The following is a 129,224-nucleotide window of genomic DNA, read 5'->3' as shown; positions in this document are numbered from 1 at the left end:
CGCTGACCTTCGCGTCGCTTGTGCGCGCACCGCAGTCGCCGATTGTGCTCCGAATGGTGAGCACGGTCTCCGGCACGCTGAAATCTATCAGCGGGTGCGACGGTTGACCCAGCGAACCTCGTATCGCAAGATCGGGCCTTAGGAACTGTCGAAAATCGCATAAAATGATAGATTTTAGGGTTCATGTTATGCTTTCTTGCTTATAGCTTCGACTCGGTCGCTGTGGACAGCGTGTAAACGCTGAGGGTAACCTCTGGACTGATCGTCCAAGGCCCCAAGCCACTGCGGAGATCGAAAAGCCTCTTTCGGGGCGTTTCGTGGCGAAATTCGTCGACGGAATGCGATCTTAGTTCGGTTTTTATCCGACGATGCCTCGGGATCAGTTGTGATGTCGCTAAGCCTTCTTGGCAAGTCACCCGTGTCGTTTCGGGGTTCGGAAACGACGGGTGAGCGACTGGTGGGTCCCGGTGTCAAAAACGACACTTTCGGGAACCCGGTTCGAGACGTTTAGTCAACGATGTCTGTTCCGAGGCGAAGTGTGGTGTCTGCTGCCAATGTGGGTTATTATAGAGTATTAGTGGCAGCGGTTGACTCCCAGTTGGAGTTGGGGTGTTCCGGGATAATTAATGGACCCCGGCGAAGCCCCGGTGCGATATTCGGGACACCCGGTGCGATGCGGCAATCGGTCTTGGGAAACCGATTCCCGTGGTTCCTTGTCTGGGGATTTTATATTAGTTGCTGACATTAGGGTTTCCTTCTGATCTTGTGGACCCTTCGTAGGTCTGGTTGCTCTGTTCCCCGCCGTCGTGAGATCTGATCCAGACATGTACAGGTGGGTACTTCGATCCGACGTTGGTACAGTGGTGCACGCTCGGTGACGTTTCCTTTACCCTTGTTGTTTATATCTTTTACCATATATATGTTGAGCCTTGCACCCATGCTGTTTCCTTATTACTCTACTTAGTTGTTGCCCGGTGTAGTATCATGTGTAGGAGTAGAGTAGACTTTATCTGTATATGATATTTATGATTTGGTTGGTCTGATATCCTATGTGATCTCCATGACCTGGTTGGTCGACGTTGCATCTCCTACACTTATGACCTGGTTGGTGGTTTCTTGTACCTCGTATCAGTGACCTGGTTGGTCGGTCCTTTGACTTCTGTTGTCCGATGACTGTTGAGGTCGGTGTACCCTGAGGGGTCGGATTGTCGGCTAGTGGCCGACGGTAGTTCTAGATTATATACTTGTGACATGATTGGTCGAGTTCATATCCTATACTTGTGACATGATTGGTCGAGTTTCATACGCTATACTTGTCACCTGGTTGGTCGATTTGGTTACATGATGACCCATGCGGTCGATAGTTCCATGTTGATATCATGCTTAGGAGTAGAGTCGACTTATCTGTTCACTNAAAGAGGTTAAGGCGCAGCCTCGGCGAGGTTAGAGGCGAGAAGGCGGAGGGAGGATACACGAGTGAGGGCGAGAGCGCGCGGGACAGAGGCAAGGCGAGCTGCCTCCGCCTCCGCCTCCACCGCCATCTTCGGAGAGAGAAAAAAATGAACGAGAGAAAAAAAGAGGATAAAGAAAAGGGAAAAGGGGTATTTTGGTCAGTTTTCTGAAAATTCAGTCCGAATCTACAAAATCCAAAAAGGCGGCATACTTTCGCAAAAGCTGAAAACTAATAGGTTTTTTATGCAAATTGGCCTTATAAAAAATATACCAATTAAATCAGTAAAAATAAATATATATAAGAGACTTAGACACCAGTAATAATAACTGGGCTTAAGCATTTTGGGCCGGTGGTTGGGCCCAACGAGTTATTGTTGCTAGTGGGCGGGGTCGTTACACAATCAAGTAATTGGACTCCCAAATACTTTGTAGGAAAAAAGGTCATATGAAGGATCGCCAAAAGTATCAGAAATAGCTCTAGAAGAAGGGTAAGTTTCTGGCTTTGATGCATGAGTTGCATTTAGTTACTACCCCATCTGATACTTGGTGGATTGACTCTGAAACCACATGCCATGTGGCAAATTCCGTGCAAGGATTTCATAACCGCAGAAAACCCAGTAAAAATGAAACCACTATCTATAAAGTTGAAGAAAATCCAACTAAAGTAGAATTTGTAGAACATTTAGATTAGTTCTTTCTACTGGTTATATTTTGGATTTAGTCGATACATTTTATGCTCCAAATTTTTCTAATTTAATTTCTATTTCGAAACTTGTTGGATTGGGATATAGTTTCAATTTGATAATAAAGTTTTTCTTTATCCTACAAATCTTAGATAGTTGGCTCTGGTGTTTTGAAACATAATCTATATAAAGTATCGTTAGATCATTCATATAGTGAAATCATTCTTACTACTATGCACGAAAATGTTGGATCAAAACGTGGTATTAACAATGAAAGGTCATCCATATTATGACATAATATGTCATAAGAGGTTGGGACACATCTCGAAACAGAGAATCCAAAGATTAATTAGAGAAGGCATTTTAGATGATGTCGATTTCTCTAACTTTGGAATCAACATGTGTGGACTACATAAAAGAAAAGCAGACCAAAACCTCCTCTAAAGGTGCTAAATATTTTATCACATTAGAGTTGATGCATACGAATATATGCTGACCTCTTCCTCTCTCAATTACTAGCCAAAAATATTTTATCACATTTACTGATGACTACTCTGGATATGGCTATTTCTACTTGCTTAAACAAAAATCTGAAGAATTAGATGCCTTTAAGGCATATAAGGCTGAAGTAGAGAATCAACTCGAAAAAAGAATAAAAGTGGTCAAATCATATAGGGGTGGTGAATATTTTGGTAGACAAACAGATAAAGGCCAAATCCCTAGGTCTTTTGCTAAGTTTCTGGAGCAGTGCAGAATTGTTCCACAGTACACCATATCAGGGACACCTGATCAGAATGGTGTTGCTTAAAAAGGAACGGCACATTAGTTGACATGCTCAGGAGCATGATAAGTAATTTTACCCTTCTGATATCATTGTGGAGTGAGGCAACCAAAACTGCTGTGTATATTCTTAATCGGGTCCCTACTAAGGCTGTCACTAAGACTCTTTTTGAGCTTTGGACAAGTAGAAAGCCCAGTTTAAGGCATTTTCATACATGGCGTTGTCAAGATGAGGGCAAATTGTATGACCCACAAAAAAGAAAATTGGACCCTCAAACCATATTAGGATATTTTATTGGTTATTCAGAAAGGTCCAAATGATATAAATTTTACTGTCCATCACTTCCTACAGCTCAGCTTATTGAGGATGGTGCAATCAGTGTAAGCTCTGAACCTCAGTTCATTGAATTTGAGAAAATTCAAGAGCATTTAGATCCTGTANACAAGCCGGCACTCCGGAGATAGCCATCGCGATATATACTCGCCGTGCGGGATTGGGCGTCGAAGTGGATTGCCGTGGGCAAGACTCATTCCTAGAGTAGGAATGTTGACTACTACGGTGCCATTAGGCACGGTACCGGCCAGACAGCCTACGGGTGGATCTTCAGGCCAGACAGCCTTCGGGCGGGTCTTACAAAATTTAAACTTTAAGTGGTTAATATGCCAATTGGACATTGACTAGAATAATAAACAATGACATTTTACTATTTACATTGAGGACATTATGTTGGTTGCATATTCATGCTTATACATGTTAGTCACACTCATGTACATACATGTTGTAGTAGCTTTATTACTTATGCAAATTCATGCTAAGTAAAGATATTATGGTTTAGTAGTATTCATGTTTACATACTTGTTCTTTATATGGCTTATTTATTCGCACTTACTTGCTTAGTTTCGGCCTTTTCACTGAAGTCAGTAATTGCCCACTGGGAACTATTATTTAATAGTTCTCACGCCCTCGATTTTATGTTTTATTTCAGAGCCCTCTACACCGGTGGAGGCACGGGACCGTGGCAAGAGGATCACATAGCTAGATAGCAGAGCTTTACTTTTTGCCTAAGTGGCTTTCCTCCTTTGTTGTTTTTGTGAGTGAGAGGTTTTGGTACCATATATAGAAATCACCTATGTTTCACCTTTGGCACTTGAATTGGTTTACTTGTTGTACTTTCTTTATAGCTTTCTCTTAGTGGATGGTAGCCCTTGTACTCTTTTCCTATCATAGAATCTAGATGTTTTTCTACGCTTTGATATCTCTAAATTTTCATACTTTGTTGCTTTATTTGTCTATTTGTTGTAGACGCCTTATATGTTTTAGACATATGGCGGGTCTGGGCACGTGCCGGACGGGCTTCCGCTGGGTCCCGGGGCATGACATAGGCTGCGCAATCTTGTGGCCGAATTAAGTCGTACCAAATTTAGTTTTAAGAGCCTCCCACATGTCATATGCAGTCAGGTATTGCTCATATTCCTACAAGAGATCATTTTTTATCCCGCTCAGCAACATGATGCGAGCAATGCGAGCCTTTTTAAGCCAATTATTATAGGCTTCCATACCTCGGCGAGCGTGAGCACTTTTGTTTGGTGATCATTTAATCTCACTAAATTCACACAATGCGTAGAAAAAGATAATTTAAAAATTAGTACATAATACATATATTCAATTTTGTCGTATCTCTAATTAAATAAACTAAAAAATACATTATAGGTATGTNGAGTGCAGAGCAGGGTTATGTGTAGCGGACGCTATGGACTTTTTATCACCCCCTCCACTCTTGTACATTTGTACAGAGGGGAGGGTCACCCATGGCGTTCGGCTTCTTCCGCTCCTCATGAGTGGCCTAGTCCTTCTCGATATGTTGTTGTGCCCAGTCACCTTTATGTACGTTCGTAGTGGTCGATAGAGCTTCCGACCCAGGTTGTTCGGTTTAGTTTCTTACCCTTCTTATTTCGGTCGATGTATAGTTTAGTTGGTTTATGTAGTTCAGTATTTATTTACATTTGAAAATGTGGATTTCTGGATTTTGTAAAATAAAAGGTTTTCTACCCCTCGTGGTAGCGTTTTTAAAGAATAAAGATTCCTGTGTAAGGAACAGTTTTTAAAAGATTTTCTATGAATTTATATTTAGACATTGAATGCAAATCTGTGATGTGAATGGTGAATGTATGAATGTATGGTGATTTCTATATTCATTTAGTTGTGGTTGTATCCTGTTTGTACTGTTGTACTTGTGCGACGCCGTGCAAATACAGGGGAGACTCTGTCCGTGTGAACAGTGGAATCTCTGTATTTGTGGCGGGTCTGGCATACTCTGGGGTCAGATTTTCAAAAAAAAAAATTCAGACGCTTTTCCGCTATCTTTTAAACTCAAAGGGACCCCGGGGCGTAACATTATATGTGATTTTTAATAATATAGTAAAAGATATTAATTTTTTATAAGACGTGAATTAACTTTGAAATAAAATTTCCTTCATTATATGTGATTTTTAATAATATAGTAAAAGATATTAATTTTTTATAAAACGTGAATTTTGAATTTTTTTCTCTTTCCAAAAATGTCTCTATCCTTTTTTACTAATATTTTTATGTCCAGAAATTTTCAACCAATCATTTCAAATAATTAACTAAGTAGTAATTTATTGCCAAAAAATTAAGATATGCGAATATTATTTGTGATAAAATATGATATATGTGGACGACGGTTATTAGAAGATATGACATGCATATAAAAAGTGAAATTGGATACGCACTATTTGAGGGCAATTTAGATAAAAAAAAGTGACAGATATTTTGTATTCGTCAGTCAATTAGATTTATTGACTAAAAATTAATATATTTTATAATAATTTAAATAAAATATCCAATATTTTAAATTTGAGATAACTTTTATATATTCTGCTTTCAAATAATTCGCAACAGATTATTGCGTATTTCTCAACCAATAATTTTAAATAATTAATTATTTGCCAATACGAAATTTGAGTTTGACCGTTAGATTATTGATTTCGGAATCAATAATTTTAAATATCCATATTTGAGTTTGACACGTGGCAAGCATATAGAAAGCCACGTGTCAGCTTCTCACATAGGGTTCATTAAGGGTTCTATTTTTATATATAGTAATAGATTTTAATTAATTTATAAAGTAATTTTTATTAATTTATTTATTAACTTATTAAAATATTATTTTACTAATATTTAGATGCTTATTATTTAGATAAATTATTTTTATTTTCAATCATAATTACTCTTATCCCTACTATTCCAACCCAATTAACCAAACGTAATATTTCTTATTTCTCTAAATATCTCGATTCTTGTTCAAACACAAAATTGAATTAATTTATATATATCCCAGAAGTTATACCTATTCCAAAAATAAACAAAAATAGCTTGTTCTCGAACCAAAGAGTACCTAAAAGTTTCGAATGCTTCAAATGCTTTAAGCCATATTTAACGATATGGATCATTGATTTAAAAGTTTTATCATCGAAAATGACTTATGAGTACGAAAACGATCGTACTCATAAGAGTATAGCAGCTGGACTTGTATATATATATATATGTATATACATATACATATATATATGTATATATATATATATGTATAAGTATATGTATATACATATATATATGTATATGTATATACATACATATACATATATATATATATATATATATATATAATGAGGCTATTATACTATCTATAGTACCGGAATTTCGGTACTATAGTCTCGTTTTCGATCTTAGGATGTTCAAATCAACGATCCATATCGTTAAATATGATCTAGCATATATGATTTTTATGAATAAAATTTTAGTTTTTTTCAATATCGTTTACTTATGGGGTGCACTCATAATTTCAAGAAAGAGAAAATTTTTGCTTGCACGTGGTGTACACTAATATTTCATACGCCACAAAGTATATTAGATGATTGATAGAATATCTGATAATTAGTATTGTGAAATGAAATATGATATAATATATATAATATAAAATGTTTAAATAATTTATTGTACTATAGAAATTTATCTTGATGCATATTTTATAATTGATTTATGGAGCAATGGATGCATCCAAAATTTCTATTAGATATGTGACAAACTTTTATTGGTTGTGGCTGTTTAAAAAGCTCTTTTTCATAATTTCAAAAAAGAGAAGATAAATAGAGCTAGGCTCCTATGCTTTCGAAAGTGCGGGGGCCTCCGTACTTGTAAGTTGTTTTCGATGATGGGACGTCCGATTCGGTGATCGGTTCCGTTAGACATGATCTACGCTATTGGAACTATCTAGAAACCAAATTTCATAATTTTTTGACTTCGTTTGCCTAGTGAACGAGTAGCCTCAAAATGAACGACTGAAAATAAAAATCTCACAAAAAACAATGATAAAGGACTCAAATTTCAAATCGGAAGTATTGATCTTGCTATTGACGTTAAGTATAATTTTCTATTAAATTTTTATGTAATTTGGATACTTCTACACCGTTGAACTTCAAAACGTACCGCATTAGTCATTAAAATAGTTATTTTTGGGACCTTTTGATCGCTTAGTAAATGATGTCAAAAAATTATAAAATTTAGTATCTAGATAGTTCCAATAGGGTAGATTATACCTAACGGAGCCGATCGTCGAATCGGATGTCCTATCATTGAAAACAACTTACAAGCACGGAGGTTCCGGTACTTTCGAAAGTATAGTAGACGCACTCAGATAAATATTTGTTTGCACCTGGTATATACTAATATTTTATATAGTGCAAAGTATATTAAATGACTGATAAAATATTTGATAAGTAGTATTATAAAATAAAATATGACATAATATATGTAATATAAAATATCTAAATAATTTATTGTACTATAGAAATTTATCTTTGATATATATTTTACAGTCGGTTTACGGCGTAATAGATGCTCCCAAAATTTCTTTTAGGTATGTGGCAAGTTCTCATTAGCAATTGCCTAAACTTGGACGTTGCTCTTCCATAATTCATCTTTATGATGTGGTGGAACTGTTAATTATATATTTTATATACATTATTATTTTTTTTTTGAGAAAAAGATAGCATGCTACCCGCTTCATTCATTTAGGCAATAATAAATTTAGCTACATATTGTGAGGCAGCAGGGCCTTAAGAGAAGGAAAGAATAGAAAGAAATCATTCAGCTCGACAGAACTCAGTTCATTCCGTTGCGAGTTTCCCAACACGTTGGGCAGTATATGTGGCGTCAGTAAATAGATTTTTAAAAATAATATTATTTCTTTCGCGTCAGATCGTCCACCATGTTGCCGTCACCAGTGTTTTCAGGACGTCACCCCCTCTTTACAACTTCTCCCAAATTATAATGACGTCTTCAATCAAGGAAAAAGAAAGAAACTCTTCGAGGTTCGAGATAAATATAGATTATTATTATTATATTAAATATATGTTGGCAAACTATTGGTGTCCTAGATTAGGCTTGTTGGGCTTTTTTTTTTTTTCTCAACGTTAAGCTATCCATACTAAAAAGTAGAAAAAAAAAACTACGATGCAAAATAAGCTTTCTTTACGTTACGTAGAGTTGATCAACTAAACGATTAGTGAGGCTGGACTTTTTCTTAAGGTGAATTAGGTCCTAGGGGTCCATCGCGAATTTAGGTCCTGGNTTCTTTTACATCGTTAAACTAGTAACTATCCCGTACCGATCGTTAAAAATTGTCAATTTTTTTTTTATCGTAAGATAAATAATGTCAAAAAATTAAAAAAATTGATTTTTAGAAATTTTAAATGCTCTATATAATTTTTAACTGTATGGATCGTTGATTCGGAAGCTCTATCATCGAAAACGACTTCTAAGTACGAGAAAAATCGTACTTATAAAAGTATAGTAGCCAGACTCATTATTATATTACATATGTATACAAATGCAATATTTTTTTCATCGTGCTTTCTCACCACACCTATTGCAATCTTCCTTCGATTACAAAAAGAGTCTAAAAATGATATTGTTGGAGATGTTTGTAGTTAAAAAATACAGCAGTTACAACTATATGCATTTTGTTCGAATTGGATGTAGTTAAAAAAGGGCCGGAGATATACTCGTGTTTATAAATACTCACTATAACTACTACAGTTAAAATAGTGACCAATTTGGATGTAGTCTAAATTACTACAATTGAGATTTCTTGTGCAGTTTCAAATATAACATAATCGCAGAACTTGCAAAATTACTACACAAATCAAATACTGAAGCACAAACTTGTGAAAATTAAAACTATAAATGAAATTAGAGTAGAATTGAGGCCCTTCAATTTTTACTTTTTTTTTTGGGGAAAACTTCAAAAAAACCCCTGTGGTTTCGTACTTTCTCACTTCAGTATCCTGTGGTTTAAAGTGTATCAATTTTCTCCCCTGTGGTTTCGCACTTTCTCACTTTCTCACTTTTGTATCCTGTGGTTTAAAGTGCATCAATATAATACCCCGTGGTTTCATTTTTTTCTTTTTATTATCCATTTCAGGATATTTTTATGACAAAGTTAAAATTAAAGGATACTAAAATGAATATTCGATGAAATTAGATTAGGTATCTGAAGTTTTTTGTATATAATTTAACGAAATATTAAGGAAAAAGCAGCCGAAAAGATAAAAACAAAATAATGTAGGAGCAAATTAATACACTTTAAATTATAAAATATTAAAATAAGAAAATGCGAAACTATAGGAGAATTTTTAAAGTTTTTCTTTTTTTAATTTGGGAGAAGAACAAGCAAGCACTCTAGATACACTATTTTGTCCTAAGGATTGTCATGTCATGATATAATAATATAGGAAAAATATATTCAAGTACCAATCTAGCGAACTTCTATAAATATGTTGATAATTAACAAGTACCAAAATTTACTCCTATGATCTTTTAATTTATGCCTAGGTATGATCCATCAATTGCATCAATTCCGCAGCAAAATATGCTCAGGCATGCATAAACAAACAAAGATAAAATGAAGGGAAAACTTCGAAACCCCCTGTGGTTTCGTAGTTTTTCACTTTGCCCCCCTGTGGTTTAAAATGTATCAATTTGCCCTCCCGTGGTTTCTTTTTTCTTTTTTTCTTATTAATTTTATTATTTTTTTTTCCTAAATCAGTGATAAAGTTAAAATTAAAGAGTACTAAAGTAAATATTTGATAAATCTAGATGGATATTTGAAGTTTTTTGTATATAATTTAATGAAATATTAATGAAAAAACTATTGGAAAGATAAAAACGAAACCATAGGGGGACAAATTGATACATTTTAAACTGCATGGGGGCAAAGTGAGAAACTATGAAACTACAGGGATTTTTTTTTAAAGTTTTTCCTTTTTTTTAATTCAAGTTGTGATTTTTGTTAATTTTCACTTTAAAAGATACGGAAAACGCTAAAGGAAAAAGAAAAGCTGTTTGGCACTTTAAAAGATTCCTACACAAAGAATAGTTTGAGTACCAGAAAGGTAAAAGAATAAGATTCGCAACGAAAGGAATAGTTTTACCGAAAGGAAAAAAAAGATTAGATTCCCACTCAAAACAAATTAAAGAATATATTCCTATTCACAAAATAAAAAGCAAAACAAATTAAAGAATTCCAATTCACAAACTAAAAAGCAAAAATAATTCCCACAAAAAAATATTATCATCTAAAAAGCCATGGTTTAGTTTGGAATTGCGTTATCAAAAACATCCATTTTATACTTTTAATAGCCCAAAAAATTTAAAAATTCTTTCAATCTTGCCTTTTGCAATATTATAAAATTATCATAAAAATCTTCGACAGAGAAAACTAGGTTTTGGTGGTTGAAAATAGGGTGGTTTGGAACTTTTTTCCAAAAATTTGGGCTAAATTTGGAATAGCGAAAAAAAACTTAATTTCTAAAATCTGAAATGAGTTAAATTTTTTTTTTCTGTCAGATGCTTTACGTGGAAAATTCGTTCTTATCTGTGAAGATCCATGTCAGGAAAGTGGACGAGAATAAAGTTGAAAGCTCATAAGCGAATGTTACTTGTGTCTCTCCTCTTTAGATGAATTGTTGCATACGCCCGGTGCATCCTGTGACTGCCCCCTTTCCGGCGTTCCAATTATTTTTTAATATAAAAAATGTAATTCAACGAATGTGGGTGATGTTAGAAATGATATTTGCTCGGAAACCATTAATTAGAAGCGCCATTTGCTCTAGTATTGGTTATATAAATCGGTCTTTACTGATACTAATATTTATGATATGAAGTTGTAAAACTAAAATAATAAGGAGATAACATAACATAAGGAGGAAGGAGGCATAATTAACTGGACTAATATTTATTCACAATAATTTTTCCAATCGGTTACTATACAACCCCACCAAATATATGTGTATATATACACACACGTGGTCCAAAAACCGACTTCTACGCATCTAATTAACCCAGCCATACAGGTTTATTACAAATAGTTTAAACCCTATCTACTATTATTAGATAAGCAAGCACAATATCCTTAATTAGTATGTAGACTTTTAAATATAATTAAACTCTAAAAACTTTATCTCCAACAAAATCTTAGAATAGGTTTAGATCATGACTCCAAACAGGAGACTATCAATTAGGACATCAGGGTGATGAAAGAATTGCTGAATGTTAAGATTATTTTTGGATTATTTTTAGTTAGATTGATCGTTTACATTATACTTTTATCAAAGACAGTATTTAGTTTTTTCTGTTCTGAAATATTTTGAGTTTGATTTTGTTACCACGGCGTTGTCTCTCCTATCACTGCATATATATATAGTATGATTTATTTGATCTTTACTATACGTATGGAACTACGTGTTAAGATTATTACTCAGCTATTTTTTATGAGACCCATCTTTCCTTTTCTGTTTTTTTCCTCCTAACATGTGCGGTGCATAGATTACATGGTGTACCAAGTGCGGGCAATAATTTATCTTCGCATCTCAGCGCATCTTGTGCATTCCCTTTCATCCACGTACCCTGAAGGGTGCTCACCTCTTTATGTACCTCTCCTCGTTTCCCCATCTTCCACATCATCCTTCATCCCCTATTTATATATACATATAGTTGAAGAAAATAATAGAAGGAAAGGTGATACTGAAGCTCTAGCTAGGTTAAGTGTGTGCATGGAAGGTATGAATGCCGGACAGTATAGATCGCAGAGTATTTGGTCGCGGTTCGAACGCATGCGCCAAAGAGCCGAGGGCAAGTCCATCCGCACTGACGGTCGAGGAACGGTATATAGTTGTTGATTACTTTAAAAATTATTTCATGCTTCTTCTCCCTTTCCTTCGTCTTCTGCTTTCAATTGTTTTGCTGTCATTCAAATAATCAATCTAATATAAAGAAGTTAAAAAATTAATCTTAACATTTAGCTCGTGTGCATGCATGATAAATATAAGATGAGCTATATTATGGATATTAATTACTAAAGAAATAAGAGAAATAATAATAAATAAAAATATTTGTCATAAAGTGGCGAAAGTGGAAATCAAACTCAAAATATCTTGAAAGTGAAAGGAGTTTTTTTTTTTTTTTTTTTTGAGAAAAAGGTAGCACCTACCCGCTTCATTCAACGGAATGATGAATTAGGCTACAAGGGTGGGGCAGCCAGGCCCTGAGACGAAAAAAAAAAAAAAAAAATTCTGATCAGGTCGAGAGAACGATCCCCACTCCTTCACTAATATCTTAAGCCTTTGGACAGCTAGTCCGGGGTTCGGTAGTCTATTCCTAAAAATCAATCATTCCTCACCTTCCAGATAGTCCACCAGTAGCCTACGAAATTAGTGAGTCTAGTTCTCTTCATGATCCGATCCTTTCTATCCGACCATCTTTCCCAAACTAGTTCCACTTCGTTCCCCAGATCCTGTGCCTGAATATCGTCCGCCCCTGTTACAATGGTAAATTTGCTGAACACGCATCGACAGAACAGATGGTCCACAGTTTCCTCTCGCGTTCCGAAAGTGAAAGAAGTTTAATACTGATTCTAATACCATGTTACTTAAAAAATCTATTTAAAAGAAAACCGTTTAGACTTGTCTTACTGTTTACTCTGTATAAAAGATATCTAGACTCCAAAGATTAAGAGCTGATCTGATCCTTCACACTTAAAAAAGAAAAAAAAATCTGAGTTTTCACATATTTTCAGATAACTATCTAAACTCAAAAAATTTAATAAATTATGTTTCCATCAATTAACAATAATAAGTATTATCCAAATGGTTAATAAACAGTATGATCAATTTTTGATGTCAAGTGACAACACCATTTTGATGTCAAGATTTAGTTTTGAGGTAAAAAAAAAGTTAATTTTTAGTATTTAATTATTAAAAATTACATGTGATTTGGTCATAAAAAACTAAACGTAATAGCTATGATCAATTTTATCACAAAAATAATTTTGACATTAAGAAGGTTCTTCTACGTCATTGGCATATGTATTTCACTGCGTCTTGACTTTTGATTGATTTTAGTGATTTTAAATCACTAAAATCTGGAAATAGATAGTTGTTGTTGGGTTAATTTATACACGTCGCTGTAAACATAGTGAATAGTAAATATATCCCTACAAAGTTTAGCTTTCATTTGTTGTCCCTTCAAAAGTCCTAATATTTTCAAATATATTCTTCCGATTCGTTATCATTAGAGAGCTGTTTATATTTTCAATTTTACCATCACAAATATGTCCCTCCAAATATCATAACAGTATAATATAAAAGAAATAAAAATGTCAAAAACTAATCAGGGTTGAGTATTTAATCTATAGTTAACTAAATTTTTCTAATGAATTCTAATGGCAGGAACATATTTGAAAATATCAGGACTTTTGCNGCATATGTATTTCACTGCGTCTTGACTTTTGATTGATTTTAGTGATTTTAAATCACTAAAATCTGGAAATAGATAGTTGTTGTTGGGTTAATTTATCAGGGTTGAGTATTTAATCTATAGTTAACTAAATTTTTCTAATGAATTCTAATGGCAGGAACATATTTGAAAATATCAGGACTTTTGCAGAGACAACATATGAAAGTTGAACTTTGTAGGAATATATATATTTTTATATATTATGTTTGCACGGATCTGTATAAAATTAACCCTTTTTTTAAAAAAAAAAAATTATCTTGAGAGAAAAGTAACATACTATTTGCTACGTTTATTTATTATTTTTTAAAAATAAAATTAATTAAAAATATAAATTAACTAGACTTCGAATTAAGATTATCAAATACTAATCATCATGTTTTTTTGTCATTTGTGCTAGTAACAACAGTATAAACCGATATAGTTGGTTACAAAACTTTGAGAGTTTGGATGACAACTACGAAATTTTTGTATGTTAGGTATCTATTCGTAGGGATGAAAATTTAGATAATTGTGATGTATTTGACTCTACGATGGCTACAAAATCGGAACCATTTCGACAATCCGATAAGGCATTGGCAGGGCAATTAATGGGCCCTAAAAGTTACAATGTGTTGCTAACATCAGAAAAGCGCCCAAGGTGCAACAGTTCCTTTTTTTGTCTTTTTTTAATTTTTTTCCCCCCTCTCTTGGCTAAATTATACAAAAAACTACTATGCTTTAGCTAATAATTCAATTAGCCGCCTAAATAAAGAATTACATTAAATTCTAATCTTTCTTAAACAGGGAAATGCCCTATTTGAGGAAATTCTAATCTTCATCTAACCACTATCTCAAAAAGGCTAAAAAATTTAGAATGTTTGGTAAATTTGAATATAGAACTTTATATCAATACTTAAACAAGTTACAACTTGAAAATAGAAATAAATTGCTCCTTTTTGGATAATTTGTCATCTCAAAAGGCTCAAAAATTTAGAATGATTGGTAAATTTGAATATAGAACTTCATATGGATACTTATACAAGTTACAACTTGAAAATAGAGATAAATTGCCCCTTTTTGGATTATTTGTTTACTTTATACAAATTCTATTCCATTAAGTGTAAAAAATGTGATTCACCAACTTAGTTTGTGATATTCTGAAACTGAACAATTGCTTTTAATTTTTTAGCCTATTTGAGATAGAAATAATTGCAAGATTTAAATTGATGCAATTTACCTACACAGAAGGCTCAGTGAGAAAAAAGCTAAAGCGAAAGATTATCTTTTTCTTTTGTAATTTAGGTCACGTTTGATATTATTATCATTTGTTTTGTAATTTTTTTTTGTAATTTTTTTTATATGTTTGGATATATATGCTAGTGGTTGGACTTTTTTATTCTTGTCATGATTAGTTAGCTTGCATTACACACTAGTCAAGTAAGAAACGATCGATAACTTGCTAAAAAAACTGAAGGAAGGGGAAAAAAAATGTTACGTTCAAATTATTATTTTCTTTGTCAAACAAATTCCTTAATTGCAAAGATTGGAAGTAATATTTCGTCCACTCTTACAATCTCATGTATAAAATTTTTATTTAAAAAATTACAAAATAAACAATACCAAATGAGGCTTTAATTTTTTGTTTCTTATAATAAATTTTATAATCTGGTTGATAATTGGTGATGATGGCAGGGTTCGTCGGTGGTTAAAATACGGCCGAGAGATCTGACCATTTCGCAGAGTGAGACTTCACAATGTTGGGCGTGGATCCGTGATCCTCCTAGGTCTGTGCCCTCTCATGGTACTGTTAATTTATATTTTTATATATATATTTTTTACGGTTAGAAAAACATTATTGTAATTTCGAGAGGACAATGAAATACGTATCTCATATTAATTGCAAAAATAATTAAGGAAAGGATTTTTTAAATTAATTGACATGGAAAATCAGTTAAGTAGCCAAACGCTAGAGATAAAGGGAAAATACAAGATTAATGACACGACAATTGAGGCGAAAAAAGTGAATGGTAAGTTATTGATGCAACAATGCAGGAGAAAACGACTTGTTATTTGACTAAAACTGCTATTATAGAAATTGTAGGCCCTTTAAATAGAAACATTTTGCAGAACTTTTCAAAAATAGAACAAAAATAAAAATTCAAAAAAAATATGTATTTTATAATACTTAATGAATTAGAAATTAAGTCATAAAAAATTTTGACCAAATTTGAATTCAAATTAGGTAAGAAACTAAGGAACAAAGTTTTTCCATTGACAATTTGGAGGTCAGAATGATAAAATTTGGGCCGAAGACATGTACTTATTGCATAACTGTTGCATTGAATCCATGTACTTATTGCATCAGGAGGGTATCGATTGACTTTCTTTCGGCTAGATTTGGACTGATTTATTTATTTTATATCTAAATGCCATATCATCCTCATTAGTTCCTGAAGAAGTTGCGCACATTAGAGGATAATTAAGTATGATGCTATCTCTAATAAGATACTGTACTATATATATATATATATATATATGTTCTTAATCAGCTCTGATGAGGAGGTTGCTGAAATGATGGACCTGTGCCGGTTGGAGATCGAAGGAAAATCTGACTGCAAAGATCTCACTACGGGGAAGACTTACGCTGCCTATCTCATCTTCAAAATAGCCGAGGAATCGTGCGGCCTCACCTCCCCATATCCAGATGCACGTGTGGCTTTGGGTGATCACGAGGCGAAGGCATGCGCTGTGTGTCTCGACCCTAGTAAAGGAAAAAAGAAACATGAAGATGATGTGAGGTTGCCACGGAAGAGGAATGATGGGTGGATGGAGATAGAGCTGGGTGAGTTCACCGTGAATCGAGGGGAAGAGGGGGAGAAGGTTCGCATGTCGCTGAGTGAGACGAAAGTAATGAACTGGAAGAAAGGGCTAATCGTAGGAGGTATTGAGATTAGGCCCAAGAAAAAGGCAGCTTAAAGACTACAATAAACGGCTAGATCTAAATGTGCGTGTGGTCTTAAGTAATCATATCATATATATATATTATTATATATATATATATATATATATATATATATATATAAAAGTAAGTCAATGCTTGCGTGGTTTGTACGTTTTTTACCCTCTAATAATGAACTCAGAAACGTCCTGAACCCTTTGGGTGATTAGGAACTGGATGGCACAAGAACTCGTGTACGGATCGTGAGATTTTTAGTATGATATGTATGCTTTCCCGTGTGTTTACGTTTACAACTGTACTCAATTTGGTTCCTTCTCACATCAATAATTCTTCGATTGCTTACTGAATGAAGCGGGTAGCGTGCTACCCTTCTCTCAAAAAAATAATTCTTCGATTGCATGAAACTTTTGGTTGCTTGGCTATTCTCCAAAGTCTCGTGACACTAAGCAACACGAGTAGTGCTTTTATATTTTTTGATTAAACAGAGGTACACCCTATTTTAACAAAATCAGGACAAAGGGATACAAGAAAAGCCTAGTAAGGCGAACAAAACAGACATACATGGGTTGATCTCGATCAAAAACCCAAAAAAAGCGCAAACTCCTAGCTGCTGCCCATGTCCCCAAGTGCGGCTTTCCACGATCGCACTGTGCAAAGAATGCTTTGGCTCGGGAAGTCAGGCTGCTTGAGTTGATCGTCAAATAATCTCTTATTTCGCTCATTCCATAATTCCCAGCATGAAGCAGTGAAGAGGAGGTCAAAATGGTTCTTGAATTGCCCAGAAAGAAGTTTCCGAGCTCTGCTCCAGCGTTCGGCTAACTCAGCAGAGAAGTCTGACGTTAACTTTTGATAGAGAAAAAGTGCGAGTGAAAGATACATTCACGGTGCATAACAACATTGGCGGTGATGAAAGAGGTTTCGTGAATATATAAAAAAGTGATTGTGATATTTTGAATGATTATTTTGGCTCGCTTCGGAGGCCCTTGCTAGCTGCTTCCACGTTGAACGCTTAATTCATTTCGTTTAATGAATGAAGCAGTTAGCTCACTACGTATTTCTCAAAAAAAAAATATTTTGAAGGATTATATTAAAATGATTAAAATAAGCTGTTACAACTGTTTAATTAAAATTTAAAAAAAATTAAATCTTATTAGTTATAATAATAATAATAGGAGTTGAATACTTCTAAACATTTAGTTAAAGTTTTTAAAAATTTAAATCTTACTTGTTATGGTAAGATGGAGATAATTAGTTACAACTATTTAACTAAGATTTTAAACATTTATATATTATTAGTTAGGGGCAATTTCGGACGTGATCCTTAAAATTTATAAAATATTGTGAATATCCTTTCAAAATTGTCAATATTATTTTTGCTCCATAAGTTAATGAATTATATAAAAAATACTCTCTATCACATGGATTAAAACTTTTGGACTAATTTATCCCTAGTTATACTTAATTATAAATAATTGTGTAGTATAACATAGGGCTAATAAAATTATTTTTCATTGAAAAAATAATTTGATTTTTGTTTATGATTCAATTTATAAATGTATTTTTTTGTGTGCTTAATTTTTTTTATCAATATCATATGGGTCTCATATTAATCATAATAAATAATTAACTGAAGTTAAAAATATGTTATACTTTTTTTGTGAATCTATTTTCTTTTTTTATAAATTATTATTATTATTTATTTAGTATTTGTATAATATAGTTTGTTGCAATAAATTAGTTTTAATTTGGAATACATTTAATTGTGTTTGTAATATTTTCAAAAAAATAATGTTTACGTTAATAAAAAAAAAATATAGATAATGGGTGATGGGCAAATTTAAAAGTTTATTTAGTTTTTCAATAAACTATTATCAACTTGGATATTTATGATAGTTTATCTAAATTAAAGGAGTATTTTTTATATTGACACTTTAATACCACCCCCAAAATTTGGAATAGTTCAATATATATTAGATATAATAGGGTTAAATCTCTTAATTTGGCTATCACCATTTTGGCGTTGTTAGGCCCAAGATGTTAAAAGGGTTAAACATGTTAGGATTAGAGTAATTTTATGATGGGTGATTGCTTGAGAAGTGGGGCATAACTATTGACTAGTGAAGGTACACACGTTGCGGTGGGTCAATTTCTTAGAAAAAATAATAAATAAAACTAAAAATAAAAAATAAAAAAAGTCAAAGAGTAAAAAAGTATACAAATAAAAAAAATTTAAGAAAAAGCAACAGTTGCTATAGCAAAAGTGTAAGAATAAAAATATAAGAAAAATTACAACTATAAGAATAATAAAACTATATTTATAATAATAAAAATATAAGAAAAATAAAAAAATAATAAGAAAAAATTATAAGAATAATAAAATTATATTTATAATAATAGTGAAAGTTGAGTATTAAAATATTATATGTTTTATAGTTAGAGCCAAAAATTACAACTAATTAAAGTTTGAGAACTAAAACATAACGTGCCTCATAATTTGAGTAAGAAAATAAAACATATTAAAATTTGAGGATTAAAGTATTACGTGCCTTATAGTTTAGAACCAAAAGCGTAAAATATCTTTTTTATATTTTAATTTTATTTCAGACGAAGACAAAGCTCTATACGAAATGTTAAACCATCTAATAAATTTTAAAATGTCTAATTATTAAAATTAAAAATCGACCAATCATATTTTGGATATTTTAAAAAAATTTAAATGTGAAATTGATTGCTCATCAGATTATAAATATGGCATTAAAATTTGATATGAAAATCAAAATAAAAACGTATAGAATTTTTTAGAACTATGAACTATTTTGAATTAGCTATCCAACCTGTCAAAATTTTGCTTTTACCATTCAATCTTTCTACATGTTAAATTTGAGTCAGTAATAATAATTTAACTTTAAAATTTAAATTCGTCGTTTAGCTTACAGATTTAGTTAATGTACTTCACGTGATTTTCACAACTAAATTTATTAAAAAAAACATTAACTTAAACTTTATCAATATCTTTTTCTTATTTATTGTACAACTTATATGAAGGCGATCAATATTATAAAATCAAAATTTATATTTAATATATATAATCTATACTATTTAAAAATTATGTGTAAAAAACTATATATTTTATTGTATAATTTATATGTAAGTGATCAATACTATAAAATTAAAATTTATATTTCATATATATAATTTATACTATTTAAAAATTATGTGTAAAAAATTATATACTTTAAATTTTCATAACGATAGAGAGGAGAATTAGATTGAATTTCAAAAAAAAACTAAGGATTTATATATAAGACTAGTGTAGAGACCCGCGCAATGCAGTGAGTAAATAATAGAAACAAATTTTTAAAATTTTAATAAAATTTATATTTACAGCTTATAGGAAGCTATACCATGTTAAGCACAGTCAATTTGCATGACTAAATTTAATTGTTAAAAAATAAAATTATAGCTAGAAGCATATGAAATATATAAATAATAACTTAACTTTTTTGGCTTAAGAAAATTTTGGGTGGGGTCTCAGGCTCCAGTCTCCACATCATACTTTTTAATTTACGAAAGGAATTTTGCCCACAACAGTGTTTACCCAAAAATATAGTCATAAGATGAAAATAAAACAAAAAATATCAATCTTAAAAAAACTAATACTTTTTTGGAGCACTTCTCTTACTCATCCAAACCTTATACATCTTCTTAATTTTCAGCTGGTATTTGCTTCCCGCTCCGAGTCACTTCTGGATTTTCATTGTAACCTATGAACAAATACCTCATCTGCATCACCAAACTGTGATATCTAAACCGACACAGTCTTGCAATCACATCAACCATAGAAATCCTAATACTTAAATAATTTGATTTACCAAGAAGTTCCTGCGATTCTTGAGAAGCCAGCTCCCGCGCAACGTCCCAGCGAAAAGGAGGCTAGGACGCCGCTCCCCTCAGCCCAGTTGTGGGCGCGAGCGAGCCGCGCGAGGAGGCAGCCGAGGTGGCGACGGTTCACGGCGAGCGAGGGCTCCGGCGCAGACCAGCACGCTCGAACACTTTTATGGGCCATGGCTGGACTTCACAGGACGACACTTCTTGAAGGAGACAGCGTTCTTCGCATAATCTTCTTCTTCATTATCCTCATAATCTTTGTTAACACAATGAGATAGAGAGAATGAGATGAGTGTGAGGTGAGAGATTAGATGATAATCTTCTTTTTTGCATGAAAAATAACATGTCATGCAAAAAAGAGAAGGTGGGGGGATTAATGGTGGAGGGGAGTGGATTGGAGTTACAAATTAAGCTCACTAATTGGTTGAATATGAAGCATGTAATTAAATGTGGAGAGGTGAAGGGTTGAGCATTTAGAAGTGGAGATGAAACGTAAATTAAAAAAAAGAGAGCTTGCCAAGTCATTATTTCATATTGGGGATAATAACATATCATGCAAAAGAGGGGGTGGGGGGATTGATGGTGGAGGGGAGTGGATTGGAGTTACAAATTAAGCTCACTAATTGGTGGAATATGATGAATATAATTAAATGTGGAGAGGTGAAGGGTTGAGTATTTAGAAGTGGAGATGAAACGTAAATTAAAAAAATGAGAGTTTGCCACGTCATCATTTCATATTGGGAATTCATATAAGAGTATAGATATTAGAGCTAATCACTAGTCGAAAATGTGAGATGAATCTCGATTTAGTCAGATCTAAATCACAAGTTAAAGTTAGGGTCTGAAAATGACATGTTAAGTTAGAATCTGAATGACAATGAATCTTACACTATTTGGTACTTGTGAGTGTGCTTAGATTTGATGAGAACATTAGAATTTAAAGAGAAAAAAATGTGACACTCTTAATCCGGCTATACTATTTTGGATGGTGGTTAAGCCTACAAGGTTAATAGGAGTTGAGCGTGATAGAGCTACAATAGTTCTAGAATAGATGATCTTTTAAAAAGTTGGGCGTCACAGACACATTTAAACAAGTATCTTTGTAATTTGAGGTTGGCAGAAGGCAAGTATCCATATAATTTAAGATTGGAGAAAATGTATAAATAAAATTAATCCTATTAGTCATCATAGCCATTAGAGTGTGAAAATTGGATTGCAGTGAAAGATATCGTGTGGGGAAATAAAATCGGAGGAAGTTGATGGATATTGAAAAGAATTGTCAGAGATCACAGTGTTGAATAAGAATTGAGGAGTAATTAAAAAAAAATCGGAGAAAGTTATGGATATTGAAAAGAATTGAGAGAGATTGTTTGTGGAAATAAAAATCGGAATTGGAGGAAGTTATAGAGATTGTGGGGTAATTATATATAAAAAAAAAAAGACCGTTCAGAAGAATTGAGAGAGATGGTGTATGGATATAGTTAATGAGGATAATTCAGAAAAAAAATTTAGGGATATAATAGAAAAAAATTGATCGACACATTTTTTATAAAACTCCTATTTTTATAAGTAATATAGAAGTAATATAGATATAGATATAGATAATGGTATGTCTGAATCATGCTTGTGCCAGATTCAACTCGAAAAATCATTAAAATCTGAGTTTCGATCCGAGTTTTAGATTGCACTTAATAAAATATTAACGTAGTACAAGAGAATTAAGGTCGATTCAGCCCAAGTTCTAATGAAGTTAACGGAAAAATCCTTGCAGAAAATGAAATAAATAAATAAATAAATAATAACAACCTTTGGAGTACTCCAAAGCAACACACACACACACAGAAAAAAAAAAAAAAAAAAAAAAAAAGCACCGATGTAATTAAAGATACGCTATGCCACAACTCCTTTTTTTTCGCAGTTAATCCTCTTGTTATTTTTGCTCTTTAATTTTTGTTTTCTTCAAACCTTTTTTGCATCCTTTATTTATTTAGACCGACAGACACCGGAAAAAGTAAACAAGATCGGATCCTCGAGTATCCTTTTTATTATATTCTATCGATTTCAATTGCCTCAGTTACCGGTATGACTACTTGGTCGTCCTTGGTTCCACCTCTGCGGGGCATCTTAATATTGGGATGGCTTGGATGCTTTCCGGCTGCTTCCGTAACTCGTTTCGCAAGCACATTATCTACCGGACCATCGAATCCAAGCAGTTCAACTTCTTTGAGGCTGCCGAGATACTCCATCCCCTGTATGTCCACCTCCTGTTTGTCCGTCCCCTTCAAACATAAGATAAGCTTTTCGAGCTTGTGCGCCGCTCCTTCATTGAACTTGACCATCTTAATCGTCACCAAGTCAACAACTTTCAGCAACTTGAGGGATGGGAAAGCTCCCTCAGAAATTCCCAGATTTCTTTCGTTATACGAACCATCATAGAGCCTGAGATATAGGAGGCTCTGAAGCTTTCCGAGCTCTCCTATTGCGTCTTTGCCTAAGCGAGTGTTGCGAAGAGTTACTTCGGAGAGCATCTCTAGCTTGCTGATCCATGGAGGCAATTTTCCTAGCCGGCCGTTGAGATCAATGCTCTGGAGGGAAGAAGGGGCTGATGCTGATATCGATTTCAAGGACTCCAGTGATGGCTTACTTCCTACATTGTGCAACACAAGAGAACGGAGGCAGCTGCTCAAGTTTTGAAGAGACTTGTTTAAATCTTCCCATCCTTCTTCGCGCTGGGAGACGATGCCCAGCTTCCTTAGCTGGGTCAGGCGGCCTATATCAGCGTTCTCTTTGGTTTCAACATAGGCTAGCGTTTGCAGCGATGTCATGTCACCAACTCCGCAAGGCAAGCGCACGGGTTTGCACCAGTCCGACTGGCCATCGCCGTAGAGAAAGCTACTCGTAGATCCCGCAAGAATATGCTTCAGAGACCGGAGGTAGACAACTCCGGCCGGTAGGTCTCCTATGGCCGTGCGCCGTATGTCCAGCGTCTCCAAGAACTCTAGCTCCCCTATTTGTTTCGGGAGTTTCGAAACGCCGGTGTTCCGAAGACCCAAGTACTTGAGATGATATAATTTATAGACATTCTTCAGATGGGCGTCTTTGATACATAGGCAGTCTTCCAGATCCAACACCCTTAGGAGCCGCAAGAGAGGAGGGATCACACGTGGCGGTTTGGAGTCGCTGAACATCGTCAGCGAACGGACATGAGATAAGCTCCTTGTATTGACCATCGACGGATCATCACTGCCTGGAAGGAGGGACAGCCTACGCGCCTTGTTGTGCCGCATCATCGTCATATATTGGCCGCCGAATATAGTCACAAAATTCTCCTCGATCGACAGGGAGACAATGACCTCAAGCATCATGGCATGGACCGCATAGCTTTTCACCTTGCTGTCGAGACTGATCTCGACGGGCTGGATAATGCTGCGCCCGACAAGCTCATCAAAGTAGCCCTCCGCGACATCCTCTACACTCTGTCCGACCATTTCGCTTACAAAGCCTTCAGCAATCCATCGTCTCACCATTCTTTTCCTTCTAATACTACCAGCCCCCGGGAAGACACCGAAGTACAAGGCGCATGCCTTGAGATGGTAGGGTAAGTCGTTGTAGCTGAGGGTCAGTATGTGCCTCATACTCTCCAACATAGGATTTGTTTCGAGTTCGGAACCGAACCTGTCCAAAATCTTTTGCCATTCGTCCCTAGTTTTACTCGGCTTACTAGCCAGAAGACTGGCAATACTGACTATCGCTAGGGGCAGTCCCCTGCATTTTCGTATGATGTCGTTGGAAATGCGTTTTAATTCTGGAGGACAAGTGCCATTTGGGCGAAATACTAACCGGAAGAAGAGCTCCCGACAATCATCCTCTGATAGAGGTTTAATCTCGTAGATATTGGAGCCGGGATAGGGAGAGCAGCAACTGTTGGCTACATCTTTATTTCGCGTGGTTACTATTATTCGGCTACCCTTGTTGTTGTCGGGTAAGGCAGCTTGAATGCTTTTCCATGCCGATATGGACCATATATCGTCAAGAACGATGAGATACTTCTTATCTTTCAAGTTACTTCTCAGTTTGTCCTCAAGCGCCTTAGTCTCCAAATCCTTTTTAGGTAAGGGAGGTCCAACCTGCTCTGTGAGATCGCAGAGAATCGTTTTTATATTGAACGTCTGAGATACGGTGGTTGAAGCCCGGCACTGGAAGCTTTCAGCCGTTTCGGCGCTTTGGAACGCGCGCATGCCGAGAGTGCTTTTGCCCGAGCCGGCGGAGCCGACGATGGCGATCGCCTGGAGTTGAGTCCCCTGCTCTCTCAACAGGTTGAGAATCCCCCTCTCGGGCACTTCAGTGCCCACAAGTTCGGCTTCATGCATGAAGAGGCACGCGGTGTTAAAAAAAAAAAAAAAAAAAAAAATTTGATCGTGATTAAATTATGTAACTAAAAATTATATAAAAAAATTTGATTGTGATTAAATTATCTAACTAGTTTGATGAAAAAAAATAATTAATAAATAAGCTCACAAGTTGGCACTAAAGAATTAAGAATCGGAGAAGAAAAAAATCAAAAATTTAATTGATCTGAAAGCATGCGTAATACCGTCCTAAAATGTATTGTCGTCCTTCGCGCAAAATTAAACAAAAACATCGTCTCAAAATACAAACAAAATTTTTTCTCTTGCGAGCTCGATTATGGCAGAGATTGACAGAAATTTTTTTAGCATCCAACGATAAAAAGATCAAGCAAAATAAAAATAATTTGAAAAAAAAATAACAATAAAACTTAAAACATCTTTTTTTTTCCCTCTACAACGTTCATATTTATCTTATAAACAGTGAGAGTCCAACGTTGAGATGTTCTCAACGTTCTACTCCACGTCCGCGTGGAAAGTGCAAATTGAAAAATGTCCATACTCTCGCAGACGTTTTTTCCCCTATTAAATGAATAATTAAAAATAAATAAATAAACTAATAAAATTTAAAAAAAAAATTGAATTTTTTCAACAATCCACTATAACATTCAAAATTTTGAAAATAAAAACTAAACTCAATAAATAAAAGAAGTAAAATGATCGATTTTTATACTATGCAATCGGCAAAATGTTCTTAAGAGACTTAACTCCATAGTGTAAGCAATTTTTATCATCATAAGGAAGCGAAGTAAGTTAGGTCTTGAACTACGGTTTTTTTTACCCTAACTTCAACATTATACACACAGTACAAAATTCTTCGTCACGAGCCTATACGTTAATGGCCATGTACAACACCTTAATTTTTTTATAAGAGTTTTTATAAATAACCCATGTCTCATAGTCGCAATTATATACGGATATTCATATATAAGTAGTCTCTTTTAGAGATGTATGTTGAGTCACATCTTATACCGTCTTAAATTTCATTAAGAGTTCTCAACCACTATATAGAATGCTATTTATCATTAGGATGGAATTGGAGTTAAAGCTCTTCAATATAAACCGGAGAAAGTCCTCTTTGGCCAATTTGACAGTTATTTTTACCACATTAAACCTATTAAAAATGTCAGATTTTCACTATAGGAAAGTCCTTTATGAGTAAAGTTCCATCCCCTCGATGACTTTAGGACTTTAGTCCTACTCAAATCTTTCATCAAGTAATCTACAAGACTCTGCTCAAATCTAATAAAATTCAAAGTATAATTTCATAAGATGAAAAAAATTTAATAGACTTTTCTCTCAACTTAATATATCTGTGAGCTTTAAAATTCACTAATCTTTTTTTATTGCAACTCGAAAGTTGCACTGAATAAAAATAAGTAGAATAGGAAAGGAAATAAAAAGAATCGATGACAAGAGGTTTTTTACCTACTTGGCTTCAAGACAATTAGTGTCAAGGACAACTAACTCGACCTCCATTGTGCTTCTAGTTATTATACTCTGTTTGATGGATTGCTTAGAAATTGCACTATCACTAAGAATAAAAATATAAGCAGAAGTGGATTCAATATTCAAAGAATCAGAAATTCAATTGGAATCACTGTATCCCTCAATTACACCAATATAGCCAACAAATCTGAAAGAATATGATAGAGTACCTTCAAGGTAATAAAATACTCTCTCTTTAAAGCAATTCAATGAATTATATTAGGGTTACTAGTATATCTACTCAATTTCGATATGACATAGGCAATTGTAAGTTTAGTCCTACTGGTTAGATACATTAAAGACCTAATAATTTGGATATATCTTTTCCGATTCACAGAATTATCAGTGTTCTTCATAAGTTGAGCACTAGAATCAAATGAAGTAGAAACAAAAGAGAAATCTCGATACCCAAATTTATCAAGAATCATTTGAATATAATGAGATTAAATTAGAAGAAAAGAATTAGATGATTTAAGAATTTTCATTCCTAAGATTACATCTGCCTCATTGAGATCCTTTGTATCAAAATTGTCCGATAAGAAGACTTAACTTGATTAATCAAATCAAGATTAGATGCAAGGATCATAATATCATTAACATAGAGACAAAAAATAACACAACGAACATCAAATATCTTAAAATAGAGACAATTATCAAACTTGTTGGTCAGAAATCCATATTATGCAATAATATTGTCGAATGTCACGTGCCACTATTTTGGCACTTGCTCAAATTCATATAAAGAGCGAACTAATTTGCACACTTTTTTTTTTTTTTTTTTGAGAAGGCATAAAAAATCTTCAAATTAAGTCATATAGAATTTTTCTTCAAAATCATCATAAAGGAAAGTGATCTTGACATCTATTTAGTGAATCAAAAGTTTATAAATAGATGCGAATGTAAGAAGACTCAGAATAGTAGCTATGTGAGCAATATGCACATATGTGTCAAAAATAGTTAATATCAGCTTTTTGCCCAAAACCTTGAGTAATAAGTCAGGCCTTGCGTTTCTCTACCGATTTGTCAGTTCTAAACTTTTTTCTAAAAATCTACTTACATTCTAGAGGTTTGTTTTCAGGGGGTAGATTAATAAGAATTCAAGTGGTATGAGTAATAATCGACTCGATCTCACTGCTAATAGTCTCTTTCTATGAAAAGTTTCAGAAAACTTATAACTTCCTTGTATGATGAAGGTGTACATTCCTCTAAAAAGTAATGAAGAGCTATTATAAAATCTAGTTGAGGGAATGAAAAAATTAAGAATAATTAGAATGGGCCGCAAGAAAGGTTCAAAGGAACCTTCTTAGAAAAATAATATGTTTAAAGTTTCCATCCTAGTCAATTAAAATATTTTAAGTGTTCAAGTTTTAAATATTAATTTCTTATGACAGTTAGTTTAGTAGCAAACAAATGGCCTAAACTATTTATAATTTTTTATTTCAATTAGGTGTTTTCGAGTAAAATATTACATCAAATAAGTTACTGCAAGTAAACATATAAAACTAATTGAAGCAATTAATAAAGTACGAATTAAAATTTGGTTCTGTTGGTTATAAATTGTGAGCACAAGGACTGTTGTGCTCCTAATAACACAATAGTCCTGTAGCAGCCATTAGAATTTTAATCACAATCAGTTTTAGAAATACGTCTTAGATTGTTAGAAAAAATTATATCAAAAAAATTTGATTATGATTAAATTATATAACTAATTTGTGATAAAAATTAATAAATCAACTCACAAGTGAGCGCTAAAATTTTAGAATTCGTAAAAGAAGAAAACAAAAAATTTGATTGATCTGGAAACATGTTTAGCACCGCGCGCTCTAAAACGTATTTCTGTTCTTCGTGCAAGATTAATTGAAAATATCGCTCTAAGATACAATCAAAAGTTTCCTTCTTGCGAGCATGATCGTGACAAAGTTTGACAAAAATTCTTTCAACACCTGACGAATAAAACGAAATAGAAAAAATAAAAATAAAACTTAAATAATTTATTTTTTTTTGATGTTTTTTTCTCTATAATGTTCATGTATGTCTCATGAAAAATAAAAACAATGTGAATATGTAAACAGGGGAGTGGGAGTTACGTTGGGACGTTCTCAACGACGTTGTACGTTCGACCCCACGTTTCCACGTGCCCAAGGAAAATGGAAATCGGAAAATGCCCATGCTCTTACTTTTTTCTTTCCCTATTAAATGAATAATTAAAAATATATAAATAAATAAACAAATAAATGAATAAATAAATAAATTTTTAAAAGATAATTTTAAAGTTTACCAACACACCAGGCATCTCACGGTGTACTTCTGGGCTGTAAATGGTGGCTGCACCAGATTTGTCATCCGACGTAGAAATGGTCACGTCATACCTGTTTAATTGGAATGATAGAAACAATTAAGAGAACAATTAAGTGACATGCTAAGTCTATAATCAAAAAAGAATTGTAATTTTCATAACCCATCATCTAAGGTTCTAGAATTTATCTATTTTTTTATGGTTTCTAAAAGTAAAAGAAAATAGTAAGATTAGTGAAAATAGAATAGCCATCAGATGGGAGTGTTGTAGGATTACGTTCCGTTTTGAATTGTGGCGCCTTAGCAAGGCTCAATAATTAATATTCAGCTATGTTGTACCGCATGCGTGCAAAATGTATTTTGGTACAACATGCAAACATATATGATAAGATCAACAATTCTATTCAGAACAACTGATTGCTCACCGAAGAGTTTTTCTTCGGGGAGCTCAATCCCCTCCCAGCCCTGCTAATGCTCTTTGCAAAGAAAAGGGAACTGGGTTCCCCAACTTCTTGAATTTATATGATATCAACTAACATTTATAGATTTGAACCGAGCAACTCGATCGACCTAACCCAGCTTGACTAGAGCCAAATTACCCAAGCAAGCCGAATCCTTTTCAGGCTAATCTAAGTTTCTGGTGGGTTAAGATTGAGGAAAGCCCAATCCGATATACGATTGCATTGGGTTAGGTTGTCAGGTTTTTTGTAAGATTGTACAGTGTTGCCCATCGATCCAAGCGGCATTCTAAGGTATACATGTTAGAACCATGCATGCTGTACTTTTCAAGAGCAACGCTAGATTTATAATTTAAAACGGATTACAATCCTACAATATTTTTATCTAAAGGTTAATGTTTTTTTTACTCATCGTGTATTATTCTTTTAAAAGAAATTTATGAAGATGTTAATAAATCCTTAATATCTTTGGATAAAGAGTACGTTCTAGAATTATAACTCTGTTTTAATTTTAGACTTAGCATTTATTATTTTTCGAAGCTGCTCCAACTTTGAGAGGCCTATGATGAATGAGTGACTTCACTAGAAAGCCGCTCCGCAGTGGGAGAGCCTTTTTTGACTTCAGAAAAGAACAAATTTCCTATGATACTAGGCGGAGAAAGTGGACGAAGAAAAATCTTAGCAGACGGTAGGTTATCGAGGCTTAAGTTGTTGATGTTTCAGTAAAACCATCGAAACTTTTAATACTGGTGGTTTGTTTTGGTTGTAAACCCTCAGCAGAACAGCTCTTTCATGCTCTGAGCTGGATGACTCCATCATAAAACACACTAGGCGAGGTCAAACCCCTCTTTTGGCTTCCAAACCTTTACCCAAGCTTCGAGGCCACACTTTATATTTTGACTTCCGAATCCCTACTCTCTGTAGGTGATTTTTGTTAGGTAAAAATGTGCTAAATTTATCTAAATTATGAATTATTTTGAGCCAGACAATTCAATCTTTCAAAATTTTAGTTTTACTATCCAACCCTCCAATTTGTTTAATTTGAATCGGTTAACGATACTTTGACTTTAAAATTTAATCTAATTATTTATTTTGATAAATCTATAGTTAGAAAAACTGTATAAAATATACTAACTAAATCTATAAAAATAAATAATGCATTCAAGATTTTAAAGTCGAAATATTATTGGCTGACTCAAATCAAACAAATTGAAAAATTAATAGTAAAATCAAAAATTTGAAATGCTGAGCAGCAAACTCAAAATATTTCATAGTTCAAATAAGTGTTGCACATTCTTATCTTTTTGTTATTTTAAGACAATTTGTTTGTTTGTTTTTCTTTTGTGGACTACGTGGATCCAAATTGTGCACGGATTTTGTAGTTATTGTATTTCGATCAATCAATTGAGGAACCAGTGGGAACAATCATTTTGAGGATTGTTTTTTAATTTTTTTTTTCACCCCTTTCGAGGTCGTGCTGTCTCATCCATATAGTTTAATTTATTATTCTAATGAATGAAGCGGTAGCGTATTACCTTTTCAAAAAAAAAAAAAAAAAAAAAAAAAAAAAAAAAAAAAAAAAAAAAAAAGGATGGAGAGTTTCGGTCTATCAAGTTATTTTTATGATGAAAAAAATTAATCAATATGATGAAAAAAAATTGAAGTTAATATAGATGAATCCTTAAAATGCAAATTTCATAAATTTTGAAAATTAGCGAATCGTCGTACTTACTTTTATAGAAATGTATTCATCATGGTTGTGTAGGTTTTGAGGCGATTATATTTCAAAGGGAAAATTGCACCCTCGGTCCCTGGACTTGCCGTTCAATTTCATTTTCGTCTTGGAGCTTTTATGTTTAATAAAGTTTTTTTTTATTTTTTTGAGAGATAGGTAGCACGCTATCTGTTTCGTTTATTTCATTTAGAAATAAATTTAGCTAGAAATGTCAATCAATTAGGATTTGAACTTGGGACCTCGGGTACCAACCATCAAGCCTTTTGCTCTATGTTTAATAAAGTTGGAGACCTCAAACTCTTAAAAAGGTAATATTTTAGGGGATCAAAATTGTCTACACCCACCGATCGTCCCTAGAGCAAGTGGCAAAGGATTTGGTGGTTGGTATTCGAGACCCAAGTTCGAATCCTAATTGATTCATATTTCTAGCTAAATTTATTTCTAAATAAAATAAATGAAACGGGCAGCGTGCTATCTAAGGGGATCGATGCGTACAACTCAAGTAATTCAATGGAAGACGTCCACGGAGCTACCCTGACACGGTTGGTGCCACCATGCAAGCGGTTGAAAAGAAGAGCAACGCCAGCTCTACAATTTTTTTTGGTTATAATTTTGCCACTCTATCGTCTAGAGTCTTATGTTTCTTCAATAGTCTTTTCACCCTCCCTTTTTTTCATTACTAAAAATTTTTTTAAAAAAGAAAAACTCTTTACTCTAATAAAGAGTAGGAAATCCTGAGACCTTTTTTGGGTCGAGATTTAGAGAGTAAAAAGTGCACAAAGACCCTCTCATCTACAGATAATTTTGAACTTCATCCCTCAACTTCTGCTTTTTTTTATTTACACCTCTTAAGCTTTTGATTTTTTAAAATTAGATTATTTTAGTTACTTTTGTTAAAAATAATAAATTTAATAACTTTATTAGTTCTTAGATGTTAATTATTTCAGTTCTATTTGCTAAGAACAATTTAATAGAAAATAAAGATAAATATATCAAGACCCTCTCAAATATTGAACGTTTTGAAATAGGTCGCTAAATTTTAATTTCTTTGGTTGATGATTATAATTAGTTTTAGTAAATAAAATTAAAACAATCAACGGGTAACAACTAACAAAGCTGTTAAGTTTTATAAAATTTTCTACTAAAGTAATTAAAGCAATATAATTACAAAATATCAAAAGCTTGGGAGGTGTAAACAAAAAATGGACGAAGCTAAGGAATCAATTTCAAATTTAACTGCGAATGAGGGGTTCGTTGTGCAGTTTTACTCCTCTTTTTTTTAGAGCAATATTATTTAGGGTAAACTTCAAAAATCAACCCTATAGTTTCGCACTTTTTCACTTTAGTGCCCTATAGTTTAAAGTGTATCAAGTTAGTGTCCTATTATTCAAAGTGTATCAAGTTAGTGTCATGTGATTTCATTTTTATCTTTTCGTAAAGTTTTTCGTTAATATTTCGTTAAATTATATATAAAAAACTTTAGATACCCTTCCTAAGTTTTCGAATATTCACTTTAGAACTCTTTAATTTTAACTTTATTACTCATTTAACAAACAAAATTAATAAAATCGATAATAAAAAGATAAAAATAAAACCATAGAGCACTAAATTAATATATTTTAAATCACATAGGACTAAAATAAGAAAGTGTGAAATCATAACGATAATATTTGAATTTTTTTCTATTATGTATATCCTACGATTCCAGCCGTCCAATTGGTTGGGATTTTTTTACTAGTCACCTTGCCTGACTAGTAAATCCGTCCCATCCTTTGAATGATTTAAAATTATATGACATATACGGCAACTAGAGGGAAAAACATAGTGACCGGGTTACAACAGTTGGTTATTTATTTGGTTTGGTTTTTTTTAAAAAAAAAATAATGTAAGTAAAAAAATATAAAAAGATAAAAGATAAGAAATAAAATAAATTATGTAATTAATTTTTTTTTTTTACATTCGAGCATATGTTACTGTAAAATAAATTATATTTTTTCCATGTTATATATGATTATTTTATTTGAGCCTTTTGATGTATTTAGATAACACTAGAATATTTTTTTTTTTAATTCCACAATTTTTTTTTTCAAAATATACACAAATTGCATAATATTTTTTAATATCTCTAAATTAAAATGGTTATTATCTTTCTCTCAAATAATTAACTAACCTATTTTTTGATGTTACATGCAACCAAGTTCTATATTTTTTTTAAGTTTCGTTATTTGATTAAACAAGCCAAATATGGCTCTTTAAAATCTATTTTTTTATTTTTGTTATTTTTAAAAAATACATTAGATGTGACCTTCGTATGTGCGCACTGTTTTCTATTATTATTTCTTAAATTCTATTTTATTTTATTCCTTATGTTTTATCTTTTATATTAAGGGGGGAAAAAAAACACCGCGTATAAAGTTGGAAAAGGAGCTTCCCCTCCCCTTCCCAGATGCATGCTGCATGGGCAAGCCAAGCGCTTGAAGGGCACCACGTAAATTTTTTTCCGGTTTATATATAGGTAGTATTTCTCTTCTTTTTAACTGCTAGGACCATTGCCGTTAATGGAGCCACGTGAACGTCTCCTATTGGTCCATTATCTAGGTTGTATACATCCAAAGGTGTAAAAAATTTGATTCTATATTTTAGTCCCTGTGAGTGTTTACCATTAATTAAAGAGCAAATTATTGCAACACTTTATAGCTCGTTGCATTTGTACATCTAAGTATGGTACATTTACAAAGCCTTTAATACCTCTCATATTTCAGCTATATGATCGATCCATTGAGTTAAAATCTCTCTCGAAGTTATTAGATAAATAAAGAATTAACATATTAATTCGCGGTATACAAACATACAGATAAACCAAGTGCAAGCAACCATTTTACTCCAAGGTAAGAAATAAAATAAAATTTTAAAAATTTTAGTGACCAAAATAAAATATTATTGAATGTTTATGCTCCAGAATTTTGAATCTAAAAATTTGAAGGACCAAATAAAACTTAAGTTAAAGTACTGGGTGCTTGCAGTGCAATTTTTCCCATGTTCTAAAATATTGTGAATGTTTTTGGAGTTCTGAACTTGAGGTCTAGAATAATAACTCAAATTTGCTAAATTTGCTAAGTTTATTGTATAGTATAATTAAAAAACCTCCTTTCAATTTCTAGAATTAAAAAAATTAATAAAAATAGTCTGAAAGGTTAGTCCTTGAAAAGTAGGACCCGTTTGGCCTAGGTTCTGAAAAAGTGATTTCTGAAAAAGTAATTTTGGATTGAAGAAGTGATTTTGGTTAAAAGCTGTAGGACGTTTGACTGAATTTAGATAAAAATAAAATTTTTAAATTTCAAATTTGTACAAAATTTAAAATTTGATATTTTAATTTAAAATTTGATATTTTAATTTTAAATTTTAAATTGAAATTTGAAATTTAAAATTTAAAATTTAAAATTTAAAATTTAAAATTTAAAATTTAAAATTTAAAATAATTATGAAATTGAAAATATAAAATTTAAAATTTAAAATAATTATAAAATTTAAAATATAAAATTTAAAATTTGAATATTTAAAATTTAAATTTAAAAATTTTAAATTTTAAATTTTAAAATTTTAAAATTTATAATTTGAAGATTAAAACTTGTAATTTAAAATTTAAAATTTTTAAATTTATAATTTGAAGATTAAAACTTGCAATTTTAAATTTAAAATTTTTAAAATTTTAAATTTAAAATTTAATCTAACATTATTCTTAAAGTGATTGTATGGATGAGTTGTAAGGTTACAATTGGTGTGAAAAAATTGGTGATTAGATGGATGAGTTGTAAGGTTACACTACAAAGTGATTGTAGATCTAACATTATTCTTAAAGTTAATTTTGATAGTATATCAGATGGAGAGAATCCGCAAAGAAATAACAAAGTGCGGATGATAAAAAAATATATATTAAGTACTGAAAGCAAAACTTTGTAATTGTGCCGTATCAATATCGTTGTTTTGTGTTTCTATACATAAATTCTATGAAACCAGATAAATCAGTGGACAATTTTTTTTTTTTTTTAGTCATAGTTGTTGGCTTAACGAGAGTCAGCATCCTGTGCTATGACGGAAGGCCATATTAGGCCGAGTTATATTTGAATGGCGTGAGGTTGAGTGGGCCGAGTCATGTTCGAAATGGTGTGAGGCTAATTGGGCCGAGTTACAATCGAAACCCGTGAGTACTGTATCTGTATGCATTAAGTGAATTAGTCGTCTATTTCTAATAGCTCAAGTTTTTTGGATTAATGGTTAGCGCCAACAATCCGATAAATAATATTAGAGGCAGAGGTCATGGATTTGATTCCTACATGCTGCATGTGTCCAAATTAATGCTGGAGGGAAATTGTTGGCTTAAATGAGCCAGCATCGTACCTTATGGTGGAAAATCATGTTGGGCCGAGTTATATTCGAAATGACATGAGGCTGGTGGGCCGAGTTATGTTCGAAATGACATGAGGCTGGGTGAACCGAATCAGGTTCGATTGAAGTGGCGTAAGGCTAATTGGGCCGAGTCACAATCGAAACCCGTGCATCGGTACTATATCTATACGCTTTAAATGAATTAGTTGCGTATTTTTAACAGTTTAAACTTTTAAGGTTAATGATTAGCGCAAACGATCCGACAGTAGTTAGTTATCTTGCAATGCATTTTTTTTAGTTTATCTGGAATGACATCTTCAAAATATTGAAAAAGCAAAAATAGTTACTTTTAAAGTTTTTTTTGTCTTTAATACAAAATAAATATCTTGTATATAAGCATTGTTAATAATTTGCTATATATACTCCCTCGCTCTTTGTTGTAAAATTTTAAAAATTGCTACCTGCACGCCCATATAAGGTGTACATTTTACTCTCTTTTAATTTGTATCATCATAAGATTTAAAACAATCATATTCGGTTTTAGGTAGAATAATAATTAATATTAATAATAATAGCGGGACAAGGGCAAAATTTATACCATAGAGAAGCGATTAAGAATGTAAGATTTCCGATCAATGCTATCCCTATATTTTATCTATAGGCGTAAAACTTATATCCATAGAATTTTTATAGTCTATAATCTATATCAATCTACTTTTGTCTTATTAAATTAATCTTTTTAAATTAGTTAACCAAACCTCTAATAAAAGGCTTGTTTTAATTTAATACTTAGATCAAGGTTGCAATTAAGATATACATCCCTGTAAGGAGTGTAGAGACAGCATCATATATATACCTATGATATAGGTGTACTGTGTGGAGGTAGCGTTGCTCTAAAATTTTATTTTAAAAAATAAAAAAATGAAAATAATATCCAGCAATTAGTACCTCGCGCGCCTCTCGTTGACATCTCGAGTACGGATTTTGAGCAGTTGAATCTCGGTCGCGATAAAATGACGAGCCGTCACCATCCTCGGGGTGGGAGTGCAGTTGCTGAGGAGAGAGCGGACGAAGCTGCGCATGCGTCCGGGCGCATCGACGCGGTACTTGAACTTGTCGATGCAGTCCTCAATGTCATATGAGAGCTCGCGCACTTGCTTGATCCAAGTCCTCACTTTCTTGGTGTCGTAGTCGCGCTTCTCCGATAGATGGATCAGGAAAGCGGTCATGCTCTCCAGCTCGTCCTTCATGAACTGGATCTCGCCGCGCAAGCCTTTCAACAATCGGACTTCTTCTTCCAGCAGGCCCGCTAGCTTCGGCAGAACTGCTTTTGCTGTGCCAGTAGCGTAGCTCACAAGAGCACCTTCCATCTCCCTAATTAACTTAACTTAAATGGCGTTGTGATCTATCTATATTAGTTGAGTTGGGTATATAGATCTGAGTGTTGGGGTTCATATATACCTATTTATATATATCTCCCTACGTGCAGGAGAACATAATTATACCTTACTGTCAGAGGACTAAACTATACTTCCAAGTAACGAATTATACTTATGTTTCTTTATTTACTTTTTCGCTTTTTCTTAGGTACCTTGAGTGCAAGTTGCGAAATGGATCGAGTTTTCTTTCTCAGAGAAGAATGTCCGTGCAGATCTATTGCAGGAGAAATTGTATAGTGCCCTATCAGCTGAATCGTACAGCGCAATTTTAAAACCCAATCACAAATGCATCAAAATCAGAACTTTTTTTTTTTTTTTTTTTGGGAACGAGGAAGCAAAATGAACTAAGGGTGGGTGTGTTTGTTTCGTCTTAAAATCAGCTTGAAAAAAAAATTTCAGCGAAAAACTAAAATTCCGGTGTTTGTTTGGCCGTTTTCCGAATTGTGTGGAAATGGGGCGTCTTTTCTATATATATTTTAAAGAAAGTATTTTATTTTAATATAAATATATTTACTATATAATATTTTATAATACAAATATAATTTATAAATACATAATAATTTATTTTATAGTATTAAATATATTCTATTATATATTATATTACATACTTAATTAATGTATAATATATTTTAAATATATTTTTTTTTATAAATATAAATTATAATACTAATATATGTAATATGATAATTATTATATATAAATAATATATATGATAAAAATATATATATAATAATAATTTTTTATTTATAAATTTTCTTTTTTTTTCTTTCAACCAAACAACTATAAAGAAAAACTAATTTTATATTTTTATTTATAAAAATTATATATTTTTATATAGTATTATATACAGACCATTACATATATTATATTAAATACTTATCAATTCATTATATTATATAACTTTAATATATTTAATTCATAAATATAAATTATAATAATAATATATATAGCCTAATAATTAACATAAATTATAAATAAATAATATATAGAATACATAATAATAATAATAATAATAATAATAATAATAATAAAATATACTTTTTTCTTTCAACCATTCAACCAAACAACTATAACTGAAAACTAGTTTTTTTTTTTTCTACAAACCAAACACCAAATTACGTAAAACTTTTTTTCCACCGAAAATTTTTTTCCACGGAAAACTTTTTTTCCCAGTTTTACGTCAAACCAAACAGCCCCTAATCGTACAGAATGCATGGAAGCAACTAGGACCTCCTTAACAAAGCAGAAAAAATAAAAATAAAAATAAAAATAAAAAAAATAAAAATAAAATAAAAACAGGAATGAGAGCCGGAAAGAAGGGGGAGAAGAGTGGAGAGAATACCGTGGGTAAAACAAAACGTTGACAAAATGATGACGAGTCAAAGAAGCTCGATCCAAGCATTCAACAAGGTTATGACGCGTTCAAAAGCTCCGGTAGCGTTGGGAAGATTCGCGCGGAAGATCGTGTTGTTTCGCTTCGTCCAGATGACCCACCAAATTGCAGCCAAAAGGGTTAGATCTTTTGATCTCTTCGTAGCGTCTAAGATGGTAGATGTATTTGTCCAAAGACGTCGAACGTCACCCGAGACAATGTCGGTTGCGTCTGGGCTCGCCACAAGGAGTAGAAGGTATCTAGCGAAAACACAATTACAGAAGAGGTGGTCGCAGCTTTCTGTGAATAAAGAGCAAAAGACGCAGTGCTGGTCCACGAGGTGCCTAGACGGAGCAGTCTGTCGGCAGAAAGCAATCTCTTTCGAAGTAGTAACCAAATGAAGATTTTGATTTTTACGGGAGTTCTTAATCTCCATATATGTAGGTTCATCGGGTCTCTCTGTCCAGCATCGATAATGAAATTATATAATGATTTTACTATAAACATTTGATTAGAGGTCCACCGCCACTTGAGCAAATCTAGTGTGGTGTTTGGGCTGCGATGTAGTAGCAGGTCTTGAAGCATCGTCAATTGTCTACGACTTTTGGTGAATTGAGGCGCCACAAAATCTCTGCAGATGAAACGCCATCTCCATCCGTGTGCGTTCCATTGAGAAACTCTGACCTCCTTGTTCGTGATAGTGGCAAAAATGTCTGGAAATATGGTACGCAAGAGGGTTTCTTCTATCCAAATATCTGACCGCATCCTGATATTGCTTCCGTCTCCTAGCCCGTAAGAAATGCCGCATTTGAACATGTCACGGCACCGAACCACACTTTTCCACCACTGGGAGTAGGGTATGAAGGCTCTACCCTCATGCAACGGCCTTCTTCTGGTGTAGTATAAAAATCTAATCAACCTACACCAAAGCAGTTGCGGTTCGTTGAAGAAGCGCGACCACCATTTGGTTAAAAGAGCCATATTCATAGATTCCATATCTTTGATCCCCAGTCCTTCTTCTTTTTTAATGTTGCAGATAGTTTTCCAGCTAACGAGACGTGCTCCCCCGAAAATTTTGGAACATCTTTTCCAGAAGAAGGCTCTTCTCAAGGCTTCTATCCGGTGCAGAACCCAGTGTGACGCTTTGAAGATGGATAAGTAGAATAGCGGCAAATTTGTGAGCACCGAATTAACAAGGGTGAGTCTTCCCCTCGGGAGAGGAGTTTTGCTTTCCAACCTTCAATTCTCGCTTCTAGGCGATTAATGAACAGAGCCCAATCTTTCTTTTGTAGAAGCTTGTTGTGAAGCGGCTCGCGTTCGACTCGATATTCAGCTCGCTCAAACTCGACTTGAAATTAAATGAGCCGAGCTTGAACCAAAAAAAAAAGCTTGAAATTCAATTCAAGCCGAGCTTGAGTATTACTCGGCTCGCTCGAATTAGGCTCGAAAAGCTCGAATATATATATATATATATATATATATATATATATAATTTTAATTATATGTAGGCTGAGTGAGTAATATATATATATATATATATATATATATATATAATTTTAATTATATGTAGGCTGAGTGAGTAACCTGAATTTAGTTAAAATTTGGCCAATATTGCCGACCCATAAAAACAAACTCAATATGCCAACAAAAAGGTAAAATTTCACGAAATTTACACTCTCTCACTCTCTTCTTTCAAAGAGCTCTAAATCTCTAATATCTCTCTCTCTCTTTCTCTGTCTCTCATATCAAGCGGCCAAGTCTGAAGCCCTCCAAATTACCAAGTAACAGCACGCGCCCGCTGTTGCCTACCTTGCCATTAGTTGTGTGCTTGAGAAAATATATAGAATATTTTTCAGATAAAAATACTGTTTATACAAAATTTTGATTTTAGTTATATATGATTGGATAGTGTAATCCAATATTTGACTATATAATTTATTTATTTTTGACCGCATAGATGAAAAAGAACAATATGAAGATTGAAGACAGAAGTAAAGAAATACGAGGTTGAAAAGATTAAATATTCAACTCATAAATTATTTTTCTTCATATTATAATACCGTATTTCATGTAATTATTTTGTATTTTGAACTGTTAGATATATTTTTGTATCAAATTATAGATAATGTTCTATATGAATTAAACTATTGATCCTACGATATTGAGAATTTTAAGCGGCTCGTTTAGGGCTCGAGCACGCTCGACTCGAAATTAGGCTCGCTCGAGCTCGGCTCGAATTAATTTCAAGCTGAGCTTGAGCCTAAATTTAGGCTCGAAATTAATTTCTAGCCGAATTTGAGCTGAGGTAAGCTCGCTCGAGCTCGGCCCCCCCGACCCAAACTGTACGGGCCGTGCCGGGCCGGGCCGCGCTTCGGGCCAACACTTTTTCATTTTATTAATTTTATTTAAAAATATTTAAATTTTTTTAAAAATAAAAATAAAAATATTATTGTTAAAAAAATAATTTATAAGTAAAAAATTTTAAAATTTTAAAATACATTTATAAAAATATTAAAATTTTAAATTATTTTAAATTTTCTGGACCAAAATGTCCTTCCCAATAGTCAAATTTTTGACTGTTGGGAGGGCATTTAGGTCCAATAGGCCCATCTCCCAAGGGTCGGTCAAAGCAGACCCTTGGGAGAGCCCAAAGTCAAAACCCAACTCCCAATGTGCATTGGGAGTTGGGGTGGTGCAGGTGGCTTGGGAGTTAGGTACAACCGAACTTCCTGCTCGGGCCCGGCTCAGGAGGCACGGGCCACACGGGTCGGGTCGTGCCGTGCCGTGCCGGGTCGGGACATCCCCTCAGCCCGGCACGGCCCAGGACCGTATCGTGCCGGGCCGTGCCGGGCCACCGGGCCGCGGTAGCAAGGCCCAGTACGACTCGGTTTAACTGGCCGGGCCGGCTCGGCACGAGTGCTACAGTATTCATGCCGTGCCTGGCCTGGCCCACTCTCCTGTGGCCGCCCAGCCCGTTTGACACCCCTACTTACGATACATGACTGATTTGGTACACCATTTGCAACCAAAATTTATTCCTCTCTTCCCAACAACTCAATGATGCAGCAATAATGTGGTAGTTATTAGGATGCTTTGTGATTGCCATACATGGTGTTAGTGGTAATTAAACGTTATATAATGATTAAAATACAGCATTATCACCATATCAATAAAATATTATTATTTAATAAGCTTAATTTGAGAGCTAAAAAATTATAACAAATTAAAATTTAAATATCAAAATATCAATCATATAGTTTGAGTGCTAAGAGTATAATTCGGCCACCAAATAATTTTCCTTTCTCTATCCTTTGGTTTTACCTACTGTGTAATATGTCTGCAAAAACTCATAATTTTTATTTGTGTATTACCCTTTTAGATATTGCCAATTATATTGACTGGACCATTTAGCTAAAGATGGTGTTGGATGTGTGTTGTTTAATTGATTGATTGATTGATGTGCAACAACCCTAATTTTTAATAATATACAAAAACAACCGACTGTCCCTAGCGAAAGTGGTAAAGGATTTGGTGGTTGGTATTTGAGTCCCAAGTTCGAATCCTAATTGATTCATATTTTTAGTCAAATTTATTTCTAAAAAAATAAAACAAACGAGTAACATACTATCTTTTTCTCAAAAATAATAATAATAATAATATACAATAGCAAAAAGTTTAAAATGTGATAGTTACACATGTAACCAAGCAATCAAGTTCTACCTCTCCGAGTCTCCCATTCCCATCATGATTTATTTTAAAAATAAATAATACTTTTATCTAAAAATATATATAACCATTTCCTGCAAGAGTCATCCATTCCACCAGTCAAATGGGAGGTGGTTTACAATGTAACACTTATACTATGTATATCCCAAACCAATCACATTACTTTTAGAGATAAAAATTTAACTTTTATTAAAAAATTATGAGGGAATAGGTGAACTCTACGGATAAAATTTGATTAATTGGTTACATATGTAACTGTGACATTTTAAACTTTTTCGTCAAATGGTGATCAATTTGTGCTGGGCACAAAAAATTTCTGTGCGCGCTATTAGATGTCCACCCTCTCTGAGTAACTGAAGTATTATTTTCTTTTCTCTCTTTTACACGTTGCTATAGGTACCATAAGCATACCCCAATGCCAACGTTTTAGCTTTATTTCATCATTGGTGCAATTCAGCAGTTGTTGTGAGATAAATGAAGTATAACAAAGATGTAAAATTTGTGACACTGATCAATTCGTGTTGTGCACAAAAAAAATTTGTGCACTCTATGAGATGTGCACCATTTCTAAGTAAGGTATTCTTTTTTTTTCCTCGCTTCTGGGCATTGTTATCGGCAACACAAGTGTACTCTAATGCCAACATTTTAGTTTTCTTGCATTGTTAGAGCAATTCGGCAGTTGTTGTGAGATAAATGAAGTGTAACAAAGGTGCAAAACTTGTGACAATGATCAATTCGTGTTGTGAACAAAAAGAAATTTGTTTGCCCTTTTAGATGTGCACCCTTTCTAAGTAAGGTATCCTTTTTTTTTTTCTCGATTTTAGGCATTACTATTGGCGCCATAAGTGTACCCAATGCCAACATTTTAGCTTTCATGCATCGTTAGTGCAATTCAACAGTTATTGTGAGATAAATGAAGTGTAACAAAGGTGCAAAACTTGTGGCAATGATCAATTCGTGTTGTGAACAAAAAAAATTTTGTGCACTCTATTAGATGTGCACCCTTTCTAAGTAAGGTATTCTTTTCTTTTCTCGCTTTTGGGCATTGTTATAGGTACCATAAGAGTACCCCAATTTTAGCTTTCTTGCATCGCTGGTGCAATTCATCCGTTGTTGTAAAATAAATGAAGTGTAATAAAGGCGCAAAACATGTGACAATGTCCAATTCGTGTTGTGCACAAAAAAATTTTATGTGCTCTCTTTTCTCACTTTTGGGCATTGCTATAGGCACCATAAGTGCAACCCAATGCCACGGATTTAGCTTTCTTGCATTGTTGGTGCAATTCAGCAATTATTGTGAGATAATGAAAGGATCAAAACTTGCTACAATTTGCCTTCTTTTTCGACAACTCCGTCGGTCTAAAAATCTCCCCCATCGATATGGGTGGCGGACTAAAAAATTTTACTCACATGCAACGTCCTTGCAAGAACTAATGCTACATGTACCTCAAAAGCTTTTCTAAATTGTACACAAGTATTCTTATGGGTCTCCCAATATGTTCCCTTTATATGTTAATGTATTGCAATACATAATATGAAGCTTTTAACTTTATATAAGCAGTTCAAAATATCATTTGAATTTACAAACACACTGACAATAATTTGAGATCTATAACACCAAGCTCCAATTGAAGTATATTATTTTTAATAGAAATTGAATTTTGTTATGAAGAGTTTATAGGTGAAGCTGACTCCTAGAATATTTTGAAGTCTTAATAGAATCCAGTTGTGGTTTTCTAAAACCAGATATTGAGTTCGAAAACAATTTAAAGTCCGAACTATCTATACAGTCGATCGGACGATTAAAAAAAGTATTTATTTAATAGGCTGAATGAACTTTGTACGTTGTCCTTTATTTAGGCTCAAAAGGAATATGCTAGTTTTGATGACCGGGTCTTTGTAATTTTTTCTAAAATACATTTGCATAGAAAATCATCCTTTTTTTCTTTTCTTTTTTTTTTTAAAAAGGAGAGATGTACATACAGAGTTGTACATAAGCAACTATCAACTGAAAAACTGAACCAACTAAATTCCGTCCATTCGAAATTCAGCTTGAACAAAATAATGCTCACCCCTACTTTGAGTAATAAATAAGACAAATACAGCCAAACAAATTCATCCGGGCAAAAAGGCCATAAATCATTGGGAGAAACAAATCCAGCATTTCAGAAACAATCTGGAATTTGATTTTCATTAGGCGACTTCCTAATTCACCATATTCATTATTCTTGCCCCAAAACATTTTGCTATGTGTAGTTAATCACAACAAATAACATAAAAATAGAGCCTTTTGATAAGAAAATTTAGAAAGAAAAAGAAGAAGAAAAGAAGAAGAACCCACACGCAGTTTACAAGATTGAACATGTCAGCAAAGTCCACTAAGTGGCTTTCTCAATTCTGGTCTTCTGAAATAGAAACGTCCTGACAGCTTCTGGAGCAGTAGAAGCCACCCAGGGCCTAAGCTCACATGATTGTAAGTGTGAAGAAGACGTGGTGGCGATTAGTGATGATAATTGTACAATCGATACAAGGTTCCGCAAGTTTCTTCCTTTCTTAATGATCTTCATTAATCATTATTGGCATAGAGCTGGTGAGTTTTCTCTGCCTCAAGCTTCCGCAATGTAGATGAACTTAGCTTCTCACCGTCTGTATCTCCGGATATTAGATCAACTACTTCAACCTACAAGATATTCAGCTAAGTTGGCAAAAATTTAAAGGCCTTGCGGCTTCATATAAACAGCAAATATATAACTGAAAAATGTAAAGAGATATACACCTTCAGCAATGGGAGACCTTTCTCAGCTCTTTTCCTATTTACAGCGTGCCCGCCACTTAAAGTCTCTTTGCTGGCCCAAAAAACAGATAAATACGTAAACATTGAAATAATGCAGCTTAAACAAAATATCAAACACTTTAACACAAAACCAAATAAAAAACCAAATAAGGATCAAAACTCTACTTTTTCTATTCTTTCTTCAGGCAATGGTGGCCATAGACCAGTAGATCTGACATCTTTCCAATTGAGTTATCAAGGAATTTCAAATAAATTTGGTTATAATTATTGTTCAAGTGGTAGCACAATCAAATTTCTCCTACACTTCATATTTAAAGAGTATGACCAGAGTATAACCAACTATGGAAGATTGTGAATGAAAAAAAGGGAAACAAAAAGATTAGTGCAACTCCTGCAAAATATACAATCAGAAAATACCTAACAATAATAGCATCCAACTTCTCATCGACAATGGATGGGCCATATGGATCTTCAATGGGCTCCACTTGTATTACCAATCCTGGCTTAATAGACTGCACTTAACTTGATATTATAAGCAAATAATGAGACAATTGCCAGCTAAAGCAAGAAGGGCTATTTGGTAAACTATACAGGCTTTTAGTATATACTGCAAGTTGGAAATGATACGTAAGCATTAGGTGGATGGAAAATTTAAAAAGCAATCCAAATAACTCAAATAATACCTCACCCAAGAAAGATAAATCATCTGGCTCTTTGCAGCTGCAGGACAAGTATTATAAGCCAGGCACCTTCGAAAATGATGTCCACGAGATGATTGATTCTCATACTTGTTCTCTCAAAGAAGATATAATCATAAAAATAATCCTACAAGGCTTCTGTCAGTGTTCTGCTCTTATCCTCAATTTTGCCAAAAGTTCTCTCTTTCCCATCAGGCCGAGTAATCACTCTGTTCACAGTATAGCAGAACTCTTCGGCTGTAAAATTGGCAGATACCCTATTTGATACTTCGGCCTGCCATTATCCCCTTACTGCCTTAACAAGCGTGATTTCATCCCTTTGATCGACAAATTGAGAAGAGATGGGTGGAAACGGAAGTTGCTCTCTCGAGGCGGTCATCTTATGCTAATCAATTCTATACTCATATTCATTCCTTTATACATTATGTCCCTCTTCCAATTACCAAAATGGGCTATCAAGAAGAATGAAGAGATTAGAAATGCATTCCTTTGGTGAGGCACCAACAATGTTCATACAGGCACTAACAATGTTTCCCATGTCAATGCATTCATAGGGGATCACCCTATGACACTTCTTTTCAAGAAAAAAAAAAGGAAGGGAATGTAAACAATTATATGGTAGCGAGTCAAGGTTACTGCTAATTTGAACACTAACTACATTCTTCACATGTAACGACCCGACCCGTTAGCAATTATAACTCGTTGCGCCCAAACCACCGGCCCAAAATACTTAAGCCCAGTTATTATAACTAGCGTGTAGGCCTCATATATTCTAATCAGAATAAGTTTTTTATCCGATGTAAGACTATTGGGGCGTTACAAACTCTCCATATTTAGACCCTGACGTCCTTGTTGGGTCCAAACCAGATCACATATGCAGACCAGAGTTATCAGGCGATGTGAGATTCTAGAGATGGCTCCTATGGGTTTAAGAGGTGACTCCCACCAAATTCGTTGGTGTAGCACTTTGCCTTGCATAGCACTTAACTCTCACACTTTCGACCGGTATCGGCTCTGATACCAATTATAACAACCCGACCCATTAGCAATAATAACTCGTTGGGTTCAAACCACCGGCCCAAAATGCTTAAGCCTAGTTATTATGACTAGCGTGTAAGTCTCATATATTCTAATTAGATTCAGTTTCCCACCCGATGCGGAACTACTGGGGCATTACATCACATATCAGATTGATGCTATTCCACACTAAAGAATGGGCATCGGACAAATTTTCTTGAAAGCCAAAGCAATAGCACAAGTACCATCTAGATCATATAATCTTATGAAATCAATCCTTATGCAGATGAGCTCGTTAAAGAAACAAATAGAAGAATTTACAATGGAAACAAAAGAATATGGGTTACCAATTCAAAAACTACAGCACAAAAGTTTGGCATAATTATGCAGGTGTGAAAGATATAAGGAAGTATCGCAGATCAAAGAAGTCACTGCAACTCATAGCTCTAACTAACTCCATGCACAAACATATCCACCAAATTATTTTGATGTTCTTTCCTCCTTATACAAGTCTCTAAGGATTACCAGGTATTCTAAATTATTTTGATGTTCTTTCCTCCTTATACAAGTCTCTAAGGATTACCAGGTATTCTAAATTATTTTGATGTTCTTTCCTCCTTATACAAGTCTCTAACGATTACCAGGTATTCTAAATTATTTTGATGTCCTTTCCTCCTTATACAAGTCTCTAAGGATTACCAGGTATTCTAAACATGGACGAACCTTCCGTCCTTCCTGAAACTTGAATAGTCATCTAGGCAGATTCCTGCTCAAGTTAGTGCTAACTTGAAATGTTTGTTTAGCTTCTTCCATAATTAACTTGAGTAGTAGTTATAGTGCAATTATTTTTGTGGCTCCATTTGTAGAGAAGCATTTAAAACCCTTGGTTGTTTTGGGAAAGATGTGAATCTTCTTTTAGGTTAGGTTATTTTAGTGTTTTATATGAGCTACTTATATCAGTTAGCAAATGAAAATTATGACATGTTTTATCCTACCAATTATGAGAAAATACAAGAGTCACTCCCATCCCAATCTACTCGTCTCCATTCTTAGATTGTTTCCTTTTCCGATGCTAAATTGGAAGTGTTCCGTGCTTCCGTCCTTCCAGCAAACATCATGAGAATAAAATATCAAGGAAATACGATTAAAGCCCCTTATAATCAAATATCATACTATGCCGCAACACAATAGCTTGTCCATTCTCCAACATCCCACAATATTTATCAGCTAAAAATTTAGTATAAAGAACAAATCTGTGTTCGAAACAATCAATATTCATATCCTACATAGACATCTTCTTACCAACTAATTAAAAAATCCTCATCTTGGACTCAACAATTAGCAAGCAAAAACGCAATAGTGCAATACTATCAAATTATGGCAAGCCCTTTCCATCCCCATGGTTCAATTACAATCTACAAGCAATTACCATATAATTAAAGCAGAGAACAATGAATGATGCTATGATTTGCTTCAGTTAAAAAGTTTAAAACAGCATATTACAAAAAAATTCATTGTAGTAAGGTAAATCCACCTTGATATAATCCTCCACCGCCTTCATCCTTTTCTCTACGGGCTCAATTAAGTGAGGAAGCTGCATACAAAAATAAGAAATACCTACTAAAATCTTAAAAAAAGAAAAGGAAAAAAAAAAAAGAAATTTAATAGAGAAAGAGTCTAATTACCTCCTTTTTGGTCAGCATCGGCCCCGTGCACACCCCCACCACGATCCGATCCCTCGCCAACTCCGCCGACGCCTACAGGAACAATCCAAAGGCCCCAATAAGGGGAAACAAATCCTAGAAAACCCTAATTGGGATGCGTAAAGGGATCGAATCGGGGGAAACCTTGAGGAGTCGGCGGTGGCCGTCGTGGAGGCGATCGAAGGTACCTCCGAGCACCACCGCGCCGTACGATCCCGGAGCGGATCCGACAACGTCAGTTTCGGAGATCGATTCGTCGAACGCCATGGGAGGATTAGCTAGGAGAGAGACAGGAGAGAAGGGGAGGGGATTGCGAAGGGTATTGGGAGATCTGGAGCTCAACGAAGCATCGTCCTCCTCTTTCTACGAAGAAGACGAGCTTTGTTTGTTTTTTTTTTTTTTTTTTTTAATTACATTTTTACCGAGTTCCGATTTACCGCGGTGACTTGACGATGCTGGTGAGGCCCATTTACCACATTGTGAACTGGCCAAGTTAGGCCCAAATTCCTAGAAATACTATAGGAAAAGATATGTTGAGTAATTGGATTGGGCCAATATTCCGTAATTGGGCCTGCATAGAATGAAATGCCCCTCAAAATTCTTATATATAGTAAATATTTGAAGCTTATTTTAAGCTATTTAGTCTTTAGATGTATAGACATATATATATTTATAATATAGTGCTTTTTTCCTTTGATAGCAAAACTGAGCTCTATTTATTAAATACTATCGTAATTTACTGACCGAAATTAGCTTAGATTTAATGAATCAAATGCTAGTAATATTACACGAACTTAATGTCATGAGTGACGTAAGGAACCTTAGTGAAGTCAATTTGGTGGTAATGACAAAGTTTGAACAAGTACCAACAATCATGGTTCAAACATGTTACAATGTTTAGAATAACGAGGCCTACGGTACGATATGCCAGAGTGGATCAGATGCCATCTCAGCCGTCCGATGATGAGACTTTGTGGCCTATCTGAAAACCTAGTTTCTGGGCCCCTTGGGCCTACGAATTCTCTAGCCCAATGCCCAAATGCTAATCATAGCAATGCTCCTAGTAGATATTCTACGCGGATACAAGTTATCTCATCCGCTCATCACAGCGCCCCTTCCCAATCGAATTTAGACGGACGGCCACCGATGGCCCGCATAGAAAATCATATATGTACGCGGTCGGAAACAGTTTAATCTACTATTAACTACTTATCTTTGTCCACCTAATGTACCCAGCTGTTGTAATTAGCATGGAGATAACAAAGATTAGGAAAGGTGTTAAAGCTTAATTAGCATATACCCGTGGGCCCCACTTACTATTATCAGAACCCTCCAACAATCGATGACTCAATCTCCACCGTCCACTGCTTCGCACTGTTCATCGTCGTTGGTGCGGGAGGAGTCGCCTGTTGAACGAGGATGGTATAAAAGCCGTGCGGTGCGGCGAACTCGGCAATTCCATTTCCGCTTCTTCTTCTTCTCCGGAAACTCCAAACCCTAGCTAATACACTGTGAGGTAGTATTTTTATTTTTATTTTTTAACTACTAAGTATCGTCGAATTTGGAAAGTTAAGGAGCTGATTAGATTTATATTTCGCATTTGATGCTCCGATTTTCCCCTCTTTTTTTTTTTCTGACTTTTGAGTAAAAAATTTCTGTTCTATTTAACACAGGATCGATTTGTTCTGGTTATAGTTTTGGCGTCGGATTAATTTGCTAATAGTGATCTGATTCTTAGTTGGATTATTCGTGGAAATGGTTGTAGGTGACCTTTGTGGTGTAGATCATGGCGAGGAAGATGCTTATTGATGGAGAGCTCGGCAACTCGGCTGCTGCAGAGGAGGATAAACAGTATGATTTCGATCTCTTCGTGATCGGAGCGGGAAGTGGCGGTGTTCGTGCTTCTCGGACTGCTGCTGGATTTGGAGCCAAGGTGAGGATTGGGAGATTGATTGATGCTCTAATCCATGTGTTATTCCCGGAATTTTTTTAACCTGTATCTAATGCACAGTGCTGTTGAGCTTTTAGGCGTGTAGTAATTAGTAAATTTGAAGTAATCTACCTTTCTGAATGCTGAATAGTAATGTTGATGCAGGTTGCGATCTGCGAGCTTCCTTTCCACCCCATCAGTTCAGAAGTCGTTGGAGGAATTGGTGGAACGTAAGTTCGTTAGTTTATTTTGTGTCATCCCTCTTCTTCTCTTGTACTCTTGTCAATTTGCTTTGCAGGCAATGAGTAAATCTTATTCAGTGTCACTTTTTGTCTCTTCCTGTATCAGGCAACTAATATTGGTCTGTGTTAATTGTTAAATTTCTGCAACATTTTGACTACCTATGTTGCTATTTTAAATTTCTGGTTACATGGCTCATTGGCTTGCAAATCAGAAAGGAACAGCCGTAATAAAATCACACCATTTGTTTACATTCTCACTATATGAATGTTAAGCAAGTATATAGGCCTGCGAAATTCAAATCATTAATTCCGCTTTTGTGATGTTGTAGGTGTGTGATACGTGGGTGTGTCCCTAAAAAGATATTGGTCTACGGTGCGTCTTTTCGTGGTGAATTTGAGGTACCTATTGTTTTCTTCCATTTCCATCTCAAAAGGATGAAGTGATACTATAATGACTTGAAATTACACAGAGTGTACCGTTCTTTGATTTTGGCAGTAGTCCATTAACATGTTATTCTGATATATTTTTATAGTATTATGGTCTTTTAATCTTTTTCTGTCTATCAATTGTTTGCGAGTTTAGTTACCGAAGGTTATTATCTCACTACAGGATTCAAGAAATTTTGGGTGGGAGCTCCCTGAGCAGGTTGACTTCAACTGGAAAAAACTTTTGCACAACAAGGTCAGGCTAATAACTTTTTATTATATTCAACATCGTTGTACCTCTTAAACTGCTTAATGTTTCCGCCAATTACTAGAACATATCCTCAAAAAGAAGGCGAATTTGCGTTATTGCGAGATAGATTATCTTTTGTGTGATGGAGATATGTATTCCGTTCTATAATATAGTATTTTGTATTCCTCATCAATAATCTGATTGAAGCCAGTTTGCAGCAAAATTTCCTTTCTCACTAATCTAATTGGTTCTAGTTCTTGTTATTCCTTTTAACATTCACTGCTGGAAATCAAATTCTTCAACAGTTTTGAGAAGAAGTCCAACCTGACAATGCTCAATTTTTTTTTTCTATTTTAGAAAAAAGAATGAGAGCAGTGAAGGTGGTTCATGAATTGATGAGGGAGGTGTTACTTCCTGCAGAACATATTACTATTTTAGGTTAACATATGCATGACTTTTACCTTCAAAACCTGATTTTGCTGCATTTTCACATTATACCATTTTTGGCTGTAAAACAATTCAAAGGCATCAAATTTAAAATGTCCTTTGGGCAGCATTGTTTTACGCTTGTGGAGTGAACCGGACTATTTGACTAGATATTTATATCGTCATATCTGTACTGATACAAAAGATTTGCATTGTCAATCTGCTTCATAATGGAAGCAGAGGATACTGGGGTATAACCTTGCCCATAAGTTTTTCATATAAGTGTTTTGTATTTGTGGTGTATAGATATTTTGTTCAATGGTGACTGATTGATTGTAGTTCAATCTGTATCCAGACTCAGGAGATCACTAGACTAAATGGAATTTATAAGAGATTGTTAGCCAATGCTGGTGTCACAATGATTGAAGGGGAAGGGAAGCTAATTGATGCTCATGTAGTTGAAGTTACAAATCCCGATGGCACGAAGCAGCAGTATTCAGCAAAACATATCCTGATAGCCACTGGTAGTCGAGCTCAGCTTGTAAACATACCAGGAAAGGTATGTTAGTTTCTTTCCTTATTAAAGTTGGACCTGTGTTCCGATCTTATTGAAATATTTCATCCTTTGCAGACTTGCAGTCATGATTTTTTATTTTTCTCCACCTTTTACTTTGAAAATCTTCTTAACGCTGTCTTTGAAGATGTTTTGATTCATGATTTGTCTTCCCTATTTTTTCTATTGACATTACTGAGATAGTTGTTTTCAATATATTGCTTAATTTAAGTATATGATATTAAGGTAATATGATACGTCTTTATAAGCTCATATGTCAAGAGGTTAAACACAATTTGATTTGTCATCTATCTGTTTTTATGTAATCTACTCAATGTTTCTGAGGCTGTAAATATGTACCTATTTGCTTCAAAAGTATTTGGATGACAGAAACGTCCAATTATGTCATGGCATCTAATAGCAGCTGGGGGCAATGGAACGTGTTTGTTAACTTGTTTGTCATGATCATTGCCATATTTGTGATTTATATAGGATATAAATCGTATTTTCTGGTGCAGGAGTTGGCTATCACTTCTGATGAGGCCTTGAGTTTGGATGAGTTACCAAAACGTGTTGTGATACTTGGTGGAGGGTACGATGTGCTATTTGTGTTTCTTGTTACAATATTGTGTTTTCTTCCCTTCTCACTATTGTTCATGTCATTATACTAACTACAGATATATTGCTGTTGAATTCGCCTCAATCTGGAGAGGTTTTGGTGTTACTGTAGATTTATTCTACCGAAAAGAACTTCCTCTACGGTATGTAACTAGGACAAGAGTGATTTATTGCATTTGTGCACTGATTTTGTAAGATCCTTCAACAGAAAAGGCTTGATTTGTTTGTACTCTTTAGCATAATAGTATCACCAAATAATGCTTGTTTCTTGTCTTCTTGGCGAAAAGAAACCTGTTGAACTTCAAAGCATGTAAGATTTTGATGCTTATTCATAATTTATGGCAACTTCTTTCTTTCCTATGCATAAATGGTACTTTATAGTTGTACGTACCATCCGTGCTCAAACATTGGTAAGGTTTAACTTCGCAAGATTTTGTGTCAAGGGAACTTCGAGCTTTCCATTTTCAAAGCTTCTTGTATGGATTTCTTTACCCTGATGAGTTCCCAATTGACTTAGCTTTGTAATGTCAATCAATAGACATTTCTTCTTTTCTCTAAATTGATCGAAACTTTCCCGTGAATTCTGCAACATAATTAATTTCAGATTCATGCCAGGATCAAAGCAAAGTTCAATGAAGCTTTCTAACAGGCAACTCCTAATGATGTTAAGCCTTCAGAAAACTGTTCGTTAAGTTACAAAATGGATAAGACATATTATTAGTGTTAATACTAAGCTAGTTGTTTGTAATTATTCTAATCAAGCATTTTCTAGTGTTCTAGTAGTGAATAGTTGTGACCGATACTGTAATATCGAATTATTTTACATAATTTCTGTCTAGGATGTACACAACAAGCATTTTACTGTTCTTGATTCTTATTAGCATTAGTCTCTTATATTCCTGCTATCTTGTAAATTTATGTCCTGTAAGATGCTAGATGCAATAATTATTTTCTTTAGGTACTTTTTATGTTGTCCAGGGACTCTGGACCTTGCTTTTCTTTTGATATTGTTAGTAAAAGGCTTAAACTATGGTGATGTATTCTGACCTCCTTTATTATCTTTCTTTCACTTCAGAGGTTTTGATGATGAAATGAGAGCTGTTGTTGCAAGAAACCTAGAAGGAAGGGGTATCAAGTTGCATCCGGGAACAAATTTGACCGAGGTGCACATTCCCCAGAGGCTAGTGGCATATTTGTTATTTTCCAATTGATGGCATGTTTTTCCCTCTCTTTTGTCCTTTCTCTGATCCAATTGCAACATGCTTGTCTTCCTTACTAGCTGAGTAAAACGGATGATGGCATAAGAGTTTTGACGGATCATGGCGATGAAATTACTGCAGATGTCGTTTTATTCGCTACAGGTACTATTTTAGTACTTTCCATTATGTAAATTTACTCATTTCAACTTTTGCAATAATTGAGAAATTTTATAAGGCGGTGACAGCTTTTGTGTGCCCTTATAATCACTTGTTGCATGGTGTGAGGTAAGCTAGGAGCTAGGAACTATTTGCTTCCCTTCTGTCTACACAAATAGTATCGATGTTCCTTCTATTCATTTGGTGAAACATTTCAGATTGTAAAACAATATAATGTACCAAAACTTGCTAAGCAAATCATGAGACAAAATTTCCATGTACTAAGTGAAATTTAGGGAGAAATATGATAAAAGATGCTAGAATTTTATCACTTCTCAGATGGAAATTATAATATGCTAGCTTGCGAGGAACAAGTGCTGGCAGATTTTAGGCCACTGGCTGTCTTCACGGACTAGCAAGATGACCATAGTTAAGATGAAAACTAAAAGAGGTGTAGGCTGCAACTATCTTCACCTTGAGAGTGGTGCAAAAGCCACCTGACAATTCATGGATGTGACTTGGACACTTCTTTTTATTCTAATAACTTAAGACAAATTTTCGGGCAGCTACCAACTAAAAATATATTGTGGTAATAAACATTTTTTCTGATTAAATCAGATTTCTGTGGCCTGTTATTTCACTCATCCCTGGCAGTATCTTTCCTTGCTGATCTCAATGCTGGCTAATTATGTTGTGAATAAATGGAGTTCATGGAACACCATTTAGCTTAGTTATTCAAAAATGAGTCCCCTCAAATGTATGATTTTTGCAAAAGAATTTATTCTTTACTCTTTTTACCTCCTATATTTTGAAAGTCCTCTATCAGCCATGCAACATCATCTGCTTGTTTATAAAACTTTCTGAATTGCAGGTCGGGGTCCTAATACGAAGAGGTTGAACTTGGAAGCTGTTGGTGTCGAGCTTGATAAAAAAGGAGCTATCAAGGTTAATTATATTTCTAAGATATAAAAGATAATTCCTATTTTTCCAACAACATTTATCTTTAAAGTGATAGATGGACATAATGCTTTATGGAAATATTTAGTTTCATATCTGTTACGACATATTTAGTATCTCATGCTATATAAAAATACTATATATTACGACATATTTAGAGTAGGATTATATGATATGAGATACCTAGTTATATTGTTACTATATTAGACTCATCTCTTGTACTATATAACATCATCAATAGAATCCCATGAGGGTATGCTTTTTGCCCTTCTTTCAATATCTGATGTAAATAAATCTCTTTTTCCGATATGGTGTCTATCAGTCAATTTTGTGATTTGAAGTAAAAAGTAGTTAAAAACTTGTTAAGTATGAAAAAGATATGGGCTAATTTGTGTTGTTACTTTTATTTTAGGTCGATGAATATTCTCGCTCTACTGTTCCAAACATATGGGCTGTGGGTGATGTTACAAACCGATTGAATCTCACACCTGTAGCATTAATGGAGGGAACTTGCTTCGCTGTATGTTTGCCTTCTCTGGCTTCATAAGCTACCATGATTGGTCTTGCTGAATGTTTGCGCCGTCATGTTATCACCCCTGTTATATTAATTTGTCTCTCTATTGGTTGCAGAAAACTGTTTTTGGTGGTCAGCCGACTAAACCTGATTATAAAGATATACCTTGTGCTGTTTTCTCGTAAGAAAATTCTCTCTTTTCTTGCAAATTCAGTTTTTGTCACAATAATTCCTTTTATCACAATTGTTCATTTCTTCATGGATTTTTTGGAAGTATTTGTCCTACATCAGTTGGTCTGTTGTCATTTCTATTAGTTGCGAAGACTATTTAGTTACGATTCTTTAATACTATTTGTACATGTATAATACGATGCAGAAAAATTTTCTCAAAGTGAATTTTTTATACTTTCAAAGTCTTTGAAACATTTTCTGATAACTGTTTATGTTTCTTTCCCTATTGATAATGTGGTTCTGATACAAAGCTTTCTATTTTGTCAGCATCCCTCCCCTTTCCGTGGTAGGCCTCAGCGAACAGCAAGCTATCGAGCAAGGGAAGAGTGATGTTCTGGTTTACACATCAACTTTCACTCCGATGAAATACACTATATCTGGGTAAGAACCAACCGTCATAACAAGCTCCTCTTCCTATGGAAATTTATCCTCTTGATTCAGGCTATTGCTATCGTGTGCCTGGGAATATATGTTCTTCTTATGCGAAATTTTACCTCTGCTAATTTGTGGTATCAGACGACAAGAAAAGACACTCATGAAGCTCATTGTTGATTCTGAAACTGATCGAGTTATCGGTGCATCTATGTGCGGCCCAGATGCTGCTGAAATTATGCAGGTATGAATATAAATGTGCAATAAAATAATCTCATCAAATTTGTTCTTTACGGAATTGATTCCACTAATTACGTGGGTTTTGATTGTGATAAACAGGGTATTGCTGTTGCACTCAAGTGTGGGGCTACAAAAGCACAATTTGATAGCACTGTAAGCAAAACTTTTAAATTTCTCTCTAAATAATATGGTTTCTTTCGTTTCTCTCTAGTGCTGTAGAATTCATACTCTGCTGCTTGCTTGCTTGCAGGTCGGAATTCACCCGTCTGCCGCTGAAGAGTTTGTGACGATGCGAACTTTAACCAGGCGTGTTAACGCGGGATCTAAACCCAAGACAAATTTGTAAGAAAATTAGAATATTGAAGAAAAACCTCAAAAGCCAAAGAATATATTATGTACTTAAATTTGTCATCATGCAATAACTGTACCGGTATTTGTTTCCAAACGCTTCGTTTTCTCCGTTACTGCTTTTGACTCGAGTTTCAGTATCAAAGTCACAAGTACTGTAGTGATCTGCAATGTTTATGTCGAAATAAAAGTCGCAGTGGCATCTTTAGCTCGTGTTGCTCCCTAAACACATTTCTCTTTCATATATTCTCCGTCTAATGCGGCATCAGTGTCACAATAGAGAACATTTCAATTATATATGTATATGCCTTGTTGCCTTGGTACATAGAATCATTTATGTACGTACTAATCAAATGTATTTTTGCCCTTGTCGTGTTCTACAATTTAAGCCTACCAATTCGTCGATACATGTTCGAGCATAGAAAATGGAACAAATTGTGGGATTTGAGATATCGTTTTGAAGTTATTAAGAGTCAAAGTCAAAGTCATAATAAGTGGTCTACATACGCGCTCCCATCCGTATCTATACACTCGTCGTTGACTCGTAATTAATGTAGCGTTATTGAGCTTCGCTTCCTCAACGTGCACTCTCCTCCTTTTTTAGGTAGTGGGTGGAGTGTACGTGTCAGTGATGAGCATACAGATGATCATGGACTTAATTGACCAGCTCACGCCACCTTTCTCACTTTTTTTTATTTTATATGATTATTATTTTCCTGTTTTCGGCGTGTTCTGTTGATTCTTGAAAAGTTTGGTTTTTTAATTAAGATATATAAATGTTTTGAAACCCCTAAAAGGGTTCATTTGTGATTGAGGACACCACCTCAGAAAATAGAGAAATATGTACATGTACCGTCCTCATCATTTTTGCAAGAAAGTCTATTATGTCATACTTACACTATATCATCAATAATCAGCTAACTATATATTTTTGTGTCAGAAAAAAGTATAATAAATTCAAGAAAAAAAATATGATCAATGAAGGACACTACATCAGTGACATAACTTGCGCATTCTAGACTTTTTCTCATTTTGTTGCACACACATTTAAACTATCTCTATCGAAAAACAAAAAAGATGATCTAATCAATAGTTTATCATTGATTTAAAATTCATATATTGCACGTCATGAACTACTAGCTAGGAGAAAAAAACATAAAGCACTTTTCTTTTCTATGGAGCCATCTTCTTTTCCCCCTAAAAAAGCAGAACTTTTCCGTTTTGTCAAAAAATGTGCGGAGCATAATTAACTAGCAAAGTTAGTTATGCACTGAGCTTTGGCAAATGCCAACTAATGCCAACAAATGTACGCACATTTCCTTAAAAAATAAAATGTTTACTGGTCCAGAGTGTTGATTTTCATGTACGTTCTTTTAAATTTATTAAGCCTAATCATCCAAACTCGCCTTATTATTATTAGTTGGGGGACCAATCACGTTGCAAAATCTCTGGGCCACAAATTTGATGTAGTTTCAAATTGGATTGATTGGGGATTGTCGTGCACACCAATCTAACCATCTTTATGATTGAATATATTTTAATTAAATTTAACGGGGACTTATTTTAATAAATGTATCTTTCAATCATTGTGATATTTATTGAAAAAGAAAATTTGTTGCAAACCCACCGAGTTTTATTACGATACACAACTACCTAAATCTCAGTCACAAATTGATATTCATCTATTTAGGATAAGGGGAAAATTTCCACTTGAATCTCCTCATAGGAGTCTATGTAACAAGATGCCGAATATAATTCCTGTTATCTGATACTTTCAATTCGATTATCTAATCTATATTTACAAGAAAATAATGTTATTTCAATAAGGGACCATTTGGTTGTATGTAGTTGTAAGTACACTGTAGTTGTAACTGCATGTAAATACAAATTCGATGTTTGGTTTGATGTATTGAACTTCAACTGCTGCAATAGGAACTACAAGAGGAGGCCTACCTGCAGCAATTCGAACTACGCTCAAATTGGCCGCAGTCCCAACTACAGTAGTTGGAGAGAATAACTTTAAATAAAAGGCATTAACTCCTCAATATTTTTTAAACAAAAATTATTTTTCTTTTTTACATTAATTAGAGATAATCTCACCATCATATATATATAATGATAAAATTTTTTAAATTATTTCTCAACTACATGCAACCAAACAAAAGTGTTTTCTACTACATCCAACCAAACAGGATTCATATAGTTGTAACTGTTGTATTTACAACTGTATGTATCTCTAACTATACTGCATTTATAATTACATCTAACCAAATGGTTCGTAAGAGTAAATGGACATCATGTAAGTATGTAACAATGTAGGTGGTCAACTATTCAAGTTAGCTAAAAAACACTGTTGAGGCCATCCACATCAACACGGTTGGGGAAATTATAATTATATGAAGTGTTAGTGTGTGACATTATAATTAATTGTAGAAACGAACAGTGGAGGCCGGGGTAAAGGAATAGGTTTGTGATAAGACGTGTGCAAGTACAACATCATTTAAGTCACGTTTAAGGGTTGATCATTTCCCTGTTTAGGTAGACGTACACTTGCTTTATTAATTAGCTAGGGCCATTTAAGCCTTAATTAGTTTGGTAATAAGGTGGCAAAAAACAACACTTTTATATATTAAAAGGTCCAAAAATTTCAAAAGCAATTCAATTTTTCCTCATTTTATTTTATACAATAAAATTATAACAGCAACTACCTGAGAACATATAAAAATTCTAAAATATTTTTAATCTTCTTTTATTTTATAGGAAAAACTTCAAATACTACCCATGCGGTTTCACACTTTCTCATGTTAGTACCATGTGGTTTAAAGTGTATCAATTTAGTACGATGTAATTTTCTTTTTATCTTTTTATTATCTATTTCACTATTTTTTTTGTTAAATTAATGACAAGATTAAAACTAAAAGGTATTAAAGTGCATATTCGATAAAACTAGGTGAGATATTTGAAGTTTTTTGTATATAATTTAACGAAATATTAATGGAGGAGCTGACGAAAAGAGAAAAATAAAATTACAAGGTGTTAACTTGATACACTTTAAATCATATAGTACTAAAATGAGAGAGTACAAAATCATAAAGATGGTCTTTAAAGTTTACCTCTATTTTATATTATAAAATTAGAGTAACGACTCCCATCAGAAAAGTATGTAATTACATGCTTCTTCGATAACAACCGGTATAATTTTACACCACAAAAGTGAGAAAAAATAAAAGTATATTTAAAATTTAAGACCTTTCAAAGCACCATTACTCACATCATTATCAAGCTATATAGGTTTATGTCACTTTTATTTTTCAAGTATTATGGTATGACTACTAGTCAATGCACAATTGAAATCATCCACATCATACATCTTTCATAAAGATAACCATATTGTGAATAGTTTAGGTGCATAGCAATGGTGGTTAGGTAATAACTTTGTCAAAAGACATATTCAATTAATTATGATCTCATTTAATTCCTTCATAATTACACGCAAATACATGTGCCTACTTAGGTCAAATTAAGTCAAGCATTTAGTTAGTAGCATGCATTTGGTTTCGCTAAGTAAGATGATATGGACTAGCAATAGCAAAATCCTTCACATGGGCTTGAGATATTTTTCGAGATAAAGATACCAATATACTACCTGCTTTATTTATTTGAAAAATAATTTTTTCTACAGATATTAAGGCAACGAGGTGTTTAGTGAGTCAAATAGCTATAGAAGCACAAAAAAAAAAAAAAAAAAAAAAAAACTGAAGCCAAAAAGAGGAAAAAAAAAAAAACAAAGAAGGCCTACAGCCCTCCCGTAAAAAACATGTCATATAAAGTTGCAAAACTCAACGTATTCTCTTATCATTTTATTAATTCGTCTAATAATCACTAAGGCATCGATAAATTAATTTTTGAAAATCATCTTATATCTTTCTCACCAAATCGTCTACTAATAAGCTGTCACGCATTGATTTGAGATATTAAAGTTGTATGCATACAATAGCAGGTCAAGCCACATGATCTTTGATTGACCTATTTGCTTCTACATGTTGTGGTTAGGAAATCTCTCTCTCTCTCTCTCTCTCTTCAATGCAAATTGAAGTAATGTCAAAATTTCGACTCTTGATTTAACAGCACTGAAACAATTGATCTTTCTCAAAGCTCAACCTTTTTGGTAAACATAAAATGTGGACATCTCATGTATTCTCAGCCTCGTACTAGCTAGGGGTAGTTGGAAGAATAATGTCATTAGCAAACTTGATTGTGGTATTGCGATACATTCGTCAACTTTGGTCATTAGTTATTAATCGAAAAAAAAAAAAAACCCAACTACGATAGCGTCACTTTCATAACGAGTGGTTGCAATTTTCTTTTCTCGTCCATTTTGATGCCAACAAAGATATTATGTTCTAATCAACGAACAGCAAGATCAGACAGTGTGAGATCAAAATTTCAAGCACAGCAGAGCTGCAAAAAATATACCGACTATTTAATTTGTTGAAAACAAATAGTGCAATTAATTGTAGGTTTTCAAAGAACAGTACCACAACTGTTTGGAAGCTGTCATATTCTTATACTACACATTTTTATCTTTTGTCTTGTGGGGTTTTCTTAAGGTTTTTAAAATAGGACCCAAGCCAACTCAATTGGTCTGTTAACCAAAATCCAATTGACATAATAAATGACAAGGGCCCCAATGGTTGTAAACCACAAATGTAAATGTTATCGATATATCTCAAAATGCATGTAACTCAAAATACAGTCAATAAGCGTGTTTTGCACGATAATAGTTTAATTGGGCGCAAGTTGGCTTTTGAAAAGCTACATACTATCCACTTTAATTAAGTGTGATGTAGAAAATTGGAGAAGTTAAATTACTGCTAACTACCAAATTGTCATATGTAAATGCTGAGTAATTATTAATTATTATTTTTGAATATTTCCTATGTAGTGTTACTAATGTGACATTGCTCAACAAGTTGGGCCCCCAGTTCCTAGCTTAGTTAGTTAATTCGGGTATAATACGTGAATTATTCAAAAAAAAATCGACAAAACGTTTAAAACGCTTCGTTTACAAACTTTTTCCAACAAATCGGAATGAAACTCGTTTTCTTCCCTTGCTCAGAGTATTCGCGATCAAAACGGATTCCCCGAATTATATTCCGAAAAATTCGGATTGAGCGGCGGTGGAAAGACGAAATTTTTTTAAAAAAATTTTGAATTGGGCGGTTGCAGAAAAATGAAATTTCTTGAACCGATGATGCGCGACCACCACTCCGCAGATCTGTGCACCTCGTCGTGAGCAATCGAGCAACCTTCCTATTCGATTTTGAAAAAAAATGTTCGATTTTGAAGAAAAAATGAAGACGGGGCTACAGCAAAAGAAGAAAAGAGGAAAGACGACGAAGACAAAAATCACGACATGTGGGGTTCGAAAATAGCGGGGTCCACCAGGCTGCACTCAGCCTTGTGGACAGTGTGGAGTGAGAGGTCTACAGTGAACATCTCACTCTCCCTTTGTGTGTGTGTGTGTGTGTGTGAGTGTGAGAGAGAGAGAGAGAGGTCTACGGTGAACCTCTCACTCTCCCTTTGTGTTTGTGTGTGTGTGTATATATATATAATTTATATATTATTTTATTTTTATATTTATAAGAATTATAATTATTTATATTAATAACATAAATTTAAAGAAAAATTTTAATTTAACAGACGAATCTTTGTTCCAAATTTTTAAATAATAAATATAAAATTTTCATATAAATCGGGTATACGAATTATTGACGAATCCGATTTTTAAACCGTATTTTTCATCAAATTTAAAAATTATAATATAAATTTTATTCACATTTTATTTATATTAAATTTTTACCATATACGAATTAACTAACTATGGTTCATAGAGGTGGTGGCTGGTTGTTCGTCCAAAAAGGTACTGAGATAAAAAAAAAGAAAAAAAAGAAAAAAAAGATTCACTTTCACATACCTTCTAGAATCTGATCCACTTGCCTTTGAGTTAACTCTTTTCATCTTTACCTGTACTTGTTTGGATTGTGCAACACTAGTTTTTGGTAGCATTTGCCCAGTGCTCAGTGTGCATAAATGTGGTGTGGTTTTATCAACTTGGCATGTAGTTATTGCACAAGAGGTGGCCTCCAATGGTTGGGTGCATCTCATGGAAAATTACCTAACCAAATTTAATTTACTACTAGCTAATTTTGCTTGTTTGCTCTTAATTCACTTTTGTTTCCATTTCCTTTTTCTGATTTTTGTCAGTTCTACTTTCTATTTTGGTGTACATTTATCAAAATGTTTAATTAATTACTTGCCTTGAGGAAAATGGAAGCTAAATGAGACTATGAACTTGTATTTTGAAAAAAGGGTCTATATTTCCATACGTGACATGCAATATATATATATTTTTTTTTTGAGAGATAGGTAGCACGCTACCCGTTTCGTTTATTTCATTTAGAAATAAACTTAGCAAGAAATGTGAATCAACTAGAATTCGAACTTGGGTCTCGGATACCAACCATCAAGCCCTTTGCCACTTGCTCTAGAGACGGTCAGTAATAATATTATGCATAAAAATAAAATACTAAGGGGCTTCTGGTCACCTTAGTTTTTTTTTTTTAAAAAAAAACTCTTTCTTTCTCTTTTTTTCACTAAGAGGTCTAGTTGTCTCAACCTTTTATAACTAAATTCATTTCTTTGATGAATGAAACGGTAGCATGCTCTCTCTTCTAAAAAAAAAAAACTATAAAAAGTCATTCCTATATATATATATTTTTTATTTTAGAGAGAATGGTAGCGTTCTATTATTTCGTTTATTTTTTTAAAAAAAAATTAGTTAAAAATGCGAGGTAATTAGACTTCTGGCTTGAGTCAATTGCTACATTTCATTATTTAATTATAGACTAATTTTAATTGCTTAATAAAATTTTTCTTCTAAATTAAATTGAAATAAGAACAATCAAGAACAAAAATTGCTCCCACATAATCAATAAGTAATGAACCCCACAGCTGGATTCTATTGGAACCACTTGATTGAAACTTTGGCACCTAACCACTGCACCACACAGGTGGTTGGTATAATTAATAAGCTTAATGTAGATTACTGTACTAAATCTAAACCAAAAATGCTATGAAAGTTTAATTGCCTAAATAATACGCAGGAAAACGAAACAAGTTCTTTGATAAATACATATAACACTTCTAAGACTGTAGTAGGCACGAGTCCAGTACTCTGAATAGTTATTTGTTTGATGTGCTTCTATAATTATATATATTTGATCAATGAATCAATTTTTATATTACTGTATTTGTGTCCCTTCGAGTAAGTCCATGTTTTAAGAAACATTAAGTACGTTCAAAGAGCTCTGTATATTATTATCCCCATTAAAGGCTACAGATCTAGAAATCATAAGCACAAAAGTATCCAACGGCTGAGATGCATCCAATCAGGAGAATTTAGATGATTCACGAATGCACGTACGTACTATGCATATATATACTTGGATTTGTAGGTAATAGAATATTTTCCATTGGAAAAACTGTTTCAACTTTCCATTAATAGCACACTAATTATCTAGTTAGTATGGGTATATACGTGTTTGCTTCCATCATTTTGCTCAATTAATCCATCATCATAGTTTGCAATAAAATTGTCAAAAAAAAAAATAATAATAATAATCCATCATCAAAGCGGAATGGGACAATAATTAATCACATTATGATAAGGGACTCTCTCTCTCTCTCTCTCACATTATGATAAGGGACTCTCTCTCTCTCTCTCTCTCTCTCTCTCTCTCACTCACTCACTCACTCTCTTTGTTTCCACAACTTGCTCTCACCTTCCTCTCGTTCCAGCTCGCATGACTTCAACATGAGTAAACAACGCCCTCTCTCGTGAGATTAATTATATGCACGCCCACCCCACCCTTCCTTTTTAAAACCCATATCCCCTCTACTCTCTGGATTATATTTCATGCACCTGGTGCGCGCGTCCCTACGTGTCATGCATGCGCAGCATCCATTTTTTCTTTTTTATATATGATCACTGTGCTAAAGTTAAAATTACTTTAGACAAAATTGATCTATAGTATCTGAAGTATTGCACCGGTATAAAAACTCATTTGTTCTGAAAACCTTTAATCCGAGCATCTACTAATAGTAGAAATCAGCGTCTAGATGAATTGAGATTATTCGTTTCATAAAAAAATCATTGTCCTAGCTAGTAAGCATCTATAACCAGCAAATTAGATTGTGATTCTAACACCTCTATATATGATAGAACTTGTTTTTTTTTTGGTAAGATGCAGTGCATGAATGCAATTATATATATGCACTGGGTGCAGGAGATAATTTCCCTCCTCTCTCTCTCTCTCTCTCTCTCTCTCTCTCTCTCTCTCTCTCTCTCTCTCCCACATGATCCATTAAATTTAGTTGGGGAGTTGGAAGCTATCCAAAGACTGCATTTAACTCACAACCCCACACACACTCTCTCCATCTCTCTCTCTTTCCCTCCCCTCCCCCTCTTCCCTTCAAATAGTCTCTCTCAGCTTCAGCTTCTGCTTCCCAATCAAGCCCCCTCCCCCACTTTCTCAAAATTAATTCAGCCACCTTTGATCCCAAAATTAATACCATCCCACAGAAGTGGTGCTAGCAGTAGAAGCAGAAGAAGCAGCTCTCTAGCTAGCTCTCTAGCTAGCTCTCGATCACCATTGTAGTCGCCACTGCTAGCTACTATATATAAATAGCTAGTGTGTGTGTGAGTGTGTATATATATATATATATATATATATCCATCACTGATCGATCGATTACAAATATATATATATATATATATACATACGATTAATTAATTAATTAATTAATTAATTAATATGGCTGTACTTGTGGTATCCGTGGGCCTCGTCGTCCTCCTCCTCTACTCCTTCTCCCTGGTCTGGAAATGCGTGGGCCGGCGGCGCCTGCGGAACTGCTACCTGCTGGACTACGTGTGCTTCAAGCCGGCGGACGACCGCAAGATCTCGACGGACTTCGCCGGGCAGATCATCGCGCGGAACCCCCGGCTGGGCTTCCCCGAGTACAAGTTCCTCCTGAAGGTCATCGTCAACTCCGGCATCGGCGAGGAGACGTACGGCCCCCGCAACATCCTGGAGGGCCGCGAGGAGTCCCCCACGCACGCCGACGCCATGCAGGAGATGGACGACTGCCTCTTCCCCACCCTCGACGCGCTCTTCCGCAAGACCGGCTTCCGCCCCGCCGACATCGACGTGCTGGCGGTCAACGTCTCCATGTTCTCGCCCGCCCCCTCCCTCGCCTCCCGCCTCGTCAACCGCTTCAACATGCGCGAGGACGTCCGCGTCTTCAACCTCTCCGGGATGGGCTGCAGCGCCAGCCTCGTCGCCGTCGACCTCGTCAACAACGTCTTCCGGGCGTCGACCACCGGAAAGCCGGTGCTGGCGGCGGTGGTGACGTCGGAGTCGATCAGCCCCAACTGGTACTCGGGCAGCGACAAGTCCATGATGCTCGGCAACTGCCTCTTCCGCTCCGGCGGCTGCGCGGTGCTGCTCACCAACGACCCGGCGCTGCGCGGCCGCGCCAAGCTGCGGCTGCGGCGCCTGGTGCGCACCCACATCGGCGCCGGCGACGAGGCCTACGGCTGCGCGGTGCAGCGCGAGGACGACGCGGGGCTCGTCGGCTTCCACCTGAGCAAGGACCTGCCCAAGGCCGCCGTGCGCGCCTTCGTGGAGAACCTCCGCGTGCTGGCCCCGCAGATCCTGCCCGTGCGGGAGCTGCTGCGCTACGCGGTCCGCCTGGCGCGGCAGAAGCTGGCGGCGGCGGCGGCGGCCCCACCCCGCAAGGGCGAGGCGGCGCGCATCGACTTCCGGAGCGGGGTGGAGCACTTCTGCCTGCACACGGGCGGGGCGGCGGTGATCGAGGCCGTGGGGCGCAGCCTGGGGCTGAGCAAGTTCGACCTGGAGCCGGCGCGGATGACGCTGCACCGGTGGGGGAACACGTCGGCCAGCAGCCTCTGGTACGTGCTGGGCTACATGGAGGCCAAGCGCCGCCTCAAGCGCAGGGACCGCGTGCTCATGATCAGCTTCGGCGCCGGCTTCAAGTGCAACAGCGCGCTCTGGGAGGTCCAGGCCGACCTCTCCGGGGACGCCGCCGTCTGGGCCGACTGCGTCCACCACTACCCGCCCCAGACGCTCGTCAACCCCTTCATGGAGAAGTACGGATGGGTCAACGACGAGTAAGTAAGTCATTTATTATTATATTATTATATTATTATGATTAATTATGATTAATTATTCCTTCCTTTCCTTCCCTTCCCTTTTATATATATTTCTATATTTATTTACCTGCATGCCTTAATTTTACGTATAAATATATGTATGCTATATGTATATATTTATATATATATATATATATATATATATACATGCATATATACCCACGGGAGAATAATAATGATGATGATGATGATGATAATAATAATAATTAGAATAATAGTTTTCGAGTATTACTAATTAATTGTTGTTGTTATTATTATTATTATTATTATTATTATTGTTATTAGAAGGAGGAGGAGGAGGAGGAGGAGAAGTTTTTTTTTTATTTTGGTCTCGATAATTGATTTGGAATTAAGCTGTAATTGGTCGGTGTATAGGCCGTGCATCAATATTTAATGCTGCAATTTGATCTCTTAGCTTTTTTTTCTTTTCTTTTTTTTGCGGGGGGGATTTAAATGAAATTCTGGTTGGTTGGCCACTGTGCAATTGTATGTGGGGCCGAGCTAGCCAACTGGGGATTATTGTAGACGCACTTATGTGGATTTACGATATATGTAATGGAAAATAAAAATTTCTGAAATATCTATGTATTTTCTTTTCCCTTTTTCCCCTTATATATATATATATATATATATATATATATATATATATATACCTGCTATTTTAGGTTAGAAATTGATAAAAAAAAATCGTTACAGAAACTCCTCATCAGTGCTAAGCCGATCGATCGATTTCAAATGAACTGCTCAAATTTCTTCCCTTTTTTTTTAAAAAAAATGAATAAGTTTAATTAGTTCAATGAATTAATATTATCAAATTTATTGTTAATCATTTCATCTAATTGATCAGCAACTTTAGTCACTTTTTAGCATCATTTACAACTAATTAATAATAAATAGAGTTTTTAAGTTTAACAAAATTTTTAACCTAATAGGCTATGTAAAAAAATAATTCAGATGGGGTCTCAGCACAGTTTTATTTTACGAGTTAATTAATATATATTAGTTGGAAGAATTAATTGTGGTCACTGGCATTACTATTCTCGATCCTTCTCGATTTTATTCCTTCTTTGAACAATAGAAGTATCCAATGGGGTTGAACCAACAAAGGAATTCGAGCCACACTGAGAAGATCCTTTAATACTCATCAGGAGCAATCAATTTAATGCATCGTTGTAGCTATGCAGCTTAACCAGAGAGATATGTGTACCTAAAGATATGTAGTACGTACGTAATATGTGCCAGGTTGTACATATTAATCACATGCAATGAAATGGGAGGATCATCGCAACAGTTAAGCCAAGTTCAATAATTATTGCCCCTATTTATTGAAGAGCCAACCTAATGCTTGATTATAATTAACTTCCCTAATTAGGAAATTAAGAAACATTATTATAAAAAAGAAAAACTTCAAATACCACCACTCTATAATTTCATACTTCCTCCTTTTAGTATCATGTGATTTAAAGTGTATCACTTTCGTACGCTGTAATTTTATTTTTTTTCTTTTTATCATCTCCTCTGCTAATTTTTTTCGTTAAATAGGAAATTAAGAAACATTATTATAAAAAAGAAAAACTTCAAATACCACCACTCTATAATTTATATACTCCTCCTTTTAGTATCATGTGATTTAAAGTGTATCACTTTCGTACGCTGTAATTTTATTTTTTTTCTTTTTATCATCTCCTCTGCTAATTTTTTTCGTTAAATCAATGGCAAAGTTAAAACTAAAATGTACTAAAGTGAATTTTCGATAAACTATAGGTGGAGTATATATCTAAAGTTTTTTTTTGTATATTATTTAATAAAAATTTAACAAAGTGATTGACGAAAAGAGAAAAATAAAATTGTAAAATACTAAATTGGTACACTTTAAATCACAGAGTACTAATTAAAGTGAAAAAATGTGAAACCACGTGAATAGTATTTGAAGTTTCCCTTATAAAAAGCTTACAAATAGATATTAAGTTTAATAACATCTTACAAGTCATGCAATTTGGTGATCGAATTTTATTCTTAGCTTCATGAATCATGTCAAATTAATTCTTTGTGATTGATCATGTATGCCTTTCTGATTTTATTTTATTTTTTGGGAGGGATTCTGCAAATTAAATGCGGCTATTTCTACAGATGGTTTTGCTTCATTTTTTTTTTCTCAAAATTGATGGTTTGATTCCTCGTCCGAAGATGTGGTTGATTCCTCGTCCTTAATCCTTGATTTTAATATATTTTTTTTCTTTCATTTCGTTTCAACCGATATCTATTATCTCACCCTCGTAACTTAATTCATCTTTTTATTATTTTTTTTCAAAAAAAAAAAAATCCTATGCCATATATATACTACATGCAGTACCACACGAGATGCCGAAAGTTCTTTTACGTATATAGTACTTGTTTACATTTTTATTGAAAATTTTGTTTTTTGAAAAAAAAAAAAAAATTTACTACTAACAAGTGAAGGGGACTCAGTGGGTGAATTTCTTGTAGCCGTGCTACGTGTAGCACTGCTGCGCCCTTTAGACATTTAAGAGCAAAATTATATTATATTATTATATATTGAAGCTAAAGAGGGAAAAGAAGAAGGAAAGTGTAGAGTGGTAGTTGCATACACGCTGACCACCATGTGCACGGTGGAAAAGTAGAAATTAATCTCAATTTCTATTTTCCGAGTGGAAACGAAGCTAAAAAGCATTGATTGAAGGAGGTGAAATCGCTCAAATAATGTAAGTGTAGTGGTGCAACTGCCAAATTAAATAACACCCGCGTGCGCTGTCAAATGCAGCTGCCCACTGTTACACCGCACACTGAAATTAATCCACAGTTCGATCGCAAGACCCAAAAAAAAAAAAAAAAAAAAAAAAAAGGCAAAAAGATGATCATAAAAACTCTATATATGCTAATAAATATTAGAAGTTTTAAAAGGTTGGTGTGTGTTGACGAATTTTAGTGTGTATATATGCATGTCGCATTAATTCTTAGTGACTAATGCGAGCATGTGTTGAGTCTTAATCTGTTTGGACTGTGGATCTCATCTTATAGTAGAATTTTCTATTGACCTCCTAATTTGTTATCGGGCTTATTCTTTATGGGCCGCGAGAGCAATTTCATTGGCAATTGCCAAATTGAGATTTCAATCCAAACTCTTAATCCAAGAACCTGAATTTGAGAATCGGTCAAAGTTTACTCAATTCATATAGATAGATTGCTAAATCTATATTTACATAATAAAGACTTACTTTGGTATTGAGATCCATCTAACGCTATTAGATAATATAGAGCTGGGGTAAAAGCACATAGGGATATGCTTCTGCATTCTTTAATGAGACCGGAGAAAATATATCGTAATCGATTCATCGCGATTTGCAAAACGCAATACTACGTACAAAAACAAAGAGGGTATTTTTCCAACGTACTTTCTCACCGCACGTAACGCAATCTCCCCGCAGTTCCAAACGAAACCTAAATTTATCAGTTTGTATATGTATAAATTTTACAATTTTATACATGCATTGACATGATGATTTTCTAACTGATGTAATTATCATTCTAACTCATGAAATAATTTTTTTTTTTTTAAATCGTAAGTAGTAACTGCAAACGGAGTAAAGTGTTTTACATCGCCATAAAACAACTACAAATATAAAAAAATTATAAATCGGGGTAGCAAAGAAAAGTACTCAACATTCCTACCGAAGGAAACTTCCAACTAGCTCGATTAGACATATTCACCCTTTCACGTGAGCACATTTTCATGGCAATTAACTGCTTCTTTTCCATAAACGGTGAGATCAATACACAGCACAGACGCACAAATATGTCCAGCGAATCACGACCGTTGATGCATTGCCGATCAAAAAAGTCGGTGCATATTCAAATGAGGATTCAATGCCACCTTTAAATGTCAGAGCAGGACCCAAGCATTTTCACATATGAGACATACAATATATATATATATATATATATATATATATATATATATATAGGCTNTAATTACTCTTTTCCATTTTTCTCTTAATATTTGCTTTGTTTTTTACATATATATATAGCTGAATGGTAGAGAAGTATTGGACAAGAAGAATTGTTATGATGATGAGTTCCTCTATTGAAAAGTTCTTTGCAGGTATTTGATCTATTCTTATTTCTGTTTTAGTACGACAAAATTTTCCCTTTATATATATATATATATATATATATATATATATATATATATATATATAATTCTCGTGTGACATACTAAGTCCTATGGCCCACAAGCATGGTTTCCTATTTTTAGCATGTGGGTACGGAAAATTTTATTTTTTTATGAGACGCGTCTTACAAAGATCGATAGAAGTTATTGTTGTCGATCAGTTCATCGATTCAAATTTCGAAATAATAAAAACAAAAGTGATTACGTTTCATCCGTATAGTAAATCTCCTTTTTGTTTATTTTCAATAAATACTGTTGTACTTGAGTGAGAAGTTTTTTTTTGTCACTAGAGGGCAATAGCTTTGCTAGTAAAAAAAAAAAACAGAAAAACCATAGTAGATCATAATAACGTACTAACATTCGAATAACACTCCAGTAGTTGCTGATGAGTCAATTATTTGTACCATGCATGAGTAAATTAATTACAGAGCAAAATACTACAAAAAGTTAAAATTCTACTTAAAGTGACACATAGAGCATCAAAATGTTTAACATTAATGTTGGCCTTCTAAAGTGCTTCTGATCTACTAGAAGCGAAAATTATTGAATTTTATTAAATTTTTAGTAATTTAAAATTTGTTAGGTTTTTTGGGCAGTCCAATACTTAATGAGCCTTACCTGGAAGCTCAACTAAAATTTTCATATGTGAGATTTAGTCCCACATTGAAAACTAAAAGACTGTTGCTGGTATTTATATATTATTTTGTTCTCAAGCTAGTTTTTTGGGAGAAAATAAGAGTTATACTCTCGTTTAAACACACGCACGGCACGAGCATGAGCCGGGCCCGGCTGGCGGCGACATGTGCGGTCCATACACCCGGTTTATTCAGCAAAAGTGCTTAACTGTTCGTCATCAAGATGATGAGTTGGAGATTAATGTTGGCATGTCTTTTATAAAAAAATGTGCTCGTGCTTGTTGTAACCTTGTCGCACATCTTTTACAGGGTACAAAAAAGAAAAACAAAATTTAATGGCAAAATCTTTATATTAATAACTGAATATATGGTGAGATTCTTTCATGCTATATGAGTTGTATATGCTATAATTAGTTAGTTAGTACACACTCGAATATATTGTGAATCAAAAATATTTAAAAAGAGAAATTATTACCATTACCTGTGAGTCAATAGAGTACTGCGAATCATCCAGTGTCTCACATTCAGAAAAAAAAAAAATACTAATAATAATAATAATAACTGGTGGGACGCCTACGTTAATGGAAAAGTGAATTTAGATTTTGGTTTGAAATTTTAAATTTTAAAATTGTTAACATTTGCCTTTCGTTAATTATTTTGTTCGGTGCTTCTAATGCCAAAATCTCTGTTGTATGTTGCTCAAAAAGATATGCTAAGTTCTGTTTGGTGCAATTGTCATTTTTTTTTTTCCGACAGAAGTTTTATATAATTTAGTATATTGAAAGAAAGATTTTTCTTTTGTTTTTATGATTAGTTAATTTATAATGTATCCAATCAAGTGATAGATGATAGCTTATTTTTTAAAAAAAATAGACAAAACAATTGAATATTTTTGTCGAGTAAATATTTTGAATAAAAAAATTACAGATAATTCATTGTTCACTACTACACCTTGTGATATGCAAAAATTTATTTTAAAAAATAAAAAATAAATATGATACTAAATGCGACCTTAATTAGTAGCCATTTATTCACTTGCCTTTACTGTTCTTAATTTTGTAACATTTTGGGGCTTTACTCACTTGCGAGTATTGAAAAGGATTTGACATCTGTAATTGGGGGGGTGAAATTAGAGGAAAAAAAAAGTTTATTCCTCTTTTCTTTTTGTTTTAGATTTATTTTTAATTAATTCATTTCATTCCTTTTTCTTTCAAATGGGTAAGAAGCACACTATATTATAAAAAATACATTTTTTTTTTGAAAAAGAATAATTAAGATATACGACGTCTCCAATAATCCCACAAAAAAAAAAAGAGTACCGAGGCTATATGAAGACTTAGAATTCTAACATTAATAATTAGGTTTAAACATTTTATGCTAGTGATTTAGATCTAACAAGATATTAGTATTAGTAGGTTCGATTGTATATTTGATATTAAAAGTGTTTATCAGTCAAAAGTATGAAATGGATCTCACATCACTAACAATTTTGGCCCATATATATAATGAGGCCTGACAAGGACGTTATGTCAAAGCAAACAGAGCTTATGACTGTTTAAAAATTTCTCATGCCGATCGTAAGAACTACCGTAAATATTTAAATAATTTTCACGCCGATTATAAAAATTACCGAACTCGGCCGAATTTTCGACTCAGCTTGGTTGAGTCGTGTTTTTTCATAAACTTTAACGCTAAATTGACTGCATCATTTACTACTGAAATTCTTAGTATTAGGGCTCTGTTTCAAAAAAAAAGAAGAAGAAGAAGAAGAATACAATTGTAAAGTAACGAGGAAAACTGGATGACTTAGTACTAGTAATTACTCTTTTGCTATTTCTGCTCCTATCAACTTAGGAAGTACCTTATTGTCTTACTGAAACACGAAGTAGTGAAAGCAATGTTTCAAATTTTCAAGGGGCCTAAGTTCGTATATATATAGCCCGAACAATGCAATTAATATCGGTCGAAAATCACCGACCGTCCCTAAAACAAATGGCAAAGAATTTGATGGTTGATATCCGAGATCCCAAATTCGAATTCTAGTTGATTCACATTTCCAACTAAGTTATTTCTAAATGAAATAAATGAAACGGGTAGCGTGCTACCTATCTCTCAAAAAAAAAAAAATCTGTCGAAAATCAACCAGGTTGATGTTTCCAATTAGCATACTCTACATATATACTAGAAATAAAGTTTTTGCAATAAAAAAGAAAAAAAACTGAATTTAAGAAAAGCTATACAATAATGCAATTCAATGTCAATCCAAAATATTATAAACTGCTGGTAAAAGGAAAACAACATAAAAATAAGTGTCTAATTAACCATAACAATAATTACTCAAAACTTTGCAAAATACTCCGATCTGATCATAACCAAGTAGTTACGCATATATAATACTTTCACGTATTCTTTTGGAACTGACATAAAATTATTCATGCAATCGAGATTTAGATAAGAGAGAGAGAGAGAGAAGAAGCAAAATTTAGCAACTTTATTATCAAATGAGAGATTTATCTCTTATTTATTAATTAGTACAACAATAAGCAAAATGAGCTTTTAAATTATTGTAAAAAGGCCCCATTGAATTTCCAAAGCAATAATAATTCGTAGATGATGGGCCACAATGCATGTCATTGTCTCCTAAAAACTGTTGTGGTCATGGCAGTGGGCAACAGCAATCAATTTCATTTCCCCCAACAAAGTTGCAAATTCCGTCCGAATAAATGCCAATGTCGTGACAATGATCGGTGCACTTTTGAGTCGTACAATTTTGGAACTCGGAGCAATAGGCATGGTTGGAGCCCTCCACGTAAACATCTGAAAAAATAAAAAAATAAAAAAAAAAAAAAACCAAGAGTACTAATTTTAAAATTAGACTAATCCAAACGGTGTATGGCCATCAAATCAACTATAAATTAAACAAATTGTATGATTAGATGGTAAACTTTAATTTTTCTTACCCCAAACAAAAAAGGAATAGTTAATGTTAAAATAGGTCGTAATTCAGATTAGCTACGCATGCTTTTCTCGAGTAAAAGAGAGTGGATCACATACCATTTTGAGATGAAGTGAGAACTGTGACAATGAGAAGGGTTAAAATGAGAGGCTTGATGGTGTTGAGGAGAGCCATTGTTGATTTTGACTCGTAAAAATGGGGAAGGATTGTTTTGCTCTCAAGGAAATTTTTATGCCTTATTTATATAGATAGATAGATGTCGGAGCAAATCTTGTTGGATATGGTGAGATTCTATTTTATAATGCTTGATTTGCACAGTAATTTATTTCCTTTATTGCTCTCTCCCATTCTATATTTTGTTATGCACAAATTATTTTTTGAGATGCCATTTTTTTAATTCATCTTGTTTCATATACTAAGATCCTCTTTTGTGCATGCACCTTCAAAATTACTGGCTATTTCATTTTCTTTATTCTCTCTCTCTCTCTCTCTCTCTCTCTGTTGTACATGTTGATAAGATATAGGTCGGATATGTTTGGAGCTATAGAGAGATTATGACTATTATACACTTATGAGTGTAGATATTTTTGCACTCATAAGTTTTTAGCCATTGAATGAAGAAATGTGCCGTTAAGATGATAGTGTTGTTCAAGAGTTGAGCAGGGGTTGTTGAATAGTATGATCTGACGAATGAAAATAGTCAAAAAAAAAAATAAATTTAATGGTCGAAAACTTTTGAGTACAAAAGAATTTATATTCATAAGAGTATAGTAACTGAACTCAGAAAGATTAGTCATCCAATAGAGCATGTAAAAATATGATGATAAAATTGTTTCTACTTTTTGTTTAATCCAATTAACTATTTCTCCTTTTAGCTAGTTCATTAATATATAAATTACTGCAGTACCATATTGTTCAGAGAAATTGAGGTTTTTCTGAGTTTGGAACTTTTGGGTGGGGTGTTGACGGTGTGGGTCAATAGACATGTTTAGAAAAGAAGTAAAAAAAGTACATATCAAAGCACAATAAAATGCACAAGTAATGAGAACACGATTTTAATTTGTGACCTTGCTCTTTCATTATAATTGCTACATTTTAGTGGCAAAATGGAGAACAATAGTGACAAGCGTAGAATATAAAATATTAAAATATTTGGAATAACCAATTCTTAAACATCATAGGGGGGGCGGGGGCGGCCATTTTACTAACCAGCCCAATCTGATTGCAACTTGGGTGAAGGAGTGTTGGGGGAGAAATGGGTGGAAGTGGCATAAGATTTTGTCAGGATTCACCCCTTCGACCCCGACAGACAGCGTCCAACTATCAAACTTCAAGGAATTGCTTGTTACGATTTCTCCAAGTAGTTCACAGGTCGAAATAAGATGGAGGTGGACACATTCCGAAACATTCTCGGTCAACTCGGTATATAAATTCCTTACGGACGGTGGAGTAGAGTCGACAGTTCCGCACGTCTTTGGAAGATTAGATTCCCTCTTGAAGTCAAGATCTTCGTTTGGCTTGTGCTAAAAAACAAGGTGCTTACTATGAATAACCTTCTCAAAAGGGGTTAGAATGGAGATGAAAATTGTGTTTTATGTTTAGATGAGAAGGAGACTGCGGATCATCTCTTCTCTGACTACGCCTACACCACATCTTTACTGAAAGGTTTGCTACCTAATAAACTAATCTTTAACAATCGCCCTTTCGCGAAGGAGATTTGGAAAAAAAGTAGTGCCAAAAAGGGCGCACAGGGGATATAGAAATGTTGACCATCGTTGCAACGTGGTGGGTATTATGGTTGGAGCGCAACAAAAGAATTTTTTAGCAATCAAGACGGGTGCTGGGGAGTCTGTTTTTGGAGATCAGAGTGCTTAGAAACTCGTGGAATCGTTCATATAGTTGATATGTGATGTTTTTCTTTTCTTTTTGGTTTTCTTTTCTCTTTTGTCTTTCTTTTGTTTTTCTCTTGTACCTTGAGTTTGTCTTTTTTCTTTTCCTCTTTCTTTCCTCTCGAGGCCCTAAATGTCTCAATCTGTAGCTAAGTTCACTCCCTAGTTGAATGAAGCGGTAGCATGCTATATTTTCTCAAAAAAAAAAAAAAGAAAAAGAAAAAGAAAACTTGGGTTCGATCTGGTTGGCCTGACAAGAGCTACAGTATACTGTTTGTACCAAACTTTTTCAAAAATTTAACATTAGCCTTTCAAATAAAAGTCTCTTTGAAATTATTATAGCTTTAAGCTCATTTCAATTTGCCTCAGTAGCTAGTGTCTGTCACCTCTAGCATTTCATTCTGAAACACGCAATTGTCACTTCTTCGAATTCACAAGAGGTTGTTTCAAAAGCCATGTCAAATAAGACAACTAAGATGTTGATTCGTGACTACGTCGAAATTCTCTCTCTACTTATTAACTTTTGTTCCATCCGAAACGAATGAATACAAGTGAACTACAAAATTGGCTTTTGAGCACATAAAAATGATCATTTGGATCGAAAAGCTTAAATATAAATGCTACGTACAGCTTCTGAAAACATTGCACACGTACGCACAAACATACAGACGCAGAGAGAAAGAGTAAACACAACGAATGAAATTACGATTAATGCTCGTTATTTGAACCTTCGAAGAATTAGCTCGATTTGAGAGGAATGGTAATAGATTTAGAGGGAGGAGAAAGGAAGGTGAGTGAAATTTATGGATTAGAGTTTTCACTTAAGAACTTTACTCTCTGATTTTTCACATAGCTTGCTCTTTAGTTCTAACATTACGTGTGTTGTATCAAACCTGAATACGTAAGTGAAGCAAGAACTGCTGTGATGATTAAAAAGTAACCATGAAGGGCTTGAAGGTCTTGAGGAGAGCCCTTGGTGCTTGATAAGTTAAACAGCATTTGCTTTACTTTTTCTATGCAGTTTGTAGGTCAAATGTAGATTTGAGAGAAAATCTTAGTGGATTTACCGAGATCCTTGTGTAGATATGCTTTATATCCATTGCAAATGCGATTCTGTTTGCGGGGATGGTTATTAGTGACACATCAGAATCAGATTCATTCTTATTCTGAACCCAATCAATATGCATATGATACATCCGACCGGCTTATGTGCACCTATTCTCACAATTATACTTGCTAAAAGGGCAAAATGAAGAGAACTCCTCAACAGTAAATCATGAATTCAGATACCCCCTCGAGTTAGCTCGACTTCCAATCTCATAAAAACCGTAATCTTCTCTTTCGTATTCTCAACCAAATCCATGTTCATGCAGAGAGACGAAGATCTCAATCATTATAGCCCGTGAAAAAGATGAACAGTCCAGAAATAAAAGAAGAAACGGAACAAAATGCAACATGTTAAGAGACTATCATTGATATGGAACCAGGATCACGTTGCGGCAGAACAAGCCAGTAAACACTTCTATTCAAATATAAAATCATACAAAGTAATGATGTCTCATCATATTGTGTCCACAGGGATGTGGCAACAAACTATTAATTTGATGAATAATCTATTAAGGACCCTCCGAAGCTTGGAAAGAGAAGAGGCTATGTAGCAGCCAACCTATCATGGTTTCTAGCTTCAAATTAAGCCTTCTTAACAGTAATTGATCGCGCTTTTAGGTTCAAAAACACAGCCCTGTAATTCAAACAGAATACAAAACAATAGTCAGCATTTATAAGAGTGCACTTAAATCTCTCGCAATATCGTGTCATACTAAAGTCACAAACATACGGAAATCCAATTTCTTTAACAGAATCATATAACTAAAACTCCATATTCATATACAAGTTAAAAAGGATGCGAAATCCTAACCAGCACGAAGCAACAAAGCTGTGGAAAAGAACTCGGAGTTGGAGAGGCATATATTGATAGTTCACCCAAGAAACAAGTGGCCAAAACTGCAAATCCAGTTACACGGTATGAATATGTAGTGTTAATTCGGCATGCTAGATCAGAAAATGATACTGACAAAAAAAAAAAAAGAAAAAAGAATTGGGGTACTAAACAAGTATAGCCCAGAAAATGCATGAAAAATCACCTTCCAAGCAGTCAATTGGACAGATGGGTAATCCTTCTTGACCTTGCTCTTCACTGAACTAAAAGGCCTGCCTGCGATTTTACTATTAATAGATCATTATGGTGTATATTTGATAAGGAAAAATTAATAAACATTACTTGGTAAAAAGCGACATGAGATGGACATAAAACGACAGAGTTGCTGGTTGCAGTTAGTGACCCTTCTTACAAGGATTTCTATTAGAACCAAAGTAGAGTTTATATGAATGATGTAATTCATTCTAGATCATACCCTCAACTACCAACCCATAGTACATCATAAAGAACATGTTGTTCCACGGTGAAGTAGTCAACTGTTCCAACAAGACCTGAAAAAGACCCAAATTGCCACAACCAAAGGGTCGAATGCAAATAAAGAAGAATGGATGTATTAGGATACCAATTGCAATTTCATTTCAGAGTAGGCATTTGAACAGGTTATAAGCACCATCAGCAACTCACCTTTTTGGCCACGGTTTCTTTCCCCTTCTTGCCCTTGAAGATAATCTCCATAAGCTTGTGCAGAAAGTGACCAAATGGCCCCGAGTAAGCAAAGCCATAAAGCTGCACAGAATTATCCAAATTAAACAAATTTTTACATAAGCCATGATGAACAATATTGCACTTATAATGAAAAGTTTTCTTTTTTTAAAAAAAAATTAAACTTAACTGGTCAGTGAAAAGGCTGATTAGCTATTTGCCCATTGAGACCGTATATCGAATATCAACTTTTAAAAGGAAAAGCGATGACTACGAGGAAACAAACAATATTGCGAAAACAAAAATGATAACAGCTTATTACAATCCTTAAATTTCCTCTCTTTTCCTCTGTTCTTCATTTGTCCCCGTCCCTGATGTTTTGCTTCTTTTTTCTTAAACAAAGAACAACTCCAGTGTAATAGGCGAACTGCTACATGCTTCTTTATCCCATGACATTGTCCAGAATATTAGCGTCGGACGCACCAGAGTCCTTGTTCTTAAACTAATTCAATTTCAGATTTTTGGGAAAAAGGAGGGTGAAGAGGAGGATGAGACCTCAGCCTTATCAGATTAAAAGAAGGTAAATAGAGAAGCATTCGTCACGCTTAGGAAGTCAAAGTCAAAATCGAGTTCACGAAGTTCCCAATCATTCAATAGTTCATTCCAGTGTCATTAGTTTCCTAAAATAGACTCCCCAGGGAAGGATTTTTGCGAATAAGAAGTCCAAGCCTTTCGAAATTTTTCCCGAAGGGGAAGCCCAAAATTGATACTTTGGGCATATCCAATCTAAATCACTAATATCAAAGTTGCTTCAAAACTACGATTTCTTTTGGAGTCAAACCATCAAACACTAGTAAACCAAAAACCTAGACATGGCTCTCACAAAACAATCAGGAGGCACTGAATTTAATTAGCTTTTGATCAAGTAAATCAATATCACCAGTAAAGTCAACACCTTTCCCCTAATACCAGAGATTAAAAGAAAATTCATACCATGTTGACAAAAGATTACAAAAAAAATAAAAATAAAAAAAAGAAATAAAACAGAAATAAAAGCATACCATGATCAGAAGCAACCTTCTAATTTGGAGCCTCTTGATCCCTGAGATCTTCTGAGCAATCGCATCGCTGCAACCAGCCAAAACCCCAGAAGTGATCGCCTACACAAACAAACCCACAAACAATAAAAACAAAAACACATGTCGCGAATTTGTGGAAAACACAAGGATTCGTAAGAAAAAGGGCCGAATCACAAAGAAATAGCAGGGAAAAGAAGACAAAAATGGCACCTTTGTTCTCAGAGGGTGGAGTTGGAGTTGCTTGAGATAAGCGGTCCACGCTTCGGAGATGACCTCGGACATGGCTACAGCAAAAAGGGAGGAGAGAGAGAGCGAATACCCACTCAATCGAATGGTAAGCTACGGGATCTAAATACTATTTTGAGAGAGTTTAGCGGGGTTTTAAGGTGAGAAATGTAGAAAAGGGGTTGGTGGGTCGTAAGGGGGGAGACTAGGGAGTATTAATGGAATACTTAACCGGAGTCGTTGCATGAAATTATTTGGAAAATGCATTTCGATTTTTGCGTGATTTGCACGGAGGGAATAGGTGGGCCACACATGTCAGTTTCAGAATAATATGGTTGTATTGGAGTTGTTTTTTTTTTTTTTTTGTTGGTCACATATTGAATTTCTCTATTTTTTTCTTTTTCTAAAATAAGGTTTAATATCTAATTTTAACTATACCTTGTTTGAGAAAAACGCCAAATTAGTTTAGTGATTGTTACCATAATTCTGTTAAAGAATCAAAGTTTGATTTTTAATATGTGCATTTAAAAATGAGACTTCATCATCTCTCAACATATGTATTGTATTAATTTTGATATTTAAGCTTACGGCTGAAAAAATTAGGAAGATAACATGAAATTAAGATGGTAAAATGGAGGAGTCAAAGTCATGGAATGGCTAAATAAAAAAAATAAAAATTAAAAGAGGCAGGGAAGACTAGGAAGCATAAGTTGAACCATAGAGGAAGGTTTTGGACAAGAACTTCTAGAGAGAATGAATTTCTACGGAATGACCTTTGCCGATGTTGAAGTGGAAGGGACGGTGCATGTATTCAGACCTTCAAACAAAGAAGGCGCTTTCCAAGCGTACAATAGACTTGGCTCACAAACAAAATTTCTACAAATTTTTATTGAGACCTTAAAACTTTTGTTTCTTTCCATGAATCGCTCATTATTGATAAGTTTCCAAAATTATAACTTCATGACGAAATTATTATTTTTAGGACCATAATAACACTTTAGATTGGATAGAAAATATATGCGCCTGCAAATACATACACACATATGCCCACACTGAAAGTCTTTATCTTTTAGTGAAAAAAAGAAATAAAAAAATATTCTTTGTACGTCCAAAAAATTGGGTGTTAATCTTACACCCAACATATCACGCACGTTGGGTGCATGTAAGATTACACCTACTTTATTTTTGAACCTATGAATAACATTACACTTTGTTAGGTGTTGTGTTCACGTATGGCATTACCAACTACATAAATGAACTGACTAAAAACAGCATTCATCAGATGTTGAACTCTGGCAAATTACAATTTGATCATTAATTCTGTCATTTAAACAGGTTAATCACTATTTTCTTCAACTTAAACTGTTCCATTTAACACCCCTTATCACCCAACTTAAAACAGCATTTCTACAAAGCCAAGCAATTTAGCTCTTACACATTCACTACCACCCGAAGATAGTTCCAAACTAAGGACGATAATAATACAACAGCAACAAATGCACTCGTTGTAATCAACAGCCATAACTACTTTTACAGCTAGTGAGAACCCACAAACTTAGATATAGAAGACAAAAAAAGAGTATGTTGATTCTTCCTTAATTTCCTCCCTTCGAGCTTTACTGATTACTTCCATACCTTGACAGACTTGTCGTGGCTTGCAGAGGCCACCATTCCCGTTGCCGGTGATTGTGCTAATGCTGCAATTAGACCTTCGTGAGCCTGGACCGTCATGCTTTGGTTTTCAACCATGTTCCATAGCTCTAGAGACTGCAATTATTAAATTATCAAGGTAAGAAGGGGAAAAAATTCAAAAACTGAAGTGAGAGAGATTCAACTTTCCAGTAGAGAAGGATAGCTCGAAAAGAAAGTTCTCGTATAGCAATACAGAAATGTCAAGGATAATTGCCAACTACTGATAAATAGGCCTATTACTACTACTCGGTGCTTTAGAAATGTCAAGGATAACTGCCTACTGCTGATAAATAAGTCTATTACTAGCTTCTCAGTGGCTTTTTTAAAGAAAAACTTAAATGGGTTGGAGAGAGCCTGTAAGCACCCTAGACCCCCAAAAATCCACCCCACACGTTCCTGGGCTCGAACCCAAGACAATCACTCCCAGGATACCATACTGTTAAGCACTGACCAACCCCGTGGCTGGTAGCTGATAGGAGAATTTGAAGCTTCTAGAACGGCAAGAAGCTTAAATGGGATTTTGAGGCTAGAAAGAGTAAACTCCAATTTAAATTTTTCTTGCCATGTAGAAGTTGTTGAGAATGATTTTAATGGAAAAGCTATTAGTCCTCTAAATAGCACTACTACTAAAACAGCACTAAGTTATACTTAAATGATAAGAAAAAAAAAAAAAAAAAAAGGTCAAAACGAAAAAGATATGTCATTTACTACGTTTTCGACAGCAGATAAAGAGAAACACAATCACCTGATGTCCCCCAATGACTAAGAGATTGGTATAGTTTGGATGAAAAACACATGAATGGAACTTGTTCCCATTGGAGTTTAGATTGTGAATGCATTCTCCTGTCGATATCGACCAGACTTTAACTAAATCCTGGCTAACAGATGCCAGGTACTCCCCACTGTTATCCCAGCAAATAGAGTGCACTTCCATGGCATGGCCCTGAGAAAAAATAAAACAATAAAAGGGGCAAAATGAAAAAAGTAAATACACACTTTTTTATTAAAAAAAAAAAAAAAATCGAGTTTATTGCATATACTCTTGCAAAATCTAAATTTTTATATACGCCATTCAAAACTTTATTTCTAGCATAGGCACACTCTTGTACCGACAAAAATGTCTACTGATGGCTTCAGATAAGGGTACTTAAAGAAGAAACTGCTCTTTGAAGGGGCATATATGATATTTTTTCTTTAACAAGGGTATACATGTCAATAGATGATTTTGCGGGAATATATGTGTAGAAGAGCCAAAGGACAATAGTTCAGAAGTATCAATTAAAAAATATAGGTTATCACAAAACACTATTAATGCTATTTTAAAAAAAAAAACCTGTAATGTATATCTTTTCCTGTCTGGTTCAATATCAAAGATAGACACCACATTTTCTGCAGCAGCGGCAAGAAACTGGCCAATATTAGGTTGAAACCTAACTTGAACTGTACCACCCTGTTCAGAAAATACGTAGAATTAACAATTGAGAGCACAAAAAAAAAAAAGAGAATAATATCTCTGAATAAAGATATAAATAAATTCACTAGCCTTTGAAACACGTGAACATGAGAAATGGCTTGTACTCCACAATCGAATTTCACCATTGCAGTCACAAGAGCAGAAGAGATCGGTCTTCTTTGGATGAAAATCTAGTGATGTAATTTGCCCACTATGCCCTGTAAAGGAGTGCAAACAGTAGCCAGGCTACAAAAACCAAAAAAGAGGAGCAAGTTAATACTATGGTCAGACAATAACCAACACTATAGGGTACGTTGGATATATCAGTAGGATCTGCCATTGGTTACATGTGAAAGATGATCAAGCTTCATTTTGCTGTGTATAATAATGATGAGATACATGAAATAATGATTTTAACAATTTTGATCAATTTAATTTCCTAGGAGATAGTGACAGAGGTCATTTTCCGATGATTTACAACAGATGGAATTTGAAAATTACAGATCTTAAGAAGGTAACTTTGAAAATAAATCATCGTAACTACTACTAGGAAAGAAGATGAAAAGAACAACGGGATTTGTAAATGTAATGCCAATTGGAACAAAGTGAACAGGTAACACAACTTTGATCTAAATAGCCAATTCAAACAAAGTGAATGGGAAAACAACTTTTATCTAAATAGCCAATTGAAACAAAGTGACGTAGAGCGCAACTTTAATCTAATTAGTACACAAGTTGCAAGCTCAAAGAACACCTATGTGAATTAAATTTATATCGTAGCAAACCAACAGCATGCATAATAGCAAATGCAGTCAACTGCTTCAGATTTGTGAGAAGAGGATGATAATAGAGATCATTACCTCTGCTGCATTCCACAGTTTTACAGTTTTGTCAAAAGAGGATGATGCCAGTTGTGTTGAGTTTGGCCTGAAACGGACATCTGTTACTATATCAGCATGTTCTACAGGAGTGCTCTCTGTTTCAAAAGTATCCATGTTCCAAAGAACAGCCTATAAAATACAAGTAATAAGCTAACCCACATATCATCCTATAAGCTTCAAGTTGTAATTGAAAATTTGCAAGAAACTTATTCATGTGTAACTGAGAAGCTCAATCTTGTAGTAAATGTTAACCACAGTACCTTCTTTTCATGCCCCGCAAAGGCCAATAACTTTCCATCTGAAGAAAAGTGGCAGCATAGAACTTTGTTATTGCTTGTACGGTTAGAGCCAACCTCACTGAAGGTAAAACCTGAAAAATAAAGGACAAAAACATGCGCCATTGGAAATTTTTCACAGATTAAAAGCAACAGTACCAAATTACCCTTTGACGGCCCTGGATTGTGCTCAGCAGGGCTTCTTTTCAATGCAGCAAAAATGTCTCTGGCATCATCGTCATGGGATAAGAATGATTCTACATTATCATCCAAAGAACCAACATCCCCGAAATGCTCCAAATCATCCTAGAATTAGATATAAGCACAAAATTTAACCACATGGAAAGAATGCTAAAAGAGGTAAGTTCAGAAGGTTACCATTTGATTGGAAGAAGAAGCAAGTCCAGTTCCATCTGCACCATATATCATTAAACTCTTCGGCATGCTATTGACATGACGCATATTTGCAGCTGCTGCCACTCCTTCACCGGTTGTATGGGTAGACGGAGTTGATGGAGGAGAGCTGGTGGGACCCACAGTGTTTCCTGTGCCAGTACTGTTTGCAGCTCCTGATGATGAAGGCTGTTTTCTTTTTCTATTATTCTGAAAATAGTAACAAATAAATATCTGACGGCTAGAATCTCAAACGAAAGTGAAAATAAAAATAAAAATACTAGCTTAGATAGTAGACACGACTATCAACAATATAGAGTCAAGGAAACGAAGAGATATAAAGTGCCAGATTTCGCGGAGAAAAGTCAGGACAATACCTGTTGTATTTGTTGCTGCTGCTGCTGCTGCTGGATCTGTTCCTGGGGTTGCTGAGAAGAGGACTGCTGCATCTGGGCGACCTTCAGCTACATGCAAAATAAGCAAAGAAGTAAAACAAAAGTTAATAACAAAAATCAATGCGATGCAATAGGGTACATGAACTATATGTGTTGACATTCTTTAGGTGAAAAAAACAAAACACAACAAAGAAAACCTGTCAATCTTAGCATCAGTTTTCTTACTAACTCTTCAAACTAAAAAATAATGTAAAATTGTGCAGTTGTTACATGAAATATAGCGCATTTTGAAATGCACAGCTGAAAATTGGACGTTATTATATTACTAGTTATCGTTGCATTGCTTCTAATTTTAGGAAATTCCGTCAAGCTCCATTAGAACATACCAATTTCCACCTAAAAAGTCGTAGAAAATTCTTTTTATGTAGCATGATATTCTCGTTAGATTACAGAACATCCCATTGAAGAAGAGTTAGGTAAATTAAACAAACTGAAATGTAAGGTAGTAAAATCATAATTTTCAGAGTTAAAAGTGTACGTTCCAAAAAACAACATTGTTCAGGTTAGATGTGTATGTTTTTACAAAATATGTATGTCTCTACTTACAGATATGTGTACGTTTTTGCAAAATATGTATGTCTCTACTTACAAAAATATGCACTCTAAATCAAGAGTAATACGCCATTGTTCAGGTTAAGTGTGTATGCTTTTACTTACAAGAATATTTATGTTTTTTACTTAGAAAAATATGCACTCTAAATCAAGAGTCACTGATATCTATTCATTCAAGCTCTGAAGAAACTAACCTTCATGAGATATTCAGCTTGCTCTGGTCTGACCTTTGGAGAGCTTGACTGCATTGGAGAACCTATCGATCCATCAGTTCCAGTAGGTTGACCTTCTTTACCATTTGTGGGACCCCTTGGTAAAGCTCTAAATCTTCGAGGATCCACATCGCCATAATTGGGTGATCTTCCAAGGTTTCCTTGTGCTTGGGCCTGTGCTAGGAGCTGTTGTTGCTGTTGAGTTGACATAAGTTGAAACTGTGGCTGTGTTGATACAAATGGCTTTTGCATTTGTGGACTAAAATTTGGACGTAACTGATCAATCCCCTGAAAGAGAAAAGCAAAATTGGATACAGCAGGCTATGGTCAGCTCAAACAACAAAGGAAGCAAAAGAAATTTGGTGAACTTACAGTTAGTGGCCAGCCCTTCAAAGGAAGGCCGCTGACACCTTGGTTCAATCCTGCGAAGTTAGCAACCAAGAGATCAACAGCAACAACAGTGTTAATTCTTACCTCACTAGGACTACTAGGGTGTTGCGATCCATTTAATGCACTTCACTACTACAATTGCATTACAACTCTCAGTTGAAAGAAAAAAAAAGAACTAAAGAACCAACAATGACACTTATAACAACAAAAGGCATTCACCAGATACTGCTCAATGCTCAATCAATTATGACGAAGACAAGGATACGAAGAAATTTAACTTTAAAAAAAGGCTTTTTAATTTTGTTATCCAGGAAATTAACTTACCCACACCAGCTAATCCAGATTTTGACTGAATAATCCCTTGCCCATATATCGATGACGGGTCCATGGGCATAGACCTTTGATCTACAGCCAGGTTAGGCTCAGTCTTCATATCCTGCTGATTTTATGAAAAGTAAGAGAATAAGGGAAAAAAAAAAAAAACAGCCAATATAGCATTGCTGAAATAAAAGGGTAAGAATAAATACACAATAATGAAAAGTCAAAAGTGTAACAAGTTACAGCTGTCTGCTGGTTTCGCGCCTGTAGTTGTTGCAAAGTTGTGGACACATTGCCGAGATTACCTTGGACTAACTGTCTGTTAGCATACAGAAATTTAAGAAATACGGAAATCAGCAACACCAACAATTTAAGCAACCTATGATAAAAAGGGACCGAATTACCGAAACATAAGATCTCACCCTGCATGATTAGTTGCTGCCGACTTGAGAAGAGCCATCCTACTTGCATCGAGAAGCTGCGGCGATGCCTCAGAATCCATTGTGTGTGGGTTCTTCAACCGCTCTTCGTACATCTTGGCAGCCAAAACACTGGCAGTTGATGGCCCCAAAATCCCATCAGTGTTTATAGCATTTATAGAACCACCAAGAGAAGGATGATTAGCATTATTTCTCTGTAGTTGAGCATGTCGTTGCTGTATAAGCTGCAGTTGTTGAATTTGTAACTGCTGTTGCTGCTCTCTCGCTTTCATCTGTTGTGTCTGTGGTTTCGACAAGATATATGCGTTAAATACTAAGACAAACAATAAGTGGAACTAAGATAAATGATACAGAGTGTATATAATGTCAACCTCAATGTACGCTGCCGCAACCTCGGAGTGCTTTTCATTTGTCCTTGCAATAAAAATGTCCCAAAAAACAGACCACCATTCAAAGAGGAAGCCTCCAGGAGCATCAATTGCTGTGCAGTAAGGTAATGAACCTTTATCAGTTCCTAAATAAGTTTATTTAATGTTTTGGATGAGCTTTTATTTCTTACTAGATTATTAACGCGTGAGATGCAAGAAACCACGTGCTTTGGATCAGCTTTGTTCTTTCTGTGCTGAATTGTTAATGGATACGTAAACTTAAAACGAGTTATGCTTACATCTACTGCTTTCCCCAAATGTATGTAGTGAAATCACTGTGAACGATTCTTTAATAGCCTACTTCTAGAATAATATGTTACTAATGCAGAAAATGAACAGAAGTTACTTCTCGAGGAGATGATTTCCTAAGTCTCATAATTCAATGAAGTAAACAAACTCGGGATACATTAAGCACGGCGATGCGAGCAAAGAAGCTCCTCCATTACCTACTGGATCAGCAGCAACCTTTCCTTCAGTCATGAAGGCCTTCGCAGTGTTCTGTAGATTCCTCTTCACTAAATAGTCATAAATATACACATCGAGCCTAGAATAAACAAAAGAAAAAAAGAGGAAAAACCATAAGAGAAACTTTCAATTCCATCAAAATAAGGCCAAATTTGAAATTCACACAGTACTCACATCTTATCCGCTTCCCAATTACTCTGCGCCATGCTGCGATCGAGCAATCTCACAACTAATTCGCTACTTCCCTACTCTCTATAGCATCATTCCTTCACAAAATCGCAAATAATAGATAACATAATTTAACAATTATAGAGGGAAGTAAGAGGAGGACCTCAATTACACAACTAAAATCAACAGAAACAGTGGGATCACATCCTACATTATCGATCAAACACTGTTTATCACCTCTGTCACCACATCTCACACTCCAATTCACCAAATTCGATCGCAAAAGGGAAAAAAATAGCGGACAATTAGAGTAAAAATCGCCTACCTTAGAAGTAAACCGCTTCAAATTCGTGGAGCGGCGCATTTGCTGGGCTCCGGAGGAGGAGGAGAGCTCTATCGCGAGCAACAATGACAACGATAATATCTCTTCGTTTTCGCACCGCCTCGGAGAAGAGAGAGAAAGAGAGAGGAGAGAGAGAGAGGAGGGAGGGGGTGGAGAGAGAGTAATGAAGAGCTTCGAGCCTTCGAGCTCGCGGCCTGGGCTTCGGAACGTCGGCTCGAGCTCCGAACCTGGAGGTTCGAGAAGGCTCGGATCCGAAGCTAGTGGAGGCTCGGAGGCGTGGGGATTGGTGCAATTGATTAGCTCCGGATTGTGATGGATCCCGCGATGCGGACACCATAACACCACGCAGCGAAATGAACCAATTAAAATGCATACCGATAGTACACGTGGCAGAATTTTATAGGAAAATTGGGGTAATGCTGTTCGGCAAGCTGATTTTCGGGATAATGTTTGTTGCATGCACCTGGTGTATCTCTCATATACTGGATCTCAAAATCTAAATAGAATTTTAAAAAAAGCCTATAAAAAGATTAAAATTCTACTTTATTTATGAACTTTCTACATACTGCAGATCATATTTATTGAATTTTTTGATTAATTTCAAAACATTGATCAATCACGGTTGAGAATGGTGCATTATATGTACGGATGCACTTGGTGCAGCGATTAATTTCTCGTTTTGTGGCCGGTGAACATTGGGTCCACCATTCACACCACGGTCTTCGGGGAAGAGAACACCGAATGCGCTGCAACGAACGGCTCAGATTTTCTCAAGGCGATGACGTGGCCGGTCGTGGGTAGGCGATGCCTGCGCCTATAGAAACTTCTTCCGTTGGGTTTGGTGGGACGCAGCTGTTCGGAAATCCAACGGCTTAGATGGAGGGAGAGCGGGGGCGAAAATAATAGTGGACGGTGGGCAATGGTTCTGTGGTCGGCACACGTGCGCACGTGCCGTTCACTTGGTAGTAGGTATTCTGATGGGCCCACCAGTGTTCGGATTCTCTACAGTGAAATTGGTACAACCTGCTACGTGGCATCAGACTATTGGGGTCTACATTTCAACGGGGTCGGATTCTCTACAGTGGAACCTGTACAGCCTGCTACTCATGCTATATATATATATATATATATGTTTGAGACATCTCAAGGATAATTCAAAAATTTTATCAAATATTTTAAATTTATCTGCATTCAGTAATGCGTTAGATACTCACTCTCTCTATTTCATTAATAATTATTTATATTATTAAGAGAATATTATTCCTTTTAAAATTAAAAGTTTTTAATCATATTATTGAACGAAATTATCCTAGCACTGTAATATTCACTGAATTTCTAAAAATCTAAAGCTAAGAGTTCTTTTGCTGCGAAGAACGTTACCAGCGCTGCCTATTTTGAATGATCAGATTCTGCATTAGCCCGATTCTTCCGTTGCTGGTACCCTCATCCCACGAGCTCTATCTCCAATTTCTATTAAGTAACATCAATGGTAAAAAAAAAAAAAAAAGAAAACAAAAAATAAGAAATGCAAATGATACTATTACCGTCTCAAGCAATGCCTGAGATGTTGGAACTGATTACTTTATATTAAAAAAAATAATTAGTAATTTTATCTAAATACGATAAATATAACCTGCACGAGCGAAATTAATAATCACAAATTATTGGAGATAAATGGAGGGGAGAGCCATACCCTGAGTGCTGGTGGCAGCAGTCTGATAGCTATCTTATGATTTAAATATGATATCCGTCTTTTATGTAAGATTTAAATATTGTATTAGTATTTAAATTTCAAAAATATTGATGTCGCATCAACTATCCGAGGCCGATCGGATGCATAAAATATTGATGGAACCATATCAGATAGAATAAATATTGTGGAGAAGAGCCGCAAAATGAGTCTGAATTTTTTAAAAAAATTTGCACTCGTCAGTGGCGGCAGAACGAATCTGATATAAAGAAAAAATAATTATAATTGTTATGATTTGCATATTCGGACACTCACTGTACTACTGTTAAATCGTGCATCACGCTGCACTGCTGGACTCATATATAAACTGGCAGAGAATATCCACACACCACACAGAATAGTTAAACAGAGCGCATATATGAAACATTTTTCGCTTCTTGTATAAACTGTTCTACAATGACAAGCACCATAGTTAAGCAAAGCACACTGAAACATTTTACACTTGTTGAATATGCTGTTTTACAGTTAAAAGTAAATGCCTTGAGAAATTTCTCTCAATCATGAAAGTAGCACACTTTGATCTCTCAAAGAAAAAAGGAGAAATAAGAATAGAAGGGGATGGCAAATCCTGTTCATGCCTGCTGCATGGCCGAGGCGTCCAACCGCCCATACCTCTCCATAACCCTCCTCGTCGCAAGCGCCGCAGCCTCGCTCGCGTGCATGTCTCCAGCCGCCATTATAGCTCTGAATTCCCTCATGATCTCTTCCTGTACTTTGCTCCGTGCGGCCCCGAGAGGATCGGAGGCAGGAGGTGGCTGCTGCTTCTCCTTCTCGAGTTTGATAGATTCAGCTGCAGCTGGGACTGCTTTGGCTTGTTCCGGAAGCTGAGGATGTGATGAGATTTTGGAATCACCGCTTTTGTCCTCAGAGCTCGCAAGTTTTCTCGGGTTTACAAGGATGGTGGAAGGAACAGAAGGCTGAGCTCTTGAAGCAAGCGAAGGTTGGAACTGAGGCGGCTGAGGAACTGCTCCGGCTCTTAAGGTTGCCTCGAGCTGTTGAATCATCGGTACTGCACATACATGAAGAGACTCGGAAAACTACATCTTGTAACAGCTCAAACGACTAGAAAAGTGTATTAGTCTTCTTAAAATTAAGATTGAGAATTTAAAGAGGTCCAGGACACAAAAATTTAAATACAAGGATAGTCTTCGTAATTCATAAAACACAAATTACTCCCTGAATTTTTCACTTCAATAGGTACATGACTTAATCTCATCCCTATCTGTTTATTGTACAAGAGCAAAATTGAAGTATCGGGAAATTAATGGGACTTCCACACTTCTATACCCTTGAACTAAGTAGGATTGTTTTCTAAATCAAATATTTGATTAGACATTGAGGATTTCGAGCTCACAAGTCAGGATCTGATACCATGCTGTGGGGAAAAATATTTTTAGAAAAAATTGTCTAAAAATTTAAGCAACCAAGAATTGCTTTTGGAGCATATTTAGTTATATTATCAACGAGTACTTGGTGAGGAAAAGATAGTAAACATATGATCATACTTACATATCAGAGGACCCATCGGGCTAGAAATAACTTCATTGGGGAGGTTGAGGATGTAATCTGGGATCGTGGTGCCCACCAAGAATTGCGCGACCTCATTGCTGAAGTTGTTGCAGTTGTGGCTGAGAAGCCTGTAGGTCTCTGCGGTGTATCGAGAACTAATGTCCTGCAGGAAATCCTCGAAAACCTCTTGGGGCACTTGCGTTATCCCGAGCTCGATAACCCGGATGGGAGAGCCATATGGGGTCGATCCGGCGGGAGCATGTTGGATGCCTCCCCCAAAGTAGTACTCGTTTCCGTATACCACAACACCAGTATGCCTGTATAAAGTTACAGCACAATCAACAAGCCAAAATTGTTTCCCTGTGGCATATGGTAGTTAATAAGATGTAATTCAATTGGAGTAACAATGTTTGACACCTCAAATTACTGTAATCAACAAATTTGCATGAGAAGAACATGGCAAGTAGACAATTTCACTTTCCGAAAAAGTGTATTATGGACAGCACAACTAACTCATAAATGCGCATAATAACTAGTATAATACATTTCGCGCGATTTCAAAAATTATGTTCATGAGAAGCACCGCGTGGCACCCGTATGTCACTTTACATTACCAACAATTATGTACCAAATCTAGATTGTTCATTTACCGAATCGGCACCGAGAGTGCGAAGGAAACATCCCTTGTACATATAAAAAGAAGAAAAAAGGACAAAAATATGATTAGATAAAAACATATAAAATGTTTCAAAGACCCAGTCATTGTCCCATAAAACATTTAGCTAAAATTTTTGGCTTTTGTAGGATATATTCAAGTAAATATAATTCAAAAGGCGCAAAGAAGTATTCTTCTTCTTAGAGGGGGTCGATAGAGCGAATATCGCACAGATTGAGCAACATCTTACCAAATCGCTTCGATGGTCTTGCCCAAAAATGTCACTGATAGCTGCTTAGCAAGCCCCTGGCTAAGATCATACACATTCAAAGTGACTCTGTGCCCATCCTGCAAAATATATAATATATAATTTATAGAAACATAAATACATAAATATACATATCTACGTATATGCGGTCGTCCGAATAATGTGTTAGTTCCTGAGGAATAACTACAACCAAAAAAATAAAATAAAATAAAATAAAATAGAAAAGCATGCATCATACATACCTCTGCCATGTTGCTTATTACTCTACAGCAGCAATTATGGATTAATCTTTTTTTTTTTTTGGATTCTTAAGAAAAAGTAAGAGATTTCTCAGCAACACCCTACAATCGAAATAGCGAATATTTATTAGGAACTTAGCAATAAATGATTCTATGCTGTACAAACATAGGAATAAACCAAAAACAAAAAAGGTAATATAGATATATAAAAAGTGCTAAATTAAGAACCTCAACGAAAACCACGTTGAGTAATAGAATCACGTCGCATCAAAAAATTGGATTTTAAATCGATATTGAGAAAATTAACCAAATAACTATCTATAAAAAGGGACAAAAGCGACAAATCACATCCAAAACAGCATCTAAAACAACAAAAAAAATAGGAAAAAAAATAAGATAGCACCATTGAGAGAGAAAAAAAAAAAAAGAAAGGATAAATCAAACCTGAATCGAAGAGAGACGAGCTTCGATTGTGTTAAAAAAAAAAAAGGGGGGAGGAAAAGGGACAAAAAAAATTCGCAAATGCGAGAAACCGTAAAGGGGGAGGAGCCCTTTTTAAAGGAGAGCGTTACGAAAACGAACGGGTAGGATTGATTCCGTTGGTGCGATCTACGGCTCTCCGAGCGCGATGCGCGTGGCCGCTCGATTCCCGCTCTTTCGAAGCACGGCGCATTTTAGATTTTCCGCGTTTTAGGGTGGTGGGTCAGCGCCGCGGCAACTACGAACGGAACTTCTAGAAGCTACTAGTCGCTGGGATTCTTGACACGTGTCCGGTTAGGAGATGGTTCAGCGGCGAACCCAAACCCCCCTAGAGACTTCGCGGCGCGGGGATTTATGTCTCGAAGATTCGAATGTTGGGTGCGGTCGAACGAGTCGGGTTGGGGCCGTTTGTCGTGCACGTAGCATTTTAATTTTTGTTTTCTCAAAATAGCTCATAGTTTTCCAAATAATTTTTACTCTAAAAGAAAATAAATAAATACTAAGTATATATTGCTTAAAACCATACAGATAACTGATATTCTTTTTATATTTTTAAGTAATTTATATATTTTTTAAAAATTTTAATATTTTGTAAAAATAATCTACATTTAACGTATTGTTGTATATCAGTTAAAACTATTCTCTTTCTTCGATCTGATTTTTTTTTTTTGTCTTCCTTTTGAACCACATGTTTACCGTAATCTCAAATTATAAATATATTCACACTATATAATACTTCAATATTTTTATTTTATAATTTCTAAAGTTTATTGGAATAATTTCAAGCATAATTTACTAGAGCTTCAAAATATCATAAAATGCCATTCTAAATCTGAAATATAATTATAACTCAATACATAAATCTATCATTCATATCCCTCTATAACAAACAAATATATTACAAATGCCTCTCTAAATTCCAAATCCAAAGTACAAACCTAAATTCTTTAATATTTATAAAGACACTAATAATTAGTTTTAATTTGAAGGGATATCTATAAAATTAAAATTTTTTAGAAAAGCATTGACAAAGTGCATTGTTATCTTTACACCCTACCCCCTCGTTTATGGACCCAAAATACTCTTATATTATTAATTTTTTAAATACTAATTTTTTTAAAAAAATTATATGTTAAGATTTATATGTATAGAATATACAATTTTTTAGAGTGTGCAGTAATATTTATCTTAATTGAAGAAATAATTTCATTTACACAAATTTTTTTGGCCTATGTATATATCGTACACCACCTTAATTTTATTAGTAATTTTTTTTTACAAATCAAATAAATATGATAAATAATTTTATCTGATGAATGCTATGTATGATTTATGGGTAAATATTAGCCAATTTGCATAAAAAATTCACTAGTTTTAAATTTTTGCAAAACTAAGCCGTATTTTTCGATTTTGCAGATTTAGTCCGAATTTTTAACAAACTGTCCAAAATACCCTTATTCTTTTTTCTCTCTCATTTTCTTCTCTCGTGTTTTTTTTTTTTTTTTTTTTTTTTTTTTTTTTTTTTTTTTTTTTTTTTTTTTTTTTTTTTTTTTTTTTTTTTTTATATCGCCGGAGAGGCAGCGGAGGAGGAGGTAGCCCGCCTCTGCCCCACGCACTCTAGCCCTTGACCTCCCCGCACCCCCTGCCCTCATCGCCTCCGACCTTGCCGCCTCTTTTTTTCTCTCTGACCCTCCTCCACTGCATTTAGTTAATTTTTCTTTATTATTCTCTACTTTTGGCCTTTAGTTATTTTTTTTTTAAAAAAAAAACAAAAGTGTTAATTCAGAGATGCGCCTATCTATCCCTCGCCTTTTTCGCCTCCGAGACTGCGCTCGCGGCTGCCCTCTGGAGTAGGCGGGTAGGCCGCGTGCCCCCTCTCTTGCTAACGAGATTTTTGGCACCGAGAAATGCTTCCTCTTTTATCGTTAGCGGTGATGGTGGGAACGTGGATTTCTAGAAGTGGATTTGGTGGGTGCAAAATCTACTGCAATAAAAGTGAATGGCGAAGATGGAGGAAGAAAACGCGCTACCTTTCTTGTTATCATCAGAAAAAGCTGTGGAGGAGATGCAGAAGGGTTGGAGAGAAAAAAAAAAAGGTAGCCATGTGGCAGGCAAAGAAGGCGGGGGGTGCGGGTGCGGTAGAGTGCGAGGGTGTGCAGGACAGAGACGAGCCACCTCCATCTCTGCTACCTTTTCGTATAGAAAAAATAAAAGAAAAAGAGAAAAAAAAAAGAGAGAAAAAAAAAACCAATTTGCTGAAAAATCATACTAAATTTACAAATAAAAAAAAGATGATGCAATTTAAAAAAACCTTAAAATTTATGAATATTTTTATGCAAAATGGCCTTTCATATTTTTACTCCAAGTTACAGTGGGCATTATTTGGAAGTCATTTTCACGGTCCAAGTGTTGTGTTTTGATTCGACGAGAAGTAAATTCGTCTTTCACTTTCCACTACTCTCCTTCTCCTATGCTTTTCAGGTACCCCATCGCTCTCTCTCTCTCTCTCTCTCTCTTTCTCTCTCTCTTACATCACCACCTCCTCACGGCCTCATCTCTCTCTCTCTCTCTCTCTCTCTCTCTCCGAGATCCCTACTACGCTTCGTTCTCCTCTTCTCTTTCGCCATTTGTACTCCCCACGCTGCTCCTTTCTCTCTCTCTCTCCCACTCTTCCTTAACCCCTTATATGAGACGATCCTAAGGAGTAGAGGAGATTGGGGGATTAGGGTTTTGTGGACATGGGCAAGTTCGTGAGGAAGGAGAAAGTCCCAGGCGATCTGGGGGTCATGGAGCTCGCCGCCCACAAGGGTTCTTCTTTAGGGGTCCTCACTCGGGCCAAAACCCTAGCCCTCCGCCGCCTCCAACAGGGAGGAGCCCTCGACCCCTCCGCGTTTTCGTACCTCGAGCTCCGGAGCCGCCGCCTCCAGAAGCGCTTCCCCGCCGCTGCGACGGGGACGGTCCGGAGGGAGAGGGTGAAGAGTGAGGCTAACCCTAGCCCGACGAAACCTGCTGCAGTTGGAAGCCCTAGCGCGAGTATGGGTCCCGAAGTGGAGAGCGAGCCGAGAAAGATGGAGGAAGATGGGGGCATGTCGAGCTTGGGGGGGAAGGAGGAGGAGGAGAAGGACGAAGGTTCGGGGGCTTCGCCGGGGATCGACGCTGGCGTAGAGGTTTCATTTGGGGATAATGCTGCGGAGATCGAATGTGTCAGGTTGTTTTTCGTTCGAAATTTTCCGAATTTAGGGTTTCATTTCTCGTATGCTCTTTCTAGGGTTTGTTTCTCGCTCAAAATTGTTCTTTTTAGGGTAATTTTGGGGATATAGACCTCTCTTTGGTAGAAGTATGAGCTTCCAATTTTGCTCTATCTTATTCGATTCTCAGGAATTGGGAACTTAGTATTCGTAAACCAATTACTATATTGGAGCTCCTTGTATTTGCAAATTAAAGCTTCGCAGTTGAACAACCTTGTATACTCTGTTTTTGAAAGAGAGCTCATTTTTCAGATCAAACCATCATTCGCGCTCTGACGGTGATTACGAAATTTTCTTTTTTTTTTTCGAGTATTCCTCTTTAATCTATTCCATATTCTCATCATACTTTGGGGTTTCCAATTCATTTTTCAGATATACTTGCTTACACGTACTTATTGTGCTTTGGCTTGTGTCACATTTTTCTTTCCCCTGCTATTTTACAGTAGATTTTATCTCTATGTTTGATAGTGGGCTTTTTGGGGATGAGGAGAGGAAAAGAAGTTTCTTTTTGTGTAACTCATTATACATCTCATTATTGGTTTTGCTCCTAGTTTTCATGAATTCTGGCTCATAGGATGCTTTGCTGAAACTAAGACAAAGTCATTTGTTTATTAATGGATTAATATTGGAATTTAATTTTATATGAACTTTGATACAAAAAGCAATAACAAGCTTCTGCTACCTCACATTGCCTTTTCTATTTCATTTTTCTGTTTTCTGTTATATTCTTCTGGTTTCCACTTTTCACTTCTTTCACTGTCTTTTTTTTTTAAAAAAAAAATCCTTCGCAATATTACTTTCTCTATAGCAGTTGTCACTTTCAGAAATTATCCCAACTGATTAAACAACTAGTAATATTATAATGTGGAGATTTGCTGTTATTCAGTGAAATGGGTACTTGAGGGTTATGGTCATTTATGGTTGCCAGGGGTTTTACTATTTTTGACAATACCTGAATTAAATACCCCTTCTTTCCCAACTTCATGTTCGCTTTTCATGTCTGTTCTTTTCTTTATGAGTTGATTGTTCTAAATATGACGATTATGAAATTTATTCTTGTACTTTTTCAAGTAGGCTAAAATATAAATATAACCACTTTTACATTATCCATAAACAATCTACACATCTACTTTGTGATGTAGGGGTTATTTCAGTCATCTAGAGCCTTTGCAGAAGTTTCCATGTAAAGATTTTCGACATGCTAAAGGGACCAATAAACAGTTCTTTCTCTAGAATTCCCTGTTAGCTTCTTGACAAGCTAAAAGTAGGAGCTCTAAATTGTGAGCTTTTGCTTTTGGTGGTTTAGAAACTGATTTCCGTTTAATTCTCGGGCCAAAAGCTGTATACCTTGCTGTTGCAAATCTCTTGCTTCTGCTCCTGAATTAGAGTAGCTTTATGAGCCAGGCCAAGCAGGAACTTATACTTATTTAATGTTCTCTAGTCATGTAGTTTTATCAATATTACTATCCTGAAAGGAACAAATAAGCAATTTAGGGTCTCTACATCTCCATAACTCCCACACTGGCATTTAGGTTTTCTGTCCTTATAAAATATAATTCTAAGTCACCCTTTTGCAGTATCTAACCTCATTGAAAGTTTTTCTATCGTGTTTTTTTCTGTAAAATTTGCTGCTTGTTATTTTTTTGAAACATGTAAAACTACAATCTTCTTTAGCATGTTATGTCAAAAAAAAAAAAAAAAAAAAAAAGGAAAACTTCTGCAGCATATTAACTTTTATTTCCAATTCAGGTCCCTTATCTAGTGTACATTGTCTTTTTGCAGTTGGTTATCTTTGCTAAGGAGATTACTAGGCTGTCGTTAATAATGAAGGCGTTTGTCTTGATAGCTTGATTATGGATTATGCCTTTGGTACTAGGACTTATTTTTGGCTAGTGGATGTTATCATTTTGTCAGTAGATGATGTTGCACACACAAAATGCACTTGAAGTTTTAGTTGAATTTGGGGACAACCATTTGATTGTTGTCACTTTGGAGACATATTTCTTTTCAAAGAGTACTTGACAGTATATAATAGACCCATTTCTAGTTGTTGGATATGGTCAACGGCTAAAGTGGTGAAGCCGCTTCTTGGATTACATGTTTGGTATGGGCATGGTCTTAATTATTCAGAGAATAATTTGTGATCAGGAGTTCATGCAGTTTAATGCGAGTATATTACTTAGTTTACTCCATACTTTATCAGAAAAAATTTGATAGAGAACTCGTGCACTAATTATCTGTTTCCAAAGATTTTTTACATCTTTATACTTGTGCAGGAATTCGAGAGAGAGCACACCTTCCAGTCTGATAAGGGATCCGGATGCTATAGAGATTCCTGGTTCTTCAAACAGACCTACATATTCATCTACCTCCTTGAGGAGGGCACCGGGTGCGGTGTCCAGAGACCTACCTTATTCCCAAGATATTGAAAATCTCTTTGCTAATAATGAGCAAAGCCAACAGAAAGCTTTCAGAGAAAAGTATGTACCTTCTCCTTTGTTTGCTCTCTTTATTATCTCCTCATCTTTACTCCTCAAGGTTGTCCTTTTCCCCATTTGCCTGGGTACTGAGAAGCAGCATTCATGTTTTTGGCACACTGGAAGTCTTGAACATTTGTTATTATGGGAAGCTAAAACGAACTTTTGGTCCTCAAAAGCAGAAGCGCCAAATTAAAATTTCTGATTCTGTTGCAGCATTAGGCTGTGAGAGGGTTTTAATGGGAAAGTTATTGGTGTCTTTTCAAACGGCTTGCTTACTCAAATAATAGTGTTCTATAGAAGCTCCAGCTGGGGCAAACCCATGCATGGTCTTTCGCTGAAGCTGTGGCTCTTGTCGGTCAATTTGACAGATATACTCCAATATCTGTACCATTTCTAACATAGTGAAGATTCTTTGGTGTTTATATCTGCAGTTATAGCTGGCATAATTAATAAAGTTTGCTTCTTGTAATTTGTTTTCACAAAACATTAGTCAACTTCGTACTAATGGTGTTTTCAGGTACAACTTTGATCCTGTGAGTGAAAAACCGCTCCCTGGCCGTTACGAATGGGTGAAAGTGGGGGACTTTTGAAGGCCAGAACTGTCTCTGGTCTTTAACTAGCACATTTAATCTCTCTGCTTAGGGTTTTCAAAGGAGGGCAGGGGTGCAGTGGTGGTGGTCTTTGCCGCCCCTCTCTACTCTCCATGTTGACTAACAAAGCGATAGGTGGTTTTTACTCTGATGCTCCCTGTATTATATGTGACTGTTATGTTTAGTCTCATTATATTTGGAAAACTCAACTTTAGTCCTCTGATAATGCTAGGTATGCCTGCCGATTATCTGTGTTGTGGGGGCATACCTCATTCTGTATCCTGCGAATACATGCTGTGGTGAAGGGCAAACATGCCTTTCTATATGAAGATTTAATTTTATGTCTTTCCATTGTTCATGCCGAGCCTCTTTTTGATCTCACTGATGCATTTGCTTTGAATTCAAAGTGCATTTTCACCATTACTTTTTTTCTTTTCATATAAAAAGATTTCCGTTTACCATGATTGCTATGAATAGTCTTATTTGTTGGTTTGTGGTATAATTAGTGTTCATTTTCTTTTACCTGCTGTAAAGTTGTGGATACAGACAATGGTTGGGGAAAGCAGGTGAGAAAATGGCTTCTTTGGAGACAGAGTGGTTTTGGCTTCTGCAAAGCTCTGTACAGCAGCAATGTTACTGCTCTCTGACCACAGTAGGTAAGCAGGCTTTTCTCAGGTGCTCTCTCTCAGGCTAAAGCCGCTTTTATTTTCTGCTTTCCAGGTCCAGTTTCAACCCCTCTCTCATCCTGTCTATCATGGTCAGGTGACATTGGGTTTTCTAAGTTTTTAGTTTAAAACAAAAAACCAAAAAGAAAAAGAGTAATGCTTCATGTTTTCATGATGTTGTTTTTGTACATTGTTAATGTGCTCTGNGGCAATTGCTTATATATTTTTAAAAAGTTTTCAATTTTTTGATTTACCTCCTTTAGAAGGCTAATATTGAAAATATTTTTTTTACGTTTCAACCTATTTTTAATATATTTTTAGAGTTAAAATCTATTAATTAATTTTATTATTTTTATGAAATTATTATTTTGTCCTTTCAAATATACCCGTCTATCATTATTGATTTTTTTTATTTGTCCTTAAGCTAGGAGTATAAAAAGTATTTTGCTTTTTGGTCTTTTCAAATATAGTTTTTTATCATCATCAATATTTTTTATTTGTTCTTAAGTTAAGAATAAAAGTAGTATTTTAATTTTTTTTTAACTGTGGTTGATATTTAACTCACGTTTAATCAAGTTAACTTAACCGGTGGTTACTGCAGCGGTATTTTGAAATAACGGAGGAACATGCGAGGGGTATATTGGAAAGAAAAAAAGTAAAGGTAAATGAAGAATTTTTGAAGTTTTGAATGGTATATAGATAATTATTCCTAAATTATTATAGCTTACTGATATTTTTAACTAAGCTTCTACTTCTTGAGATGAAGAAAGAATAGGTGTCAAACTGGCCGGAAAGCTTTTCCTTTTGCCTTCTATTCCAATTAACAACTCCGGACTCTTGTATTACTAAATCCGTTTTCAATTTTCTCAAAATCAAATCATTGGAGTCATTGTTGCGAACAAAAACGTATCCAATCTCATATTGCCTTTTCTCTCTAAAATCAACACCATGTAAGTCAAATTAGTCAAAGTTCACTCTTCCTTGCAAACATCTACGAAATCAAAATGTTGTTTGTTGTTGTTGTTGTTNTTTTTTTTTTTTTTCCTTTGTTTGAGTTCGTCTGTAGACCTCGACCCAGAAAACACAGAAACTCAAATAACAACTGCTGGATAAAGCAGTAGTTGTTAAAAAAGAATTAAATTGTACGAACCACGACTCGAATCGTCTAAACATCGAAGGGTCAACTCAACCCTTGCCTCTACGGAAAACATATGCACGCGTTGCATAGCCCACAGTGTAGCCACGAACTTCCCCAGTTCGTGGGGGCTCACATGGAAACGGACTTTTTGCACACTAATTTTATTAAAATTTTTAATTTATCAAATAATTTTTTAAAAATTTTATTTGGATAATTAATCTGAGAAAAACGGTGAATCATTCACCGTCTTTCGAAGGTGGTGAATCATTCGCCGTTTTCATATTGTTATTTTTTTTTAATATATATTGTGAGAATTTTTTTTAGATTGTTAAAATTATATGAGAATTATTAAATTTTTATTTATAGTTAAAATTATGTAAATAAGTTGTTAAAATATTTTAAGTTATAAGATATATGTGATTTGTTGAAATTTTTATATATAGTTATTAAGATTATATATGAAAATAAAAAAAATAATAAATCATCCATTTTTTATACTTTAATAAAAAGACAATAAATTATTTACCGTCTCTAATAAAAAAAAAGACAGAAAATTATTCACCGTCTTCTAAATTTTATTAAAGGGGTTAGATGATTAACCGTTTTTTAATTAATTTTATAGAACAACATGAGTGTCTAATTATAAAGTTTTAATGGATTAAAGTGAAAAAAATCCCCATGGAAACACTCTTCCCGCGCGCCGACACCGACCAAAAAAAAAAAAAGAAAAAGAAAAAGAAAAAGGAAATGTCGCTATTAATTAATTGTACTAAATAATTGTCTTAGCGTATACACAACATTCCTCATTCTCACCCTCACACACTAAAAACAGTAACTAAGAAGAAACGCTCCTCGATTTCGATCGAAGAGGAAGGTTTTTGGGTATCGATGGAGGGGGTCGGGAGAGGGGAAGCGGGGAGCTCGTCGTCTCCGGGGGCTACAAAGGATCCATCCGCGGCCTCTGGGGGAAGCAATGGCGAAGCAGGGGAGGAGAAGGAGAAGAAGCGGGGGATCGATGAGGAGGAGGTGTTGGATGGGCGTGGTGGTGATGATGATCATGGTGATGACGATAATGATGAGGAGGTGGTGACCGATAGGGAGGATGGGGTTGATGGGTTCGTTCCCGGGCCTCTGATCTCTCTCAAGGAGCAGTTGGAGAAAGATAAGGTCCCGATCTGCTTATTTTGCTCATTTTTTCAGCATCTGTAGTACTCTTAGTGCTATTTTTGAGTGATCTATTAACGGGTTTCTTCCTTAGACGTGGTATTTGTTGCGTAATGGTGTTCTGGTATGATATATATTTCAGATGGGTTTTTGTTTCCCCCGTTTCTGGGATTTTGTGGACTCTCCATGCTGTTGTGGGTTATTCTTTGTTACTTGATCCTGATATTTATTATTTTGAGTATCTGTTATTTTACTTGCATTGACTCTGATTTTAGGGTTTCACTGATGTTGTGTTGTTGTTGTTGTTGTTGTTGTTGTTGTTGTTGTTGTTGTTGTTGTTGTTTTGTTTTTTTTTCACCTTTGGTGGAAATGCTGAATTATATAAGCTTCTTTAGCTGCTGAGAGTTTGTTCATTCGAAAAAGAACAGTACCATTAAGTGCTACATGAGTACGATCTGATAATAATTCTGTAGATTATTGACTAACATTTTAGTAAATTTGTTTTGCTTTTTGATTATTTACTTCCTGTATTAGAATCAAGATGTTCTTAAATATTGGCAGAGGTAGTGGTGATTTTTTTTTTTTTTTCGGGGCGTGAGTGTATGTGGGCTGGAAACTTCTCGGATTTTTGAATGAGCTTAATCGTCGTCTTTTCTTTCCAAAAAATGTGTCCTAGTTTATGAAAGTCTCGGAAATTTCGATGATTAGGAGTAAAATGTTTGTTGCAATCAGGCCACTATCCAAAGTAGGAAGGAAAAATTAGTTCCTAATAATTATGCAGCTATCCACGTGAGTTAGTGGTGTTTTCCGTGTCTTAACCGAACTTTGCTTCTAGCCTACTATGGAACAACGAAATGTCAAAGCTAACCAGATTTATTTCATCGAATTTCCTTTTCTTTGTTGCAAAATGAGTGAGATCAAATAGTTATCTTGCTATTCATCCAAGCAATTGATAGTGTCTTTGCTCTATCTTTTATAGAATGCTTTAGAGATTGTTATTAACTTGAACTACCAATGATATATGCAGGATGATGAGAGTTTGAGGAGGTGGAAGGAGAAGCTGCTTGGTTGTATCGATGGAGAATTAAATGGTTATATTTCCTGTCCCCTTCCCACTTTTTGTCTTTATGCGGCCTAATTTAATATATGACTCCGTTTAATTAGTTAAATCCTTTTGTTTCAGCAGGCCAAATGGACCCCGAAGTTATATTTCACTCTATAGGAATTGTATCCGAAGGCTGTGCGGAAATTGTTAGGCCCTTGCCGATTGTGGAGAATCAAAGCCGTGTTCTTTTCACTCTAAAGGAGGGATCCCAGTATCGTCTAAAGCTTACATTCAGTGTCAAGCATAATATAGTCTCTGGCCTAGCTTACGTAAACAGAGTCTGGAAGAAAGGGCTCCGAGGTTTGTTTTGTTTCTTTTTTTCCATTTATTTTGCCATGAAAAACCTAGCTGAATAAGAGATCAATAAACTGTGTCTGCTATATAGACTCAAAGTACACGATTAATATTTCACGTCCTAAATGATTGCACCATGACAAGTCATACCAGAAATACAAGATGAAATAAGGATTTGACTTCCAGGAAGGTATCATATAAACATGATCTGCTCCGTGAATTCTTTTCATAATTTTGCAACCCAACTTTGTCCTGTTAGTATCGTTAAACATAGGTAGGAGAAGGCGGACAATACAATCAATGAGAGGGGATGACTTCTGCTTTCGGTTTATACCTGAGGCCTTACTCTTTGGCTGTGGGTTTCTCTTTCCTTTGATTACATTTATACAGATCAGTCTATTTTCCCATTGGATCTACCAGGTGATAATTAGTATATTGAGACCTGGTTGTGTAGAAGCCAAAAGCTTCATCACAGGTATAGTGGCAACTCGCAATTCATTTCTAGCAAAGATTTTTTTCTCCTCCTTGGCGTAATTGTTTCTTTTCTCTTGTCGGGAGTCCGGAGGTTTCTTTTCTCCTGTTGGGAGTCCGGAGATTTGAACATCACATCATGAAAGTGTGCACTTAGGGCTGTAGAAAGAAAGAAAAAGGAGAAAGAGAGAGATGCTGATTTGAATCTACTAAAATATTGTGGACTGATACTCTAGAAATTCCTTTTGAAGGACGTGGGCGGGTAAGAGCCTCAGCATTCTGACTATTTTTTTTTTTTATTTCTCAGTCGATGAAAGTAAGGGAATGCTTGGAACATTCGCTCCTCAACGGGCCCCTTACGAGCATTTGCTGGAAGAGGAGACTACTCCATCTGGCGTGCTTGCCCGAGGAAATTATTCGGCAAAACTCAAGGCATACATTCGTTACGCTTAGTTTTATGTAGCCACTTCTTGAATTTCCTGGAGTTCATCTTTTTCCTTAGACTGTTCTGAGTTTTTCTTATCAATCCTTGCAGTTTGAAGATGATGACAAGAGATGTCATCTGGAACTCGACTATTCCTTTGAGATCAAGAAACGCTGAGGACAAACTATCTATTATGGCAAATTAATGTGGGTTATAACTGATTGCAATATTATCAAAGACTTTACGGTGCGAAATTTCGTGGACTTCGTGGACTTCGTAATTGTAATGTGGGTTATAACTGATTGCAATATTATCAAAGACTTTACGGTGCGAAATTTACGCTGTATACCTGAAAGAGTCGACCAATCTTCAGCTTCATATGGTTTCATGGATTTACAGCGGAAAAATTGCCATATTCTTTTTAAAGCATTACACTGTAAATCATCACATTGTTATTTTGAGGGATTCCTACAGGCGTTTAGAGCTGGAATCTCATCTTTTATCACCGTGTCAAATCGAAAAAGTGATTCATCTTTTTTGGGAAGGTTCTTATTTTTTTCCTCCATCAAAGTATTTTAATTAATCTTTTTATTCTCCTCTAATCTACAGTTTGATGGGGGAAAAAGGGGGAAAAGTTTGTTGCTTTCTGTCTCTATAATTAGTTCACAGAGCAGATTTAATCTGTTCGCCAGTATTGTTACTCGGTAAAATTGAATAGTTTTCTGAACCCGCGTCCATTTCCAGCTTCATCTTCAGCGGCATCATGCTTACTATCGCGAACACACAAATAAAACTTGCATCAAAAAACACTTCAACTGAATCAGCAAACAAATTAGAATTATGAAGTTTGAACATCTCACTCTCGGATTTCAACAAACACGGACGGTAAATTAAGTTGCATGCATGACAAGCCTCTGGCACAATTTTTTATTTGCATAGATACGCTTAACTTTTGAGGGAATATGATAGCGTATATTATCTAAGGTCGTCGTCAAAGGAGAAAAACGTGTTAGTAACTATACCCATGCAAAATGCCTTGTGTGCTAGGGAGTGCCACTGTGGCATTATATATCTACATTTTGAAATGCTATGACTAAATCACGCTACATTTGGCTTAAATTTGTATTTGCTGTGAAACTAAATGCTCAGCCTCAATGAATGATTATCAAAGCAATCAAAATTTTCAGTGAACAGTGATGAAATTTCCCCGCTCACAAGGTCAATCCCTAATCAACAGCTCTTTCCGCATCACCCCTGCATTTTCTCCAGTTAATCGGATGGAGACACTCATCAAAGCTAATCAAGCTGCAGCCAAAGACATAATAAGTCGGTGATAAAGAAAAGGCTAATAATAATTCATTGCAACAACAAAAATGTGTATATCCCCAATATAATTGTATTAAGTGTAACATACAGCTAAAAAGGGGTGAAAAAACAGTAAGAGGAAAGAAGCTCACTTTCAAGTACTCTGAGAGGAGGTCTATCGATGAGTTCTTAAGTCTGCAACTCTGACCAAGGTGAACATCGCCAAATGCATACCTGGATTACCAATTAACATGATTTTCTTTCCCTTCATTGTAAGTTAAATCAAATCAAGAGAAAGATTGAGAACGAAAGTATCAAAAAAAATGAAGGACCTGTATTCACAATGGTCGGGCCAGGCACAGCGAGCTTTCCCATAATCCCAATGGCAATCCACATTTCTCAACGGACCGCGTCTGGCTGTTTACAAGCCTCTGTTAGTACTCGAACTAAGGAAGTCAAATTGAAGAGTATAAATAAAGGAAATGTAGTTGATATAGAATAGTACCTTTAGTCACGAACTTGGTTTTAGTATCAGGATGTATATCATGCCACATTTGAAGCCACAGCTCACGCATCAGAACAGGGTACCTTACGATATTCCTGTGGTGTCCTGTTGAAGGAGAATGGTTGTTAAGCACAAAATAAATGAAATTTGTACAAAAATACTCGAGGAATAACTGTCGTACCTTTATCAAGCTCCCATACTGCAGTTCTCCCTCCTGGAATACTTTCAGAGTCTTCATAGTAGGTAATGTACTTTACACGGGGAGTTCTCGTCATGTTTGGAATTATATCTATGTCCCTATGGTGTTCTACGTTCAGGCTTATTTGCACGTCAGATCCATCATGCTCAGCCTGTTGAACGAAAAAGGAGGCAACATGCTACTTTACTAAAAAAATTACTTGAAAAAGGTAGAGTGTTAAGAAATATTGCATGCGATAGTTGGAAAATCTTCATTTATAATTTTGAAGATTACAAGAGAAACTGAGATAGCTATGGGTAGCCAGTGCAAGCTTTGTAAGTATATAGAAAGATATTAATTGATGAATAATGAGGTTCAAAACTACCAATAAGAGTTCGAAACCCATTTTAGCACCTGTGGGGCTCTCGTTATATTTACTTTAGGTCCGAGCCAAGTCTTGCACCATGAAAGCGAATTATAGGATACCTGCAATACAGCAATTTACTGATGAATGAACAGATGTCAAGCTTAGTGTTGTTCTTTATTAAAATAAAAAACATATGGTGCTATTATATCTTAGCCAAGAAGGAAAGATCGCTTCTCATACATACTGTTCCATCCCCACTTGAAGCACCAGGGTTTCCAGCAACAGAATTCCCTGATCTGAGAAGAATATGCACAGAAAACACGACCTGGATTAGTAAGGACCTAACTACTACATTCCAGCAAAATAACCATGTCCTTAGTCAAAGTATCATGTAGCAGGCTAATACAGAAGTTCGACAAAAGCAACTGTGTAACATTATAATAAATCTTTTATTGCAGTATATCACTCTACAAAATGGATACTACTCTACAAAGAGCTTATTACTAGTATTACACGCATAAGTGAAAAATTTGAAGACACCTGCCTCGAAAGTAAAGTTCCTTCATATTCATAAATCACATCAGTTATGATCCAGTTGTCAGGATATGGTTTGCCACTAGGTGCAAAATAGTATCCTACCTGTTTCAAAAGTACATAATAATATTCATTAGGCCAAATATCCTTATTCAATACAACTTTTAGATAACAATACCAGAGGAGAAGGGAGAACATGTAAGGAACTATTCTACAATGTTTCTGCCAATGAAAATTGCTTTAACAGATCAAATATGACACTTAAATCCTAATGCATCATACACATGAAATAGGGATACAGTAAAACCACATAACTCATGCAAGTAATATCCAGCATTTATCTAGCAGAAGAGAAGTGCTGATAGAGCCACATCATAAATCTATCTAGCAGAATAAGAAAAACAAGTGACCATTTAAAGAGTTTCAAAAATATTTATAAGAATTAAACCCAAAAAGAAAAGACCGTAAACAGAGAATTGATAGACAATAGTATAGCCAATAAATCAGCTAATGGGATGCTATAACAGTATCAAAATATTACAAAGTCCAAGGAAAAGCTACTCTAGAAAGTTCTTTCCAGCTAAAGAATTTTGTGCTTCTACCTCAGTCTTCGAATCAATCCCATATATACAGAATATGTTCTTTAGTGGTGGTCTATCCCATGGCGTAAGAGGATTTAGCACTGGATCGCCCTGGTAATACCTGAGATTAAAAGCAATTAAAATTTAGAACAACATGCCTTCCGTAGATGCATAAATCAAAATTGGCATTGTAATAATATGAAATAACTCAGAAATGGCTTAACAGGGAATTGCATAGAATAGCATGAACATTTCCAGGTTATGGAAATTGAACATGTATCCATATAAATTACATGCACGCTGCAAACTCTGATTACATATTTCACATCATCTGATGGCAGCATAAATTTAAAACTGCCGTGAAAACTGTTATGAAGAAATTAAATACTACATGGCCAACAAGTAAAGAAGAGATTAAGGATCTGTTAATCAAAATAAAGGTCAATTCTTCAAGACAACTACACCTTCAAGTGATCATGAACGTAATCACATAGTGTAAAGAAACCTAACACTGTGGTAAGAACATGCTTTTATATTTTTGCCAAGCTTACTTCTCGAGCTGATAGGTAAGCCTTTTGCTATCTGGGTCATATTCCTCTATTGCTTTGAAGAAAGTGCCATCTGAAACTTCTCTAGCAGAAAAAGACAACAAGGTAGGTTTTCCGCATTCCATGCTAGCAGTCAAGTTTTCAGCTACTTCAGTGATTGTCGGATATGCATCAATCCCTGCAAAGGCAAGAGAATAACTAGTTTTCAGCTACTTCAGTGATTGTCGGATATGCATCAATCCATGCAAGGGCAAGAGAATAACTAGTCCTGGCACCACAATATATTAATAGGAGAAATAAGTGATGCTAGAAAAGCACCTTGATGGGTAGGAACCTCAATATTGATTATGTCGGTGGGCCAGCCAGAGTAGTTTGAACGAAATTCCATCTCATCACAATGTAGAGTGTGCTGTTGACCTCCCCTTCCCTCAAAAAAATGTCTCGAGTATATATTGTCTGCTTTGCAGTACTTTGAGAATGGCATCAGCCATAAAGAAGAGCCAAACGAATTATACATTAATCGTGATGTTCCCTGAAAACAAATACAACAAATTTAAACAGATATTTAAAGCTTTTTCAGATGATTAAATATGCATCACATCTGTTTAGTCTCTCTGCTAGTCTTCTATGCAAATTCAGCGCACGCGCACACACACATACCAAATATTTAGAAAAAAAAAAAAAAAAAAAAAAAAAAACCAAGATATCTACTTCAAGGTACCTAATCATAGTGCTGCTAACTTTGAAGTATAAGAGATTGCATTATGAAAAGATATTAAAAGCAATAAACAAAAAAGGAAATGAAGCAATGGGCAAAGTCGGACTGACTATGACCGTTGGTAAAAGGAACAACCTCACCAACTGGAAGACCAAATGTAACTCCAGAAAGAGTGGCTCTGACGGAGTCAGTGGCACCGAGAAGAGGAGCACCTGAAGTTGAAGCACCCATAATAATAAACTATCGTCCTAGACAGGTTAGAATTCATGTATTCGACGTATAAATTAATAAAGTGCATATACCTACAGCAAAATAAGCAAGAATATGATCATCGAGCCATTGAGTATAGTACTTCGGAGCGATTTCAAGCTTCAGCCATTCTAAGAAGTAGCGAAAAACATTGTTCCCCATAGAGTGAGCAAATACCAAAGAGGGACCCCCACGAAGTTTCAGAGCTATTTCAAAAGTTAATCTGTAGGACAAAGAATGTAACAATCAACATAGGCGATCAAATTGTTTTTACTTGAAAAAAGACATAGTATTCACACGTTGAAACAAAAAAGATGCACAACTGGGGGGAAAAAAAGAATGCGGAGTTGACAATTCGAAGGAACTGACACTATCATCCTTTATCAAAACCAACAAAGTTATGATTCTACATAGAATCAGGAGAAAACAAAAAAAGCATTTCACAAAGCAATTGAATCACCACTTTAAGAAATTTGCCAAATATACGAGTAACGGGACATAAGAACCACGTACTTCAGTCTGTGAAAGTAAAGGTCTCGCTCCTCAAGCATAGATCCAGACAATCTCCAATCATATGGAACAGCAATAATTGCATTAGCTTCAATACCAAACTCGACACACCATTTAAGCCATTCTTTCCACACCGAAGAAAGAGGACCTGGAAAATCTTGCTTAAATATAGTAATCAACATAGAGTAAAGTTTCGCTTCATACGTCACTGAAATATGCTTATATTATCACAATAAATTTTTGGGCATGAAAAGTAAGAAGACTTATGGACTACATTAATCTCAAACAGCACGTGTTGATTGAAGTGTGTGAAATTTTTTCAAAAGGGATGGGGTCTACATATACAACGTTACTGCACATTTTTTTTATCACACTATATGAAGTTCTATAATTGCACAAAAGCATTTTGTATATCTAGTTGAGGAGAGCATCGTCTGCTTTAAGTAGCTAATATCCAACTCCTTTTGGAATATTAATAACAGTCAATGCCTGGGAAAACACCAAGGAATATCAAGGCAAGAGAAAGCAACAACTTGAAGTAAACTAATCATAATGCACTTTAGTGGACATGTTTCTTCATATTTTACCAAAGAAATGAAAGATATGGTAGCAGATTAGAATTATCCGATATGAAAGAGAAATTGAGATGAGATGAAGCATTTATATACCCGTTATATAACCAGGATCTAGTTCTGTGATCGCAGAAAGACCGACCTCAGGCCTCGATTTGCAGTCAGGATGGTCTGTTTGATTATAAGGGTCCAGCATCATGCACTTAAGCCAACAGTTTACAGCAGAAAAGAGCTGCTCAACACATAAATTCAGAAAGCAAAGTAAATTTTACTCCATCATCTACTCCAACTTTTCAACTTATATAATTACATATCAGTAAATTTGGAGACGTGAAAAGTGCAATATGCCAATACAACCTCTATAAAACTGGAATACGAATTTATTGCGAACATCCAAAGTAGAAGTGTCAAATCAATACTGAAGGATATAGTATCCAGAACTACATGCCGCAAACAAATAATAAAAAACAACAGATCTATGCAAACGATATTGAAGCTTAAACATATACAAACCATCAAACATAAATGTTTGATATGTACAACCATTTCAACAATAAGAATATCAAAAATCCAATTCAATCCTATTCAATCCAATCCAATCCATATCCAAGTGTAGCATCATTAAACAAACAAAATATCACAAGTGAGAGAAAATAAACAAGAAGAATAAGCGATCGATCATCTTTGCGGTATAAAAAAACTTATCAATTACTCAATTCACTCAGAGAAATGCAACAAAATTCGGTAGGCATCGAGGAACGGCCATAGGAGCAAATTCTCACCACCGGGATCACGAATCGAGATCGAGAGAGCGAGAGAGAGAGATAGATAGAGAGGGTAGAGTAGCGTTACCTTGGTCGTGTCGAGCCAAACGGAGTCGAGGGGGTTGAAGTCGAAGGGGGAGTAAGGGCAATCGAGCACAGACCACGCCCTCAGCTGCGTCGACGCGAACCCCGGTATGATGATCCCCGAGAGCTTCGAGTAGTAGTTCTCTGCTCCGCCGCCTCCGCCGCCTCTCGCCGCCGATCCCTCCGCCGCTCCTCCTCCTACGACGAGCACACCGGAGGAGACGACGACGACGAGTAGAAGGAGAGGTAAGAGAACGCGAGGCGAATCGTATCGCCCCATGGAAACCCTCTTCGCCTCTCTCTCTCTCTCTCGTTCTCGCTCTCACTCTCTCGGGAGAAGGTAGAGGGAGGAGAGCTCACGGGCTTTTTGACGAGGGGAAGCGGGAGGGGTGGGTTGCGAAGGAGGGAGATCTTGACCGTGGGAGCGGGATCGGACGGACATGAGGCACGTGAGCCGTTTTTGAAGACCATGTGTGGGAGCATGAATGGAGAAAGAGAGAAAGAGAGAGAGACGAGAAAGATGGATTCTAATTTCTAGAAGACTGAGACTATACATTAATAGCTGGACCAGGTTGAGTGACGGGCTCGGAGATTGGTCAAATGGGCTCGTGTCGTGCTATGGCAACGGCCTAGTAATTAGACTCTACGAACTCGACCCAATTGGAAATTTGGAACCAATCGTGTTATTGGTCCCCATGTGGCAAACTATGAATCACAGAAACTCTTTTGGGGAAAATAAACTGGTCCTCAGGAATGTTCCCTGGACCGGGTCTGCCATGTCGGTCGTGAATTGCCCCAGTTAAAATGCGACAGCTGCATCAATTTCTGAAAGAAATAAATGTTACCAAATTGATTATTATTTTTTGAAAGCATTGGATCTTTATTATAGAAGGCTGTAGAAAGAGCTGGCGCAGCATAGCATCCAGCAATCAGCATTGAATAGTTTGGTCTTCATGAAACTGGATCTATCGTAATAATTACAGAGAAGTAGGGTAAATAAATGACCTAATAATGAGTGTCAAAAGATTTATAATGACACTCGGATTGAAAAAGGTAAGAAGAACGTGATCTCCAACCACTGGGAGTTGCCGAAGAGAGAATACAAGTTACATGATATTACTTTTTTTTTTTTTTCATTAATTAACAGTTTAACATACCCCGATAAACAGAGCCAACCCCAAACCCTCCCCGCTGTCCCTGCACCCTTCACTATCCCTGCACCCTTCCCTGCGTATAAAGTAGAAACTCTAATTAAGTCCAGTGACTTAAATTGGCTAATACACATAGATAAATCTCCCTACCATGTATGTATATGTTATTACCACAAAAATTCTCCAATGAATATACACCGAATAAAAAACGGCACCGAATCCACGTCTTTGGAATCTCTTCGCCGACTCTTCCCCAGTTGAAGAAATAAAACTGTCACCTCCTCTTCGGCAGTTCAAAGGCTCTTTTCAAGAACCTGTTGGCCACCTCGTCGTCGCGGTGGCACAGCACCCGTAGCACGGTGTTGGGATCGGCGCGGCTCCACCGCCCAGTCGTAGGCGGCATCGGCACCTTCCCTGGGCTGATGCTGCTTGCGGCAGCGCATGCCATCGCGGTGAATTCGTCCACGAGCTTCTCCGTCGGCAGCGCCATGAGCGCCACCACCCCCTCTGCTGCTGCAGCCTCCCGCTCCACCACCTCCTCTGCTACCAGCCCCTCCCCGCAGCTACAGAACACCCGCTTCAGGCTTGCGAAGTCCTCCGCTACCGCCGTGTAGTCAGAGCGTGCAAACGCCCGCGCGCTCCCCCCGGCAAGAAGCACCATGAGGAATGCCTCGAAGGAGGCCTTCATGACCTCACGCACGGCAAGGGTCTGTGCCCGGTCGGTGAGGACACCGACAAGCACTGCAAGGTTCTGTTTGAGTGTGCGGAGCGTAGGACGCGCGCGAGCACCGGCGACACCGCCTAGGTAGAGGTAGTCATAGAAGGAGTGCGCACAGTCGAGGAAGACAAGGCGGTAGGCAGAGAGCTCAGCGACATGGAGGATGGCGGAGTGGAGGGCGGCACGGGCGTGCTCAAAGTGGGTTGGAGCGACAGCACGGCGGCGGGTGGGGTTTGGGGTGAGGACGCGTGGCGATGGGGAGGGGCCGCCGACACCGAGAGCAGAGCGGGAGAAGAAGGAGAGGGACTTGTCAATGGAGTGGAGGAGGGCAAGGAGGTAGTGGAGGGTGTTGAGGCGTACGTATAGCCGCTGCGTACCGCGGCTTGTACTCGGACGTGGGTGGTGGGTCTCGCCCTGTGCCCGCGTCGACTTGCAAATGATCAGCCTCGGCTTAGCCCCACCATCCACACCAGACGGGTCGGGGGTGCCGTCGGCAATGCCGGCCTGGCACGGCGGCGCCGCCTTTTTCCAAAGCTGGAGGAGTTTCGAGTCCTGGTTGCACCGCGTCAGTGGCGGGAGCGACGGGATGTAGCTCTGCTTTGTCCCTTTTAATTTTTTGTTAATTTAAATCAACAAGAGACCATTAAAACTACGGAGCTATTGGAGATTAGAATTGAGACTGAAGTGGAGATTTGTGATTACCACATGAAGCGACAAAGGAGGCGTAGTCCTGGACGAGGCTGTCGATGCCGTCAGCAAGGTCCTGGACCAGTTCTTCACGGGCGCCCACTTGGATCTCAAAGAATTCGTCGGCTGTCACCTTCGCCAGCTTCATTAGATCGACAGCAGATTGAGCATATGGCTCCGATTTTGACTTTGGGTTCCAACCCTACAAGCAGAAGCAAAGAAATAAACATCAAACAAGTTGAATTATCACTATCAACAGACAGTGCAGGACTGTTTGATCACGAGCTTCTGAATAAGTACTGATTGAGTAGAATAATTCAAAGAAGCACTACAAATTTTCTTTCCCCATAATAGAACGCCCCTCAATAGAATGAACCTCATTACAGAAGCTTCAAATTTTTATGGCTCAAAAGCTCAATTCAGTTCATATTTGCAAAAACGCTTAAATACTGTTTTTCGAAGTAGAGAAGTTTCATCCATTCACCGCAAACACACCAGGTGTTTCATTTGACAAAATATGTTATTGCTTTGAAGAGTAGATAAGCTTCTTCATAAACTAAGCTGGGCCAAACAGGAACAAGTACGGGGAGAGCTTTAAGCATACATACCTCAGTCTCTTTAGCTCTGTTAACACACTCCCGTCCAATCCTCAGCCTCTCATTGATCCAACTCTTCATCAAATTCAAAATGACAGAGTCGACTTCGTACGGGATCATCTCCTTCACAATCGCCTTCCCGCCATCCTCGCAATCCACCGAGTCCTCCACGACCATATGGACCAAAACCTTCTCGAGCTTGCTGGCTGACTGGAGCACGCGAACCGACTCATTCGTTAGGCCCGACATCCGCGAAACATACTGCTTCAGCACTACACTGAAGCAGTTGTGGAGGGTCACAGCTGCCACCGCGCTGGGAACTGGGTGCCACTTCTTCAGTATGGGGCTATAGGTCTCTTTCTCTGATATAGCCAAGTCCTCTATCTCTTTGGCTAAGTTCATGAGGACCTCATTTGGATCCTCGTCAACTTCCACCACCATACTGTCGACATTCCCGCTCCCATTCTCGTATATCTGTGTCAAAATATAGATATTAAGTTACGCAAACCCGCTCTGATGAAGATAGCTAGTTGTTAAGGTTTATTTCCAGGAAAATTTTGTCGCAGGGTTGAAATTGAGAACGAATTCAACATTATTTTTCTGATAAAGGTATAGAAGCACTATAAATTGTAACTTTTAGTCAGAATGAATTCTAACAAACATAATGGCAAATTATACCACCAATGCGTAGTGATTGACAACATATGTAATATCAAGACTCACCCGGGTGAAGGCATTCTTTATTGAGGATCTAATATAGTGATCGACCCGATTTCCTGACAATGAACTGCTCAGAGTCATATAATCACGCTCGCCATGGACCGGTGTACCACAACAAGTTGAGGTATCTTCACTAAGAATCTTTGCAGTCGAGAGAGCCAAACACAACACATTCTCCATCATCCCCACAGCACCCTTCTCAAACCCTTCGTGATAGTTCAATAGCTTCCTCTCTGCCCACGCCTGGATAGAATTCAACGTCGCAGATAAAACCCTAACATACCCAGGCTCTCTATCTGCCTTTTTCGCATCATTCCCAACCTCCACCAACATTGCCAATGTCGCACAAATCAAGTCCGGCTCAACTTGCCCGGTCACCACATATTGTTCAAAAAGGACCCAGGTGAAGCACACATTGTGGATCATCCTATTGATCCCTAAAGCAGTCCATGTCTTCTTCATTAGCTCAAGTAGCTCGTCAACCTCGTCGAGCACCACAGTCTCGTCCCTAATGTCGAATATGGCGCGGAGGAGGGATAAATAAAGGTGCATGTTGAGAGGGAAGCCGTCGGCCCAATGGCAAACCTCAACGGGAGCGCCATTGGGGTTTCGCCAGGCCAGGGCGAGCACGCAGCTGCTGAGGGCTCGCATGGATTCAGAGTTCTTGCTCGTGTCAATGGGCTTGAGCTCGCTCAACTTCATGATCTCCCGGAAGCGAAGGGCAGCGGGGTTGAGCCGGTCTAAAGGGACCAGGGGGTGGTGGATTAGGCCTGCTTCTAGAATCTTCAGCTGGCGGCGTTGCCATAAGTGGTATTCATACGCATCGGCAAACTCGGACGGTTTTAATTGGCGAAGAAGCTCTAAGGGGAGGATGATTGTCTCTGCTCTTCTACCCATCTGATAAAATGACACAAAATACACCAAATTACCATTAACTCCAACACCAAAGATTCTACACTGAGTGACATTCTTAGTATATACAAAAGAAGCTCTACTATCTAAAGAACATAGGGAAGGAGATGAAGCTATATGACTGAGTACTTCTATCAAATACATTATAATGTGTTGCACAACTAGAGTAACGAATCATCTCCTGTACAGTCCCAAGTGTCCAATTAATTCTATCGAACACCTAATAAGAGCTATTCAAGTAATTAAAGTCAGATAACTATATATCTCTTCCATCACTTGCAATGGCGAAACTATTTTGCACCTTCGTACCCTTAAATAATGACATGATCACTATCACTAAATTCATTAGAGATATCTCTCTTCACCGGGAAATAACATCAAACACATTATACGCATCTTCTATGTTCTACGGTAATCTCAATTTAATATAACTCGGAGCAAAATGTAGAGATTTTGTTGCTGTATTGAGACCTGGCCGACGAGGGAGCGCATAAGGGTTTTCCGGAGACGGTTGTCGCTGAGCTCGGTGACCCCCATCTGCTGCCGCATGATCTCGGCGGAGGTCATGGGCCGCTGCCGCACCTTCCCGGCGGCGGCGGGCGACCCCATCGGCCGCATCNCACCACCGTCATGCCCGAACCCGCGCCACCGCCTCCTCCGCCGCCCTCCACGGCGGCTCCGCCTCCGCCTCCGGCGGCGTCGGAGGCGGGGAAGTAGGAGAGGGGGTTGCGGCCGCCGAAGCCGGGGGCGGAGCGGCAGGAGGTGAAGAAGACCTCGTAGGCGCTCTCGCGGAGCTCGTCGCGGTCGATGGAGTCGAGGCGCCCGAAGGGCCACCGCAGCTCCGCCGCGCCGGCGCCCCCGCCGCCGTCGAGGGATTCGTCCGGGAACGACGAGCCCGAGGAGAGGCGGCGGCGGCCCATGGTCGCCGGAGTTTGCGGTGGCGGAGGGGTTCGTGGGGTGGGGGGAGGCGTGGGACCCGCTCCCACCATATTGAGGGAGTGCTATAGATAGCTACGGACATCGTTGGACGTTGGAGGTGAGGAGAGAGAAAAGAGCGATACAGGATGGATTTTGTCACTTGCCTGGGAAGATACAGCGCAGCCCCATTGGGATGCACAAAACCCTTTCCCTGCATCCGGTGCTCTCGCGCGTAGACCCATGCACCGGACAGTAGCCGTCCATTCGTTTTGCCCCCTACTTGAAAAGGCTTGGACGGTACAGATTTAAGTGAGAAGTAGGATATATACAAATAAATGGATGAAGAATACTTTGGTCCATACTACGTATATATGGGCTAGGCGCAGGCAACGATTTCTCCGTCGCTCCCCTTTCACGCGACAGAGCAACAATTCAGGGTGTGTTTGGTTTCACGTAAAACTGTAAAAAAAAAAAATTTGGGTGGAAAAAAAATTTTACGTGCTAATATTTGCTTCGTAGGAAAAAAAAATAATTTTCGGTGAAAATTGTTTGGTTGAACGTAAAAGTAAAAGAAAAAAAAAATTATAATTAAAAATTTATTCTATATATATATACATGTATATTTATTTTATATATTATATATTATTAATATATAATAATTATCATATTACATATATATTAATATTATATTTTATATTTATAAATAAAATATTATATAATTTAAAATATATTATATAATAAATTACTATAATATAATATATAATANATTTTCTCTTATATATATATATATATATATATATATATATATATATATATATATATATATATATATATATATATATATATATATATATATAGAGTCCGACAGAGAGAGATCCATTATGGACCTTTCGGTCCTCTCCTCACACGGTCCACGAGGTGAACCAGACCTCGTGGACCGCATGAACGAAAACTCAACTTTTACACACAATCCGAAAAATTTTTTTATAGACAAACAAACATCAAATTTTTATTTTTCAACATTTTAGGGTTGATTTTACGAATAACCAAACACCGCCTTAGGTACTTCAAAGGCGCAAAAGGCGTACATCATGACGTTGGAATGCACATAAATAGATATTATTATTATATACGTGATATAATCCCAAATAGTAACTTGACTGCCGGGGCCGGCACTGATCAACATTTTCTCACTTTGGACAAGTTATCGGCGAACGTGGCAACAAAAAAATTTTCAAAACCGACAAAAAGAACATTCCACTTACTGGACAACTTGGGAAACAACTCCCTTCTTGAAAAAGGTTAAAAAAAACCAAGTTATTAAAATTATACCTTCTCGCTTCCATCTAAGTTACTTCTAACCACAAGGATAATAATACTAGATAGGGGTACTAGATATTATATGATGAACAAGGTGCCCAAATATGTCTACCAAGACACCACTGATCGGTAGGAAGATAAGCAGTAATCCGTGCAATTGGTACCAATAGATAGTCAGCATATATCCAAGATATCGAATGAAATAGGAAACTTTAAACGGATAGAAAACTCTTGGGCAAAGCTAAATTACATTTTTTTTCTTTTTGTACAAAGTGTTCTGCTTTAGATAAAAAGAACAAAGGATATGTGACTAAGTATTGAGAAAGGCCTTCCGAAACTCCACAACATTTAAGCTCCATTAAAGCACTCCGGGACAAAAATGCAAAACTGGTGAAACTGTGTGTCATCGGGCACGGAATCAGACTACTCTTTGTAGATTCAGAATAGGCTAATAATTTCCCACCCCATACTCGGCGCTTGTTTTGGGAGTGAACTGCAAGAAAATACAAGGCATCTCCAAAGCATAGAGTTAGTATTGTGAAAAGATTCTTCCTAGACATATCAATACACTTACACCTAGGCGATCTTGTGACTAAGGAAGCTGAGCCTACCTGTAAATGCCCCTTAATCTTTCTGCTTTAATTACAAAAGAAAGATTTCTAATGGAGTCCGCCTCATATTGATTGGCAGATTAATCTTTCTGCCTTAATTACAAAAGAATGCTTTCAAATGGAGTCCACCTCTTATCATATTTACTGGCGGATGTGATGATAAAAGTTTGGCTTGAAATTTAATGCGCGACTTCATGATATATTAAGAACCTGCTTAGAAGAATGATCATCATGTTCAGCATGTCAATTTTGATTACTAATGGGCATTTAGTAACCGGTTAATAAAGAAAATGCAAAGATATCTATAATAGTTTATAGAACCTCTAGACTAATTTCTCCGAACATGATAAAACACCTAGCAGGCGGAATGCATTATCCTTAAAAATCCTAATTAAAGAGAATCTTGCCATAGGATAAATCAAGCTCCTATGTTGCAATCACAAAAGAAAATCCTCATGCTACACAAGTTGTCAACCGGATCACTTGTTCAAAGTTCAAAAATCTTAGAGAGCCCTATAAATATTCGGCTAATAGATATCACTGCTAAATCCGATCACCCACCATCTTTGAAATCCATTAAAGCTAATTTTTCAATCAAAATTTCATTGATTCAATGTAAACGTATACTGAGCATTAAGTATTCCGGTTAACAGGTCAAATGTTTTACGTACCCGCAGGTCATCACATGGAAGTTCATGGCACTTCATGACTGAAACCAATAACACGAACACGAATGAGACCATCAGTGCTTCAAAGACTGGCCTCGACTGTGCCCAGCAGATAACTCACCCTGAAAAGGCTCCAGTGATAACCAAACTGGGACAGCAAAGAGCAGCATGTCCTGTACAAAATATGGATACAAGGGAGGAAAAGTTACTCCACTGACAAATATCTCAACTATTACTACGATACCCTAGCCGATAGATTACTTGATCCGAGAATTTACCAATACGCTCTTACATCTCTACTCCTATCTTACAAGAAATAGATGCTACTGCAGCTACAGTAAGATCATACATCTTTCTCCTTATACATGCACTGCTTCTAACTTGCAACCAAATAATGCTGATAAACAGTTACTGTGTCTCTACTCTCTTTTAGAGAACGAACATATGCTACTTTGATGAAGTCTACCACCACTGTGATATTAGCCAGCTACAGCAGGATCATACATCATTCTCTTTACCGTAGGTGAAAAATTGAACTGAAATACCAGTAATCATTGTTAATTATCAAATTCTTTCTCAACAGTTCAACTCATGGCTAGTTTTCAATGATAAACGTCCGCAGAAGAAACATCATAAACTTAAAACCATGATACAGGTGCTAAGTGTCAAGAATATTCTCACTACCTTTACCCGTTGCTTAGCAAAAGTAGTTAGCCACATTGCAAACAGGCTCTCTATGCATCTACTTTCCTACAAGAATGAAATTGCTGCTAGTTCAATGAAGTGCATCACCGTCAGCATACAATTGGAGTCAGCTACGGCAAAATCATATCTTCGTACTAGATGACAAGAACAAAATCATGCTTGCTCTACTTCAATGAAACTACCACCATCAGCACATTAATTTGTCCGCTACAGTAAGATTGTAAATCTTACTCAGTAGCCAGTACCATGTACGAAAAACTGAAACATACAAATGTAGTTCTTTGCAGTGCTAAGAATCAACCACATTCTCAATACACCTACACAATGCTTAGCTTCAAATATTACTTCCAGTACCACAGACATTGTACTTAACCATAGCACAAAACATAGAAGTTCAATACGACATAAGGAAGAGGTTAACATAAGGTACTCTAAATTAAAACAAGAAAGCAAGAGCAAGGAAACAAACCCTAAAAACATACCAAACTTAATAAGCAAACGAACACTAAAAGGCATATAGAACTATGCGATAACTACTGATCCTCAAACAGCTACTTATTTTATACTTAACATAATAGAGAACTGCAGCTACACTACTATTGGGGTTCAAGCATTCCAACCAGGCTGAAAAATCTGCTTCCATTTGAAAGAGTCAATCCTCTCAATAGTTACTGCTGCTGAGGCTGCCGGCCTTGACTGCCTCCATAACCCCCGCCATAATTAGCTGGGCCACCAGCAGGCCCATTAACCTGACCCGATCCATAAGCTGCAGCCTGTGAAGGATCAGATCTCCAAGCATTCGAATAACCCGAGCTCCCATTGGCATCACCATACCCACCACCCATATAACCAGCACCTTGTACGCCTGACCCACTAGCTGCATTATTTGTAGGCCCACCACCACGGCCGCCAACAGCCCCATAACCACCACCTTGACTAGCATAAGCTCCATCTGCCCCACCATATCCACCATACCCACCATATCCTTGATTTCCATAAGCACTGTTTGGCGACTGGCTGGTCGGTGCAGCACCACCAGCACCACCAGCAGAAGTGCCCCACGAGGAAGCTGCTCCATAGGCTGTATTCCCTCCGTAACCCGAGGAGCCATACCCAGTCGGAGCTTGATTGGTCCAAGGGCTTCTGGGAGCAGCTCCTGGAGGGCCGCTGACATAGCCACCAGCTGCATTGGGATTCCCATAAGCCCCAGCAGGTCCACCATACCCAGCAGCAGAAGCACTTCCATAGCCACTAACACCATACCCTCCATACCCAACATTGCTCGCTCCTCCATACCCATAGCTTGGCGCGCCATATGCCGACGAACCATACGTAGGATAGCCGCCACCAGTTTGTTGCTGCTGCATATACCTATTGGCCTCCATTCTATTGTCATATGAAGCAGCACTTTGCCCAGACCCACCGTATGATTGCGAACGGCCACCACCACTACTAGGATTTGCATCTTTAGGAAGAGCACGCTTTACCTCTACCAATTTACCATTAAGTTCATGGAAAGTTTTATGAAGAACACGATCAACAGCATCCTCTGTATCAAAAGAGATGAATCCAAAACCACGAGGACGCTGTGTTTGCTGATCATACATGACAACGACATCGGTCACGTTTCCGTAGGTTTGGAAATACTGACGGAATCCATCTTCGGTAAGAGTTGGAGGAAGTCCTCCAACAAATATCTTCTTGGTCCGGATATTCGCACCCCCCCCTGAAGCTGAACGACCACTACTAGGGTTTGCAGATCTGACGGATGTTTGCTGTTCCTCTCGAGAAAGAGCTCTTTTAGCTTCCACCTGATAGCAAAAAATTATTAAGAAGAAGTAACCGATGAAGAAACTAGCAGCTAATAAAGATAAAAGCACAAACAGAATGACTATAGTAACAAAGAGAATTGGGCATTCCGGAAATGCAATTACAAGAAAAAAAGCAGGCAAATTATTAAAAATATATACCTCAAGTCAGCTCCTGACTTTGACAATTTCATAGAAACAAACATAGCGATGATTTTCTCTGTGGGGAAAAACACATAGCAGGAGGAGTTTGATCTTTCTACCAGTGTATTGAACTATTACAAGAGTATTTATTGTCATCAAGAATGCATCCAAACTCTTACCTTATGAATTTTATTACCCAGAGCAGAGAACAGAATACACAATGAAAACCCTAAAACCACATCGCAATTCGCAAGAAGCAGATAATATGTGACAAAGATAAAAAATACTCGCAAATTAAACTACAATTTAGCATCAATAACACATCAACCAAGCCAATTTCTAGGGCTTCACCGATACTAACCCCGAATTTTACAACAAATTAGATCTCGCTATCAACAAAGACTACAAACTAAACAACTAAAACATCAACAAAAAAAAAGGACCTAAACAACAGCATAAGCCGAAGCAGAAGATGAAAAGAGGATAAGAGCAAAACCGTGCGCCCATCGATGACGTGCTTGTCCTGAAGCACCCGATCGATGAGGGAGGGATCGGCGAAGACGACGAATCCGAACCCTCGGGGCCTCCCGGAGACCTTATCCCGCATAATCACCGTTTGCGACACGTCCCCATACTTGCCGAAGTACTCCTTGAGCTTCTCCTCCGTCGTCTCCCACGAGATCCCCCCGATAAATAGCTTCCCCACGTCCGAATCCATGAACGAATCCCTCTACCGTAGAAGACGAAGCGGGGAAAATGGGGGGATTGTGGGGGAGGAGACGGCGAGCGAGAGAGAGAGAGAGAGAGGGAGCGATTGGGGACGAAGGCGCCGCCCCCTCGTAGAAAATATCTGAGGGAGGAGGGGGACAGCGAAGGGGTACGATGGGGATAAAATACCACCGTAAGATCCTCGGCTAACGTACGGCTGAGATGGATTGATCGGACGGTGGAGATTGGGGGTAGGGTTTCCTTTTGTCGGGGGCCTTGGTCGATCGATCGATCGATCGATCCCACGTGAGAAGGGCTGCGTGGCGCGAGTGAGAGAACAGATTTTTTTTTTTTTTTTTTTTTTTTTTGGAGTTTGGTTTGTTAAGAGTGGTTTGGCTAATACGGCCCTATATTAGGAATTTGACACTTTAGATTAAATTTTTTGTTTTAATTGAACACATATTTGGATCCGTGTGACTGCAATTCGACCATAATAATTCCAACTTGATAATTAATGTTGTCTCGAGAAAACAAGTGATTTCAGTCCAACTAAAAATGAATTATTATCGAGTTGTAATTTACCAGTTTAGTCCGATCAGAGTCCTATAAATAGTTTTACTTCTTTTTTTCTTTTCTTTTTGATCAAACTCTTCTCAGTAGTGATTTTTTGCTACAGATTGTCCTTCTGCTTTTTAAGTACCGAATTACCACCAACTACAAGTCTCAATGGCTAGAGACATGCACGGTAAAGTTCAAACGAGGATTTGACGCTTTCGAATTTAGGATTCAATATGAACTGCTTACAAACATTCTCAAAAGAATGTAAAAAGAGAAAACAAAAATTGGCGTATTTAACTTTCTATTACAACAAGGTTATTCGAACTATAAAAATTTGTAGACAGAAATTAGGCCAAAAAAATAAATTTAGTGATTTTGGATCAGATAAAACACATTAAACAGTTAAGATAAATTTTTGGATGAGGTAAAGGGGAAGTTAGTAAAACTTTTTTTTCCTAGACGTATTTAACTTTTTGTTACAACAAAATTATTCAAATTATAAGGTAAATTTAGTTGAAAATATAAATCAAATAAAATTTAAATTTAAGATCTCCGATACTAACTATTAAGTATTTTGTCACTTGCGCCGGTAACGACAATCGGACAAGTGAGTAAAACTGAGGGTCACTGATCCAAGAGGCTGTAGAGATTGCAATCCTGTTTTGTCAGTCTTAAGCATTCTCTCGTCAAGAATACGCATCTGAACATGACCACGTCCGCAACCAAAGACATGGCTTCTATCATCCCTGAAACTCAAGCCTCTCAACTCTCAACTCACCATACACACAAACACACTCTCTCTCTTTCACCGTAGCTGAGAAATTAAGACCTTTGTAGCATACTCCTCACTCCTCTCAACCTAAATCTCTCCTTCTTTGTCCATGGCCGCGGCCTCTCTCTCCCCCGCCGCCGCCGCGGGGTTCGGATCCTCTTTCCTTGGCGGCGGAGACCGCGTGGCGACACCGCGGGTCCCCGCCGTGCGTCGTGTCGCCGCCGCACGGCCGACGCGGCCGCGGCCGCGGATGGGCAACGTGAACGAGGGCAAGGGGCTCTTCGCGCCCATAGTGGTTTTGGTGCGCAACGTTGTCGGGCGTAAGCGCTTCAACCAGCTGCGCGGGAAAGTCATCGCGCTTCACTCCCAGGTACAAACTACCAACCGTATACAGTTGAACTTCTTTCTTATTTATTTATAATTTTTTATGTTTTTATATCACACAATATTTTAAGGGCCGCTCGGTTAGGAAGCCCGATTCAATCAGTGGTGAACGATAGATTTGACGATGTCACTGTCAAAATGATCCCAATAAAATTGTTTGTCATGTTTCTCTAATAGCTTATATATGCAACAAAATAGGTGTTGAAATTTATATTTTCATTTGGCATCGCCGCAGAAACTTTAAATCTTTGTAGATTGTTGAATGTCTCGAACGTCAAATCTTTGAAAACATAATGAGAAGTAAAATTTACGAAAAGCATCGGAGATTTTTTTTATAAAAAACAAATTACTGATGTGTTGGCAGATATATATAACGTTACTCTTCAGTTAAAAGTGTGAAAAAGCTATGAAATTGATCAGTTTAATGTAAATCTCCTTTGTGGCTGTTGATTGTATTCTTCTTTTTCTCAGTAGTGAGTCGAATAGAAAAATTATCTTATTTTTAAATTATCCAAAAAAAGGGGGTAAAAAACAAAAGGTGCATAGAAAAGATATAAACATGATATGTCGAATGGCTTTTCGGAGATTTTCCATTTCATGAGTTCTTTTCAGATGTGTATGAATTGAAAAGATAAAACAACTGATGCAGGTGATCACAGAGTTCTGCAAAACAATAGGAGCTGATTCAAAGCAGAGACAGGGATTGATCCGTTTGGCGAAGAAAAATGGGGAGAAGTTAGGATTCCTCGCATGAAAACATAGAATGAATGTTTTTATTTATTTATTTATTTTTAATTTAAGGTGGCATTGATTGATTGTTCTATGTGTTCTAATGAAAATCCTCGGAGTACAGGATGTATATATATGTATATGAACTTTTACGGGCCTTTGAAAAGCAGGATGTAACCAAACACCAGATGTTATCTTTCAATCTTTTGTTATTATGAGTTTGATTCTTCTTTAGATCATCTTTACATTCTTTTGGCTTGTCTAGAGCTTCTGACGAAGCGCTATTACGAGAAAAGCGATTTAGCAAAGCAGTAAGTAGAGCAGGACTAAATTCCTATACAACTGGCAAATACAGTTGATGAAGGCTTAATAGTCGATCGTGTAATTTTCATTGTGATTTGCTATTCTTTTCATTTAAAGCGTGATGAACGACTCTGACTATGACTTCTATTTTATTTTGTCAGTGCATTCTCCCACAAACGGAACTCAAATTGTGAAGGCTACAAAATTATATTAGTAGTAAGCGAAACTATCTAAGCTTCCAACTGTGCATCATGATATGATAATTACAGAGGAAATCGAAGATGTTTGCTCCAATTATCTTTCATCCCCTGCATCTCATGCTTAGAGAGAGAGAGAGAGAGAGAGAGAGGGAGAGAAGTATTTTCAGGCTCTTATATATATATATATAGAGAGAGAGAGAGAGAGATGTTGGGAATCCGATGCTCGCCCCGGTACTGAATCTTATGAATCTGCAACCTGCTCCCATACCGACCGCTGTGGATTCGGTACCGATTGTTGAGATTCCGCAACGGAAACATCGAATCGGATTTTTACCATAAACCCGTCTCCTCAGTAAAAACTGATACAATCACAAAAGAGAGAAAAAATCAAAACAGAAAATATACGAATAAAATAAGATTCATTAAATAAGAGAAGATTACACCTAACTCTTCTGTACACAGAGTAGCTACAATCCGAGTTCTCTTTCTAAATCTCTTCTACCCTTTTCTCTCGTCTTCTATAACACCCAAAGAAGACAATATTTCCACGTGCACCCGTGCACAAGATGCAGTAAATAACTCTCTCTCTCTTTCTCTCTCTCTCTCTGGTACGGCACCCAAGCTTCAGCCATACTTTCCTCAAAAACAAACCGATCAAGAGCTATTTATAAAACTTCACCAAAACGTACCTCAATCCTAATATAATTAGAATTCCGACTTTAATTAATATCTAAATCTACCTTAATTAATCTCTAATAGATTTAAATATTAATCATAATCTAGTCAGGTTTATCCTCTAATTAATATTTAAATCTTAATTTATCTCCAACAGATTTAAATATTAATTCTTATCTAAATAACATTTAATTACAAATCTAATCAAATCCTAACAAGAGAGAGAGAGAGAGAGTATAATATAATATAGTTACTAGCATTTTAAAAGGACAAAAGTTTCCGTTCTATCAAGTTATTTTTAGAATAAAAATTTTGAAATGACGATTGGAATCATTAAAATTAATATAGAGTATTTGAAGTGCCGAAGAATCAAAATTTTTAATTTTTAAAAAATTATTTATCTAATGATTAAATTAAGGACATCAAAATCGACAGTTTTCAAAAGCTTAAATGAATTACTTACTTATTTAATAATGTAAAACAGTCCAAATAATTTGAAATTTTGATTAACAATTAATTTTGTTATCTAGATAACGTTTGAACAATTCCAATCTTCAATAAAAAAGAGTCTAACCTCTATTTTCACAATACTATTTATTTTTGGTCGTTTATTTTATAGCTCCTCGATAGATTTCATAATAATTTCTAAAAATTACAAGTACTGTTTTTAGATATTTTAAACAGTATAGATCGACTTCAACAGTACTGATTATTAATTCATAGTCTAGATTATCGAAAGAAACTTGAGAGAACGAAGGCTCCTATCCTTTGACGGCTAAAATCCTACTTATAAGAACAATAGTGTATTCAAACTCCGATTGGACCGATTCAACGGAGGTCGTCGTCATCGAAATTCTGCGAGTAGCTTTCGAGATCGTACGCGAACCGCGTGTCGCACCGCCGCGAGGGTCCTTTGAGATGCTTCCACTCGGATTTCAACTTCGAAACAATTTGTTTCATGGCTAAGGATGGTTTCCATGAATCCATGATCACAAAGTTGGAGCTTTTTAGAAGAAGCAGCTGGGAAGTGGCTGCTGCTCTCTCTGCTTTAGGATCATCAATTTGGAGCTTTTAGAAGAAGTAGCAAGAAGTTGTTTCTGTCCCTTCTTAACCAATACTTGGTATGGACGGAATTTAGCTTATTTATAGAGTCACTTACAAGGATCAAAATGTCAAGTGTCCACGAGTTGAGCTTCTACTGGTTGGTAGAAAATATCAATGTGTTAAATGGTAGCACATTTTAATATCGCACATCTGGGTCAGTTTGCATAAACAACCCACTTCTTTTTCAATTTTGCAATCTTAGTCCCCTACCTTTTCTATCATCCCCATGGTTTCGTTTTTTTTTTTTATTTTAGTACTTTAAATGTACTTTATGATTTAAAGTGTATTAATTTAATATATTTTGGTTTTATTTTTTTCTTTTTGTCAATTTCTTTGTTATTATTTTGTTAAGTTATATACAAAAAATTTCATATATTCTGTCTAGATAAATGGAATAATAATTAATATTAGATCGATCGTATTCAAACGTCCCTGAAACGCATCATATTCTTTGGAAGGATTCGAGTGG

General features: G+C 36.1%; 14 protein-coding genes across 23 annotated transcripts; 6 read left to right on the top strand and 8 right to left on the bottom strand.

Moving 5' to 3' along the window:
• Nucleotides 11,965-17,032, top strand: LOC109727310 (F-box protein PP2-B10-like). Its single transcript, XM_020257375.1, has 3 exons — nucleotides 11,965-12,161; nucleotides 15,463-15,554; nucleotides 16,320-17,032. Exons 1-3 carry the CDS (start codon nucleotides 12,051-12,053, stop codon nucleotides 16,744-16,746), a joined length of 630 nt encoding a protein of 209 aa, XP_020112964.1. The 5' UTR covers nucleotides 11,965-12,050; the 3' UTR covers nucleotides 16,747-17,032.
• On the bottom strand, nucleotides 22,492-36,807 carry LOC109727309 (disease resistance protein RPM1-like). Its single transcript, XM_020257374.1, has 4 exons — nucleotides 36,334-36,807; nucleotides 28,798-28,880; nucleotides 28,599-28,700; nucleotides 22,492-24,977 (listed from the first exon to the last, which is right to left on the bottom strand). The coding sequence occupies exons 1-4, from the start codon at nucleotides 36,753-36,755 to the stop codon at nucleotides 22,663-22,665; spliced, it is 2,922 nt and encodes a 973-aa protein (XP_020112963.1). The 5' UTR covers nucleotides 36,756-36,807; the 3' UTR covers nucleotides 22,492-22,662.
• On the bottom strand, nucleotides 44,058-48,532 carry LOC109727311 (phosphopantetheine adenylyltransferase 1-like). 2 transcript variants are annotated; one of them, XM_020257376.1, is made up of 6 exons: nucleotides 48,279-48,527; nucleotides 48,117-48,188; nucleotides 47,966-48,025; nucleotides 45,134-45,228; nucleotides 44,699-44,768; nucleotides 44,058-44,602 (listed from the first exon to the last, which is right to left on the bottom strand). In XM_020257376.1, the coding sequence occupies exons 1-6, from the start codon at nucleotides 48,399-48,401 to the stop codon at nucleotides 44,489-44,491; spliced, it is 534 nt and encodes a 177-aa protein (XP_020112965.1). In that variant the 5' UTR covers nucleotides 48,402-48,527; the 3' UTR covers nucleotides 44,058-44,488. The 2 variants fall into 2 exon arrangements, with proteins under 2 accessions (XP_020112965.1, XP_020112966.1); XM_020257377.1 differs by having other exon boundaries at nucleotides 44,478-44,617; nucleotides 48,279-48,532.
• LOC109727484 (glutathione reductase, cytosolic) lies at nucleotides 49,493-56,823 on the top strand. The gene is made up of 17 exons (XM_020257623.1): nucleotides 49,493-49,650; nucleotides 49,900-50,067; nucleotides 50,230-50,294; nucleotides 50,636-50,705; nucleotides 50,917-50,988; nucleotides 51,764-51,967; nucleotides 52,480-52,553; nucleotides 52,639-52,722; nucleotides 53,655-53,742; nucleotides 53,859-53,940; nucleotides 54,806-54,879; nucleotides 55,304-55,411; nucleotides 55,522-55,586; nucleotides 55,904-56,017; nucleotides 56,153-56,252; nucleotides 56,348-56,401; nucleotides 56,499-56,823. The coding sequence occupies exons 2-17, from the start codon at nucleotides 49,921-49,923 to the stop codon at nucleotides 56,592-56,594; spliced, it is 1,497 nt and encodes a 498-aa protein (XP_020113212.1). The 5' UTR covers nucleotides 49,493-49,650; nucleotides 49,900-49,920; the 3' UTR covers nucleotides 56,595-56,823.
• On the top strand, nucleotides 65,402-67,478 carry LOC109727035 (3-ketoacyl-CoA synthase 12-like). Its single transcript, XM_020256895.1, has one exon. The coding sequence runs from the start codon at nucleotides 65,473-65,475 to the stop codon at nucleotides 66,850-66,852; it is 1,380 nt and encodes a 459-aa protein (XP_020112484.1). The 5' UTR covers nucleotides 65,402-65,472; the 3' UTR covers nucleotides 66,853-67,478.
• LOC109726992 (peroxisomal membrane protein PMP22-like) lies at nucleotides 78,001-80,731 on the bottom strand. The gene is made up of 7 exons (XM_020256838.1): nucleotides 80,490-80,731; nucleotides 80,262-80,360; nucleotides 79,183-79,284; nucleotides 78,974-79,049; nucleotides 78,704-78,774; nucleotides 78,478-78,563; nucleotides 78,001-78,300 (listed from the first exon to the last, which is right to left on the bottom strand). Exons 1-7 carry the CDS (start codon nucleotides 80,559-80,561, stop codon nucleotides 78,249-78,251), a joined length of 558 nt encoding a protein of 185 aa, XP_020112427.1. The 5' UTR covers nucleotides 80,562-80,731; the 3' UTR covers nucleotides 78,001-78,248.
• On the bottom strand, nucleotides 81,786-89,124 carry LOC109727276 (transcriptional corepressor LEUNIG_HOMOLOG). 2 transcript variants are annotated; one of them, XM_020257329.1, is made up of 18 exons: nucleotides 88,952-89,124; nucleotides 88,633-88,724; nucleotides 88,440-88,537; nucleotides 87,937-88,046; nucleotides 87,548-87,846; nucleotides 87,369-87,444; nucleotides 87,132-87,246; nucleotides 86,790-86,839; nucleotides 86,400-86,705; nucleotides 85,576-85,662; nucleotides 85,184-85,408; nucleotides 84,973-85,111; nucleotides 84,791-84,900; nucleotides 84,510-84,659; nucleotides 83,740-83,895; nucleotides 83,530-83,646; nucleotides 82,942-83,139; nucleotides 81,786-82,271 (listed from the first exon to the last, which is right to left on the bottom strand). In XM_020257329.1, exons 2-18 carry the CDS (start codon nucleotides 88,662-88,664, stop codon nucleotides 82,128-82,130), a joined length of 2,412 nt encoding a protein of 803 aa, XP_020112918.1. In that variant the 5' UTR covers nucleotides 88,665-88,724; nucleotides 88,952-89,124; the 3' UTR covers nucleotides 81,786-82,127. The 2 variants fall into 2 exon arrangements, with proteins under 2 accessions (XP_020112918.1, XP_020112920.1); XM_020257331.1 differs by having other exon boundaries at nucleotides 87,132-87,243.
• Nucleotides 91,075-93,942, bottom strand: LOC109726988 (desumoylating isopeptidase 1-like). Its single transcript, XM_020256830.1, has 5 exons — nucleotides 93,835-93,942; nucleotides 93,394-93,492; nucleotides 93,134-93,231; nucleotides 92,229-92,545; nucleotides 91,075-91,728 (listed from the first exon to the last, which is right to left on the bottom strand). The coding sequence occupies exons 2-5, from the start codon at nucleotides 93,400-93,402 to the stop codon at nucleotides 91,292-91,294; spliced, it is 861 nt and encodes a 286-aa protein (XP_020112419.1). The 5' UTR covers nucleotides 93,403-93,492; nucleotides 93,835-93,942; the 3' UTR covers nucleotides 91,075-91,291.
• On the top strand, nucleotides 96,404-100,546 carry LOC109726913 (cyclin-dependent kinase inhibitor 4-like). Its single transcript, XM_020256731.1, has 3 exons — nucleotides 96,404-97,078; nucleotides 99,395-99,598; nucleotides 100,116-100,546. The coding sequence occupies exons 1-3, from the start codon at nucleotides 96,609-96,611 to the stop codon at nucleotides 100,186-100,188; spliced, it is 747 nt and encodes a 248-aa protein (XP_020112320.1). The 5' UTR covers nucleotides 96,404-96,608; the 3' UTR covers nucleotides 100,189-100,546.
• Nucleotides 102,777-106,014, top strand: LOC109726991 (rho GDP-dissociation inhibitor 1-like). 3 transcript variants are annotated; one of them, XM_020256836.1, is made up of 5 exons: nucleotides 102,777-103,158; nucleotides 104,183-104,246; nucleotides 104,339-104,560; nucleotides 104,945-105,029; nucleotides 105,333-105,447. In XM_020256836.1, exons 1-4 carry the CDS (start codon nucleotides 102,880-102,882, stop codon nucleotides 104,983-104,985), a joined length of 606 nt encoding a protein of 201 aa, XP_020112425.1. In that variant the 5' UTR covers nucleotides 102,777-102,879; the 3' UTR covers nucleotides 104,986-105,029; nucleotides 105,333-105,447. The 3 variants fall into 3 exon arrangements, with proteins under 3 accessions (XP_020112425.1, XP_020112423.1, XP_020112424.1); XM_020256834.1 differs by lacking the exon at nucleotides 104,945-105,029 and adding an exon at nucleotides 105,561-106,014 and having other exon boundaries at nucleotides 102,792-103,158; nucleotides 105,333-105,457; XM_020256835.1 differs by lacking the exon at nucleotides 104,945-105,029 and adding an exon at nucleotides 105,561-106,014 and having other exon boundaries at nucleotides 102,795-103,158; nucleotides 104,342-104,560; nucleotides 105,333-105,457.
• Nucleotides 106,293-112,896, bottom strand: LOC109726990 (phospholipid--sterol O-acyltransferase). 3 transcript variants are annotated; one of them, XM_020256832.1, is made up of 16 exons: nucleotides 112,369-112,883; nucleotides 111,613-111,748; nucleotides 110,948-111,092; nucleotides 110,488-110,657; nucleotides 110,321-110,397; nucleotides 109,786-109,999; nucleotides 109,471-109,645; nucleotides 108,941-109,040; nucleotides 108,349-108,443; nucleotides 108,049-108,100; nucleotides 107,852-107,923; nucleotides 107,441-107,609; nucleotides 107,260-107,364; nucleotides 107,087-107,171; nucleotides 106,907-106,988; nucleotides 106,293-106,754 (listed from the first exon to the last, which is right to left on the bottom strand). In XM_020256832.1, the coding sequence occupies exons 1-16, from the start codon at nucleotides 112,642-112,644 to the stop codon at nucleotides 106,746-106,748; spliced, it is 1,962 nt and encodes a 653-aa protein (XP_020112421.1). In that variant the 5' UTR covers nucleotides 112,645-112,883; the 3' UTR covers nucleotides 106,293-106,745. The 3 variants fall into 3 exon arrangements, 2 of the variants coding, with proteins under 2 accessions (XP_020112421.1, XP_020112422.1); XR_002220671.1 differs by lacking the exon at nucleotides 106,293-106,754 and having other exon boundaries at nucleotides 107,087-107,167; nucleotides 112,369-112,888; XM_020256833.1 differs by lacking the exons at nucleotides 106,293-106,754; nucleotides 106,907-106,988; nucleotides 107,087-107,171; nucleotides 107,260-107,364 and having other exon boundaries at nucleotides 107,446-107,609; nucleotides 107,823-107,923; nucleotides 112,369-112,896.
• LOC109726989 lies at nucleotides 113,471-118,419 on the bottom strand (the record flags this gene model as incomplete). Its single annotated transcript, XM_020256831.1, is given in 6 exon segments — nucleotides 113,471-114,838; nucleotides 114,936-115,122; nucleotides 115,529-115,990; nucleotides 116,240-117,133; nucleotides 117,620-117,767; nucleotides 117,769-118,419. Coding segments are annotated over 6 exon segments (3,109 nt in total), but the record flags the coding sequence as incomplete, so codon positions are not given.
• LOC109727055 (heterogeneous nuclear ribonucleoprotein 1-like) lies at nucleotides 119,532-124,194 on the bottom strand. Of its 4 annotated transcripts, none has more exons than XR_002220708.1 (4): nucleotides 123,819-124,194; nucleotides 121,991-123,181; nucleotides 119,998-120,838; nucleotides 119,532-119,879 (listed from the first exon to the last, which is right to left on the bottom strand). XR_002220708.1 is itself a non-coding variant. In XM_020256927.1 (3 exons), the coding sequence occupies exons 1-2, from the start codon at nucleotides 124,038-124,040 to the stop codon at nucleotides 122,039-122,041; spliced, it is 1,365 nt and encodes a 454-aa protein (XP_020112516.1). In that variant the 5' UTR covers nucleotides 124,041-124,194; the 3' UTR covers nucleotides 119,532-120,838; nucleotides 121,991-122,038. The 4 variants fall into 4 exon arrangements, 1 of the variants encoding a protein (XP_020112516.1); XR_002220706.1 differs by having other exon boundaries at nucleotides 119,532-120,207; nucleotides 120,669-120,838; XR_002220707.1 differs by having other exon boundaries at nucleotides 120,669-120,838.
• Nucleotides 125,058-126,518, top strand: LOC109727065 (protein PROTON GRADIENT REGULATION 5, chloroplastic-like). Its single transcript, XM_020256945.1, has 2 exons — nucleotides 125,058-125,730; nucleotides 126,394-126,518. Exons 1-2 carry the CDS (start codon nucleotides 125,470-125,472, stop codon nucleotides 126,496-126,498), a joined length of 366 nt encoding a protein of 121 aa, XP_020112534.1. The 5' UTR covers nucleotides 125,058-125,469; the 3' UTR covers nucleotides 126,499-126,518.

This window comes from Ananas comosus, linkage group 22 (genome assembly GCF_001540865.1).
Source record: "Ananas comosus cultivar F153 linkage group 22, ASM154086v1, whole genome shotgun sequence".
In the NCBI taxonomy this organism is placed as follows: Eukaryota; Viridiplantae; Streptophyta; class Magnoliopsida; order Poales; family Bromeliaceae; genus Ananas; species Ananas comosus.
The sequence above is the reverse complement of the archived record's forward strand: the minus strand, read 5'-3'. Positions and strand labels throughout refer to the sequence as shown.

Excerpts from the sequence above, each read along its gene's own strand:
- LOC109727276 (XM_020257329.1), bottom strand. The coding sequence starts at position 88,664 with ATGGCGCAGAGTAATTGGGAAGCGGATAAGAT. Across the intron at positions 87,445-87,547 it reads GCAGCAACTAATCATGCAGG|ACAGTTAGTCCAAGGTAATC; the intron begins GTGAGATCTTAT and ends GTATGCTAACAG. Across the intron at positions 85,112-85,183 it reads CTTCTTCTTCCAATCAAATG|GATGATTTGGAGCATTTCGG; the intron begins GTAACCTTCTGA and ends ATCTAATTCTAG.
- LOC109726992 (XM_020256838.1), bottom strand. The coding sequence starts at position 80,561 with ATGTCCGAGGTCATCTCCGAAGCGTGGACCGCTTATCTCAAGCAACTC. Across the intron at positions 79,050-79,182 it reads AAGAAACCGTGGCCAAAAAG|GTCTTGTTGGAACAGTTGAC; the intron begins GTGAGTTGCTGA and ends GGTCTTTTTCAG. Across the intron at positions 78,775-78,973 it reads CTATGGGTTGGTAGTTGAGG|GCAGGCCTTTTAGTTCAGTG; the intron begins GTATGATCTAGA and ends GTAAAATCGCAG.
- LOC109727310 (XM_020257375.1), top strand. The coding sequence starts at position 12,051 with ATGGAAGGTATGAATGCCGGACAGTATAGATCGCAGAGTATTTGGTCG. Across the intron at positions 12,162-15,462 it reads GCACTGACGGTCGAGGAACG|GGTTCGTCGGTGGTTAAAAT; the intron begins GTATATAGTTGT and ends TGATGATGGCAG. Across the intron at positions 15,555-16,319 it reads TGGATCCGTGATCCTCCTAG|CTCTGATGAGGAGGTTGCTG; the intron begins GTCTGTGCCCTC and ends GTTCTTAATCAG.
- LOC109727065 (XM_020256945.1), top strand. The coding sequence starts at position 125,470 with ATGGCCGCGGCCTCTCTCTCCCCCGCCGCCGCCGCGGGGTTCGGATCC. Across the intron at positions 125,731-126,393 it reads TCATCGCGCTTCACTCCCAG|GTGATCACAGAGTTCTGCAA; the intron begins GTACAAACTACC and ends CAACTGATGCAG.
- LOC109727035 (XM_020256895.1), top strand. The coding sequence starts at position 65,473 with ATGGCTGTACTTGTGGTATCCGTGGGCCTCGTCGTCCTCCTCCTCTAC.
- LOC109726990 (XM_020256832.1), bottom strand. The coding sequence starts at position 112,644 with ATGGGGCGATACGATTCGCCTCGCGTTCTCTTACCTCTCCTTCTACTC. Across the intron at positions 109,646-109,785 it reads TGAGGTTCCTACCCATCAAG|GGATTGATGCATATCCGACA; the intron begins GTGCTTTTCTAG and ends TTGCCTTTGCAG. Across the intron at positions 108,101-108,348 it reads GAAGGAACTTTACTTTCGAG|ATCAGGGAATTCTGTTGCTG; the intron begins GCAGGTGTCTTC and ends TATTCTTCTCAG.
- LOC109726991 (XM_020256834.1), top strand. The coding sequence starts at position 102,880 with ATGGAGGGGGTCGGGAGAGGGGAAGCGGGGAGCTCGTCGTCTCCGGGG. Across the intron at positions 103,159-104,182 it reads AGCAGTTGGAGAAAGATAAG|GATGATGAGAGTTTGAGGAG; the intron begins GTCCCGATCTGC and ends TGATATATGCAG. Across the intron at positions 104,561-105,332 it reads CTGGAAGAAAGGGCTCCGAG|TCGATGAAAGTAAGGGAATG; the intron begins GTTTGTTTTGTT and ends TTTATTTCTCAG.
- LOC109727311 (XM_020257376.1), bottom strand. The coding sequence starts at position 48,401 with ATGGCGTTCGACGAATCGATCTCCGAAACTGACGTTGTCGGATCCGCT. Across the intron at positions 45,229-47,965 it reads CGGTGGAGGATTATATCAAG|TCTATTAAGCCAGGATTGGT; the intron begins GTGGATTTACCT and ends AGTTAAGTGCAG. Across the intron at positions 44,769-45,133 it reads TTGGATGCTATTATTGTTAG|CAAAGAGACTTTAAGTGGCG; the intron begins GTATTTTCTGAT and ends TTTTTGGGCCAG.
- LOC109726913 (XM_020256731.1), top strand. The coding sequence starts at position 96,609 with ATGGGCAAGTTCGTGAGGAAGGAGAAAGTCCCAGGCGATCTGGGGGTC. Across the intron at positions 97,079-99,394 it reads GCGGAGATCGAATGTGTCAG|GAATTCGAGAGAGAGCACAC; the intron begins GTTGTTTTTCGT and ends ATACTTGTGCAG. Across the intron at positions 99,599-100,115 it reads CAGAAAGCTTTCAGAGAAAA|GTACAACTTTGATCCTGTGA; the intron begins GTATGTACCTTC and ends TGGTGTTTTCAG.
- LOC109727309 (XM_020257374.1), bottom strand. The coding sequence starts at position 36,755 with ATGGAAGGTGCTCTTGTGAGCTACGCTACTGGCACAGCAAAAGCAGTT. Across the intron at positions 28,881-36,333 it reads GTCAACGAGAGGCGCGCGAG|GTATGACGTGACCATTTCTA; the intron begins GTACTAATTGCT and ends CCAATTAAACAG. Across the intron at positions 24,978-28,598 it reads GTCGTTGAGAACGTCCCAAC|CCGAACTTGTGGGCACTGAA; the intron begins GTAACTCCCACT and ends TCATGCATGAAG.
- LOC109726988 (XM_020256830.1), bottom strand. Across the intron at positions 92,546-93,133 it reads AAGACCATCGAAGCGATTTG|GCATACTGGTGTTGTGGTAT; the intron begins GTAAGATGTTGC and ends AACTTTATACAG. Across the intron at positions 91,729-92,228 it reads CCCGATGGGTCCTCTGATAT|TACCGATGATTCAACAGCTC; the intron begins GTAAGTATGATC and ends ATGTATGTGCAG.
- LOC109727055 (XM_020256927.1), bottom strand. The coding sequence starts at position 124,040 with ATGGATTCGGACGTGGGGAAGCTATTTATCGGGGGGATCTCGTGGGAG. Across the intron at positions 123,182-123,818 it reads ACGTCATCGATGGGCGCACG|GTGGAAGCTAAAAGAGCTCT; the intron begins GTTTTGCTCTTA and ends TTTTGCTATCAG.
- LOC109727484 (XM_020257623.1), top strand. The coding sequence starts at position 49,921 with ATGGCGAGGAAGATGCTTATTGATGGAGAGCTCGGCAACTCGGCTGCT. Across the intron at positions 50,989-51,763 it reads AAAAACTTTTGCACAACAAG|ACTCAGGAGATCACTAGACT; the intron begins GTCAGGCTAATA and ends ATCTGTATCCAG. Across the intron at positions 52,554-52,638 it reads GTTGTGATACTTGGTGGAGG|ATATATTGCTGTTGAATTCG; the intron begins GTACGATGTGCT and ends TACTAACTACAG.